Consider the following 144,179-nt stretch of genomic DNA (forward strand, 5'->3'; position numbering starts at 1 on the left):
CTTCGACCAACAATACCTCGCTCTACCCTTAAAAGAAATCCTGACTGCTATGGACTCAGGTGCAACTTTTTAAAATAGCCTCTTTTCTTACACAATTAACCATTGTGACTGAAAGCAATGCCGTGTGGACGCTATAAATTGGTCCACATGTGTAAAACAATTAGGGCTATACATATCTTTTTACATTTCGTGAAACATTTTTTGACTTATTCTAAAAAGTATTAGGGGGGAACTTATAAGTTGTGGACCGTATATTTTAACAGTACAGAGAAATACAAGACACATAAACTATTATACACTGTAAGCTTTTATTTGAAGTTTATTGTATCATAACTGAATCTTTAAAATAATAGGAAAAAAATATATTCATCTTTCTTACAATATTTACAATGTAACTGAAAAGGACTATGTTTACAAGACAAAAATTTTGTCATGCATTATACAGTTTGTACTAAAGGTTCAAATTTTCATGCGAGTCAAGATAATTAAGCAGTACCAGGATTAAAAAAATACCAACTTGTGGGATTAATGACAGAACCAGGACGATACAGCTATGAGAGCAGTGTTCGAAATATGCCTCAAAAAACTACAGGCCAGCCGGGCTTGACCTTAAAAAGTTACAGGCCAGCCGGGCCGCCAACTAGATGCCAGTCAGAAAAGTTACCGGCAAGGCCAAAAAGTTACAGGCCAATGGCCGGCTGACCGGCCCTATTTCGAACGCTGTATGAGAGGGGCCGAGATGATTGGGACATTTTACTGTTTCCTACAGCAAGAAATTTATCATCCATGTATCTCTGGTCTGTAAATCTAATTTTGATAGGAATTTCGACATTGTGGAACCTGTCAATTGGGCAAAAACCAGGGTGCGAGGCTCCAGACTTGAAACCGGCCATTTCCAAGGTCCATTTGACCGTGGATAGGTACGCATTTCTAAGGATTTTCTCAAAAATATAGACCCATGTCTAAGGATTTCTTTTGAAATATGAAGAGCTTATTTCAAACCGTGTTAAGTCCACAAACCCATGTATCTGATTTTCCTGTGCAATATTGCAATGCTATAGGTATTATAATTTTAGTTGGCTGCACTATTACAAAGCAAATGCACAGTATAATACTGCAGTGTGTGGGCCTTTGTGTCCCAAATGAGAACAATAGTCTGCATATTGCTATGCCGCATTGTTATGGTAAATAATAGATTGTATCACACAAGTAAATGAGACACATGGGCTTGTGGACTTAACACAGTTTGGAAATAAGCTCTTCATATAGACCCATTTCCCTGAAAAGATTGAGATTTTCTCATCATATAAAAGGGGTTTATGACAAAAACGGACCCATGTCTAAGGATTTTCCAACACAAAAATAGGGACCCATGTCTAAGGATATAGTAAGGATTGGAGTGGCATATCCCCCGGGGCAAGAACATTAAATGGCTGGCAAAGCATAAAATTTGATTGGGAAAGCTTAGGATTCCATATAGTACAGACCTGCCAACCTAACGAAGTCAGAATGAAGGACATTGAGACCAAAACCTTGTACATGTACACAAACCAGGTACTGACAAATTTAAAGACTTGAGGTGTGGAATACTTCCAGAATTCAGAGAAGGTTTTGCAGGTCTGAATTTATCACAATAGACTAAAGAGAATGCTATAGCAAATTTGAAAGTTACATTTTCATCATGTTCTGCTGTTCTTACATTTAAATTTGTCATCACTGAATTTTTTAGAAAACAGGACTGGCCCTCATTTTCACTTTGGTAAACCCCAAATGAGGGAGTCCCTCAAAATGAGGGACAGTTGGCAGGTCTGGTTGAGTACCATGCAAAATGCAATTGACTTGTTAGTCATAAAAAAAAAAACGTACATCTCTGGCATTATTTAAGTGAAGCAGATAATGGGGGGGTCTTAAACATGAGCATTAAAGGTTTGCTGTTGTCATACATCTATAGCATCAACTCAGATCATTACAAGTTTCCTTTCTCTTGACCCAGAGGCTGACTTGATTGTCGGGAGTGGCTGTCTTTTTCTTGATATTTATCTTCAAACCGGTTTCTCTCTTTTTTCCCTATAGGCCAGTATGCTTATAGGCTTTTTAACCTGGCTTGAGCATTTCATCAGGAACCAAGTGTGTCTCCACACAGAGTGACCATTTAAACAAACAAACCATCCGAGGTACAGTATTTTCTCCTCCATGAGCGACACATACATATGGCAGCATCTAAGCCCTCGCTCCAAGTTTAATCTCTTTGGATTCTGCCTAACAAGACAATTTGTTTGCTCACATCACAAGTCCATATTATACTGCTTCACAATATCATCTTGACTCGTCGTCACCAACCCTTAACCGTTTCCTGGGATTGGTATCACCATCTTCAGAGGCATGATCTGATGTAGAGATGTTGGATTTACTTGAAATCTGAGTTACTGTTCTCACACCACTCAGCTGAAAAGACAATTGGAAAACATAGTGAGTCTTTCTGTACAACAATGTTAACACATCAAACAAATACACACAAACAAAAGTATTAGTCCAAAAAATGTGATGCAGCACATCAAAAGAGGGACTTTGTGGGAAAATGCTTTTCAAGATATAGATTAAAATGGACAGAAACAAATAAGGAAAATATTAAGAATCTGGGATGCTTTTCCACTTATAAAATAATAGAAATATGATGAATGGCTTGATTAATTTGAGCAAATGTGGTGTCATTTTAAGGCAAAGGAAGCATATTTAGGCCTACATTAAATATATATTAAATATCTGGTGATGTTTTTTTTTTTTTTTTTTTGGGTGGTGTTGTGTGGATACCTGGTGTGGATATGTTTGCGGCACTTTGAAGTGCCTGAGGAGGGTAATTTTGAGAGTTCACTCACTTTTTGCACAAGGTAGCCATCAAATCCCATTAAACTAAACATTTTTATGTACAACAAACTACCTTTATTCACCGCGTGCTCAATGTAACTCACCGCTCAGCTCCATTAATTAGATATTATGAGAGTAATTCCAAAAAAATTAGTTCAAAAATCGCCACTTTCAAACCCACTAGAAAGTCAACAAAATTTGCCATGAACACGTGCCAATCATCTGACCTCTTCTGGGGTATGATGAAATTTAACCTTTTGACTTGACCTTGTAAGCTTAGGAACTGTTTCTAATTTGATCTAATTTCCCCAAAAATGTTTTCAAAAACATCGCCATGATCGATAAATTAACTTGGGACGTAGGCCTACTTCTACCGCCATCAACGTTCGCCGGACATATAGAATTCTTCTGTTTGGGTCACGGCGGCCGTGCGTATAGTCATTTGCTCATTTTAAAGCTAGCAAAATGCTTTCAAAGTAGAAATACTGAACTTAAAATATGACTTCACCTGCAAAGTCCCCCTTTTGATGTGCTGCATCACATATGCAGATGTGATATGAACCAAAGACAATTATGACATTTTGACAGATGGTTGTCTGATTTGTTCATATGGTGTTTTGTACCTAACGCTGAGGTATATCACAAAAACAATCTAATTGGGCTATTCCATTTAAAATCCACACTACCCTTGATGAAGATTTTAGAAATATCTTCCACAGAGGGAGTATGAATTTCAAATAGAACAAACACTTTAGGCAGCCCCATTAGAATTTCATACACCCTCTGATTAAGATTCAACCTGAATCTTCCACTGAGGGAGTGTGAGTTTCAAACAAAGCTGCTAATGCGTTCATTCCATTTGAATTCATACTCCCCTGTGGAAGATATTTCCAAAATCTTCCACATGGGGAGTGTGGATTTTAAATGGAATAGCCCATTCCATCGCTTTAGAAATTAGAAGTGAAAATGTGTAAGGCAATGGTTCGCACACCAGTATGGATGGCATACCACCATTAGGGATGAGGCTGTGTTATGTTTTCTCTCATATTAAATGAACCATGTCAATGGGGTGGGGGTGATGAGGAAAATATGATATCTTCAGATGCCAACACCCGATATTGATTGAGTAAAAGTGAGGGGATTTGTCAATTTTACCCTATGCAAATTTGCATGGTTAATAACTTTCCTTCAAAATTATGAGCATATGAATCTGAGTGATGCATAAACCTGGATAACATCAGGCCTCAATATTTGCACCCATTACAACAATACTTTTGTATCACCAAGAGCACAACAAGTGTGTACCTGCTAGTTTCATCTATGAAGTAACATAAATCATTACAGTGGATACTGGAAAAGTTTGACAGTTTGGGCAGGTACAACAAACAGACTAACAAAAGAGAGGCGTTATGCCTGTGCGTTGTGCACTAAAAATCACTGCGCTTTTTTTACTTCATGCAACATTGTGCCCTACAGATGAACCACCTTTGATCGCATGTGTATCACATACAGATGCTATACTGTCTTGAGAAAGCCAAATGGACTACCGTAAAACCCTGTCTACATCAAGCATATAGTGTGCTTCTGATGAAAGCTACATTAATCCAGTCGCCATTATGGAGTTTGAGCAAATAAATTACGGATCCAAGCATATATAAACAAGTATTATTTTAAGACCGATCTATTGTATTGGTATATTAACGCTTGCTTCGAATTAATTAAGCTTTTATAAAAAACCCTTACCAAAAAAGCAGGCTAATTTAGCATGTAATTAACCTGCAGCTAGCCTGTGTTTGAAAAGCAGGTTTATTTTAACCTCGTAAGGTTGCGCTTAGCATGGTTTTTATAAACACAGGTTAAATTTTAGCCTGCTTTGTAACAAAAACTGACCAACATGTTTTTGCAGGTTAACTTTTAAACTGTTATCTACAAACATGCAGGTTAATTTTGTGCAGGTTAAATCATAACCTGGTTTTAGCAAAAAGCAGGTTAATGTTTTTGCAGGTTAAATTGTTGTGACCAGCTGTTATAATGATTAGCAGGTTAATAATTTTACAGGTTAAATTTTAGACTGCTTTAGGTGCATGATGGGAAATATTTCCAACTGCCATTTTGAATTCTGTAAAATGCAGAGATGATGTGGGCTCCTCGTTTTTTGATGTTTTCAGCTTTATTTATGCCTTGTGTTTTCACTGTTAGACTGTTACTTGACAACTAACAATGTATGTAATCCATGTAGCTAATTTTAATCATCATCATCATCATCTTCCGATACTGTGCAGAAACCTCTGCTGGAGTATACTCGCACATTAGTTGTGGTGCATTCAAGTAAGTGCAGACAAAGAGTGCTGATCCTATATACAAGGTGATTGTGGCATTGTGCAGCTTAAAAAGATGACTGGAAGTGGACTGGTTAGGTGAAGGAGACGCCACACACTCTGGACTTGAAGACGTCTAGGGTTGGCGACTCAACAACTTCCTGGGGCAAGGCATTCCACTGACGGATAGTGTCGGGAAGAAAGAGCCTTGCAGTAAAGCTGTGCGGGAGAATGGAACATGGAATCTCTGAGAGTTGCCCCTGGTGCAAGGCCTGGTTACAAAGTGTTAATGCTACATGGATGCACATGTATAAGATATATGGTAAGCTTAAAAATATAAATTTATGATATTGATGTAAATGCAATATACTTCTTAAGGTTTTAATGTTGGCAGTTTAACTTGAATTAGGGTAATAGTTTAGTGTATGGTAAGGAAGCTATTGGGGGCATAATATATCGTCGGAACATCAGTATTTATGTTCTACTCTATTAGTCAGCCTCTCATTCACGCGCGGATGGGAAATAGTGTTCACTTTATGTTTGATACGGTTCTAGCCTGAAATTTTGCATAGAACACGCTCCGTAGTCCCTTTATTTCAAAATTTGCCCAAAGTGCTTTTTTCCGGGGTCAAAATTACTAAAAATGTATTCTAAAGGCCAATGGTGGTGATGTTGGTGTCTAAATATATGTTTATGGACATGAGAAAGTCATTTAGACAGTTTACGAAATCCAAAATGGCTTCCTTATGTTCCAAAATTCAAAATGGCGGCCAAAATGGCGAATTTTAGGCAAACTTATTTGAACGGCTTTTTCAGGCCGATGGTGGTGATTTGAGTGTCTATGAATATGTATGTGGAGATGAAAAAGTCATTTACATAGTTTATCAAAATCCAAAATGGCTGCCTTATACAAGAAAAAAACCCAAAATGGCCGCAAAAATGCCGAGAATTATTCTAACTTATTTGAACGGCGCTCTCTGGCCGATGGTCGTGATTTGGGTGTAGGTATATGTTTGCGGACATGAAACAGTCATTTATTTACATGTAGTTTATAAAAATCCAAAATGGCTGCCCTATGCCCAGAAATTCAAAATGGCGGTCAAAATGTCGAATATTAGTCTACATTTGAACGGCATTCTCAGGCCGATGGTGGCGATTTTGGTGTCCAGTTATATGTTTATTCAGCTAATACAAAATCCAAAATAGTTGCCCTATGGTCCAAAATGGCAGCTAAAATAGATAATTTTAGTAAAAATTACTCGAAAGATGCGCACGGCTTAAACAGCAAAACTTACTTAATAATTAAATTAAATCATTGGCATACAATGTGAAAGTTGTTATTTGCAGTGTGAAGCAAGGGGACACATTTTCCAGGCAAATTTTGGTCTATATTTTAGCTCTCACAACCTGCTTTTTAGACTGCTATGTGCAGTAAAAACAGGTTAATTTAGATCCCAAATTAGCCTGTTAAATTTATGCTAATTAGACAGGCTAAAACCTAATTTAAATATTTCGGCTATATTGCAGGCCTAGCGCAGGTTAATATTGATTTGCAGGTTAATTTAGCAGCAGGCTAAAAGTATACAGGCTAAAAATTGCAGGCTAATTTTGCAGGATAAAATATGCAGGCTAAATATATGCAGTCTAATTTTAACCTGTATATGCGAATTTTGCAGCCTAACTTAGCGTGCCTAATTTACATATTTGGCTCTATTGCAGGCTTAAGGCAGGTTAAAATTTACCCTGCATTTTTCGCAGTCCATGCAGGCTAGGCGCAGGCTAAGTGCAGGCCTGCTTTTCTGGTAAGGGAACACTCTATATGCTTGTAGACGGGGTTTTACGGTATAGTTGTGTGTGTGACTTCATTTTCTACTTACTGTGATATCATATGGTACAGTCATTTCTTGCTTGCTTGGTGATTTGTATAAAGTTGCATACCTGGGAAAGTAAACAATATTTACTATAAATTACTGATTAGTTATGATAATAATCTTGAGAATTATAAGCTAGCTGTAAGTTTTGCAGAGAACTGTGTGGCAAAGTGAAATTCAAAAGGAAGCAGTTCCATAATCATGTTATCATCTACATTTTGGTCCTTAGTGATAGTTGAAAAATCCAACATTCAGCTGATAATGTAAAAGAGGGCCACATTTGCCACTCAAACATGTCAAAGAAGAAAACTTCATGAAAGTTCATCTGTGTTGGCATACAGAATGAAGTTTAAAACTTTTGATCCACACACAAGAAATTATTCTAACATCAAAATTTTCAGATAGCTCTCCATCTTTCATCCTGTTGAAAGATGGCTGGTTTACTCCGATTTGCACTGCCTCCTTGATGCCTTGTTCAAAATATCCATGGTCTCTGTCCAAGATCTGTCACGACCTGATGATATACATCACAGTCTGCACTCTCACTAATGAATGAAGGTAGGAATAATTTCTTGTGTTTGGATCAAAAGTTTTAAACTTTAGAAGAAAACTTGCTGGTTTTTATCTTGATGAACATCACATAATTATATAACATGGACTAATTCTAGACTTACCGCTGACTATTTCTCCAGAACAATATTAACCTAATGGTGCTTGCATGACCCCAGCTTTCTCCTAATGCAGGTACTAGATGAGAGTGTCCATTATGTCCTCCTACTTTGGTGGTCATTTGATTGGTCAAGACAACCTGGATGTCAATATCAAAGAACTAGTCTTGTTAGTACAAGTTTGTATAAGTCTGTTAGCTGAACGTTCGTGTGGGGGTGTTTGTGGGTATGAGTACTTGTTTGTTTCCTTTTTTTTCAAATGCAATGATAATATCAGATGACCAAGATGTCAAGTCTCCACATGGCTCCCAGTATTGTTCAAGGAGCACTTCTGTTGTGATAACTGATAAATGTGGTAATGGCAAGAAAAATATGAAGAATTCACTGAGATGCAAATACTGATTTTTGACAGTGTCTACATGTAGTACAAAATGTACCCAATATGCCCACCCCACCCACCCCTAATACTCGCCAAGTGAGTTGTTTCCAACCATGGTGTTTGTGTTTCACACACATTCCACCCACTAAACCATGCAGTTTTTCACACACACACCCCTACATAAACAAACTACTGTGTGTTTGTGTCACAAACTGGGGTGCTATTAATACCCCCTCTATAGGTCAAAGACATCATTTTTTCATGGCAGTGAAATGATGCCACTTTCCCCCACATCTCATATGCACAGTTTATCCCTTACATATCCTGTGTCATGAATAGGTATGTAGCCCACCAGCCTTGTGGGTAAGAGTCTAGGAAATTATTCCAAATATCCCTTGAATACCCTAGTTTGTATGCCTTTATCTAATCTTGCCACACATGACAACTTATACTAATTAGCCCTAACCCGGAAAAGAGTCTGTCCAGGAGTAGGAATTTGTTAGCCTTTCACATGCTGACAATACACATCTGATTGGTTAATCAAAACTAGCAGGGTTCATGGCCAGGCCTGATTACAAAGTAAACATATTCTGTATAGAAAACTGTGCAGCAAGCGATTTACTTCAGAAAATTACTACATTGCACAAAACTAAGTCCATTATCTATACTCTATAGTTAATTGAATGTTAGCTAATGTTTATTGACTCTTGTAATAACCCATGTGTTACAGGCCTATAAACCTGTATAATATTGGTGTTCATACATATGACCCTGACAAAAGCTAGCAAGAGCAAGCTGTGTAATTATTTTGTTTACTTGTGATAAGATACAATTTTCTTCGTAGTTATAGCCAAATTTGTTTCTTAGTACCGTAGGTGACTTAATAAAAATTCCTTTAAAAAGGAATGGGCGCCCAATGTGAGCTTGATCGTGATGTGGTAAATTTCATGGTGGTTAGATTTGGTATTATTATCTCTTGCAAACCCGGTGACACCTCATTATAGAAATCAGACCTGTTGATAGGTTGTAAGAGGGGATAGCCTTTTCCAGGCACGAATTGGGCCATATATAAAGAAAGTTTTGCTACTTTGCAACATAATAAAGACCTAAATGCAAAACGAGATCCTGTAGGTGGCTCGAGGTGGCTAAAAACCTAAATACAAAATGAGGTTTTTAAAAAATATTGTTTTCCAGAGTCAAGACGCAGGTATCATTATTAAGCCTCATATCACTTATTTAATTTTTGTCGAATAAGTGCAGAGTAGGTTAGATATGAATACCGGTATTGAATGTTAGACCAAAGTAGCTCAAAGTACATGTACTATACACCTGATCCGTGAACTTGTCTTTTTTAAAGACAAATTCTTGTTTTAAGCTATCTCCAACCATGGAGCTCTATGGTTGCAATAAGGCTCCACAGTTGGTATGTGTATAATATGCATACTCCAGTTTGACTGCGGATGCAAACACCACACACATATGTAATCATCTGTAAGGTCCTCACCCCCTCAAAAGATATGAACAACCCCCTCACTCCCAATAAACCCAGGGGTACTAACTTACCGCTAAGTTCTGATGAGTAGCTATCCTGATCAGATTCTGTGCCAAGCCATTGAGTAGTCTTGTCCTCAAAGACATATCATCAAAATCATGACGAAAATGGAATGCAATACTGTCTATTACTATCAAATGCACCTGAAATGAAAAACACACTTCTCTTTTGTAGTGTCCCAAAAATAGGTTGCTCTAATGCAGTAAAGTCATGGGAGAATCACAACTCAAAAGTAACAGGCCAATCCAGTTGAAATCTATACACCCCCTATGGAAGACATGTTGCTCACACACAGGGGGTGTATATTTCAAATGGAGTCACTCATTCAGGTAATCCCATTTGAAATTCATACTCCCCGTGTGGGCGATGTATAAGGTAATGTTTTCCACAGGGGATGTATGGATTTCAACTGGAATAGCCCAACATGACAGTGAAAGAGAATTACTGATGATACTTGAATAATAGAAAAACTAGATGGACCGCGGTTCTCGGATGTCGCGGTTTTCGACGCAAAGTGTCGACCGTGATGCCTCCACCAAAGCGAGTGAAAGAGAATTACTGATGATACTTGAATAATAGAAAAACTAGATGGACCGCGGTTCGACCGTGATGCCTCCACCAAAGCGAGTGATGTGGCACTCACAAGTTGATACAAGCTTCAAGCCTAAATGTTGACTGTACCCACCAAATTTGCCCATATGAGTTTTTATCAATTTGACCTCAGATGACCCCTGGTGACCCCAAAATGGCCTTCCAAAAATTTGGCTCTAAATGTTGACGTATGTATAAGGCGATGTATAAGGTAATGTTTTCCACAGGGGATGTATGGATTTCAACTGGAATAGCCCAACATGACAGTGAAAGAGAATTACTGATGATACTTGAATAATAGAAAAACTAGATGGACCGCGGTTCTCGGATGTCGCGGTTTTCGACGCAGTGTCGACCGTGATGCCTCCACCAAAGCGAGTGAAAGAGAATTACTGATGATACTTGAATAATAGAAAAACTAGATGGACCGCGGTTCTCGCGGTTTTCGACGCAAAGCGTCGACCGTGATGCCTCCACCAAAGCGAGTGATGTGGCACTCACAAGTTGATACAAGCTTCAAGCCTAAATGTTGACTGTACCCACCAAATTTGCCCATATGAGTTTTTATCAATTTGACCTCAGATGACCCCTGGTGACCCCAAAATGGCCTTCCAAAAATTTGGCTCTAAATGTTGACTGTACCCACCAAGTTTCATGCCCATAAGATAGATTTTACTAATTTGACCTCAGATGACCCCTGGTGACCCCAAAATGAACTTCCAAAAATTTGGCTCCAAATGTTGACTGTACGCACCAAGTTTCATGCCCATACAACAGATTTTACTAATTTGACCTCAGATGACCCCTGGATGACCTCGGATGACCCCGAAATGACATTCCAAAAATTTGACTTTAAATATTAACTGTACCCACCAAATTTCATGCCCATACGACAGTTTTTACTAATTTGACCTCAGATGACCCCTGGATGACCTCGGATGACACCGAAATGACATTCCAAAAATGTGGCTCTAAATATTAACTGTACCCACCAAATTTCATGCCCATACGACAGTTTTTACTAATTTGACCTCAGATGACCCCTGGGTGACCCTGGATGACCCCAAAATGACCTTCCAAACATTAGGCTCTAAATGTTGATTGTACCCACCAAGTTTCATGCCCATACAACAGTTTTTACTAATTTGACCTCAGATGACCCCTGGGTGACCCCAGATGACCCCAAAATGACCTTCCAAAAATTTGGCTCTAAATGTTGACCGTACCTACCAGGTTTCATGGCCATATGACTATTTTTGCTAATTTGACCTCAAATGACCCCTGCATGACCTCAGGAGACCATGACCCACTAACCAATACAAACTTGTTCTGTCTGAGGTCAAGACGCACCCACCCACTAAGTTTGAGGAACGTGTGACCCCTAGTCTCCGAGAAAAGAGGTAAATAAGGAAAATGGGCCCCCTGACCTCAAATGACCTTTAACCTCAGTATATGACCTTGAATCTCACCAAAAAAAAGCAGCCAGAGTTTTTGACCATGACCCACCTATCCTGAAAATATGAAGTCAATCCGTCCATCCATGCCCGAGATATAGCATCCGGACGGAAAGACGGACGGAGAGACAGAAGGAAGGACGGAAGCACGGACATTGCAAAAACAGTATGCCTCGCGGTGGAGGCATAAAAAACACCCATCCTTTACACAACACACAGATTTGACCAACGGTCACCAATAGAACAAAATAATGAATCACAACATTAGGACTTCTTCTGATGAGGATGTGTGTCACATGTCAAAATTTCAAGGTTAATTGGATTTTCAATTCCAATTTCAAGTCAGTTTAAACTTTTTAACATTTTGATGATGAAACAGTTTTCCTTGTCACAGTAAACAAGACTTTTGAATTGAAAATTCTGTGATGTAGACTTTTGAATTGAAAACTCTGTGATGTAAGACCCTGTGATTTTGTGTGTGTTTTTTGCTTTTCTTACTCAATGTTATTTAAATTTGTTTGTCTTTTTTCACTTTTTTAGCAGTTTATATGACTATTAAAGTGAGTATGTGTAAAATGCTCTGAGCACTCAGAGAATACCCTTTGAACTTCCTCAATAGTTTTTGATATACCTACCTTATTCTTTTCTGTAACAAAGTCTGGTAATAAGTTGACTAGTGCTATAAGTTCAGTGTAGTTATGACAACGGAATACATGGATACCAGAGAGAATATGGTTCACTGTGAATGTTGATAAAGCCTCTTGTTCTTCTGTAGATAAAAAAATACAACAATACAATGAAAAAAACAAAAACATCCACTGCTAGCACTAGCAACAATGTTAGTGACAAAAACTTGACAATGGAAAAGGCAAGAAGCATTTATCACTTTTGAGAATTGTATCACAGTTGCAGACTAATAGCCAAAATAAAACAAAACAAACTCTTATGACCACTGTTGACCGTGTCACGTATCATCACATCTAAGTTTACATTTTAGTAGTTGACTTGATGCTTAGAACCATGTAATACAACCTGTTTTGATACCTTGGATTTGAACTTTGCCACTGATATCCTTCTCATACATGAAGGTGTAGAAGTTTCAAGTAGAAGTTTCATAAAGGATTCATAGCTAATGCTCACAAAAGTTTTGAGAGTGTTATACTTATGGCAGCAAATTGGAAATAGAAATAAAAGGGGGATATCATTTTCTTTGGAAAGGGGGGGGGGGAGAATCCCAAATATACTGGGGGGTCATACATTTTTGGACAGAAAAATAGCCCTGTGGGGGTCATAAACTTTTTGATGAACAAAATGTAGGGAATCACAAGATGACCACAGATAGTGTGTTTTTTGTTGCCGAAATAGGGGGTCGCAATTTTATTGACACCAACTTTTTGTAAATTTGGGACCCCCTTCCGAAGAAAATGATAGACCCTAATGCATTACCTGTACTTTGCGATGAGGCAGATATACATGTGCAGTGTTGTACAGCAGCTTTTGCCATGTCAGCTACCCTATGTGCAATAAAGCTCCCTTCAGTATCTATGTAAACAGCTTCACCACCAACTCCACCAAAACACTGTGGAATTTGAACATCCACACATAATTGCATGCTAATGGAGAAAAAATGTTAGAAATGTTATTGCACAATGCACACTAGTGCCGATATATCATCATCTTAAAGCTGTTTTTGTTTGATATATGGTTTTAGTAAGTTATATACTTCATGAATTTATTTCTTCATGGATTAGGAAAAAGTTATGGGATGATAAAAATGGTAAATAAGTGACTGTACTGTTGAAAAAGGTCTTTTGGTGAAATTGTCAAGAACAAGAGGTTTTTGGACAGGTGGATTAAAACAGTGAGTTTTTGGTGACAGCCAGACTAACCACAGCTAAGTGGTGGTGTTGGAGGTGGAACATCTGCATAGATCTGTAAGAGTAAGTTGAGTACCCTGTGCAGCTAAAATAAAGGCCAGTAAGTCACTGTTGTTGATTTTAAGGTTAATGAGTCAAAACTTATCATTACCTCCACCAATAAATTTCATAAAAATGTTGTTGGCTCACCAAATGTAAATGTAGTACATAATTTGCAGCAACATAATTTAAAGGAGGATTTCGTGATCCTAGCATCCTCTTTTTATGACATTTTTCAGTAGATATCCACTAAAAAAGCTTATTTCCAAAATTTCAGTTGATTCCGATTTTGCGTTTGCGAGTTATGCATGATTATGTGTATTACACTGCTCCATAGACAATGTGTTGTAATTTCTTTCTGGTGCACCAGAACGAAATTCAAATTTGGCGATATTTTTGCTAAACGAATTAATCTGCAAAAATATTTGGTACATAAACATTATGTAGCCAGAGGTATCCAGTGGTGTAAAAATCTCAACTTTTTTTTGGGAAAAGTGGGGGATGAGGCTGTGGATCACTTAAATGCCCCTTTAAATAAATAAAAAGTTCCAACTAGGAGTACAAAAACACCATTAAAGAAATAACATCATTTTTTTTTTATTGCAAGCATTAGGATTAGCAAAGCAACATATAGTATTTGATCAGGGTTCACAGTTTTTGCCACAGGTGGAAAAAAACCACGGTTTTAACTGCAGTTAAAACCGCTTAGCAAAAAACAGTTTTTGCCGGCAAAAATGGCAAAAACTAAAAAAGTGATTTATAGTTCAGTTTTTTCATCTCAAAACAAATTATTAAGTTACAAAAATAATTTTCTGAGTGTAACAAGGCCAGATTTTGTAATTATAAGTAACATATAAAGAAATTAAAGGTATGCATTTTCATTGCTCAAGTGCATGACCCAAATGTGGCGTATATCAAATTTAAAACTTTTTCATTTTAAGGACTTATGAGACAAAAAATATGTTGAATGATTCATTAAAGGTTGTATGCTAATGTTTATGAGCTTTCTGTGTTACTTTTTAATATTTGAGTAACTATATGTGAGTTTTTGCCAGTTTTTGCCATTTTTGCCGGTTTAAACCGGGCAAAAACTGGCAAAAACAGGTTTTTGCCGGCAAAAACCGAACCCTGTATTTGATGTTTTTATACTGTGATTCCATCATTCCACATCTGACACACATGCTCCTAAATTAGTTCAATTTCATAAAAACTCATATTGACACAAATCACTCACCAAATTTGTGTTTTGCCAACTCCTGGTGCCCCACAAAGTTCTGTGATTTTCCCAAGTTGTACCCCACCTCCCAACATCTCATCCAAGTCTTGACAAAATGTCACAATTGGTTGATGAGATTTCTCCTGTCTTAACATATCCAGTGCAGTCAATGTACTCCCTGTCTTTGATTGCTGACTGGGAGCCAGTCTTTGGCTGGTAGTGGTAGACTTAGATGTAGTAGGCATGCTGGATTGGTGGCTATGGACTGGGTCCAATTCTCCTTTCACAAGTTGTAACACTTCTAAGGCTGCTTCTTTGGAAATTCCAACTTCTGTTGAAATCAAAATGGTTTTAAAATGAGTGATTTTATTTCATGACGTTTTGTGGAAAAAGTTGGTTTTGTTCCAGTTTTGATACTGAGAAAATCCTTCCACATCCTGCCCCACTGCAGCAACTTGTGCAATAATTTGCAATTTTAAATTGAAATGCCTTAAGGGGGGGCACTATTTTAATAACAACCTATACTAAATCCAGAGAGAAAAGCGTTTTTTTGGTAATGTCACAAATATATATAGCCAGCGGTCGAATTCAACGGTATCGCATCGCAACATGCAATGCAATTTCCATCAACTGCTATGCACTTTTCCGAAATGCATAGCTATAAGTGCTATACATAAATTTGAGCTTAATTCCACGTCGTATTTACCTCAAAAGTTCCCCAACGCATCACGATTTTTGAGCCAAATTCCACATCACATTTTTTTGGCATTTTGACACAAAGCACATGGGGATATCCCTCAAGCTAGAAATGTAAAGCACCAGGTAATTTTGGTGGTTCCTGAATCTGTCAAGCTCTTGCAATAGCAAAATTACGTCTGTAAAATCAACGGCTATCAGCAAAAAAACCTGACCTCTGACCGTTGCTAAGAGATGTTTTCAAGTAGTTTCAATACCCCCTGAAGCTGTATATGCCAACTGCGCATAAAAAATTGTTTATATGTTTACTGAGCATCGGTTTCAAAATACCCACTTTCTCTCGCGATAATTAGCTCATGAATAATTAATGAGGGAAATGTCAATGGCAATATTATACGTAAATTTTGACTTCTTGAAAACAACCTTGAATTCTGATGGCTTGTAAGCATAAAATTCAGCACACACATGAATTTATTGATGATAAATAAATGATGAACACATACAACCTGTATTTTCTTGGATATCGTCAGCCTGGTACGCTAAATGCCTAAGTCATTCTTACATGTTTCTCATTTGCAATTTTGATTTTCTGAGTAATTATTCCATACAAGTTAATGAAGAATGTGGCTGGAAATTTGATGAATTATGGGTTTATTACTCAGAAAATCAAAATTACAAATGAGAAACATGTAAGAATGACTTAGGCATTTAGCGTAGCAGGCTGACGATATATTTGATATTTTATTAGCAACAAGGTGAGTTTGGGAAATGTGTGTGATGCGCAAATACTTATTGGCGGCAGTGATAGCCAAGATTTAATGACAATGACAGAAGTTGTAGATTCGCTACGCAAACACAAATATTGCATCGGCAAATGCTACACATTTATTTTTCTTGCATAGCAAAATAACTGTGATGCAAAATTTGGAAACTGCTATAGTATGCTAGATACAAACATGTGTTTTGCATAGCACAAACAGCTATAGATGCAAAAAAATTGACTGAATTCGAACCCTGTATATATAGCAAATTTAATGAAAAAAGAGACAATTATTACTAAGTAAACTAATTTCCAATCTCATGCTTCCAAATTACTGTGAATTTGCCCAATTTTCCATCTTACATAAAGTATCTCCACTTTTTTCAGATATTTAGAGACAAAACAAAATGTTTTTCATGTCCATCTCTAACTCTAAACTAGTTTCTTGACCCAAAGTTGTTTAAAGGCCCTACACAGTGTACATTACCCGACATTACTGTACATACTGTATACCCACAGAGTCTTAGCCAGAAATCAGAAACCACCCGTCCAAGCAGATACCAAAATTTGACCCTCAAATATAAAACAACTCGTCTATACCCATGGAAGGGTCACTGGGGTCAAATATGTCACTCTGAATTAGTCTCAAGTTCATATAACCTTAAAATCATCTGTTTTAGAGCTATCACATCTGTAAAATCTATTAAATCCACCCGTCTAAAATTAGATTAACCCGTCTTAATGACGGGTGGACTTATGGCTGGCTAAGACCTTGTGTACCCATAATCAATTAACTATATAGAGGGCTGTATTTTTGCATTGACAACTTGTCCTGAACTTACCAGGCTTTGCGTTAAAAACTTCATGGATGAAAACTGGTTTCAATACGATACCGGTACTTGCACGATTTTAATGCAAAGTCTGGTAATAAGTTGTCAATGCAAAAATGCAGCCAAGCACTCAAGTTTAATAGCCCAATTGATACGGGTTCGAAACATGGTGATGGTTAGTACGGTATATGCATGCTCTTGTGGAAAATGCACGAAACGCTAGCGTAAATTCCCATCAAAATCACTCGTTCGTGCTACGTGAAAATTTTAGAGCTTGAATGACTGGTTTTGCATGCAGCTCTTTTATGTCAAAAATTGTGATAAAAGCATGGATTTTGGAACAAAATAAAGCTTGTTCGACGAAATAAAAGGTATGTTTGTATCTAGTAAGAACATGCCTAACCTTGATGCGAAAGTTTAGTTTGATAAATTCGTGGTGGTCTAAAAGAAAAGATCGCCCCTTTTGCATACCGTTGCATCAGCGTACTTTTCGTGGAACAACACGATCATTTGAATCAGACTTTGAAGTCTTTGAGCATTTGAAGTCTAACTTTAAATCTAGACGGGGATAGTTCAATTCTCAAATGTGCTTGCACCGCCGGGTTGCACCGTAACCCCAGGGGGTCACTCCCATTGTGGCCTGTACACCATTGTTCGATTTACCACCTGCACGCCTGCACATATAGAGGTGACTTTGATTCTGTGCACGTAACTTTTCAAATGTACCTGCACAAGTACATGTAAAATTTTAGTCGTATTAAAATTACACAGTTGGAATCGGAAACACACAATGTGCCTTTTTCAAGTTAACTTTTTTAGATAAATCGAACACTGCTGTACAGTGTACATATGTACACCATCCGCGATAAATCAACTTTTGAAAAGCACCCTAAACAAAGATTTAACCCCGGCTAAAACGATACCCTAAACAGGTACGGTACGGTAACACGCGCCTGTTTTCACACACTAAACAGGGTCAGGTAGGGATTTTATTCCTTGCATCAAATTTCATACCCTAAATTTCATTTCCGCGTATTAGCAATTGCAATTTTGCTACCCTATTTTCCAATTTTTCATGTTTTTGAGTTACCCTAGACACGATACGCGCGTATCGTCACTATCGTGCCTACCCACAAAAAACTACCCCTTTTAATTTTACGCGTTTTTATTACCGTATCACGGGTGGTGTACAGGCCACAATGGGAGTGACCACCTGGGACCGTAACCCTATGCTATGCCTAAAATATACGTCGAACAACTGAATACATGCACAACGTGTGGACCAATATATTTTTGTAAACATTTTAGGCCTATAACAAAATGTATATTTTCGTACAATTGTACAACTATCGTTTCTACCCTATGACCTATAAAAGTTACCTGTTATCAAAGTGTGGATCGCAAGTATCTTTGATGCTGAAAACTAACGATATTCACGCAGGGACAGGCCGAAAACCTTACCTCGATCGTAAAATCCAGCCCATGCATGTCATAAATAATTCATTATTCCATTAATATTGTGTAAATGTCACTGATTGTGTCCATGTATTGTTATTGCACCTGCGATAGCAGAAGTCATGCTGAATTTATATTCGATCGCTGGATCACCACATGAATTCGCCTCTTTAAAAAAAGAAAACCTCTACAACCAGGTTGTTAAGCATCGAGCACGCTGACTGGCTTAGCAATTATCAAAGTAGTTTTGTAAACCAATCAGGTTAGACGTACTTTACTGGCGGGTCACATAAAATTCATACCGTAAAAGGCTGTCGCGTTCATTGATTGGCTTACGATTTGGAAGATTTTTGCAACCAATCACAAAACGGGTTATATATAAATAAGGCGGCCGTCGGACATTTTGTACACATCCATGATGACGTCATGCCCAGCGCCACGAGGTAGCCGGAGCCTTCGCTTTTCTGCGAAAGCGAGCGAGTGGTATAAAGTCAGTTTCACACCTGTGATTTATGGAGCATATCATAAAATCTCTGAGCACATCCACAGCGCATTTGACAGATAAAAATGACATTTGCAATTCTGAGCAACGGGATTCCATGAAATTGAAGATTATGTAAGTTATTCTACAGGATTGGTAATAATTAACAGCTGGTCTGCTGTATTTGAAGTGCATATTGAAGTTTGTGTTATGTTATGTGCAATAGATATTACACTCAGGACACATGACAGGAAGCATAAATTGGCACACTTTCCTGCAATTTGTAGGTAACCTAGGCAAACCTTAGTTAACACATTTACTAGTCAGCGAATTTGCCGAGACCGGGGCCCCAACACAATGCATATTTACATAGAAATTTGAATTTTTTTCGAGAATAGGTGGGTGAAGGAAACCTACATAAATATGTTTTCTATACTTCACTTGACCCAAATATATGATTTTTTATGGTGATAATCAATTCGCACATGGAATTTTATTGGGTTTTTGATATCAGTTCCATTAAAAAAAGCTGCTATCGCCATGAGACTAAGATCTAGAAACACCCCGAAATGCCGCTTTTAGGGAATTTTGCTAGCTGAATCTTTTTGATGAAAGTCAATCTTTGACAAGATGTAACTTTGCTACGGAAAGTGCTATGAAAAAAGGTTTTCAGGAATTTCAGTTTTGGCTTAGTTTACTCAAGGGCTTTAATTTGATATATAAAACGATGCAATTTGATGTCAAATTTGAATTCACCTAGTATACCTACAATTTGTCTGTCGCTTGCGAAAGTTATTTGGAGTTCAGGGCACGTCACACCGAGTGTGACGTGACCTCGCTGGGGCCGGGCCCAGGCTGGGCATGCCTAAAAGTAAAAACTAGGCCTGCTAGCTGCTGGCCTTAACTGTCATGACTGTAAGCGTGTGGTCTTGCGTTTTGCGTAGTACGTTCAAGTTACGCAAATATCTGTGCGTACCCATGTTGGCTCTCATGACCGAGAATTAGATATTTTGCCTATAAGTGTATTAACTAAGGTTTGCATGTTTGTGCATGTGTGTACCCAAATATAGTGAGACTGTCGAATTCAACAGCATGCCATGAGCATGACTCAGTCTCTGTGGCTGAGGCTTGACAGGCTGAGCCTGTGCTCTGCATGTCTGGATAATTAATTACCTTTGCTAAGTTCTGATGGCTTTAGACCTGTCAAATCCTCAACTGTGCTAAACCCAGCATTCTTCAACTTCACCCGCACTGTTGGAGAAAAGGGGAAACTCCCAATATCTCGCTGCATGGTATAATTTTGTCAATAAACAAAAATATTTACACCAAAACAAACGTCAGATGCAGAGCAGCCGAAATCACTATAGAGGGCGCTCTCACTGAAGAGCTATTGCCGGGTTTCTGAAATCAGAAAACTCTTACTATAAGCAAAAATAGAATACTTTTCAAAAACTCATTATCTTTGCAAACTGCATAAAAATACACTTGAATAGTAATAAAACGCTGGGTTTAACAAAAGCTTATGCATTTTGATGATTTTACTAAAGTTATTCAAAATATTTTTCTTTCACAAAACTCTAGGAACACTGCACAGGTAAACAGCTGCAATCTCCTTGGTGATCATTTTACGAAGAAGACCTGAAAGTTGTAGTAAATTTGAGTCAATTTAGAGAAATTCAAGGTTTGTATGACAATAATGTCTTAAAATACAGATAGATGAATCGTATATCAAAATATTGCGTATGTGCTTGCATGATAAGTTATTTATTTTTCTGTTAAAATCAAGGATAAAGTTGGGCCTAAAATGTCGAAATTTGTGCCAGCTCTGCCAAATTCGGCAGTTTACAGTTTCTGTCGCTTTTGCCTTGCTCGCAGAAGTCTAGCCAAGAATTTGCTCACTGATAGCTTCACATTCTAGGCTAGAGACCATTGCATTCAAAATCTAGTCGGATTCACTGAAGCATGGCACCGTGTAAAGCAATGGAAGTTCAGAAGTAAACACAGCTAGGGCATGATTGATGATCACACAATTTTCAAGTACCGGTACTAGGTTTTTTCACATGGAAATTATTTTGTTTAAAAAGGTGATCATTTAACTTAAAAAATGAGGGGTCAACCATGTCTGTCTGTACCTGACAAATATCAACAAAGTTATGGGCAAATGTCTGTTTTTAAAATTTTTCATTTTTCTGCGGCCATCAGATGCCTTACAATGTCAATGACAATGTCAATTCATGACAATTCAATTCAAGAAACATTTATTTCACAACTTCAAAAAAACATAGTATAAATGACAAATGCCATAATTTTCAAACCAATTACATACAAAGCAAAGTAGTGAATCCGATCACTTACTCCGAATGACTTACTCGGTACAAAAGAGCCAGTAATGCATCATTTTTCACCACGATGATCCGTTTTACACAAAGGCGATTTTATTTTATGAAATCTAACTATCACTGCATGATGACTTCTGTATCAAAGGACCAGCACTTTTTAGGCTACATCTCCAAGTTTCTGGTGTCCAAATTTCAAAATTTTGTATTTTCCTATGGGGGGATTACACAGTTAAGCCATTTCCTGTGGTCGCAACTTTTTGAGCTTTTTGAGTTGAACGTCGCCCTCTATAATAAGCAATGTGGACATACCTTACACAGCCGATCACGACACTCGACAGGCCGGCGATTGCATCAAAAATATTGCTAAAATTACAGTCACTTCAGCAAAATTTTAGACTGTCCAAAATAGGCAAATCTTGCCCAAAAGATACAGTTGACTCATCGAAATAAATTTCATCCAAATTTCAACATTTTATAACAGAATTAGTTTTTTCTTTCTTTATTGAGGGTAACAACTTCATTGACCAGCACTGCTTTCCATGTAAGTTCAAAAAAATTGCACAGCTGTCCGACTGAAAAATGATAGCAATGCAATCTAGCATCGAATGCGTAACAATCGTGTGCAAGTTCGAAGCTAGAGTTCTTGAGTAACTTTTGCCATGTTTGTAGCTTCCTTCCGTTTATAAAGTACAGACCACGTATGGATAATCACACTGCATTGGTGGCTCATGTGTGAGCAACACATGCTGAAATATCAGGTGCAATATATGCGTGTGCAAGTAAAAAGGTAGTCCGAGGTGCTCTGACGATAACACTCCGATCGCCAGGCAATCTACGTAGTAGGCCAGTGGGACAACGAAAACGCTACGTGAACGAGCTAGTAAAAAGGCTGCTGAAAGATGCTACTACACTAGTCTACATTACACTAGTACTACATTTTTGCTGTCATCATTCATGGTCATGGTTTTAGTAGAACTTTTTAGTCGAGCTCTACCGTAAGAATTTTCGTTCACCATCTTGTCCCCGGAACGGGAAGTTGTCGCATTAATGTGCGTGGTCATAAGTCGATACTGCTAACTTGTTTACTGATTGCTAAATTTTAAATGCATGATGGAGGTTACATGCCAAATTAAAAGTATATAAAGCTTAAAAAGCTTGCCGGGCTAGTTGAATTTATTCCATTTCAAATCGTTCTTGTTAATGATTTTATAATAAAGGGGCAGGGCAGGGCACCGACGGCAACTTCATCCGAAACGATCCGATATTCATAGCTATCACACAAGAAACAGTAATAAGTATAATCAAACAAGAAAGTATTCACTGATCATTCAATAAGGACTACCGGCCCACTGATAATGGAATGCAGCACCTCTTCAAGTTCTTGTTGAAGCTTTAAAATCAGATAGTTGTTCCACAGGGGTTTCAACTGAGTATTGGTCTGTAAACGGGGTCTTAGGCAGGATATGAAGGTTTGGGTGTGTAAATTAAAAACAGTGGGTGTGTAAATTTAAGATTTTTAGGCCATGTGGGCAAAACTGGATGTGTATTTACAAATTTGGGTGTATATATAACACTCCCTACATGGCTGGCTGCCTAAGCCCTTGTCTGTAAAGTTCTTTGACCACTTCTTGATTCTGCTTCTGATCAGGGGTAGCGCTAGAACAAAACACTCCAGAGTCCACAGGGATCCCCGAACTTGCAGAAAACTATTAGAGTCCACGTTCGGGTACTCCAATGTGGTAGCAAAACAGGGCTTTTAAGAGGCGAATGAAGGGTTTCCAGATTATGGGTAGGCCTACCGAACTACCGAAATAAGCATCACAGCTACAAAACAAACAGAGTTAAAAGTTGTGTCAAGTTGGGTCTTAATCATTGAGAGACGCATTTCATAGTAGTTTAAAAGGTCAGGGCAGGTATATGGGTAACAGGTGTTGGGTAATTAGAAATAGGCCTATCACAAGAACCGCCCGACCGAGAACCGCGAAATCTAGTTAACAATATTATTACATTTTGGTCTATTATAGAGCAACAATGGAAGCAAATAGTAGTGTTTCTTTCTGTTTTCTTCTTGATTTTTTTATTTGTTTTTCTTTCTTTTTAGGCCACGTGTTTTGAACTCGCCACCCTTAGCGTTACATCACAAATCAAGTTTCAAATTAGAATATCTCCACAACTATCAACCCTAAACTAGCAAAAGTATACATTTTTGGAAAGCTGAAGGCAAAAGCAATTTAAATATACACATTTCAACTCATTGTACAGGGTGGAATAAAAAAATCCAAATAAAAAATGGGTCACTTTTAATGCATTGCTTATTACTAACTTGCAGTTATAAACTGAAAGTAAACAACATTGATTTGGTTAGAGGTTAGGGGGAGCCTACTGACTTTGGAAAAAAAAAATCACAGCTGTTTGGTAATCTCTGAATACAGAGTGTCCCAAAATATGTTCAAATTTTTTTACAATTCAACATATTTTGAACTGAAACATTTTACCCCTAACCCATACAAAAAGAAGTAAGTCCATATTTAGATTCCTCATCAAATTTCCTCTCAGAAAATGTAAACTTTGACTATGATAGGATAAGTAATAAAAAATTTACAGCAACTTTTAGATTTTGAAGACATCCGCATTGCGTACTACAGTGTTTAATATGAAAACGGGTAGTTTTGTACATGTATAAAAGTTTGCATTTTATAGACTAAACCAATCATAAAGAGTTCAAAATGATTAAAAACAATTAGCAGAATTAATAATCTTTCAAAAGAGCTCTTTACCATGTCTGTAGCCCATATGGATGCAAAGATATGATCAGTTGATTCAACGCACACACACAAAATCTTTATTTCCCATAGACTTTGCACGCACCGCCACCGCCTCATCCGCCACCGCCTCATCCACCACCTCGGTCATTCTGAACTCAAACAACTCTAACTCCACTATCTTAGCTGATAAACAATTCTCCTTTGGAGGTCTGTTAGGGCACTCATTTAGCTACAAAATGACACCAAACACACTTCAATGCCTTTTGTTAAAGCAGAGATATAACAATTTGAACAAGTCTCGATTTGGAAAAGCGTAACAAAACCACCATTTTTGGGTGGCGAGTTCAAAACGTGTGGCCTTAAATTTACCTTTTTCTTTCTTTCTTTCTTTCTTTCTTTCTTTCTTTCTTTCTTTCTTTCTTTCTTTCTTTCTTTCTTTCTTTCTTTCTTTCTTTCTTTCTTTCTTTCTTTCTTTCTTTCTTTCTTGAAAAATAAAAATCTTTCTTTCTTTCTTTCTTTCTTTCTTTCTTACGATATTTATAGTCTTCGTAGGCCTAATCCCGTTATTCCATTCTGTATACTATAAACCATAACCCTGCGCGCAAGTTGGCTATGTGCACTTGTGCGTGTATTCTGTGCAAGTCAAGTGTTGCGCATCATGTATGCCGACATGCTAACGACGACGCGGTTTATGCTAGACATGTCCATGTGTAAAAACCATTAAATTTGTAATACTTGATTCAGAGTTTTTTTCTGATAACAAAAACAGTATACGTTCTGTGCATATTGAGAGTGTTGACAGTCCACTCTCTCAAAGCTGGCAATATTCATTTCATGACTTCACTGTAGTTTCTAGGTCAAATCTGTGTAGTTCGAAGGAACTCACCCGCCGCTTACAGTTGGTTTTTGTGGAATATCAATTTTAAACGAAGTCCTTGTTTATTTAGGAGTCTTTTTTTTCAAAAATTTGATCTAATTAATTTTATGGATTGAAATTTAACTTTGAATATTGTGAAAATGTAATTAATATTTTTCCTTATGTACATAAAATTCATTCAATTTGTAAAACATGCTTCTTTTTGACATAATTTACAGATAAGTGTTTTCTGCAATGGCGGATGAAGAAAAGGTACCAACACCCTCTGCGGAAGACCCACCACAAGATACGAACCCTGAGCCAGAAATGGAACAGAACGTACAAGATTCAGAAGAACCACAACCAAATGAGAATGCCAATAACGCAACAAGCCCAGCACCAGAAGAAGACAAGGAAGCCGATGGTGAAGCAGATCAACCTGCCACACCACCAGCTGGAAGCCCATCTCCACAGGAGGGTGTAGAGAATGAAGATGCATCAAAAAGTCCATCACCAGAGGATGGTGAGACAAATGAAGACCTTCCGTCTCCACCACAGGATGCTGAACAAGTAGACAGTGCAGAAGTGGAACAGCCTACAGGGAATGGAAGAACAACAAACACACCACAACCTGTAGAGGAAGAGAGGAAGTCTCCGATTGACACTGAGGAAGGCACTAGCGCTCCTCCTCCAACTGCAGATGCTACAAAGCCTCGTGAGCCAACACCGCGATAAGGAAGAGATGGCACAAGTCAGGGAAGAGTCACCGCCTGTGGCAGAAGAGAAAGCAGCTACTCCACAAGTAGCTCCTGCAAGTAGGAATTCAGTTGGGAGTCAGCCTGTACAAGCAGCTTCAAATGCTTTGGTATGTACATATAGGACATTGTTTTTGCATTGACAATGTGACAGATTTTGTTTAAATTTTTATCCATTAACAGGGATGTAAATCTTCAGGAAATTTTGCTGGGATCTTCCCTGTACAAAATATAAGGAAATATACATTTTCAGGAAATGTTAAAGCAGTTTCAGGAAATTATGTCAGTGCTTGTTTTCATCCCTGCAGTAAACTTGTTGGTTGTGTAATTATAATGTTATATTATGTAAAGATTAAAACCATCAGAGTACTAAAATATTACATTAGAGAGGCTCATGTGAAAATTAACCATGTGCTCTAAAGTCTCTGCACTTTTCAGGTAATTTGTTTATCCAGTTAACTTATAGTTGATCAGGAATGATTTAAAGGAGTATTTCGTGATCCTAGCATCCTCTTCTTATGACATTTTTCAGTACATATCCACAAAAAAAGCACATTCCCAAAATTTCAGTTGATTCCGATTTTGCGTTTGCGAAGTTATGCATGATTATGTGTATTACACTTAGAGAATAAGCGATAGAATTTTTATTTTGCCTATCCTCTCGTGTGATAGGCGACAGGCAGGTCCAATATTTTGAGTAGTGGATGCCGGCGCAGCCGGTATCCACTACGATAAAAATATTGGACCTGCCTGTCGCTCTATCATAGGTAGAGGATAGGCAAAATAAAAATTCTATCGCTTATTCTCATTCTTAGTTAGTTAAATATTATTTTAATAACTGTAAACAATTTTTAAAGCAAAAACTAAGTGACCGTCATAAAACTCCCTCATTATAAAATGAACGAAACTTGTTTACAACTTCACGTATTCCGCTGGCGTACTGCTAAGCGCGTTCGCAGTATTCCGCACTAGTCTCACGCATACAGCGCGATACATACGCACACCTCTACAAGCGTGTTTCGCATTTTCAAGACGCATGATGACGTGGGGTCGTCTACGGCCTGATAGACGGCACCCGAAATCATGCGATTGTCCAATCAGAAATGTGTCTACGAACTAGACCACTCCCACTGACTAAGAATGCTCCATAGACAATACGTTGTAATTTCGTTCTGGTGCACCAGAACGAAATTCAAATTTCGCGATATCTTTGCTAAACGAATTAATCTGCAAGAAATATTTTGTACATAAACATTATGTAGCCAGAGTATTCCAGCGATATAAAAATCTCAACTTTTTTGAGAAAAGTGGGGGATGAGGCTGTGGATCACTAAATGCCCTTTAATCAAGCTTCCAGCACAAACGTTTTTATAAATATCTTGCTATTCAGGCATCAACTTGACTGTATGACCCTCATCAGAAGTTAGCTTATTGGTATATCCACAATTTTGTTAGATTATTATTTTGTAAGACACTTAATTTCTGACAAGTATAGTTAGCTTAACACAGAAAACAGCTTAGCTTGTAATAATTTGTAAACTTGCACTAATTTCTGTCATATATTTATTTTTTGTTGTTGCAGAACTTGTCTTGGGCCTTTGGGGTAAATAAAAATGTACCCACCATCAACCTAACAGATCATCACAGGCAGATGGTTCTGTACACATGCGGCAATACAGCAGTACTCTATGACTATGCAAAGAACACACAAAGACTATTGCAAGGACATGTAAGTACAGTGGGGTAAACAGGAGGGACTGCTTCCCCCTTGTGATGTAACCCTTTCATTAAACATAGAAAAGGTTCTTTTTAAGATCCAAATAATCTTACACTCACTCGGAAATATTTCAATTCCTATCCAAAATTTTGATTACGCTATTGTAGTACATGTTTCTAAATGTTTGATGGCAATGTCACTCTTTGATTTTGATGTTGTTTCCAAACTTCCTGGTTGCCGTTATATTGATGAGTTGATCGTAGATCTTTTCTAATTTGTAAACACCCTCATGTTTGTTCATGGTGTTACACCCTGGTTTATTGATGAGTTGATCAAGTTACAACCAGAAAGTTTGGAAACAATATCAAGGCCAAACAGTGTTGCCGTTTTTAGAAACACCACAACAGAGTGATCAAGATTGGGAATTGAAATATTTACCAGATTAATACCAGAGTAATACCAGATTATTACTTGGATCTGAAAAAAATTAAACTTTTGTACTTGACTGAACTATAGTATAAACAATCTTGATGAATTTGTTTTAAGAGTAACCTTTTCATGTCTGCTAACTCACAATAATGATGGCAATAAAGTTCAAGGAGTATAACAAGTCTGAGAGTTTGTGCTACATACATGTATAAAGAGTTCAGTTCATAACATGATATGTATATCCAATGGCCAGACCTGCCTTTTGTAATTTGATACCATTATTTTCTGAAAAGGAAGTGCTAATTAGGAAGATGTTATCCAAAAATACAAATTAACACAATATATTTTTTTATCCATTACAGGCCAATGATATTTGCTGTACATGTGCCAGTCAGGACAAGCGTTGGGTTGTTACAGGTGATAAAGGCATTAATAGTATGGTCATCATTTGGGACAGCTATACAGGGTAAGTTTGGAATCCATGTTGGATACATCATTTAGGGCCCATACTGTAACTCGTTCAATGGGGGCTGAATCATTGTGGCTGCAGCTTGGCTGTTGAAAGCTGGGCATTGGTATAGGTATGACTCCTTAAAGCAAAGGAAACAGCACAGATATTGGCTTAGATTTGTCACTGAACTAAAGGCCCATTATACATATATTGCACAGCCTTCCCCATGAAGCTGTCCTAGTGTAGCCTTACTGCAGCGATAATGCTTAAGCTCCCATTGAATGTGGGATTCCTGTGCACTGATAATTAGGTATGGGCCCTACCTATACCAATGCCCAGCCTTCAACAGCCAAACGGGAGAGCGTGGCGCAATGGTTAGGGTACTTGCCTTTAGTGCGTGAGGTCCCGGGTTCGATTCCCGGCGGTGGCGATTTGCTGGGATATTGACTTGGAAAAAAAAGGCTGAAATTAATTGGCAACTTCTGTAGATTAAATTCAGACTTCCGCTCTCCCCATGGTTCATTTAGAATTGGGTAAATGAATCATGAAAGTACTCCGTCCTTCGGAGGGGCCGTTAAGCCGTCGGTCCTGTGTACAGAGAGCCATACCTGGACATGTATCTCGCAGCCAGTTTCGAAAAGAGTAGGGAGTTAACCCCTGACTGTTCCCAACCCGCCCGGTGTTCAATGGACCCCAATGGAAATAAGCTTCAATAGAGGCTTTCTTGGGTTATCCAGGGTTGTCAAAACCCGAACAAATCAAATCAAATCAAAACCCTAAATCTTTAGCTATTAGGGAATGATCATCCAATCTGCACGTCAACAAAGATGATGTGAAGTACAAGACACATAAGATCCTGAGCTTTGGTTTGGATGTTGTCAGTAATTACAATAGACCAACGCCCTCCAGGGTTTGGATGTCGTGTCTTAACGGTTGACACAACATCTAACTCCGTCCTGTGTTTCACTTGTTGATTATTATTGCATTATGTATTCCGTTATTATGTATAATTGGCCCATGTGGCTGTTGTGTAGGGTATCCCCGGTATACCAATTTAGGCATTCAATATTAACAATTCAAGTATTATTGTTCTATGCTATTATAATGTGCTGGTCTATCAGAAAATTTGTACAATGTGTATTGTGTACAGGTGCCACTCAATAGCAACACTGATTCAACTAATGATTGTAAATGGTTCCAATTAATGTGATTATGCATGATTTTACAGGGCTCTCGCCCCCTGAGTACGTATTTTGATTATTTGATGTAAATTGCTTGTAATTTCAAAGAATTAAGTTCAGGCTGACTGCATCGGCTCATCCTGTCATCATTTAGATGTTTCTTAAATATAAAAGTTCATCCAAATAACTGCTAGGCATCTAGCATTTCAGGGCCCCTTTTCACAAAGCTTTATGATCAATTTACCGTATGTAAGCCCCTATTATATCAATCATAAGATCAATCATAAGTCTTTGAGAAATGGGACCTTGTTGAGCCATGACACTATAGACTTTTTTAATTAGCTCAGAGTGCATGCAATTGGTGTGATTTTTTTCAGAACCCCAGTTCAGACCATCTTTGATGCCTATCCTGACATTGGTGTAGCATGTATGGCTATGACACCTGATGCCAAGTATCTGGTCACAATAAGTACCTCACCTGCTCAGGTAAGTTCCAATTGGCTATTCCAATTGAAATACATACACCCCCTATGGAAAACATGACCTTAATGTTCCACACAGGGAGTGTGAATTTCAAATGGGGATAACTGAATCTTCTACACAGGGAGTGTGAATTTCAAATGCAGGTTACCTTAAGGGCTGGGGTATGAACGTTTGGACAGTATTTATTTTGGGACATCAGAGCACATCGGACATATCAATTGCATTCTGAATACGAAGAATGTCATTCTGATATCAAATAATTTTGATTTTTGAAATTAGCAATTTAATACACATTTTATGGCAAATCATTAAAATTGATATTTTTGATATTTAACAGTACTTGAAGTAAACTTTATAAATCTGATGATTTATACTTAAAGTGTATGTAGGGGGATGAAAATTGACGATCAATTGAAAATTTTGACCTTTTCGTATTGAAGATATGGATTTTTTTTCCCAAAACACCAAAAAAATTAGGTCTTTTTGGGAAAAAAATCCATATCTTCAATATGAAAGGTCAAAATTTTCAATTGACCGTCGGCTTTTCCTCCCTGCTACATACACTTTAAGAATATATCATTAAATTTATATAATTTACTTCGAGGACTGTTATATATCAAAAATTTGAAAATTTGTATTATATTGTGATTTTCAAAAAATGAAAATTATTTGATATCAGAAAGACATGCTTCGTATTCAGAATGCAATTCGACAGGTCCGAGGTGCTCTCATGTCCCACAAAAAAATACTGTCGAAACGCAATAAACGCTCATTTTAGATCCCTTAATGAGTGACTCCATTTAAAATCTACACCCACAGTGTGGAAGATTATGTATTTCATAGGGGGGTGTGTGAATTTCAACTGGAATCGCCCAGTAGTTTGCATATCGCTATGTATGGATAAGGGTGAAATTACATGGTGTGAATCATTCAATTAGGTTGCAGTCACATTCATGTACAAAACAAATTTTTTATTTCATACAAACAGGAGCAAATACTGTGCACTGATTGAGATAAAAGGTATTAAAACATTAGTAAAGATTGTGCAAACCAACAACTGAAAGTTATAGCCAAACAATTTGTCTGCTCAGTGCAAGAAGTAGGTAAGTGAAATAGCTGCCATGTGTTAGATGACTACAATATACAGGGTGCAGCTATTTGCACTTCCCACTTCTGGCACCAAGCAGTCGAATTTTGAGACTTAAGATTAAGGGGGTACTACACCCTCGATAAATTTGTGTCTATTTTTGCATTTTTCTCAAAAACTAATAACACAGTGGTAACAAAAGTTTTATATGTTATAGGGGCAAGGAATCCAATTACTACACTGGAATTTCAGTGACCCAAGACAGGCAGTTCTTTATTTATGATAAGAAATTAGGTACCGCTAGGGTGTACCTCATTTCCGATCATATATACTGAACCGCTTGTCTTGAGTCACTGAAATTTCAGTGTAGTAATTGGGATCCTGCCCCAATAATCTACATAACTTTTGTTACCAGTGTGTTATTATTTTTTGAGAAAAATGCAAAAATAGTCAAAAATTTACCACAGGGTTGTAGTACCCCCTTAAGTTCCCTAAGTGTTCCTTTGGTTCTATTGATAATGACTGATAATAATTTGCTGTTGTGGTGACTTGATGTACATCATAAATACTAGGCTGGTTAGAGGAACTGCCACAAGAGGGATGTGATGTGGTACGTACTGATACTCTCCAGATGAATCTAGAAGGTAGATTATTCATCAAATGTTCCCCCAGTTTCAACTTCAATCAAAATTGTTCATTTACTGTATGTCTTCAATATCCACTAATTCACTTTTTTGATCCCAAAGAATGTTTTAATTTATGTAAGGATTGGCTTTTTAAAGCATGACAGTAATACCAAAGCAGATGCTTATTGAACTAATAATTAGGGGAGATTGGGGTTAGTTGAAACATTTTTCACAAAATCGTCTTTTTAACGAAAACCGATTACTTTCAAGAAACACTAACCATATCAGTATAAACATATACATACATGCTACAAATACAGCCTTAAATTTTATTGGACCTGCTTATGATTATTCATATAATCCAATTTGAAAATTTGAAAAAAAGTGTTTCAACTAACCCCACCCCTGGGGTAAGTTGAAACATAGGGTAAGTTAGTTGAAACATGGCTTGTAAAAATTTCAAAATAATTATTATTGTGTTGTTAGGGTTATACTTCCCTTGAAGGCACCCTTTTATACAATCAGTGTGAAAAAAATGAATAAATAAATATGTGGGAGCGCGGGTCAATACTTTGGACACAAGGTGACGAGTGTCACCATGGACAAAAATATGAGAAGCCTAAAATATTATAAAATGTACTTTCTGTGTGCACTTTTTGCTTGTATTATTGCTTTTTAACCATATTAAAGCAATATTGAAGAAATGGTAAACATGTTACAAATTTTAAAAAGTCAAATTTTTAACCATATTTTTCTATGCGATTTTCACGTTTCAACTAACCCCACCTCAAAAGTTTCAACTAACCCCGATGCCTATTTTTACATTTCAAAGTTCATTACACAAAATAAGAAATACAATAAAACTTTTATTTAACATTATTCTGGGACTTACTACTAGTGCTTATGATACTCAAAAAATAATCCCCTGAATCCTCAAACAACATGGAGATAATGCATCTTTTCTGAGGGGTATAAAAATTAGTCAGCAAGTCAAAAAACAGATATTCCTTTCCCAAGCCAACACTGGTGGGGCATCAGTGCTGTTGCTAATTTGGTGGATGACCCTTACTAATACCTATTACTAGGTGCCAGTATTTTACCAAATTAATTTTTTGTGTCAGAAAAAAATACAATGTTTCAACTTACCCAGTGTTCCAACTAACCCCAATCTCCCCTACACTTATGACTTTTAACTGAATGCTGTTTCCACAGACTGTATCACTATGGGACTGGACTACAGATGGAGAAACTCCTATTTGCAGCTGTGAGTTAAGTGAGAGCTACGGTATGCAATCCTATGTATATTTCAACCCTGAAGACACCACACAACTTGTGTCAAATAGCGACAACCAAGTCATCTTCTATTCATGGGTATGTCTATATTTCAGCAAATCGTTCTGCACAGGGCAGAACCTTAACTTTTTTTAGCACTAGCCACCCAGGTTTGTAACTCAGAAATTTTACAAATAATGTCCATTCAGACTTACTGCAATCAGGCACTACATTTCTGATTTGTCCAATGCCCTTGACTTTACATGTAAACATTAATTACAATACAGTGTTTAAGTGACTTATTTACCTTTTTGTACTAACTCGCCTCTAACTGATTTGCAAAATCGGCTTACTGCTATTGATTTTAGTTGGTTTTAGTCTCTCAGCCCCGGTAATTTAATAATTTTTCACATCCTATATCCACTTCAGTCATGGTTACCACGCAAGTTATGCTAGGGATGCAAGGAATTCACTAATAGCACACATGCTTACTATCAAAAGTTTCAAAACTGTCTCTTATTTGGCCTGGGGATCAGGTACCTATTTATATAGGGATCCTGTAGCCAAGCCCTTTGAAGTGACATAAAAGCAACAGAGCAAATCATTGAGAGGGTACAAGCCATACCACGGAATGTAGGCACGTTACCTATGGGGGTCGACGCTATGTCAGGTTTGCGTGAGAGAACTCGAAAATAGCGCAAGTAGCGCGAACATGCGCAAAAGAAACTTTGCACGTATGAGCGATGACGTCAGGTCTGAATGCTGTACCGGCGTCACCTGAATTTGAGTACGCCTTACAGGCATGGAACATTCCAATTTATGTGTTTATTAATCTATGGTACAAGCTAATATGCATGGCATACAGACTCCTCCATTGTATTTGTTCACATTGTATCACAAATTACACAACACAAAGTTTTTTTCCAGTCAGTTTACTTTCACAAATCCAACTCATTTTATGTAACTTCAAATTTTCTTGTGTTGACATTTCAGAAAGGAGGGGAGTTAGTATTCTTTGCTCCACCACTGACAGACCAGGAGTTCAACCGTGTAGTTGGCAACTACAGTCAGTCCATATTCTGTAGTAATAGTAGTAGAGCTTTGACTGCAACATCAGTAGGAAATGTAGTAGTATGGGACAACAATAGACCAAATTCAGGAGGTAAGTTGTGACGCATGCAAACATTTTATGATTCTACTGTCATCCGTACATGCATACATGTATTATGTATACTTTCGAAAAAGTTCTGACTATGCCACTGTTCTTCAATACACGTACATGAGGAACACCAGAAAGTCCCTCCCTTGCATTGGATGTCACCAATATAAGGATGCACTGCACTAAAATGAATGATTAAATATTTTTACACATAATTATGAAAACTGTAAAAATAACCACCCATGTTAAATGATTTACAAAACACCCAGTGCGCTTAATGGAACAAATGCAGTACTAGTACTTGGTAATACTTGAGACAAATTTTTGGTATATTTGTCTCAGATAAATACACCATCACATCTGCAAGTAACAAACTTTTTCTCTCTCTTGTAAAGTTCCCAGCTTGGAGCCATCTCCCAACAAGAAATGTTTCAAACTTGTGCGGTTACAAGAAAAAGGGATTACAGTTCTTACTACAACAGACAGGTAAGGATATAATCAAGTTATTGAATTGTTTTAAGAAAGAAGTAATGCTTGTTTTGGGAATTCTTACGGATGAGTTATATTATATTTTGATTGATCATAGACATAAAATGATGCACATTTACAGTTTGTGGCAGAGAGGAACGGCAGTTGTGTACGTTTTGAGAGCGTGCACAGTGTAAACACAGAAGCGGGGTTCTGATTGGCTGATTCAATTGTCTTGTAATCATAACAACAGACCAATAATCTGATTAGCTGATTACTTGGGTGGCGCAGATTGGTGCGCTTGAAGGAAACACAAGGCTCCGCGTATGTTGTGCATTAATTTAATTTACAGGGCGCTCGCGTCAATCTGAGCAAGGGACTGCCATTCTTCTTTGAAACCAAGTGTAAGATCAAATGTACATACTTATTTCATGTGAATATCGTAGCTTCCACAATCTCTGTAAATGAAGCATTTGGACACGCAGTGCATTATGCCTGCAGGCTTGTGTGACACCATTATTTCAAATGATTTTATTATTTGAATTTCAATTTGAGTGACTCTTGAATATGACGGCGTTGAACTTAGTAGCCTATCTAATTGCCGGACCACAAGTCATGAAAGAATTGATGATTAGGACTTTTCAGAAAGAAGTTAAATATTTTATTCTGTATTGAATTCATATTATGTTATTGTATAAATTGTATATATGTTGAACACATAAAGCCAATGGGTAACAACGCAGCTGCATCTTCAGTGAAGGAATTCTTAAAGTAGTATAATAGTAGAGAGAAAACTTCATAATAATGATGCAGAGCAATGACATAATTGTCAATAAGCATGCATTTGCAATTCTCTAAAACAAGTAACCTGTTTTTTACCACAAACTCAAAGTTGTTTGTTTTTGTTTTTGTGTCTCATTTTGTGTGCATTACAGATATGTTGTAACAGGTGATGTGAGTGGCCATGTAAAGTTCTATGATCAGCAGTTACGTATGTCAAACTGGTACAATGAGTTTGGTGTAGGACCTATCAACTCCATCTCATTTGCATATGCCGCACAGTTTACTCCATTGTAAGTATAGTTTCTGATTGATACAAAAGCAAGAGTTACACTTCTTGCCTGCTAAGAAGAATTACAGCACTTGTTTACATTAGTAGCGTGTACACAATGAAAACATGGATATGGGGTCCATATTGGCTAGTAAACCACCATTAGTCCACATTTACTCGCACCTTTGATGCAACTTGAGTTTGTTTGCACTTGCACTTCTTTTTGTAATTGTCCAAATTGCAGGCAAACTTAATTTAACCTGCATTTTTCTCACTTCCCTTTTTGGATTTGGTGGGGCAGTCTTTAGAGGTGCATAGCACCTGTTTGCTCCAGCCATTCACTGGACCTTTTTTTTTAATTGTTCCTTTTATGATATTGTGTAATTTTTGATGTATCTTGTTGTGCAATATAATATTTTGTAATTCTGTGCCAGAGATAATGTGTAATAAATAAATAAAATAAATAAAAGAATACTGTACCGGTAATTTTCCTATACGATCCAATGCAAAGTTTCCCCCAGGTCTGTAGAAGATGAATGTTTGAAGGAGCAAAAACTTAGATATCTGGCTGACTGAATTATTAACATTGTCTCTTAAATATTTCAATCATTTTTAGACCCAGAGAAGACAGTGATTATCCTCCAGATGCTACAATCAATGCCAGTCAGTTTGTCACCAGAAATTATACATTAAGTACAACAACAGCTCAGGTAGCACTTATTGTGGCAGATGGCTCCAGAGTAAAGGTCAGTGCTATTATAGGGGTAGATTGATCCAGGAATGTGTCCAAACTTTTTTTACACCCCCTCCAATGATTGTAATGTTCTTATCATTAGCATGTAAGTGGGTGTTAAGGTACAAGTCTAGGGGATGGACTGATTTGGATATGGTGAAAAGACTGAATAGAAAGAGTAGCAGATAAGTTATGATATATTGTTATGGAAATGAAATTTGAGATAATGCTTCCATGTTGAATTAAATTTCATGGACTAATATTGAACTTTTCACAATTGAATAAAGCATTCAGATTTTGCAAGTGAAATGATTTTATTTTATGTTCTTTATTTTTTCATGCATGATTTTATTGATGTCTTGAAAACCAGATCACAAAGTCCCTGCCCTTTTTGATATGACTTGGCAGATTTTCATGTTATATCTGAAAGGCCAATTGTGAAGTTTTGTATGAGACATTAATTCCTTGTCCCACCTACATTGTAAAAGTCTGAAAGACAATAAGATTAATGAGCCTTTATTGATTTTCATTTGATTGTTATCTGCTTTCAGATGATCCATGCAGAGCATGATGCAGCTATCCATTCAATGGCTGCCCACCCTACTGAGTAAGTAATTCCTACATAATACCACATCCATGTTTATATTAATTTTTTTTTTTTTTCAACTTCACAAATTCTTATATGATTTTGAACACTGACAGTGTTTTTAGAGTATGCCATGTTTCACTAATTCTTATGCAAATTAGTGACCAACACCTGTTTGAACTATTGACTTTAAATTATGCAATCTTTTGTTATCAAGTGAAGATGATAAAACTGATATTTTAATATTGAGTACTTGTTTGCTGAATTGATTTTCAGCATGGGTTTGTTCAAAGGAAAATTTATTCTTATCGATATATCAAATTTAATACTTGTTTATTTTTAGACCGTTTATTGCTATTGGTAGCTACTCGGGACTTTTGAAGATATGGAATTACAAAACAAAGTAAGTTCAAGCATGGAAATTGTCAGAGGTTAATAACTGAATATGAATTTGTTGCAGTGCAAATGACAAAAATCAATACATGCCCCTTTTAGAACAATGCCCCATCGTGATGGGAAAAAATTTACAGGCTGGTGCATTTATTTTTGTCATTTGCATATCAACAAAATAATATTCATTAACCTTGTTCATTAACATCCTATAATCATCGTTATAAATATATTTTGTTATTAAGGTGGTACTAAATGCACCTCCTGTTAAATATTCTGAATAATTTTGCATTTTTCTCAACAAATAACTACACACTGGTAACAAAAGTTAATGTATACTATATGGGCAAGAAAGCCAATTACTTCACTGAAATTCCAGTGAATTAAGACAAGTGGTTCATTATATAGGCTATATGTTAAGAAATGAGGTACATTCTAGCTGTACCTCTTTTCTTATCATAAATAATGCACCGCTTGTCTTGAGTCACTGAAATTCCAGTGTAGTAACTGGATTTCTGGCCCCTATATAATATACATAACTTTTGTTACCAGTGTGTTATTATTTTTTGAGAAAAATGCAAAAATAGTCACAAATTTATCAAGGGGTGTAGTATCGCCTTAAGGTATAAGAAAATTACCAAAATTAAAAGTAAAGTAAAACTTTGTCATTGTCTGTCCAGAATTGCTCACCTGTAATTAGATTGACCAAGCCAGCTCTTTGTAGATGGGAGCGCTTCATGCAGTAATGCGCCAACATGAATTAGAGCATAAAACACACTTATCTAAGATCTGCCTTTATTCCCTCATGATTATCATAATACTATTTACAGAGTGTTCGTCTGTCCGCATGCTATCGTGTGCGCGCAGAGGGCTATCGCGCAGAGTGACCGTCTGTCCATGAGCTATCGAGTATTAACGGGTGTGTGCTACGGAGTATTTCAATACGGAACATGTACATAGGCTTATTTCATTATTTTAGTAACGGCCTACATCCAGATACTAATTTTCGGGGTCCTCCAATGTAGTAGCAGGACAATCAGGGCTTGGAAGAAGTGAACGATGGGTTTCCAAATTATGGGTACCAAAGTACATTGTAGGTTAAGCCTCATAGCTACAAAACAAGAGTTGTGTCAAGTTGGGTCTTGACCATTAAGAGATGAAGGCCTATATCATAGTAGTTTAAAAGGTCAGGACAGGTATATGGGTAATGGGTGTTGGGTAATTAGAGATATGCCTATTATGAGGCATATTCTCAGAGCTTTATTTTGCTGAAAACCCCATCATAATAATAATTGGACTTAAGGTTCCAGAGTTATGGCCATTTTAGTGTTGCTCAGAACAATAAAATACAAAGGAAGTTGAATACTATTATTGGTTATATCCCAAAATCAATATTACCGACATCTAACTCATTTTGCTTGATCGCATCACATATGCACAAAAGCACCTTTCACTGTTGTATTAAATGTTGTACTGGTGGATTCATTTCAGGACTTTGGTAGCTTCCAGAACGTTTCCAAGAGGTCATCTCGTCAGGTGCTTGGCCTTTGACCCCAAAGGGATGTATTTAGGTAAGTTTTACTATATACTCGGGGAGCTAGAGGCACCTCCTGTGCATCCCCCCCAAGACTAAACCAAACCAACTTTTTTAGGTTCCTGAGATGACCCCAAAACATAATCAGAATGTTCCCAAAAATATAAACTGGCCCCAAGTGGGTTTTTCCAAGATGGCGTCCAAAATGGCCCCCAAATGCAGGTAATCACTATAAATGACCATATATGAATACTTTTTCTGAATCAAACTAACTTTTCTAGCTTAATTAAAGAGCCCAACATAAACTCAAGTTGATATAACGGATAAAACGTCTCAAAAGTCAGTGTATTTTCAAAATGGCGCCCAAAATGGCCGCCAAATGCAGGTAATCACTATAAATGACCATATATAAATACTATTTCTGAATCAAACTAACCTTTTTAGCTTAATTAAAGAGCCCAGCATAAACTCAAGTTGATATAAAGAAAAGGAATTCCCAACAGTCAGTATATTTTCAAAATGGCGCCCAAAATGGCTCCAAATACTGAAAAAAAAGACTATAAATTATCATATAACAGGATTTTTCTGCACCAAACTATAACTTTTTGGCTTGATTTAGGGCCTAATATACTTCTAAGATAAGATAAAGGGAAAAAGCATCCCAGCCATCAGTATCCTTCTGTGATATAGCACCTAAAGTGGCCGCCGAAAGTGGCACCAATACTAAAAGTGACTAAAAATTCTCAAATATTAATGCTTAGTCAGTCAAATATAAAGTCAAACTTGAGACATCTTTGTCCCTGAATAAGAAAAAAACAATTCAAATATTACATCACTGATGATATAAATAAATAAATGGGAGTTTCCTATAGCGGGTGTATACTTTTCTCGTTATTGCACAGGTTAGCATCAGGAATGACATATGTAAATAAATAGACATTTTCTAAAGCGAGTGTCCACCGCTTTCTACTCACAAACATTTAAACCTGTGAAAAATGAATATATAGCAAGTATTCTTTTCTCAATATTGAAGAGGTTAACATAATTAATGACATAAAGTGCCCACTATGGTTTCCGAGAGTGTGTGGTTCCCAGTAGTTTCTCTCCCTATATGGATAATACAGGCACAAGTATCCCAGATCTGACCACACTCTTAAAACCATGCCTCCCCGAGCCGGCACCAAGCAGGGGCGCCAGCACGAAGGAGGAGACCAGCGCGCCCGGCCGGGCCACCGCCCCTGCCATCCTAGTCACAACAGGATTCCAAGACAAATCCCTGCAGAGGGCGAGGCCAAGGCGTCCAACACCATCCGCCTCCGGGAGCCCTACACCAAGGAATTGGAGGCCAGGATGACTACCAGCAGAATCTCCGCGGCCGGAAACCGCGATGGATTGGCATCCAGCTGCCCCGGCCTAAAAGCATGTCCCATGCAGAGGCCCACACCTCGATCTTCAGTAGGTCCCTGCCGAGAGATGCAGCAGCAGCTTGTCTGTCCTCTCTAGACTCGATAAAGGTCATCAGGGTAATACCGTCGGCATACAAGATGGAACCATTTGTCAGCCTCCGAGAGACGACACCAATGAACATTACAAACAGGAGAGAACCAAGGACGGACCCCGCGGGACACCAGTACCGACTGGATGACCTGCCATTCAGCACTACCTTCACGGAGTGGCCCGAGAGGCAGTCAGCCAACCATACCAACAGCCCTCCAGAGAAGCCAAGAGCAGAGAGCCTCCCCAGGAGTCCAGGGTGCCAAACTCGGTCGAATGCTTTGCCGACGCCCAGGCAGACAACGCAAGCCTCTCCCCTGCTGCCCAAAGGCGCTGGTGAGGCATGAGGGAAACATAAGCGAGGGCATCTGATGTCGAGTGGACAGCTCTGAAACCAAACTGCCGTCTAGACATCAGCCTCCGATCGCCGAAATGTCTCCACACAGCCCCGTTGACCAACTTCTCCATGATCCCGGAGAGAACAGGGAGGAGAGAGACGGGCCGGCAGCCCGGAGTGCCCGTCCCTTCTTGAAACATGGGACCACACGGCAACCCCCCCACCGGGCCGGCATGCGTTCTCGCCGAAACAGCTGGAAGAGCCGCGCGAGAGGAGTGGCCAGCCTAGGTACCGCAGCTCTCAGAACCAGCGTGGGAATCCCATCAGGCCCACCTCGCTGACATCCAACCCTGTCAGCTGTCCCCTTACCCTCCCAGGCCAGAAAGCCACACTGGAGCACCGGCGGCCGCCCCCGGCGGCAGGCGAGGGAACTGCTTGCCACCCTCAGCCTCAGCAATGGCTAATCCGTCACCAGCTTTACACGTTCGTGAGTAGAAAGCGTGGACACCTGCTATAGAAAATGTCATTATCTATGTTAACCTCTTCAACAGTGAGAAAAGAATACTATATATTCATTTTTCACAGGTTTAAATGTTTGTGAGTAGAAAGCGGTGGACACTCGCTTTAGAAAATGTCCATTTATTTACTGATGTCATTGCTGATGCTAACCTGTGCATTAGTGAGAAAAGTATACATCCGCTATAGGAAACTCCCATTTATTTATTTATTTATATCATTAGTGATGTAATAGGGAGGAAACAATATTTGTTATATATTTGAATTGGGTTTTTTTCATTCAGGGTCAAAGATGTCTCAAGTTTGACTTTATATTGACTGAATAAGCATTAATATTTGAGAATTTTTATTCATTTTTAGTATTGGTGCCAATTTTGGCGGCCACGTTAGGTGCTATCACAGAAGGACACTGATGGCTGGGATGCTTTTTCCCTTTATATTATCTTAGAAGTATATTAGACCCTAAATCAAGCCAAAAAGTTATTGTTTGGTTCAGAAAAAATCCCGTTATATGATAACTTACAGTCTTTTTTCAGTATTTGGCGGCCATTTTGGCGCCATTTTGAAAATATACTGACTGTTGGGAATTATGTTTCTTTATCTCAACTTGAGTTTATGATGGGCTCTTTAATTAAGCTAAAAAGGTTAGTTTGATTAAGAAATAGTACTCATATATGGTCATTTATAGTGATTACCTGCATTCGGCAGCCATTTTGGGCGCCATTTTGAAAATACACTGACTTTTGGAACGTTTTATCCTTTATATCAACTTGAGTTTATGTTGGGCTCTTTAATTAAGCTAGAAAAGTTAGTTTGATTCAGAAAAAGTATTCACATATGGTAATTTATAGTGATTACCTGCATTTGGGGGCCATTTTGGACGCCATCTTGGAAAAATCCACTTGGGGCCAGTTTATATTTTTGGGAACATCATGATTATGTTTTGGGGTCATCTCAGGAACCTAAAAAAGTTGGTTTGGTTTAGTCCTGGGGGGATGCACAGGAGGTGCCTCTAGCTCCCGGAGTAATACCCGAGTATATTTAAAAGATGATAGGAATTTTTGATTTTAGTATTAATGTGTCATTAATGATAAGGCTGTCCAATATTTTGAGAGTCTTCATGAACACTGAACAAAGCTTTGACCTGCTTTGGCGCGATAGGCCAATCAGATTGCTGATCTGCTGAATTGAATTCAATTGAATTGGACAATTGTGAGGGCTATTCCAGTTGAAATCCAATACACCTCCTGTGGAAGACCTAGCCTTGATCTCCCACACAGGGGATGTAGATTTCAAACAGAGTCACCCATACAGGTAATCCCATTTGAAATTCACACTGTATGGAAGATTAAGATCATATATAGATTTCAAATGGAATAACCCTATGGTGTTGATATTTTGGATATTGAAACTTCATTTCTAACCAGATATAGTAATACTATTCATAACGTTTACAGCTATTGGGTTTACCAATGGATATGTGTATATCCTAGACAGTCTGACATTAGATAATGAAGTACCGGAACCATTTAGATACAGTCGTGATGCAGTGACTCAATCAAACTGCAATGCTGACCAGATATAATAATACTATTCCTATCATATACAGGTATTGGGTTTACCAATGGATATGTGTATATCCTAGACAGTCTGACATTAGATAATGAAGTACCGGAACCATTTAGATACAGTCGTGATGCAGTGACTCAATCAAACTGCAATGCTGACCAGATATAATAATACTATTCCTATCATATACAGGTATTGGGTTTACCAATGGATATGTGTATATCCTAGACAGTCTGACATTAGATAATGAAGTACCGGAACCATTTAGATATAGTCGTGATGCAGTGACTCAATCAAACTGCAATGCTGACCAGATATAATAATACTATTCCTATCATATACAGGTATTGGGTTTACCAATGGATATGTGTATATCCTAGACAGTCTGACATTAGATAATGAAGTACGGAACCATTTAGATATAGTCGTGATGCAGTGACTCAATCAAACTGCAATGCTGACCAGATATAATAATACTATTCCTATCATATACAGGTATTGGGTTTACCAATGGATATGTGTATATCCTAGACAGTCTGACATTAGATAATGAAGTCGGAACCATTTAGATACAGTCGTGATGCAGTGACTCAATCAAACTGCAATGCTGACCAGATATAATAATACTATTCCTATCATATACAGGTATTGGGTTTACCAATGGATATGTGTATATCCTAGACAGTCTGACATTAGATAATGAAGTACCGGAACCATTTAGATACAGTCGTGATGCAGTGACTCAATCAAACTGCAATGCTGACCAGATATAATAATACTATTCCTATCATATACAGGTATTGGGTTTACCAATGGATATGTGTATATCCTAGACAGTCTGACATTAGATAATGAAGTACCGGAACCATTTAGATACAGTCGTGATGCAGTGACTCAATCAAACTGCAATGCTGACCAGATATAATAATACTATTCCTATCATATACAGGTATTGGGTTTACCAATGGATATGTGTATATCCTAGACAGTCTGACATTAGATAATGAAGTACCGGAACCATTTAGATACAGTCGTGATGCAGTGACTCAATCAAACTGCAATGCTGACCAGATATAATAATACTATTCCTATCATATACAGGTATTGGGTTTACCAATGGATATGTGTATATCCTAGACAGTCTGACATTAGATAATGAAGTACCGGAACCATTTAGATATAGTCGTGATGCAGTGATGCATTGCACTTTCTCACTTGACTCACAATGGATGGCTACAGCTGTGAGTATTGTTTCAATTGTAATTCAGTGACTTACTAACTTACTACACATTCTTACATTCCCTGAAATGAATGACTTTCACATCGAGTATCAAACAAATTGTTTGAAGCAGCTAATGGTACTGTGACTATATGTGACATAATCAAGGGGAATGAGTCACATGTCGGCCCTGGTAGAAAATGAGTTTTACACATGTTAAAGAGGACATTTAGAGCTTTCAGAAACTGAAAACCCCATGTTGATACGGCCTTTCTTTGTGAAGTTACATCAATTTATCAATCGCTGAAAACAATATAAAACAAGAATTTTAACACTTTCTTTGCCAATATCTCAAAATCAATATTATCGACATCCGACTCATTTCCCTTGATCGTGTCACATATTCTTATTCAGATTAGATGGTGACAAGAAAGTATACCTTTTCTCTCTCAAGTTCGGATGCCTTCACTTTCGGCTGAGTGTCTTACAGAGTATGGAGAAGTTTTAATGTTTTTATTTTGTTGGTGATGGGATTTTCAGAGAAGGGTTAAAAGACATTGAATCTTCATTATGCTCATGAAAATTCCAGAAATGAATTTCAAAAGTTGTAGAATGTTTTTCAAAGAGAAAGTGAAATGAATGTTAAAGAGAGAGGGAGAAAAAAGTGTGTGTATACAAAAGTGGTAAATACAGCTGGTATATGATGACCGGTGTTGAGAGGGGGCAGATATTAAGTATGTTGCTGTATCTGTTGGTCTGGAAGTGTGTGTTCATTAAATTTTAAAATTGAAGACTTGGGAACTCAGAGTTAGGAATTCGGTCATTTTACTTTGATGATGAATTGTTGTGAAATGCAGAACAATATTTGACAGTCGCTTTTAGATTGAATGAAGTTTTATTTTATTTTCCTTATTATTATTTTAGGATGCCGATTACTGTGTGACATTATTCAAGAGGGAGGCAGCTGATAGTGAATATCCATGGTCATATTTGGGCAAACATAGGGCACATTATAAACCTATTAGAGGCCTATCATTTGGACTCAAATTAGACACCACAGCACCAAGACTTATCTCTGTGGGAGAAGACAGATCACTGGTGAGTTAATATTAGTGTTCGCCGTAGAAGTGATGATGTTACTGGATTAAATACCATAGCAATTGGCTCAAACAATTTTTGAATATACCGCACTGCACTAGTACGGTCACACGGTACCTCTGCATTGAACCATATCAAAGAACAGGGATAAAGACCTGAATCATAATTCTATAGAATATTCATATGCTGATCATTAGCACTTGTAAGATTAGTATCTTTGAAAAGAGTGGTATTGTATTCAATCTATGATTGCAGACATACACATAATGTGATGAGTGCAACCTGCTTGTAGTGCAGGGTGATATATTCAAAAATTGTTTGAACCAATTGCTAAGGTAGTTAATCCTGTTACATCATCACTTCTACCATGATTCTGTTCTGCTATGTGATGGCTGAACTCCATTTGTATCCTAGTACTACAAAACAGTGAACAAGTCGTGTTTTTTATGCAGTTTTGATGCAGAAGAAATCACCATAAAATAAGCTTTAACATTAAACCAAAATCATATTTGTCAAGATATATTCTATAATGCATTTCATCTTGTCAAAACCAATAATTAATTACTGACATGACAAGTTTTTACCATCTTGGGCAATAGCCATCTTCAGAGTGATCATCCAAGATGGTCAAACTGTCAGGTCAGTAAATGATATTTGGTTTTGACAAGATGAAATCTGTAGCATGGATTTCTACAAACATAATGAACCTCTTCAAGAGTAATAATTGTCAAGATATTAATGATTTTGTAAAGGGTATCTTGGTCTCTTTAAACTTTTGTACCACATAATCAAGTTGAGTCTTGGTGTTAAATGGACCAAAGAGAATTATGCACATTGCAATATTGGTACATGTACATGTAGGACGGTTATTCTGGCTAGCCTGGTAAAAAGCCATCTGGGGCAACTACCCCACATTACACCACTGGTTTGATGTTTCGGTGAAGCTGATGTATTTCTCTGTGACAAACAGTATACATTCAGGAAGATATATTCTGTGAAATATTCCACCTCAGTATTTTCTTAGTTAACTGCCCTCTATCTTTACATAATTCATTTGAATTATGCAGCTGGAAAGATATGCTGCTGCCATCTCTTGAAAATTTAAAGTAAGATAACTATGCTTTTAGACTAGAGTGTATTTTTTTGAGAGACTGTATTTGTGATGGCTTATACTTGATTCAATTGGCCCTTCAGAAATGACGATATTTATTCAAGAAGTGTTTGATTAATTTCTCATATGAGACCTGTGATCACATTAACAAGCAATAAAATAGTCAGAGGTTGGATTGTAACAAAATGTCATTGTGTTTTCTACACTACATTGAAACGATCACCCAACCACTCGTATTCCAAGTTTTGAGTTAAATTATTGCACTGTTTGGATTCTGAAAGCAAAACATGTTTATCACCATGGGCCATAGAACAGTATATAAGTTCTGGGGTGACAACCTCCAAAAAGTGATGTTTTTCTTCATACCGCCTAGGGAAACATATTCCAGGCCCAAAATCTAATTTCACTGGGGTTATATGAGAAAAATATATGAAGTTTCAGTTGATAGCATACAATATCTGCATTTTGATGGATTAAAGTTGGAGGATGTGGTTGTTAGTGGGTCATCACACACTAAACAATAATATAACAAATTTTTTCAAATTTTCAATTTTAACATTTGAATCCCATGATGAAACCAAAATCTGGACAGTCAATGTATGTGATGTGGTTAAAGAATAAGCCAAATCGGCATTGTAACTTTCAGTTTTGAGAGCAGTTTTGGGACACTTTGACCTCTGACATATCGGGGAAATTGCTGTAATTATTATTGTTTTAAAACACTATTTTAAATTGAACTATTTTATGAAATAATACAATTTTTATTCTAGTAAATCATTTTAATTTATATTTTGTACGTACAAAGAAACAATTTTCCCCATAGATCAGAGGGCATAGTGTACCAAAACTGCAAAAACTGTCCCACAGTGCATTGCAAATTTAAAAATCTAATATTTTACTTTCCTCGTTTATCATGTCCTCAGGTGGAGTATGATTTAATAAATAGTGACACTGATGATCTCAAACTAGTCTCATGCGAAAGAATTGAGCAAAGCGCCATCCCACAGTGTATCGCATGGCATCCACCAATCACAAAGGAGCAATTCTTCTTATTGGCTAACGATCAGGTAATTATATTTTAAATAGCTTTGCAGTACTAGTGTGTGCAACAATTGTATGCCCTTCCTTATATGTGATGCGATCAAAATCAGTCGGAACTCAGAAATATTGATTTTGAGATATAGCCAAACAAATGTAATATTTCCTTTTGTTTCCTGTTGTTTTGGAAACTCTTTGATTGCTCATATCTTTGGAACTGGTTGTTCAATTTCAGTGGGATTTTCTATAAAATCCAGATTTGTAAATGCTGTTTACTATCCTATAAGAAACTGTAAATTTAATATTTCCGAGTTCCGACTGATTTTGCTTGATCGCATCATATTGAGGTTTAATGTAAGAACAAGTTTGTTGCATCCACAGTTGACAATGTTTTAACACTTTGTACCACTAAATCAATTGTGAGCTCTGCTTCCAGGTCACGTTTACCACTCCTGTAGTGTAACTTTGCACAAATATTGTGACAATATTAGCAATGTTACTTTTTAAAATCATGTTTTACTAGGAATTGTGCAATTATGCCATGTGATCTCTACAAATTTGAAAAGAAAACACAAACAATTTGAGTAATGTTTTACGATCATGTGCACATGAACACACAAGGTCAAAACGGGGTTAGCAGTCCAATGTAAAAACTGGAAAATCAGATTTTCTAAGGTAAATGCTAATTTTCTTAAAAGTTAGACGTAAAATGTGGAGTTATTTTCAGATTTCTTTGCAGAATTCTGTTCTTTAAGGAAAATGTTTAGTGTCTGCTAGCCTTAACATAACATTTAAAACAATTTTTTTGTTTCTTTGCAGTTCAAATTCAAGCTTTACAATACAACTACTAAGATGTGTAGGCAAACGCTGCTTGGGCCAACTTATGGTACACCTTTGCAGAAGTAAGTATATGGTAGAAAAACCATATCAATTTACTGTCCTTCAAGCAAGCATATGCCATAACTTTTTGATGTCATTATTTATTACCATAACTGGGGACTAACAGTTTAAATGCAATGTTAAGATATTTGCACGTTCAGTGTCTTTTGTAGATCAAATTCTACCGCATTGGGCTATTCCATTTAAAATCCACACTACCTCTGTGGAAGATTTTGGAAATATCTTCCACATGGGGAGTATGAATTTCAAATAGAATGAACATGTTAGGCAGCTCCATTTGAATTTCATACATCCTCAGGAACTAAGAAAGAATTAACCTGAATCTTCCACAGGGGAGGATAAGTTGGAACTGCTAATGTGTTCATTCCATTTGAAATTCATACTCCCCCTGTGGAATATACAGGCTGATTTTGGTATACAGATTCTGATTAAGGGGGAAAATTATCTTTCAGATAACCAATAATGTAACTTCAAGAGTGAAATTAAGATATTTTAAGTCTATATGCTCAACTGCAAAGTCAGATATTATTTTACTGTTACTAGATATTAAAATAAATTATCAGAAACAATAATGATAACAATTTTTTTTTAAATATAAAAATAATAATAAACACAGTCCAACCTCTTTTATCCGGCCATGATGGGACCAAGTTCTACCGCATTGGGCTATTCCATTTAAAATCCACACTACCTCTGTGGAAGATTTTGGAAATATCTTCCACATGGGGAGTATGAATTTCAAATAGAATGAACATGTTAGGCAGCTCCATTTGAATTTCATACATCCTCAGGAACTAAGAAAGAATTAACCTGAATCTTCCACAGGGAGGATAAGTTGGAACTGCTAATGTGTTCATTCCATTTGAAATTCATACTCCCCCTGTGGAATATACAGGCTGATTTTGGTATACAGATTCTGATTAAGGGGGAAAATTATCTTTCAGATAACCAATAATGTAACTTCAAGAGTGAAATTAAGATATTTTTAAGTCTATATGCTCAACTGCAAAGTCAGATATTATTTTACTGTTACTAGATATTAAAATAAATTATCAGAAACAATAATGATAACATTTTTTTTTTAAATATAAAAATAATAATAAACACAGTCCAACCTCTTTTATCCGGCCATGATGGGACCAAGCACTGTCCGGATAAGTGAAAAATCCGGATAAGTGAATTACATGTAATTCTGCATTGACTGTCCCAAGTACTGAAATGGTGACAACAAAATATTGTTTTAACATGGGTAATAAACACTAAAAGATCACTTTAGAGTGCTTTATGCAACATAGATATGTCATTCTAAGCATTCAGATCATGGAATTAAGGTGTTTTAAAATCATCAAAAACATGTTTTCCTGTGAAGATAACACAGCCGGATAACAGAGAGATCCATATAAAAGAGGTCCGGATAAGAGATGTCTTATTGTTAGTAGACCTGTCAAATTTAACCTAATTATTTCCCCAGCTAAATTATAAGACCATGCTCTTAAAACTTGGTCAAGTATGGTATTAAGTGCCTTTATAATGACATTAAGGAGCTTTAGCCAAACAGTATATAGCTTTAAATATTAGCTGTTTTTAGACAAAATACTTGAGCCTTACCTGTGTAAATATATATTTTTCATGATATGCCATAAAATAATTATGAAATTTTAATGAGTGTTTGTTGTGAGCTAATTTATCAGCCGTCTGAGAACTAATTGCCTTTTGACAGCATTGGGCCATTCCTGTTAAAATCCATACATGTACACTCCCATCGAAGACATGACCTGAATTTTCCACACAGGGAGTGTACATTTCAAATGGGGTTACCTGATGGGTGATTACATTTGAAAACTACACACCCTGTATAGGGAGATTAAGGTCATGTCTTCCATAGGAGGTATGTGTATTTCAACTGGAATAGCCGATTGCAGGTGAAATATCAGTAAATATTTACTGAATACTTGTCTGCAATGATGATATGGATGTAAGCAGGTCAAAAAAACAGTACAAATAGCAATTTGTTTATTTAACCATGCAAATTGAATGGCACCTTTAAATTGTCTGCATTGTTTGATTTTACATATTACGTTGCAGTAAATTGTCTGTGTTATTTATTTTTTTCCCTTGTTTCAATGTGACACTAACCTGTTGCTGAAACAATAGAAAACAAAAGAAATTGCACACATATTTTCATAGAAATCAACTTTTCTGACATTCAACTCTTTTGTTTAATATCATTAGATAATGCAAATATGGTCTTGGATCAAGCTGGTTACAAGCACCATGTGTCGCTTGTCACAAATTTTCTTCTCCCTAACCCTAATCCTAACCTAAAATGCCCTAAACCCTCAACTTAACTCTTTTTGGACTACAGACTGATATCTAACACTTATTTGACTTATTCTTTTTACTCTGCATCAGAATTGAAGTACTCCCTACAGCGGATGAGATGGAAGAGAAGCGATACTTGGCTTATATCACAACAGACAAGGTTGGGCTACACATCATGCCATTGGATGGTAACCCACATAATTCTATTGCCAGAATAGCACATCCATCAGGGGTAAGTCAAAAAATGACAGATATAACATGTAAGTATGCCTTTCCAATAGGTTTCACTGTGCAGTTAGTCATCTTTTTACAGATTTGGACAACCTTACCGGCAAGGTAATAACAATTTGAAATGAATATGTTTGAAATAGATACAGGTTCATGTATGCAAGCAATAAATCATCAGTTTGTATTCAATACTAGTTGATTTAATGAGATACAATGCTCGTTAATTTTGAATCCTGGAATGTTGCTCATGCCCACCTATAGTACCCAATATTGATTAGTGGGGGAAGATTGGAAGGTCATGGAAGAGTTTGCTACCAAAGGAAGCTGCATTTCAGCACATTAACAGTTACAGAAATAATGCCATTATATAGTGCAAGTTTTCCATAGGTGTCCAACTACTTTTGACGAGCAATGGGCTAATACATTTCAAATCCATACACCACCTGTAGACGACGTGACCTTAATCTCCCACACAGCGAGTGTGAATTTTAAATGGAGTGGCCCATTCAGATAACCTCATTTGAAATTTTCACTCCCTGTGTGTCATGTCTTCCATAGAGGGTGGATGGTTTACAACTGGTTTAGCCCATTACAGAATGATCAGCATTATGGCTTTGTAAGTTGTAGATTTTTACCAGTTGATTCTTAATCTCCTGGACACTACTGGTCATCTAACAGCATTTCTGATTAGTTGATAACTTGAAATGCTCATTTCAATTGCCACTTATGACTAGGCTTTAAACTATTTATAGTCAAACTTGCATTTGCAGATGATCTTATTAACACCCTCCTTGATTGGTTCAAAATTGGACACAATATTCATTTTGGCCAATCGGCAGGTAGTTCTCATAGGGTTAAACCACTGGCAGAATCTTGCAAATTTGACCCAGTAAGTTAATTCATGCCTTGTTCTTTGTTATATTTTTGTATTGCAGGTGACAAATATGGTCTGCAGTCATGATGGCAAGCATGTCTTCACAGCAGGAGGGTCAGATGCATCAGTCAGCATGTGGGATGTAGCCATAGAGTAAGTCACTACTAGTTTTTTATTATTTTTGTATACATCTTTTGTTTTACTGCTTCACCTTCACCTACAGTCAGTGAGTCATCAATGCTAATCTAAAGTCCCCCCAAAACCCCAAACAATTCTTTTGGAGACTGACTACATTTACTCTCAATATTCGTCTTTTGGTAAATTCATGTTACGCATGAATTATTTTTGAATTAGCAAACAAGGATCAACACTTTAGAGGTTAAGCTTGCCATATAGGTAATCTGTAATAGTCTACTTGATATCCCACTTTTTCCTACCAATACTTTCCATCACATCCATAGAACCCTTATACAAAGCAAAACAGATCTAGCAGCAAAAAGAACTGCATTGTCCAATTTAACAGTTCTAGATTTTTTATGGTTCACATCTTTTACCATAATATATGATGGCAAGGGTGGTTAAAGAAAAATCAAGCTCTGCTTATCAGACTCTAGTGTGTCTCGTCTCAAGTTGAGAGTAACGCCATGTTGAATTTCACAGTTGCAAATTTGAATCGGTGCGTTTATGTGTACGAACAAATCACCCTTTTACACAAGTATGCTTAACGCTTTGCGGGTTTAAGATTGGTGCGTGGGATTCGAATCTGCCAAGATGGCATTACTCTCAATTTGAGATGAGACACACCACAGTCATTTGGTTCAAGAGGACCTGTATCTTACTTATGCCCTTAATTCATTTATTTCTATATGCGATATACAAACTTTCCAGTTTCCCTTTTTTCTTAAGTTTACTCGACCTAGAAGAGAAACCATTGACATTATTTTGCAGAAAGTGTTCCTGTGGTATGGAAAGAATTATTTAGGGTCAATATATTTAGAACCTGTTGATAAAAAAAAGCTTCATTTTGTTGATAGCTATTGTTTGCCAATGGAATGTTTTTTGCTGTCCCTACAGTTACTCTCCAGGTCCTTAGCTTTCCTATTGTATTTTCTCACCATTCTCTTTGGTTTCTTTGAAACGGATTCTTGCAACATCCTCCAGGTTCTAAACTTTTCATTCTGTATATTTTCTCATAGTTCTCTTCCATTACTTTGAAAATTCTTGTTTACTGCACAAAACTATGCTCCATTATCATGCAGCCTATTTAATGCCTCAAAGAGTTGGTAATATGAGCAATTCCAGGAGATTCATAGTCTGGACCATACAATTTATATGATTATCAAATTTGTACTTCAGGAAATAATAAAGAATTTACTTCAAAATTTAGCCCCTTCTTTTTAGGTCAACAAGTCCTGACTCCTTTCAACATCTGACTGACCCAAAAATCTCAAGTTTCTCTCTAGACTGGCCTTTCCTGTGTAAACCTGATTGTTCTAGACTTGCCTTTCCTGTGTAAAAATGATTGCTCATTCTATATGTAGTTGTAAGGAGAGTCAGCAAAGACACAATCAGAGTTCATATTTTATTACTTGTTAACCCCATGGGCACTTACAGTGCCTCTGATTGGTTAATTACATGATATAATCATCTCAGTAACCAATTAAAATAGAGCTTTTAGAACTCATTGTAAATTTAGGTTCAATCTTCTTCAGCCCTGGTGACTATTCTTACCAAACCTCTGATTGGCCATCACTATCTATGGATTTGCTCAATACATGAGATAACTGTCCTTGTAACCAATCAAAGTAGTTCTAAGTTAGAGGCAGATAATTTGGTCGGTTATGCTCATTGAGGTTAGCTTTTTCAAAAAATGTCCTGATCTACTTTATAGTGACCTGCTTTAGGCATTGTGTTGAACCCCATATTTTCATTGATGCAAAATTAGATTAAACAGCTTTTAGGCTGCAGCTCAACTTTTTTCACATTCCCAGAAGCATTTCAAAAGACACTTTTTATGATGTCAACATAATCCACTCATTCCACTGACAGCTTGGTCTTGTAGAAAGTATCTTATAACTCTAGGTACCTACTCTGGGCATATCTCATACAATACAAATACAATTCAAATGGAGCCACCCATTCAGGTAACCCCACTTGACATTCACATTCACTGTGCTGGAAATTAAGGTCATGTCTTCCATAGGGGTGTATGATTTCAACTGGAATTGCCCAATATGACAATTGTGAAGTATTGTATTTGATGGAGACCTGGCAGATAAATAGATGGAGTGTACCAATAGTAAATGAGACTGCTTTCATGATTAGACTGCTTTCGTTTGTGTTTTGGGGTCTTTAGAACTTGTGTAGAATCATACAAGTTGATAGCAAATTTACATGTGTATGCTTCAGGGTTATGTAAATCTTCAGTTGCTATTATATACATGTATTGGATTGTATTCTAGTACATGGATTGGCATAATAATACAACACTTTGCTCTCAGTTTTTTTCAAGGCAGATTTTTGTGTTTAGGGGGAATACTCTTTCTAGAAATCAAATCTTTTTCCACTTCAGATACATATTGTGTTTGCTACAAGTCACAATGACAGAAGTTCAATGATGTGCTATACTGGTAGTGTGACTTCAGGATGCTGTCAAATATATGTAGCTGCTCCTAGCTTGTGGAGATACGATACTACATGTTTAGAGGGGAAATAGGGCAAACTATTTTCCGGAGGTACATGCTACGGGCCTGTCACCCCAAGCCTGGAGTGTGAAGCATGATGTGCCCGTAGGTGATAGGCCCATAGCCAGTACCCGATATATACCATGTATTAGCATGTACAAATTCTACATGGTTAGAGACAACCTCATCCCCAAAGCCAAAGTTTGGTGTAATAAAACAAATACATGGTTTTTATTGGGGAAATAGGGCAACTATATTCCCTTCAGTACTGGCTACAGGCCTATTACCCCTCACCTTCTGTGTTTGGGGTCATAGACCCGTAGCCAGTACCTCAGGATATATTCTTTGCCCCATTTCCAATCTAAGCTTGTAGTATTTGTATACAATATTATATATACTTCCCCAGCATTAAATGAAACAGCCATTATACATATATGACATGTGCTAGATGCCCTGTCAGTAGATTTGACCCTTGCATGGATGAGCATTGACTGGCCTTCTTTCCAATATTGAATGAGATTGTTTATCACCAGTAGAAGATTCTTATCTGTGTCATGTTCTAGTTCATTGCCGTGGGTCTTTTCTTTTTAAAGTCAATGTAATCATGACCCTGAACATGTGATATTGGCAATAGCCAATCTGCCTTCTTCAAGCACTGATTCAACTGCCAAGTTGATTTCATAGATGACTTTCATTAAAGAAGAATGTGCATCTTAAAGCAGAGATAAATTGCATGTTCTTAAACAATTTTGAGTCAAGACTATGATATTCTGCCATGTACTCATTGTATAATTTTGACTTTTTCTTCAGAATGATGCCTAACATCAAATGTCCTGATCTACTTTATATTGAGCTGCTTCAGGCATTGTGTTGAATCCCTATTCATTTATGCAAAAGAAATGAAGCTTTTGATGCTTTTTCTTCTCACTTTTTGGATGTTGTCAAATACAGCTGCAAAGAAGTGGACCATTATACCAGCAATGAGATTTCTCCTCGGATAGAAGGGATCTTCCTATTTCAATTTTTCACTTCTGTAGAAATAGGAGATCATTTTCTTTTTCCTCCTTTTTTGATATTTCCCTCCTTTTTGGCAAAACCCCTGTCCAATGCTTGTTATGCCCTTCAATCAAGGAATATACCCACTTCAAGTTGATTTTGTGGTTTTCATTGCAAAATGTGCCTGGTTAAAATGATTTTTTTTTAATGTTCTGAAGACTTTTTCAGTAATAAGTTTGTTTATGTTTAATTGCAGGGTCATTGAAGCAGGCTCTCAACTTGGTGGTGAAGGTCTCATTCCATTTTATGGACTTCTTGAAGGAGGAAGGGAAGGAGAACTCTTCAAAGAACTGGAGAATTATTTCTATTATGCCCAAATTAGGAGGTAAATATTAGTATGGGTGGATAGGAGGAATTGTGAGAGAAATATAGACATGTGGGACTTATATGCATTTGAGGGCTACAAATGCTGTGCCTAGCAAACATTGATGAGGGCATGGCATTTCCCATATACCTTACCAGGCAGAATATTTCTGTACCGTACAATGCGACCCAATAGTGAACGTATCAAGCTTTTACATAATTCGCTAACATTTAAAAGGCTGTTTTTGAGTCAGTGTATTCTTTGAAAGAAGATTAATTATATTCCCGATGATAAGCTCATTTGTTGGCTATTAAAATGGCTTGTTCAAAAAGAGTTAAGCAGCATAGTGACAGAACAGCAGGGATGATTTAACAGAACATGGTGGCATTGCTTGGCAGAGAACAGATCAGGGTAGAGTATGGTGGAAAATTGGTGACAAGGCCTTTCCTCCTGCAGTGGAGCGAATTGGACTGAGGAGGAAGAAGGGGATAAAGTATGCACAGCAGTACGTGCATTGACACATGATCACAAGGTTGCTGGTTCAAACCCCCCTGTGTCATTGTGTTGTGCACTTATGCAGTACTTGCCTTACCACCCTGGGGTCTTAGTGGGTATTGGAATATGCTGAGAAGGTAGAATAGACACGTGCTTCAGGAGGAATGGCACCCGCTCATGCAATTAGCTAAATTTTGTGGTGTGATCAAGCAAAATCAGTCTGAAGTCAGACATGTTAAATTTTCATTTTTATCCTTATAGGATTGTAAACAGCATTTGCAAAGTTTTACATTTTGCAGAAAACCCCATTGAATAAGCCCAATCGGCATTGGAAGTTTGTAATGCATTGTGGGACAGTTTTTGCAGTTTTAGGACACTTTGTCCTTTGACCTTTCAGAAATATTGGGTTTTTGTACGTTCAAAATATAATTTAAAATGTTTTACAATATTTAAAACAAATATAAAAAATATAAATGTTTTAAAATTAATTATTTGGTATTTTTAATGATCAAAATTGTGACAATAATAAGAAAATTAATAATAATTACGTAAATTTTCCCGATATGTCAGAGGTCAAAGTGTCCTAAAACTTCTCTCAAAAACCGGAAGTTAGAATAGCGATTGGGCTTATTGGACAACCAGTTCAAATGATATGAGCAGTTAAAGAGTTTCCAAAACAATAGAAAACAAAAGGAAATACTTCCTTTGTTTGGCTATATCTCAAAATCAGTATTTCCGACTTCTGACTGATTTTGCTTGATCACATCACGTATGTGGAATTTTATTTTCTCTAGCACTGGGCTATTCCAGTTGAAATTCATACACCCCCTATGGAAGACATAACCTTAATCATCTATTCCGAGGGTGTATATTTCAAATGGAGTAACCCATTCAGGTAACCCCATTTGAAATTCACACTCCCTGTGTGGAAGGTTAAGGTCATGCCTTCCATATGGGGTATACGGATTTCATCTGGAATAGCCCATTCAGGTTATGCAGTCATAAAGTATAAATCCATTTGTATCCATATTTGTTTATTTGCAGTCAAGGTGTTGATACCATGGCAATACGAGAAGTCTCTACCCAGATCCCACTCTCTGAGATTCCATTTGTGATGAGAGCAATGGGTCATTATCCCTCCGAGCAAGAGATTGAAGACATGATCAGCGAGATCAAGTTCAGTCGCTATGTTGACACCGGGGAGTATGTCAGTCACATTGACTTGGGAACGTTTATCAAATGTAAGTTTAAAGGTTAATGATATCAGTTAACTCTTTAATTGTTTATTAAAGGGGTATTTTGTGATGCTTGCATCCTCTTTTCAGGGTTTGGTTCAATAGATACCGAAAAAAAAAATCTTATTCCTAAAATTTATACATTGAATTTGCATATGTATTAGGGTGCTCCACTGCACATGTTGTAATTTTGGGCTGTTGACAGCCGGAAAATAAATATTGGAGGAAGTTTTATCAAGTGACTGAATCTGCAACAAAGGTTATGTACACAAACATTGTGTAGTTCTTGGTTTTTGATGAAAGTCTCAACTTTTTTGGAGTATGTTCGAGGGATGAGGTTTTAGGGGGGTCTTGTTCAGGAAATTGCTGAATTATACACATTTTACAAATTATATAATACAGCCTGGTACAATAGTTTGACCATGTTATTGCTAACAAAATTACTATTTACCTGTGAGCATTGTGGTGCAATGTGACAAGACAAACCACAATATATTTTCAAATTTTCAGTTGATCAGACAGTACCCCTACTGGTTCTTTAGATAAAATTTGATAATAATAGTAGGAAACAGTATTTGTCTCTCTGTATGCAACATAAAATAAACAAAAATCATTCAAATTTACTTTCCTCAACATGATATTTGACCATATATATTTTATTTCTGATTTGTTTCCCCAATCAGTGTATGTAAACCATCGTCCAGCCTTTGGGTTATCTGCAACCAAGCTCTATGAAGCATTTGAAGTTTTGGGTCTTGATGAATACATGGGAGCACCAGCGGTTGATAGAGGAGAACTGCTGGACATTTTACAGACTAAAGGTACGACAACAAAAAACACAGATGAGATGGTTACATGGAGCTTGACAAACAATGAGAAGTAATACTGGTTATAAGTTTTAAATGTCAAATTGGCTCAAGAGATGCAACAAAATGTGTGGACAGCATCTATTGGACCATTCTGTGGGTTGTCATAAATCTGACCAATGTACTAAACCTGTTATAAAAAACACAATCATGTTTTGAATGTTAACAGCATTTCTGATTGGTCTTGTCATGTTGCTGATTGGTTCAAAACATCCTAATAGACAGGCTTCTTGTAACCAATCAGTATGGGGTTAAAGTTTATTGACAGGTATTACAGGAAAGTCAACTCAAACCAATCTATAATCTGTCCAGTATAAGGTATATCATTAAAAAGTGAGGCCAAGTTGAAAGTCATTCTTGTGTGGCTCTCCATTCTGTTGGTTGTTTAACATGATAGCAACTAATTATTATAATAAGGAAATATGTGGTTGTTTTCCCACCTGGAAATCATATCCAGGACCTTAACAAAACCTTGTTCTTGAATGGCTGAGCTAAGTAGGCTTCATAATCATGCCACCGGAAATAGAAATTTGATATGTAAGTATAGTGACTCAACCTATTACCCTCCTTATGATGCTTCCGCTAGGAAGGACTTTTCACACAATAACTGTGCCAATCGTAATATTTTAATTGTGACATGCATTTCCTCTTTTTACAGGTGAACACATGACTGAAGCAGAAGTTGCCGAATACATCACAACACTACTTGGTTTAAATCCAGAGGGAGGCAGCTCAGAGATAGGAAGCTATGATGCAGCTGGAGCAGCTGAACTGCTTGAAGAAGCTCTTCCAGAGCAGGTCACAGCAGATATGTTCACCAGTGAAGTGCTTGGGTTTGGAGGACCAGTGGAAGTGAGCGTCGGCTCTGCTTCTACGATGTTTGAATGAAATGGTGTGAAGAGTTGACTGTGTTTTTATAGAGCGGAATAAATGATGCCATTGATTGAAATATATGGATAGGTGTGCTTGTAACATTATAAGCCTCTACACAAGCCTCTAGCCTCTAAATGTTCTTCAAAAATTCAAAAATGTCAGAATTATACATTTACATGGACATATTTTGAATCAGCATGAAAAATGCATTAAAATGAGTACAAACAAACCTAGTATTGGTTCAGTGGTTCTTGAGATAGATCTTGATATTTTGAGGGAAATATCTCAAAACTTAGACTTTTTATGTAGAAGACAATGACTAGCACTGGTAGCATTAAGGTATGTAATTCCTTTCTTTTGTTTCCAAGTATCATCAGTAATAATTAACACAAAATTTTAATGCAGTGCCCAACCCAAATTAATGCCAACAGAAAGGTGTTAATGTAATACCCTCCGATTGCCCACTCAGACCAATATTGGTAATAGTGATCATTGTTATCATGGTCATGTTCATTCATGTTTCATGCATTTTTTACCACATATACCAACATACCTGATAATGAAGTTATGCTATTTAAAGGTATGTGTGACATGACTGAACATACTTTGGGTTACACGCCAGTTTGGGAAGCCCTAGCTGTTCTAAAGTAATTTCATGACATGTTCTCTAAAATAATTATATTTAGAGAAAATTTGTCAAATGCATAGAAAAGTACCGCTACATATTGTTTTTTGCTTTTTATGAATATTAAATTGTTGCAGACACTTTTCAAGATGGTAAACAAATATCATTATCTATCAATTGAATAATAATTCTTCCATAATTTTATGCATAAGTACATTTTGAAAACTTATAATATCAAATATTGTGTGCCTTGATATGCAAGGGTTTGCCCACATTTGTAAAAAAAAAAAAAAACCCATGTTATTGACTTTGCTGTTATAAGTAAAATTTGTATAAGAAACTTCTCACCACAATAAGACTAGTGTATATAAACAGATTTGTATAAAAGAAAAAATGTATATATTATTTTAAGTCTTGATATTTGAAGACTGAATATTTATGTGTAAATAATCATTTGAATAGCAAATGTTAAATCCGTCCATTTAACTTCAGATCTTAAAGGATGTATGAATATGATTTACTTAAGTAATTATGCACATAGGTATATTTATTAAGAATATTTTGTTGAATTGCAGAATTGATTTCTAACTTGATACAAGTGCCTATGACAATATGTTCCAGCAGTGTTTGCTCACAATTATTAAGACAAATAAAGCTGACACACAAGAGGAATGGTATGGGTTCCTTAGAGGAGATCCCAAGGCTTAATATAAGGGGTGTCATGATTGTGCATGATTTTTCTTGGGAGGGGAAAATGCTCAAAACTTTCCTTTTAGCACATTATTGGCCTTAACTTAAGAACCGCAAGACCTATGAGGATATAATTGCAATATGATTGGCTTTCTTGACTCATTTCCTATAAGACCCATGTATTAATTTTAAGAAGTACACTACAGTTCTTTAGTACATGTAAATGGCTAAAACTGGGAAAATCTTCCATGATTATATAACAACATAATGTACAATCGAGGGGTCACAACAAGCCTGCTCCTTAAATAATTATTGCAAGTCTTACAAAAATGCTTTATTAAGGCCACTGGTGGGTAAATTAAACATGAATGAAATACATGCGACTCTTTGAATAATTGTAAGAAAATGGTTTAATACCGGTTCTATTTGTTTTAACAATTGCAGAGGAAGTGTGATAAAGATGGATAAAACAAAGTCCGTCCTGATGTAAATAAAAGAAATATACTTTGAAATTGTGTCTGTGGCCATGTGAATTTATTATTAATGAATTGATGATTATGTTGTAGATTGTGTTGGAAGTTTCTGTGACACCAAGGCCTTTAAAAAAAAATCTTCCATCACATATTGCAAAAAACAAACAAAATCAGTGAAAGTTTTTAGGAGTGATAGAGAGAGAAACAAAGAAATTTCATGAGTTCGGGCAACATCAAACTTGAAACGTCCTTTTAGTTATTTAACATTCACTAGCGGGATACCCACGCTTCGCGCGGGTCCCCGCTAGATGAGTAAATGGGAGCGTTCACTATAACAGGAAGAATTACTGAACAGGTAGAATCATCGAAAAGATACATTTTATTTATATACATCTGTCTCTTCTTACATTTCTTTTTTTTTTCCTTTCTTATCAGTTTCTTCTACATGGGGCTATTTTGTTCCCATTTAAAAAGAAATATTTGCTGCTTAGCTTGTGATTTCCCGTTTCCATGTTTTTTATTTAATTCTGTTATCATTATTATAGCTTCTTTTTTCTTACATTTCCTAATTAATTTCTTTCCTTCTTTGTTTCGTTCCTGTTTCATTTAGTTAATTTAACCCGTTGGCCTAATTACTCGTACCTCTTTTGTCATTTTAATTTCATTTTAGTAGGTCTACCGCTTCATTTTGTTTATACAACACACATATTTTTCCCGTATATGTCCTCTCATAGCGTGTATGCGGAAGTGTTCATCTTTATCATAATCCCGTGACCCGTCCATGTACTTTTTGTCCTTTAATTTTTATTTATTTTTCCTTCTTTCTGTATTATCATGTCCACTGGTCTCTGGCTCTCAAGTCGCGTGGCTCTGCTCCATTTACACGCGCATTGGCGTAGTGCGCATGACGCTCTATCGCCGACGCGCTGCCTGCCAGCTGCAGTGACGCGCAGGCTGGTAACTGATTTTCATAACAAAAACCCCGTTTTACCCATATTTTCACTGTTTTTTGACCGATTTCAACCAAATAAAGTCGAGGCAATTTCCCGTATATTCCTCGATCTCCCGTATGAATTTGGCGACATTTGGATTGAAACTGACGGAGCCTTTTACATAAACCACATACATACACACACACACACAACATTAGCCTATTTATAGTAAGATTTGAGTGAAATTGATGTGTTATTTCATTAATAATCAGAAAAAGAGAAATCAAAAGAAAAATATTTCAGAATGAGAAAAATATCATTTGAGTCTTGCTCCTTTGCTTTGAGGCCAAATAAAAATTTGAACTATATTTGAAATATCTTCATGAACAGAATGGCTCCGATGAGGTTCCGCACATCTTTTTGCCCCTCACAATGGACAGCCAATAAGAATGATTGAAATGTGCTATATTCAATACATCATCACCAATAATACTGCAAAGCTAAGATTCATAAACCATCTTGCTATGATGAATTGGCTATTCCAGTTAGTCCCCCCATATGGAAGACATTGCTTTAATCTTCCACACAGGGAGTGTAAATTTCAAATGGGATTACCTGAATAGGTGACTCCATTTGATATGTGTGAAAGATTAAGGGCAAGTCTTCTATAGGGGGTGTATGGATTTTAACTGGGATAGCCCAATAAAGGCGTAAGGAAATGAGACATGGACGGGAGTAATCACAAAGTGTAATTGGAGAGGCAGAGAATATACAGGTCTTTGAGCTTGTTTATTTTTGGACAAGAGGCGAAAATGGTCATCGTTATTTACCATGGAGAAATAAATAAGCAAAATTGATGAAAGTTTTCTCGAGATGGGAAGTGGGCCTGTATGTTGTATGAGAGATTGTTCTTTGAAGTATTGTACATTAGATTTAGAAGAAATGAAGTTGACCCAGCTTTTATGAAGAGATGAATGTAAGTTTCAGGAATTGAGTCCTGAATTCAGGATTGTCTAAGTTTTCAGGAATTGAGTCCTGAATTCAGGATTTTCTATCATATCTTTCTTCTACAAATTCATATGTTCGTGATTTTTTTATTTTCTGCTGACACCTATTTTTGAAAGTCAAAATCCACACAGCCCAATAGAAGACTTTACCTTATCTCCCACAAAGGCGGTGCAGATTTCAAATAGTGTCACTCCATTCAGGTAACACTATTTTAAATTCACACTTCCTAGATTAAGGTCATGTCTTCCATACGGGTTGTATGGATTTCAATTGGAATAGCTTGATGAACAAAATAAATAGGTCCAGCGTTTCAAGTAATTGTAAGCTGATGGGACTGAGTTTCGGATTCCGACGTTCATTTTGGCTAACTTACTCATTCGAAGTTGGTCATCACTATTAATAATTGTTTGAAAGCTTTCTTTGATTCTTTTGTAATTGGAATAGGTTTTGCACAAGGCTGTGCAATAAATTGTGCGCATAGGCTGTACAATTTTAACAGGCAAGTAGTTTTTTTACACATTCATAGGGCATCTTTTCAATATTACAACCTACGCTAAAATCGTCAAAAAAAGTTTATGGGATCAGATAGCTACGTTTGCACAGGCCTTTTGAGTGACATCCCGCTATCTCTAAGGACCGCTATCTCTAAGGTTCGCTATCTCTAAGGTTCGCTATCACTAACGTGTAAAGTCTATGGAGATCAGAATCCCGCTATCTCTAATAGAGAAAAGGGTTCGCTATACCTAAAAAAAGTTCCGCTACTTCTTAGGTTCGATATCACTAATTTAGAATAAGGTTCTCTAGTTCTAAGGTTCGATATTACTAATTTAAAATAAGGTTCGCTATCACTAATTTAAAATAAGGTCCGCTATCACTAATTTTGAATAAGGTCCGCTATCACTAATTTATTGAAGGTTCGCTATCTCTAAGGTTCGCTATCACTAATTTCGATTAGGGTTCGATATATCTAAGGTTCGTTATCACTAATCTTAAATAAGATCCACTATCTCTAATTTTAAATAAGGTCCACTATCTCTAATTTTAAATAAGGACCGCTATCTCTAATTTCAAATAAGCCTTATAGCGGGCCTTATGTTAAATTAGAGATAGCGGGCCTTATTTTTAATTAGAGATAGCGGGCCTTATTTAAAATTAGAGATAGCGAACCTAATTTAAAATTAGAGATAGCGAACCTTATTTGAAATTAGAGATAGCGAACCTTATTTGAAATTAGTGATAGCGAACCTTAGAGATAGCGAACCTTCAATAAATTAGTGATAGCGGACCTTATTTAAAATTAGAGATAGCGAAATGAGTGATATTGAACCTTAGAAATACCGAACCTTATTCAAAATTAGTGATATCGAACCTTAGGTATAGTGGACCTTTTTCGTAATTAGTGATAACGAACATTAGGGATAGCGAACCTTAGAGATAGCGGTCCTTAGAGATAGCGAACCGGCGCCTATTTTTGTGGGACCTGCAGCACTTCAGACACACCAAATTGCATTCTTAAAGGAGGATTTCGTGATCCTAGCATCCTCTTTTTATGACATTTTTCAGTAGATATCCACGAAAAAAGCTTATTTCCAAAATTTAAGTTGATTCCGATTTTGCGTTTGCGAGTTATGCATGATTATGTGTATTACACTGCTCCATAGACAATGTGTTGTAATTTCTGGTGCACCAGAACGAAATTCAAATTTGGCGATATTTTTGCTAAACGAATTAATCTGCAAGAAATATTTGGTACATAAACATTATGTAGCCAGAGGTATCCAGTGGTGTAAAAATCTCAACTTTTTTGGGAAAAGTGGGGGATGAGGCTGTGGATCACGAAATGCCCCTTTAATAAGAGGAATGTCTTTCTGATATCCAATATTTTTGATTTTTTTTAATTCGCGATATAATACAAGATAAGTCTTTTGAGGAAACAATTAATGTGTATCTTCAATACGAAAGTTCCATATTTTCAAATGATGGCCGGCTTTTCTTCCCAGCTACATACACTTTAAGTACATATCATTAGATTTATAAAGTTTACGTCGAGGATGTTAAATATCAAAATATCAATTCTTAATAATTTGCCATTTAGGTCTTTTGGGGAAAAATAAATTCGCGATATAATACAAGTTTTAGGTCCTTTGAGGAAACAAATGTGTATTTTCCATACGAAGAGTTAAAATTTTCAAACGATGGTCGTCTTTTCCTCCCAGGTAAGCCTACATATATGGTATACATATCATGAGTTTCATAAAGTTTACTTCGAGGACTGTTAAATGTCAAAATTTTTATTAATTTGCCATAAAATTTGTTTGCCACGAATTTAAAAAATCAAAATTATTTGATGCCAATAGGACATTCTTCGTATTCATAATGCAATTTGGTGTGTCTGATGTGCTCTCAGGTCCCACAAAAACACAAAAAAGGCCTACAAACGTTGCTATCTGATCGCTTTACTATGTGCAAAATGTGTTTTACGGTTTGATACGTGATGCTACTTTGTAGACGTATGAAAGTTATGTAACATCATACATCAACCAAATTCTAATTGAGAAAAACGTATTGTAATATTTTTGACATTCAGCAAACCACGATTTACTGATCTTAATGCGTTGAAGGTATACAATACTTATAATTTGGACTTAATGTATGCCTCATTTGGTAAGCACTCATCAACTACTTATCACAAATAAATTTTTAGTCGAAACTAAAAATGCTGGGCTCTTCGGAGGAATTTCTTTAATTATTACACTTTTTGCCCTTTTTTGCGATAATTTGCAAATGTTAAAAGCTATTCACGCTCGTGTGTAAGACAAACCTTTATTACATACGGTAGGCCTACTTCAAAATAATCAGACATACTTTTTGGAACTCTAAAGAAAGCAATTTCAGACATTTCTAAAAATCGTTAAAAAAAAAAAAAAAAATAATATTGCTTGTTCTCTTCATTTTCTTTAATTTGGGTAATGTTGGCGAGGGATGTTTTTTTTTTATTTGATTCGTTTTTGTTAAATAAAATTGTGTTTGGGTTGCTCTTATATATTTTTAGACCACGCGCGATAATAGGGAATATCTATGGGAGGCCGTCAGCATCAAAAAACGCCTATACGCCTGAACTTGAACGCCTATAGGCAATTTAAGACGCCATTCACAGTAAACTTAATCAACGACCAAAAATCACGAACAGCCAATCATCTTAAGCGTATTCAATAATTGACCAAGGAAATCTTGAAAAGCCATCTTCCTTGGATGTCCAATATTGACCATATCAACATTTTAACTTTTTCGACTAGAAAACAAACAAAACAAAAACGCCTGTCGCTTAGTTGTTTTTTAATAGACCTAACGCAAAGGAAGCTGAGACGAGCTTTTGATGAAATTTCCCCCACGGAAATTTAGTATAATTGATTGATTATGTTTCTTTTATATCACCTGTATATTACCATCTGCAGAAATTTGCGCATAATCGGTAAGAAATTAATCCCAATACCGTATAACATTAAGGTGTTGTGCATAGACATTTTGTTTTCATTTTCTTTCCTGAATTTTACCGGGACAAATTAAGGTTAAAGTACGTTTTCTGGTGACCTTACCTTTATTGCACTGAGGGATTTGGGAAGAAAGTGTCCAAGGTACACAGGATAATGGTTCTCTCGCGTTGAAAAGTCCGGAGCGAAAGAAATCTTCCTGCGAAATAAATGTCACAATAAAACCGGTACAAAATATGTTCGTCCTCCTAAATCTTAATGCTTCCGCCGCCACTGATTTTATTATAACTAAGATCAGTTGCACAAGATATTGAATATATATAATGTACGGTAGAGTGTGTTTAAAAACGCTTGTAACATTTAAACAAAAGAGAGTTCAAAATAGGTCGTCATCATTTAGTTGATTAGAAGAACAGTGTTTCACTGATTAAAGCTATATTCAGTGATTTGTTCATTCAGAAAATCATTACAATCATCAAACTCCATTTTGCACCTTTATATATGTCTAAACTGCGAGAAGACAAAGACATTTTACATGAAACTGTAATTTCTCTACTACGTAAGTACAGAATTTTTTGTTTGGTCAAGTGTTCATCATTTCAAAAGTAGCTCATAGCAGTATTAATGACTTATCCTTATCCTTTAAAAAAATAAATCCACATTTTCGCTGGGATCCATGGGACTTTAAGCAATGCCTATCAAGACAACATTATAAATACAAGAACATGTCTGGCGAGACTTTTGCCCATCCGTGTGTTGTAATGTGTAATGTCGCTGTCACCCGTACTATCTGCATTTTGGAGAAACCAATTAGTGCTGAGAATAAAACCATGAGACAACAGAGACCGAATGAGGCGGACGTTGATACGATTTTGCCATATTAGGAGCTCGGAATATTTAGTATGATTTCTCAGTGTAAATCCATGAATAATGTACAGGGGAAAGAAGAATTACGCATCGCACACTAGGACATTTTAAACATGAATTTACAAATGGAAACATAACATGCATAGGCAGATATACCAGAGAAAAAATCCGGACATACCTGCCTGTGTGGGGACTTGAACCCCAGACCTCTCGCTTGTCGGCCCGCTTGTCGGGCGAGCGCTCTACCACTGAGCTACACAGACTGTCCCTGATAAACAGGACTCAAGTCTGGTACTTAATGGATATGAGCAGTCAAGGGTGAACAGTACAAACAACACATTACATACCAGTGTACGAGATCAATTAATGATGCTTACCCGCCAGCCTAATATAATCATACAAACAGAGGAAGAGGCTTACGCATCATACACTGGAACATGGAAACATTCAAACATTACAACTAGCGCACGAGATCAAATTAATGATGCTTAATCGTTATTCTTAATATATCAATATACAGGGGAAAGAAGAATTACGCATCGCACACTAGCACATTTTAAGCATGAATTTACAAATGGAAACATAACATGCATAGGCAGATATACCAGAGAAAAAACTCCGGACATACCTGCCTGTGCGGGGTCTTGAACCCCAGACCTCTCGCTTGTCGGGCGAGCGCTCTACTACTGAGCTACACAGACTGTCCCTGATAAACAGGACTCAAATCTGGTACTTAATGGATATGAGCAGTCAAGGGTGAACAGTACAAACAACACATTACACACCAGTGTACGAGATCAATTAATGATGCTTACCCGCCAAATAATAATAGGGGCCTACTTTTATTAGTATAGGGAAATTGTTAGTCCCACTTAATTGTGGATATCCCAATTGGGCCTTTGGTGGGCCCGCAAAGTCAAACAGTTACATAAATGTCCCTGATGTGGTTTAGAAGTTGAGTCATGTGTTTGGATTTATTGGCGCTTATCAGATTCTCAGACCATTTGCGCCAGGCACCAACACCTTTAGTTGAACAAATTCATCAGGATCGGTAGAGTCCATCAAAAGGTTCTTATTTCTGATCCAATAAATTGCACCTACTGTGTACGTTTCGATAACCACTCGGTTATCTTTATCAACACTGAATGCCGTGAAGACTGTTGCTGTGAACTGGTCATCCAATCACTTATTGATTTCTTGGGAGATAATTAAGACAATTCTCCCAGAGGAGGTTACCCAGATTTAGATACAGGAAGAAACCGGATAACCCGGAAAAAACCTAACGTGTATGGATTGGATGTCAAATGCACGTAAAGTCGTCTGAATTAACGGCCACCACCACGGCTCGAACTCGGGACCTCAGTGGTGTATAGCAAAGGCAGAACCGCTATACGCTAACTCGCTCCCTCACAATGTGATTATGTTATGGATACCAAAACCTCAAGTTCCTACTCATTCCAACGACAGCCTCATTTAATCAAGTTGGTTTACAAATTTCCACGCTCTTGTAGAATTTTCTACGCGCAGACGGTTTTGTTGTTTGATTTGCAAGTCCTCCGGGCTACTTTTAATTGATATGCTATCTGCGGAAACGGGTTCGCTTTTATCACTGCACGTTTAATCTGAATGAAGAAACAATAGAAAATAAGCGGCAAAGCTACCGGTAATGTAAAAGGAACGTGCATGGTTATACTTGCAGCGGTCAACACTGTATTTTCGGTCCATTTGTGCTGGCTTCCCGTTTCATTAACTGCCAAAGGGGTCACTTATTACTTTATGTCCGAGAAGATGTTACAACTGAATCTTTTCAATAGACCAAATGTTTTTGATTTTCTTTCTGTGGTAAGAAAGACCATATCGCCTTACATTCAGCGAACAATTACTACAAGTCCCCTAAGATTGTTGTTTTCTTAATACAGCAGAAAAGTATACAATTTTTAAACAGTTTTTGTGTCAATGATATAAAAGTGCCCAAAGCCGTGCACCGGGTGCTAAAAATCGCGGGAACGGAGCAAGCAATTTATTTGTCAAAGAGGTTTTGGACAATGAGAAGTGATAGGTTTAATAACGTGCTCTCTACACGTAGTGCAATTAATATCAAATGCTGGTTGTACTTGCAAGGGACTAGGTCATTAACAATATTATTACATTTTGGTCTATTAGAGCAACAATGGATGACCGGTACACCGAAAGAAAGAAAAACTACATTGCTCCTCACTTTGAAAATATATAAATTGTTGCAGTAATTACTGCTCACATCGGATATAATAATGATAATGATACTAATACTATTATTGTGTTCGATGTGAGCAGAAATTACTACAACAATGTTATATATTTTCAAAGTGAGGAGCAATGTAGTTTTTCCAGCGGGCGGTGTACCGCTCATCCTAATTCGGTGAATACTCCCGTATCATAGACTCTGAACAATGTTGTGGATGCAGTTTATTACTTGACATAATTGATTAACTTTTCTTACAAGAGGAAAGGTATGTTTAATATGGCAAATTTTCATTTCAAAAATGACTTATCCTTCACTTTTGAGTAATTTCTACACAATTTTATTGACTTTTACGACGGAAGTTCATAACAATTGGTAAGATTTTAGCGGGTTCGCTGTCGGACAAGTTTAGAATTGTGAAGCTTTCGTCCGGACCGCGGGGCAACCTACTTTGTTGCAAACTCTCTGTAGGTGCATCAGCAGATAGGCGAGGTCTGTTTTCTGTTGACAAGGGGCAGTCTTCAGTGAACGGCTCTTTACAGAGCCACCAAACCTTTAAATTTAGCAGATATGCGAGTTCTACATGTTCTCTGTTGACAAGGGACAGTCTTCAATGAATGGCTCTTTTTAGGGCCATCAGTATAGGCAATGGCAGTCTATACATGTCTCATTCGTAGATACTTTGTCCTGAAGAAGTCATAGCTATACTCCTGAAGAAAGCTTGACAGTTCTAACCCAGCAAACACAAAATTTCAGTGAAGTAATTGGATTCCTTGCCCCTATAATATACATAACTTTTGTTACCAGTGTGTAGTTATTTTTGAGAAAATGTAAAATTAGTCCCCAAATTTATCAGGGGGTGTTACCACCTTAATGATGATATTCTGGGCACTCCAAAATGAAATGAGCCAGGGAAATTAATCAACTATCAACTTGACCTAGCCTGTCGAAAAGAAGAAATAACATTTTAAGTGGTGAAGTGTAATTTTAAATTATAGAAAACCTATGTTTATTTAATGATCATAATAAGAAACCTCTGACACTAATCGGAAGAACCTTCTGAGTGAAAGCTATCGACAATGACAAATAGAAATAACAAAGATGAATATTGGCATTGTCGATTGGTAAAAAAGATGATATATACTTTGAAAAAGAACGAAAGAAAAGACAGTACTTTGAACCAACTACTAAGGTTTAAAATAACAATTACTATTGTATCACAATGTCAAACCAAAGACTATTTTTACTATTTGCATAAAATCCGAAAGTACATTATGGGGCAATGCAACATAATATGGGATAACATCCATAAGCGAGAGTACCGGGTATATAATTATATGTTTATTCCAAAGTTTATTCGAAACAGTCGTATTATGACGTCATAGGAAAAACAATTCAAAACGCACTTAGCTTATTATACTAGGCTACTATTATATATTTAAAAAATATACATCGTTTTCCGTATTTTGGCAGAGATGGACCCAAAAGCAAGATGGGTTGACTTATACTTGATTATGGGTTGTGGTAATTACATAGGCATATGTCTTAAATCATACCTGGTCAAATCTATGTAAAGTCAATGTAAAGTACATTAGGCCTATTCATGTTCATAAGAGTCAAGTTATTTTAAGGTGTTTTTAGTGTTTTGAGATTTTGCAATAAAGTAAATTAAAATAGCAAATGGGAGAAAATTGGCTTATGATAACATTAAAAGTATGTTCAAAATTATATTGTTAAATTAAGGTTTGAAATATTAATCATGAAACGCTTTAACTTGTTTACAATTCTTTAACATTGTTGTTATTATCGTGTACAACAATAATAGAATGTGTAAAAGAAAATGTGCTTATATAAGTAAACGTATATGTGGTGGCCTTCAATCACGTAATCAGTTTTTTTTTGTTATCGTATTAGCATGTTTTTTCATCATTGCACTTATACTTATCAAGGACAGAGTGCGACTTAAAACCAATGGCTTTAATTTTATTTATATATTTTTTAATCAATACGAGATTCCCTCGGGATTCCAATATTAGATATGTTTTATTGTTGTATAAACTGAAATAGTTCTCATTCAAGTTTCAACATTGGTTTGCAAAGTAGAATTCCATTGCATTGTATTCGTTTAAGATCTTGCATTAAGGTTGGTCTGAACCCTGGAATTATGAAACTTTCGGGCCTCATAACTTCTAAATTGTTGGTCTAAAGTATATAAAAGTATACATATTTAGAATGGCAAAGACTTGATAAGTTCATCTGAGGTCAAATTTGGGCCAAAATGGCACTTTTGGCCCAAAATCCCTAAAATAATGGTTTTTTGGCCCACACTTTTTGTGCACCGTAACAAAAAATTCTTGAGCCAAAATTTTTGAAACTAATTTTAAAAACTAGATCAAAATATCTGGGACCCGTTTTTCATTTTTTGAATTTCGACTAACTTTGAGAAATTTGCGCCAAAAATGGTCAAAAAATGCTGATTTTTCAAAAAAATCATAAAAAAGCCCGATTTTGGCACAAATTTCAAATATTTTTGGTGAAATTGGTCAAAATTCAAAAAATGAAAAAACGGGTCCTAGATATTTTGATCTAGTTTTTAAAAATTAGTTTCCAAAAACTTTTGGCCCAAGAATTTTTTTGTTACGGTGCACAAAAAAGAAGTGGGCCAAAAACCGTTATTTTTGGGATTTTGGGCCAAAAGTGCCATTTTGGCCCAAATTTGACCTCACAGATGAACTTATCAAGTCTTTGCCATTCTAAATATGTATACTTTTATATACTTTAGACCAACAATTTAGAAGTTATGAGGCCCGAAAGTTTCCATAATTCTAGGGTTCAGACCAACCTTAATTTCGGTAAGATTATTTTTAATTGATATTTCAGACAAAAAGGCTTTATTCTCAAATGTCGATACATTGTCATATTTTGTAAATAAAAAGCACAATGTTCGCTACATTTACGTACTTCAACCTCATGTTAAGGTAGCCCTATTGGTTAGGCAAAAATTGAGATTTAAAAAATGTTCAGGAGTTCCAGAGGCACCTCAGATGCGATATTTAGCAGTCAAGTTAGCTCAATCGATAAGGCGTTCGACTATGGTGCGAGAGGTTGTGAGTTCGAACCCTGGTGGTGCCTAGTATGCTCTCGTGGAAAAATTGAGTTAACTTGAAATTCCCTTGGATAAGGAACTCACTGTTAATTTGTCTCGTTGTAACCCGGGGAGCTGATCCTGGTTGCGATGGTTATTTATGGAATGTCTAGGGTGTGCGCTCTTGAAGCAGCAAAGTCCCTGAATTGTTGTTTAATGGTTTATGGAATGATGTGGGGCCATAGTGGTCAGCGACAACCTGTAAAGTGTGCTGAGGCTTGTGGATCAACGTCTAGGCGTTGTGCCTGTGCGTAGCGCACTATAAATCACTGCGCTTTTCTTTTCTTTTTTTTAATTTACAGTACGTCAAATCTTTAAAAAGGCTAAAGAAAGTCGCATCCAGCACACTGGAACTTTGTAGACTTCATTGCAACATTTGACACCATATGGAGTGAGGCCCTTTGGAAATGTCTGCGATCAGTAGGAGTAGACACCAAACTGGTGAACCTCATTGCAAAAATGTATGAGCCAACCAAGTGCTCAGTCGTGCATGGTAAATGGAAAGATCACCGATTGGTTTGAAATCCTAGTTGGTGTTAGACAGGGATGTCTTCTCTCACCATGCCTCTTCAATCTATATCTGGAGTTTGTCATGACGGACATCCAAAATCTATGCTCAGGTGTGCAGATGGGTGACATGTGTATTAACAATATACGATATGCAGATGACACCACACTCATGGATAATTATGGACTTTGAGAACCTGCAAATCTCCACTATATGAATTGGAAAAAACATGCAGCAGCTGGGGAATGAAAATTAACCCAACAAAATGTCCGGTGGGGTCTCTCCCTGGCAGGGGGGGGCGACTAGGACCGTTACCACAAGTACAACTTACCCCTTTCACAGTCGATTTCAAGGACAAATCATGAAATTTTACCCCTTTTTACTCCAAAACAAGGACAAAATGGTACTCTGAAACACCCCTATTTTTTAGATTCCGAGGACACGTTTGCAATTTTGACCCTATATCAACATTTCTAGGACGAAGCTTTTATGAATGTTTTTTCAGTAATTAACAGGGCATCACAGAATTCAAGTAGTACCCTTGCATAATACTGCCTCATTTCTCTTCGCTCCAGCGTTGTGCAATAGGGGGGGGGGGATAGTAACTTTAGGCTACCCTGATAACACAAAGAGGTTGGCCGGCCCGACGTCGGGTATTGGTCGCCATGGACGGTGGCTGAACGTCGGCTCAGATGTCGGCTGCTCATTGGGTATATGTCCTGCCGACGAGGTCGGCCCGACTTCGGTTCGACCACCGGCCGACGTAATGCCGACTGCTTAAAAGCCGGTGCCGACCCTAACCCGACTTCAACAACGTCGGCCCGACCTTGGAACTACGTTGGACCAACCATTAGCCAACGATTGGCAAGTTAGCCCAATGAGACGAAAAATCATAAATATTATTTAGTAGCGTATACTCTGCTTACACCGAGTCTTACACTTACCTACTCTCTATTTTACAACAAACACAAATTTCCTAGCTTAATTTACACAAGTCACTTACCTTAATGGACCTACCGGGATTCGAACCAGGGACCTCCGGTTTATAAATCTGGTGCTCTACCGATTGAGCTACCGAGGTTTCTATATTTGATGAAGTGTTTTAAGTTAATAAGCAATATTTTGATCAAATTTGCTGTAAATATTGATAACATTTACTAAATTTGTTGATTTGTTTTCTTTATAAAGTAATATACATGTAAAAATAAAAAATTTGGTCAATGGATGGATTAATAACATTGGCCCAACACGTATAACCATATCACACGCAATTTTAAGGTCAATAAAAAAAATAAGAGAACAATTCACAAGAAAAACAACAACGATAATAATTAAAAATAATAATAATTAACACTAATATAATAATAACATTAATTATTAAAGAACAATAATAATAATAATAAATAAATATAGGCCCCTATCATCTTTGCTTCTGTCATGGACGTCGGCACGTTATAGGTCGGCACTCATTCACCGGAATTTCACCGACCTCAACCCGACGTCGCCCCAAAGTCAGCGAGCCGACATTCACTTAGTGACGTAGGGCCGACCTCAACCCGACGTCGCCCCAAAGTCTGCAGGCCGACGTTCACTTAGTGACTTAGGGCCGATGTCCGCCCGACTACTTCAGCAGGACCCCGACCCCTTGCCGACTTCGGGCCGACGGCATTGTGTTATCAGGGTAGATTCGTCGTCATGTTTTGGTGCTCAGCGAGTCTTTATTCCAGCCTATTCCTATCAGCCTGTTATCACATGTTTACAAAATTTTCACAAAGATAATACAGAACAGAATTAAAGGAGTGCTTGATGAAAACCAATCAAGAGAACAGGCAGGCTTCAGAAGTGGATATTCAACAGTAGACCATCTGCATGCCATCAACCAACTTATTAAGAAGGCAAATGAATATAATTTGAAGCTATGCATTGGATACATAGACTATGATCATGAGAAGGCCTTTGACTCAGTGGAACATAAAGACCTCTTTACAGCACTACGTAAAGTTGGAGTCAATGAAGGTTATGTCCAAATTCTCGAGGACATATACACAAATGCCACAGCCAAAATCCACATTGAAAACGATGTTTCAAAAACAATCCGAATTAAGCGTGGTGTGAGACAGGGAGACACAATATCCCCCAAAATATTCACTACAGCAATGGAAGATATATTCAGAAAGCTGAACCTACAGGAGAGAGGGATCAACATAGATGACGAGAAGCTAACAGATCTGAGATTCGCAGATGATGTAGCTTTGGTGACAAGATCAGTAAAGGATATGGAGGTCCAGTTAAATGATCTGAATAAAGGAAGTAAAAAGATTGGACTGAACATACACAAGGGCAAAACAAAATATATGACAAACTACCTGTCAGAGGATGTCATTGTAGTTGAAGGCGATGTTATCGAAAAGGTGAATGGTTACAAATATCTCGGCCAAACAGTGAAGATGGAGGACAACACCAGGGAAGAAGCTTTGATCAGAATAAAGGCAGGTTGGAGTTGCTTTGGAAGATTCAAGGACATTCTATGTGATAAAAATTTACCAATGTATCTGAGAAGTAGAATGTTCAACCAGTGTGTATTGCCAACTATGACATATGGGGCAGAAACATGGACAACAACCAAGTACCTGGAACAGAAATTACAAACAGCCCAAAGAGCAATGGAAAGGAAGATGCTACACATTACCTTAAGGGATCAAATTAAGAACACTGAAATAAGACGTCAAACTCAAGTCAAAGACATTATGGTGAAACTCAAAGAAGCGAAATGGAGATGGGCAGGTCACCTTGCAAGAAGGGAAGATAACAGATGGACTAAACGGCTTACAGACCGGGCTTACAGAATGGCAACCAAGAACAGGGAAAAGATCAAGAGGAAGACAGAAGAGGAGGTGGCGTGATGACATTGCTGCCTACATGGGACCTACATGGACAAGAAATGCAAGAGACAGAGAACAGTGGAAGAATCATGAAGAGGGCTACGTCCAACAATGGTCGAACACAGCCTGGTGAGGTGAGGTGAGGAGTCTTTATTCCACAGTCTTATTTTCACGTACTCCAAAATATTCCGAAATCATTAACAAAACGAGCTATTGCATATAGAGCCTTCCCGTGGCTATTGCAAAATTTCCGCGAATCTTTGCTAAGTCTACGCACGAAATATATAGAACCGAGAACAATATACGAAGTAGGAAACCAAATTTATTCCTGTGATTTATTTATCTGACCAGCTATCCACGGGATCCGGAGAAAATATTAAGATTCCCTTTTTTTTCAATTTCGCGGACATTTGTGCGATAAAACACCCCTATTTTTCCAATTTCACGGACAATTTTGTCCGCGGACAAGCCCTAAAAATTACCCCTTTTACCGCGATTTTGGTAACGATCTTGCGGTCAGTATTGCAAGTTGAGTGACCCCACCGGGCAAAAATCATGTCTGACGATCCAAGATATATCATGCTGAACCAAATGCCCATTGACAAAGTAAATAACTTCGTCTTTCTGGGTAGTAGTGTGTACTCAGTAGAAGAGGATATTAAACGTCGCACAAAGTTGGCAGCCTGGGCATTTGGTAGATTGAAAAATACCATCTGGTCTAACCATGACATCACCAGATCGCTGATAGTAAGGATCTACCAGTCGCTCATCCTCGGCCTCCCTATTGCCACCTGGGTCAGAATCCTGGGCGTTACGTGAATCCGATATCGACACAGACTGGGTGTTTTAAAAATGCGATGCCTTAGGGCAATGCTTGGAGTTTCCCTACTTGACAAAATCCGCAACAATTCAATCAGACAGAGTCTCAACATCACTAGCTCCATCAACGATGTTATCTGCCGGGGACGTTTGAAATGCATATCTTCAGGATGCCTCAACATCGGCTTCCCCACCAAGCCTACATTAATGACTTCAGCAAGAAAAGATCACCAGGTCATCCACCAACCAGAACCAAATACAGAGGGACCTTGGAATGACCCCACATGAAGCAAAGACATATTAAAGTAACAGACAGAACTGAATGGAAGCTAATGGAGGAGGCTTAGGGGGCCTACTTGGCAGGGGACAAAGGGACACAACGTCCTGTGCAGGTAAGTCAAGTAAGTCAAGTAAAAAAAAGTGAAAGCTATTGCCCTATAAATTACAAATTTGTGTTTCAATCATGCAGACATCCGCTTCTCAAGATATGGCCTATCAAAATGGCGCGAAACCTAGAAGTTGGCAACAATTTTCTTTTTATTTTCTTTGTTTTTGACAAGTCCAGTTACCAGAATAATTTTGTGCCCGTTGAGTGCGCTATAACCTCAATTGTCAGTAATTATAAAGGCCAATTTTACCTTCGCTGGTTTTTTGGAAATTTTTACAGTATGCCTAGGTGTAGGAGCCATGCAAGGGAATAGAATAACATTTGTACGGTGTCTGGATGGTCTTGTGATTTTTCTACATTGCAACCTTTAATTGGGACACCCTGCAAATTTAAGCTTTCAGTACTAAAATTATTACACATAAGTTTTACTGCACGTTGATAAGCATCCTTCTGAACTCGACTTTGTAATACCTGAAGTCATTATACGTTCAATGACTCCTGTCATAAAAATAATAATTAATAATAACACTAATAAAATACATTTACTGCGGCTGCAACCACTTCAAAGTTACGGAACTCGAAGACCGGAACTCGGAGCTTGTACACTTCCTTCATTCTACCACTAATTAAACTCGTGTCTTTATGAGTCATACATGAAGTACAATCATTGTCGAAAAGACTCTGTGACGGATGACTGTAACGGCATTATTGAACTTTTGCATGTAAGCCAACTCTATTCCGTATAACCCTCCTTGCGACAGAGAAATGTAGGGCTGGTGAAACAATAATTTTTTATCGATGATATAAGTACGTGTATATCAAAGACATAGTTCGAAGTACAACAAGAAATATGGTTTATGTCGATCCCAGTGATACAAAGTGGTACTAAGTTTAAATTTGATCACTTATTTCCGTTTATAATAAGTTGAAATAGTCGACTATGTGCAACGTCTTAATGTGTCCAAGGGCATATAGTATTGCATTATAAATGAAAAGTTAATTCTTAGTGGTAGATATTTATACGACGCATATCGAATCCAAAATAAATCTGGATTCTGTGAAGACACTGGTGTAACACGCAGACTTCAAAAGGTAAAGCGTGTACAATAGAGAAGGTAAGACGGCGTTAAATGACATCAGAAAGCATCATATTTTGCGTCAGATAGTGTCGTGTGACATCATATGGAATCAATGATTTCATTTTGACGTCATGGACGCTGCTTTCGCGTCACTAACTTTCATCTGACATCCTAGCGTCACCCGGAGCTACCGGCGAGAACAAAATGCAGACAAACACTCAATGTATCTATTCCAATATGCCTATGGTTCAACAATTAGTTCAAACAATAATATGGGACCTCCATTTCGTTTTGGCGTCACTGGTGCCAAATTAGACTTTATGACGCCGAATTGGAGTCAGTGACTCGAAACCAGCGTCCATGACTTCAGATTGAAATTCTTGTCACTTTATGATGCCATTTGACTGGTTCTCCATAGTGTCAACATATGATTTCAATCCTGTGCGATTATGAAAGATCTTGAAGATATCCAGTTGTCACTATGGTGAAGCTCTTATCCAATGACTTGGTGAAGCTCTTTATCCAAAGAGCTTCACCATAGTTCCTCAACTATGGTGAAGCTCTTATCCAATGACAAAGAGGTGCCAGCATAGGTTTGCTTGCGTGAATCACTAGTAGAAAAATTGTAATGAGAATTATTTCAAAACGATGAGAATTGGACAAAAGTATGAGAATCGAAATTTTCTCATCCAAATGAACGAGAAATACTAATTAGAGTGTCAACCACCTGTCACATTGTTTTAAATTAGGAAATTTAAGTTTCAACCGTCATTCTGACGTTCTGTATATCTTGTATATAGCTACAATCAAGTGCAAATTTGCTGTGACACATCCACGGTTCAATGACTTCCCCCCCCCCCGCCCCCTTATTCAATGTTGTACACCAAACACCGCATTTTTTAAATGTGCTATATCATGTATATGTTTGCTCCAACATTGGTTGGTGGGGGAGGGAGGGGATTCAAAATAGGCTGGAAATTATACAAATAAAATATCATATGGCGAACTTCATATGGACGGTTTTATGAACCGAGGTTGCGAAATATGCATATGCATTAGGCCTATGAATTTCTATAATAATATATATATATATAAAATTGAACATGTTGAAGAAAACCCAAGCATTGATACATGGAAATAGAAATCAATCAATCAAGATTTATTCATTTAATATTTCAAAAACAGACATTTAATAAATATGCAATACAGAAGAAGTGTAAATTGGCAATGTGAAAAAGAAAGAAAGAAAGAAAGAAAGAAAGAAAGAAAGAAAGAAAGAAAGAAAGAAAGAAAGAAAGAAAGGAAGAAAGGAAGAAAGAAAGAAAGAAAGAAAGAAAGAAAGAAAGAAAGAAAGAAAGAAAGAAAGAAAGAAAGAAAGAAAGAAAGAAAGAAAGAAAGAAAGAAAGAAAGAAAGAAAGAAAGAAAGAAAGAAAAAGAAAAAGAAAGAAAGAAAGAAAGAAAGAAAGAAAAAAAAGAAAGAAAGAAAGGAAAAGAAAGAAAGAATTGAGATTCACCAAAAGACCCGCTCACCTTCCAATCCACTCATAGATCTTTGGTATAAATATATGCCGATAATGCAGTTGTATAAATTGAATAAATAAGTTGAGATAAAATAGAAGAGAAGAGGAAAAGTAATAATAATAATAAATAGCACTACAGAAGATTCGAACCCATGACCCTCAATATAGCCTATAGTTTAAAAGTCAGATCCTCCTCTACCGTTGCAACACGAGGAACTCTATGAACATTTAATCGATTTGTAATGTATATTAAGTTATTCAATGTACGTATGGCCCGTGGCGTAGTACAAAACTGAACTGAAACGTCTCAAATAGACATAATTGTATCGGTTTACTACGAATATATTTGTTGGCAATGTATTTAGGGTTAAGAAAATAAACTTGGAATTTTGATTCGTGCACTTTCCTCACGGTCGACAAAATATAAAAATATAAAAATATAGAAAATTACATTAATTTCTTTTAACACTGCATACTGCAGTTACTGTCCGTTTTCCTATACACAATACACAGTGCTCTCACCATTGACGCGTGACCTCTACAAACAGTGTATGTTATAGGTATATGGGCATTGCCTAGTTAACATCACTGTGTGAAAAATAACCGGCTAATATTTTAACTATTCTCCAAACTTCTAGCAAATATATTTCTATAACATGACCTAAAATTACAGCTAGGTTAGATGTTCAGAAGGGGTCGCACTTTCGTAGAATATGAGTGAGGGCAAAGCATAGCTAGCTCATAGCTAGCCAACTCCCCGTGTTAATTGAATGGAGATTTGACCGAAAATATTGAGCTATATTGGTAACGGACCGCTCCGTTCTGAAGGATGCCACAAGTACAAGCTACATTTAAACTATTCTAAATAGGTTCTAGAAAATATAGTTTTGTAACATGTCCTAAATTTTTAGCTAATTTAGATGTTTGGAGAGGGTCGCACTTTTGTGTTTTAGGAAGGATATGTAAACGACAGATAACACCAAAAATATGAAGAAATTATTTCCAAACCGTGTTAAGTCAACAATCATTATGTTGCTCATTTTGAAGAATGCTGGTTAACAAAAAAGCAGGTCATTGTCTCATTTCGTGAACAAAGGTACACATACCATTGTTTCCTTTCGGTTCCTTTATAATCGGTTACCCAACTGAAGCTATAATACCAGCGTTATTGCGATGTCGCACATGTAAAACAGACACTTGTGCACAACCAGAGAAGATCTGATTTAATCAGCTGAGCTGCTTCAATGAGTGTTATCTTGGTTTAATAGCTTTTATGGGGTTTAAGTCCTGCAAAGGTCGAGATGAATTCTACTGTAGACATGACTGCATCATGGTTTGTGTCGACCGTTCGGCCATCAACCTGTTATACTTATTATAAATAACTCTGCACGACTAACAACGGCCCTACTGCAGTGTAATGGTTTCGTTAATGCCTTGCGATCATGAGGTCTAGAGTTCGAGTCCAATTGTCGCCGATTTTTTTTCCTTTAAAATTCTGTTCTTTATCCCTTTTTAAAATCTAAGATGACACCTACGACGGCGCAGTTTATCGATTTAAATTTGTTTAAAAAAAATTATGATCAATAATAAAATCTGTGAGATTATAGATTAAAATTAGCAAAGTCTCAAGATACTGGTTATGGCTTCCTTAGATTTTACATTAACCTATTTGGACACAAATAACGCAATGTAGGTGTTTTGCATCAAAACAAAGTAATCATACTAATTCCTTATGAGAAAATTGAAGCTCACATTAATTTCAGTGTCAAACGACCATCTGTGACAGGTTGTTGACAGGTGAATTAGTATTTCTCATTCATTTGGATGAGAAAATTTCAATTCTCATAGTTTTGTCCAATTCTCATCGCTTTGAAAGAATTCTCATTTTACAATTTCCACTAGTGAATATAGACCGATTTGACTCTCAGAAACATCGTTTAGCTAGCCACATATAGCCTCATTATTTCACAATTTTTCAATGATAAATGCCTATTGGATAGTATAGCTTAAGGACATTGACATTGTGTCACGCTTTCGATGGGTTGATCACTTCAAGTATTTCACTAGTAACTCATGGAACCTCCCCTCCCCCTTCAAATTTATTATGACTATAGCCTTGTTGCAAGTCTTTTGATGGATATCTTATAAATACTTGATGATAATTACGATTGCTACACTTTAATATACCTCCAAACCTGCATGGATTAAAATGTAGTCATACTATTTATGTTATTGAAATGTTGCATCGCCACGTCATTGCTTTTATTTCCTGAACGCATTTTTTTTCTGTATTTAACTTTCAAAAATGGTTTAATTTATTGAAAAATGTCCAAAAGTGGCGGATCTCGTAGCGCGTTGGTCACGGGTTTCTGAAGAAACTTTGATCTTGGTGAGCATGAAATACGTGAGTGAAAAGTCCCAATTTCAGTTGTCATGATGATATTTTGTTGAACGTTAATCATTTCTTGGCTTATGAAATACACGTACTTCGTCTTAGCTACCAACTTTATGTGAATTTCAAAAGGCAAAACACAGATTTCATGAAAGCCATAAAAGAGGCACAACCAGACTCACGAATCTCGGTTTCCTCAAGTCAACTGAGGCCCTTTCCCCAACTGAAGGCAAACTGGGTAATAAATGATGTAATGACCTCGATTTCTTCCCAGAGGATGATTTAAGGAAGCCCCATCATGCACTGCAAACGTGTTATCACCAGAGTTTCAACTGCCACTTTACTTTTCAAATCCCATTGAATTCTGTGCAAAAGATGTTGTTTAAAAATTATGCGTGTGTCATTATTACTTGGTCGATATCAGATCTAAAGTGATGTATGCATGAAGGATAATTCACACCTTCTGTAGGTAACATAAAATGTGAAATCGACTAGCATTGTGAATGCGTTTTTATTGTAAATATATTAGTCCAAATTCAAATTTAACCATGTCCGTCAATGCAATGTGCGCGCAGTGGTGTCATGTTCACTCACACAGCTGTGCTAACCGCAAGTCAACACAGTGGCGTGGTGGGAAGTGCTTAAATCATCCTCTGATTTCTTCCTGACTGTATGTAATTTCCCTATTAGAGGACAATCGTATCCCCTCCTTTAAAAATATGAGCACGTATATCATATTTATCTTCTTTTTTTTTCTTGATGTTCTTGTTGTTTATGCTTCTTCTTTTTTGAAAGCTTTAGTATCTTTCAACAATCATTCGTCACATAATTTGTTATTGCTGTTCATTTTGGCAAGTGCACATAAAAATGGAAATAATGGGCACTTTCAAGAACGCGATTTGGATCGTTGCTTAAGATTCAAACAGGAAGATATATGCAATAATAATACGCTACAAACTTTTTTAAATACTATCGGAAGTGATTTTTGATTTAAAACGAAAAGAAAAACGTAAAATAATAAACAAGTTGTTAAAAGACCATGCAAAATGAAACGCTTAGGAACAAAAAAAAAGGTGACCACATGTACCATTGCCGGATAAAGTTTAAACTAAAAGCAATAAATAACCGTTGACGATGTAAATTGGCTGCGGCATATCACGCAGAAGGCGACCGCTAGTCAGCCCAAGGCACTTTGAGCAATATCTTATGTTTGTTAAGTTGATCTATAGCGCCCAGCATTCTGCCTTATTGCAGCCATTCTCTGCTTTATATCTCTTGCATTGGTCCTGGGTAATATTTCTTTCAACGTTGAGTGATACTAAAGGAGTGATAACAAACAAAAAGGGCGATATTTAAACTTTAATTACCCTTAAATTATCGGTTTTTGAGTTTTAATGACAGCATTGACATGCAGAAAACGACTGAAATAAGAACTATCCAGTAAAGTCAAGACGAACGATTTCATTGCGGAATAAAAGAAATGTTATACAATAGGTGACAAGACCGCCAATATTCACAACGTTCACCCATGGTTTTTATTGATCTTTGACTCCACATCGCGTCCAAGAAGGACAAATTTTACTTTCAAATGAGACGAATATTTTGTTTGTGAATACAGTCCCTTTTCTCCTGCTCACCTACTTTCTCTTTGGATCGAAATGTTTACCATCCAAGTCTTTGGAACGAACTTACAATGGTGTATATACAATGCCTTATTATCAAGTCCATGTTCTGTGTTGGTGTCTGGTATGGCTCATATTGTATAGTTTAATTAAAGAAGTCAGACAGATATGATTTCATAACAAACTCGCCAAGTATTTGGTAACACTTTGGGCCCATTGAGGAACCTATTGTTCAATTTTGTTCAACCTCAACAGATCTGTTAACCCGGTGACCTAGATGACACACGTTATTTAGCGCTGTGAAATGTTTACTACCCTCCTTTTAAGAATAGTACCCCTTACATTATAGAATTCATTGACCCGCGAGTTCTTCGAAAAAAATTGTACGGGGAGGTGCCACGCAGATTTGCACATGTTGACTTTCTCTACACGAACTTTTGGATGTTTGCAACCATCATCAGTATGCCGATGTTTCACAAAAGCACCCAAATAGCATCAAATGTTGCCCAAAATAGATGCCTGTAAGTGCACTTTTGCCCAAATGCTCCCAATTGGCCGAATTTGTTTTCACTGAAAATCCGCCCACCGATATACCAAAATCGTTGAAAAGGTTCCCCAACCGTGGCAAACTCCGCAAAACTTTAACCAGGGAGAACCCCCTCCGGGTCATTAGTGCTATACACTCATAGAAATGACTTGTTCGCCTTGTTGGCGCAATTCAAAAGGAGTAAGTTTGCACAACTCAAAAATAGTGTAAAAGTTGGCAAAACAAAATTCATTTTAGTTATCCGAACTTAAAAATGCTGAAAAAGCTCAAAAGTTCCGTCAACTAATCAACTTTGTTGGCATTACTTAAAAAGTTGATGTAAGTCGTTGCGTCAACTTTTTAAGTAATGCCAACTTCTGAATTCAAGTTCAGGGAACTTAGAAAAATAAACAAGGTTCAAAGAACTAATTAGTTGGGTTATTGTAACTCAACATGTAGGTTGATGTAACTCGTTCATATTAAGTTACTGGTACTGACTGTTTTGAGTTATTCCAATTTAGTACTTTGTTACTTAAATAATTCACGTAATTGGATCATTTTCTGCACAATTAGCAGTATTCAAATATTTATTTTTGTAATCAGTGCAAAATTTTGTATACTATAGCACACCTCTAGAAAAGTATGCTAACCTAGTTTTATTTTCTGAGTTGTAACAACTCAATAAAGTAAGTGCAAATGAATGCGACCAACATAATGATATCGAGTCAGCGTTACTCAAAATTGTACGCGTTGACATTACTCGGAAAGTTGACGCAACGACTTACATCAACTTACTGAGTAATGCCAACGAACAATTTCTATGAGTGTAGCTAACATCACTTTATAATTTACCTGTATTTTCCGCACCCTCTATTGCAGCGATTAAAAACATTAACAAATTCACGATTCTGCTATGAAATTTTTTGATAACAAAATTACTCCGTCCTACGGGAAAGTTATTTCTATTTACACCGTGCTAAAAGAATATTGACACGGATCCACAGATTTTAGGGGTCTTCCATATAAATACCAGTATAGGTTTGTTTTATATTTTGATAAATGATAATGCAACCTAGCTGTAGGAGCCATGCGAAGGTGCCTTGATTGTTTTCTACATTGTATCATTTCTTAGGACACCCTGCATATTTAAACTTTCACTTAAACTTATTACAATTTACACATACATTTTACTGCATGTTGTAAAAGCATCCTACTGAACTCGACTTTGTAATACCTGAAGTCATTATACGTTCAATGACTCCTGTCATAAATATAATAATTAATAATAACACTAATAAAATACATTAACTGCGGCTGCAGCCACTTCAAAGTTACGGAACTCGAAGACCAGAACTCGGACCTTGTACACTTAGTTCATTCTACCACTAATTAAACCCGTGTCTTTGTGAGTCATACATGAAGTACAAACATTGTCGAAAAGACTCTGTGAAAGTAACGGCATATTGAACTTTTGTGTAAACGAACTCTTTTCCGTTTAACCCTCCATGCGATAGAGAAATGTAGGGCTGATGAACGATATACATCAAAGACATGGTGTCAAAGTTACAACAAGAAATACAATTTATGTTGGTTACAGTGAGCATCTTAATGTATCCAGGAGCTTTATAGAATTGCATTGTGAATGAGAAGTTTAATCCAATCTAAGATCTTGTCAATTGTACAGATATTTATACGACACATCGAATCCTAATTAAAAAGATTATGTGAAAACACTGGTTCAATACGTAGGCAGATATCAATTGGTAAAGCGTGTACAATAAAGCAAGTTAGACGTCGCGTTATGGCATCAGAAAGCAGCATTAAGAGCAGATAGTGTTGTGGGCATCACACGGAGTCAATGATTTCATTTTGACGTAGATGCTGCTTTGGCGAAACTAATTATAATTTGGCGTCAGCGAAACCAAAATGAAGACAAGTACTCCAAGCTACTCCAATATGGAATAAACCTGACCTTATATGATACAACAATTAGTTGAAACACTGACGGGAACCCCGTTTCTTTTTAGTGTCACTGGTGCCAAATTGGACTTCAAGAAGCTAAATTGAGTCAGTCGTGCAACGTTAGATGAAATCAATCCTTTGCGATCATAAAAGATATTGAAGATATCCAGTAGTCATTATAAGCTCTTTAATAATGAAATATCAAGAACTACTTCACGGTAGAATTATGGGTGAAAGCATAGGTTTGCGGGAATTTGGATCGATGGGTTGATCACTTCAAATATTCCACCAGTAACTCATGGAACCTCCCCTCTTCTTTTCATAATATGATAACTCGTCATTTGATGGGCATTATATCGATAATAATCTTCTCCAAAACGAATGGCATGATTGCTAACCCCAGGATTGCTACACGGCCTTCAAAACTGAAGCCATACCACGCAGTATGGTCAATGACAAAACAGATGACCATTGGTCATCTGTTTTGTTCTTGTTGTTGAAGTTTCTTTGTTTTTAGAAAGCTTTCGACAATCGTTCGCCACACATGTTTTATTAGTGCTGTTCATTATTTCAAATATACATTATAATAATTAAAAAAATGACATAATAGGAACTGTCATAAACGCCATTTTGGATCGACGCCTCAGGATCATAGCTACAGATTCTAACAAGAAGATACATCCAATAATTTTAAACGCTACAAACATAATACTATATTTATTAAGGATCCGTAATTATTTGAAATTGACAAAAGGAAAGAAAAACGTAAATAAACAAACTGCTAGAAGACCATAATAAATGAAACGCCAAGGAACGAAAAGATGACTACAAGTACCATGGCCGCTTAACTTTGAAACTAAAGGCAATAAATAACCGTTGACAATGTAAATTGGCTGCGGCATATTACGCAGAAGGCGACCACTAGTCAGCCCAAGGCACTTTGAGCAATATCTTATGTTTGTTAAGTTTATCTACAGCGCCCAGCCTCCTGCCTTATTGCAGCCATTCTGTGCTTTATATCTCTTATACATGTATTGGTCCTGGATGATATTTCTTTCACCGTTGACATCTGTGGTGTCGTCTGCCAAGGATATTGCTCAAATTGGCGGGAAACTGTAAAATGTGCAGGAAAAAACACTTTTGATCAATTGATAACGTCTTGTTGTACCTTCTTGAGTTGCTTGTGCGTGTTCTTAAAGGTAAGCTGATATTATGCTATTTAACCGTAGCAATAATTGTCTTTGAACTTTTTTCAATGTTTGGTTTTGCTTCTCATTGCTACTAAAATGATTTGATTATTGAATGGGTAATTTTTACCCTTAGCATACATAAGCAAATCACTCAACTTTGTGAGGGCGCCAAAAGATCCATTAGGATACTTTTCGGCATTGTTATTTCTATATCTGATGTAAGGTGGAGCGTTAATTGCTATTATTAGTCATGTTAGTGTTTCACGTTTCCACTTGGCAACAAGTGGGTGAAAGCACCCTCATACAATTTGATTATTTCGTTAAAATAATTATGGTATACAGGTTTCCCCACTTTCTGATAGGCATACTTAAACTTTGACATCACTGTGGTGGCGTGGTATAGGCGTGCATAATTGAATGGCTCAGTACAAAAACAACCATGTTGCATTTTTGTCATTTTGAGAAAATGGGACCTTTGTAACCGAGAACAATACATACTAATCCCACTTCTAATTTTATTGATAAGGCCACTGAATTGAATTTCATTCATGATGTTTCATATTTCTATTGCGTTTTGAACAGCGCCCTCTATTTTCACATAGAATGAGCCGCTCTTTCTACTGAGCCACTCAATTTATACACTGTCAAGTGGCTCACATGCGTCAGTACACTCTTAATACGCCGGTTAAATGTTTTTTGGTTAAAACGTATAGCCTACATTGGTATATTGTTAACCAATGTTGGTTAAATTTACTTGGGCTGGTTAAAAGGTAATCAATAGGTGATTAAATTCAACCAGCATTGGGTGAAATTATTTTAACCATTTGCTCTCTTGTTCATCTGGTACCAAACGGTTGGTAAAAAAAGACACATTTTAACCAAATTGGATAAAATAATAATAGCATATACACAACTTTTGGTGTATTGGTAAAAAATAATTTCACACAAAGTTGGTTGAATTTAATCAACTGTAAGTTAAACTTAAACCACCCAAAATAAATTTAAACAACGTTATCAATCTTGGATAACTTGGGTAAAATGTTTTAACAAACACATTTTTAGGAGTGTTTGGAGTTTCCAGAAAAACTGAAAATCCACAAAATGCCGGTAATAACTGTACTTGAAATGACGAAACAAGTATGGTGTGAGAAAGTTGACTCAATAATAAACTAACCGTCAATGTCATCCAAAAAGGTCGTCTAAGTGATACTAAAGTACTGATAACAAACAAAGAGGGCGAAATTTAAACTTTACCTTTTAAATTATCGGTCTCTAAGTTGACGTACTGTGACTACATTGACATGCAGAAAACGACTGAAATATGAACTATCCAGTAAAGTCAAGACGAACGATTTAATTGCGGAATAAAAAGAAATGGTATACAATGGGTGACAAGACCGCCAATATTCACAACGTTCACCCACGGTTTTCAATATCTTTTTACACACATTGATCTTTGACTCCACGTCGCGCTGAAGAAGGACAGATTTTACTTTAAAATCAGACGAATATTTTGTTTGTGGATATCCCTTTACTCCTGCTCACCTAAGTTATGGATTTGCTCTCTTTGAAAGCTTTTGAATTGAAATGTTCGACATAGAAGTCTTTGGAACGTCACCGACAATGGTGTATATTAACAATGCTTTATTATGAAGTCCATGGTCTGTGTTGGTGTTTAGTATGTCTCACATTGTATGGTTTAATTAAAAAAGTCAGACAGATATGATTTTATAACAAACACACCAAGTATCTGGTATTAGTTGCTTTGAGGAACCCTATTGTTGTATATTCATGAATTTCGTGGATGTGAAACCTCAACAGATCTGTTGTCGGTGACCTAGATGACCCATGTTATTATTCTATAGCGGATTTACTAGGCTGTCCTCCTTTTACGAAAATCGCCGAACTGTAAACGATGGAATTCATTAGTACTAGTAGCTGACATTACTGTTATTGTTTTGAATAATTATCTGCTAGCTTATCAACTGCATTTTACATTTCTGTGTTAATAACAGTCCATTGCAGCGATAATGCAGCACGACGATTCTCCGTTGTACTATCCCGGTATATAGGTCCTCATTTTATGGAAAACAAATCTAGTGTGTCCTACTTTGGCAGCAAATACTGACACACCCTCGAGAACCCAACCAGCGCTCGAAATAAGGCGCGTCCTTCCGTCAAATACCCGTGAAAGTAGGCGCGGACCTGCAAATTTCCTAGAGCAGATAATCCTACTTTTGTTGTTCCACTGGAAAATTTGGTTCACATAATACAAGTTACAACATTAAATGGTGACGATTTCAACTTCCAAGTACAAATCATACACCGTTGTTGTCTTAATGTCGACAACGACATACGGTAACTTGCGACTGCTATAATGTTAGTGCACAAGCAGGAGGTATTGCTAGTTATTGTTTCTATAGTCTCGGACCCTTGAAAATTGGTGAGGACCCTGGAAATTCTCCGGACCCTTGGATTTTTTCTTATTTCGAGGCCTGAACTCAACCCCAACCACCACCTACACCACCCACCTACCCACATACTCATACACATATGTGCTCATTCTTCCGTCCGTTAATACTTATATTTTTATGAAGTCCTATAAACGTACCAATCGCTTTATTTATAGATTTGCTAATCTTGTAATCCTTAATCTTGTTTATCTTACACTGAAATGGATTGAACGCTGAGTCCGAATTATATCATTGAGTATTAGTGTACATACAGTCAAAATTGCACACATACGTTTGTATGCCGTTTAATATTTTCAGCACACTTTTAGTGGAAAATAATTTGATCTAGACCTAAAAAGTAAGGCGTCAGAAAGTATCACAAAATGTTTATCTTCATGATATTTGACGCTTAATAATTTATAGTAGACATGGTAGAGAGTACACAGAATTAAAATCATGAAAGGTTACATGCAGCAAACGTGTATTTGCTGCAATAAACAATTTAAAATAAAATCTCCAAACTGCTGAATTTCTATATCAATATGGTGGTTTTTTTTTGCATGGCGTACCTAGAGACAAAAATGTGTCGACTAGTGGCTCAGTGATCATGGTGGTTGCTTATATCGAGCAAGTTCTCCTAGTCATGCTGAAGTCGCTTTATAAAATATCTCACAGTCAATGCGTGTTTTCAAAACATAGAGAGAGTCATCTTCAAGGTCATATGCTCATTTAATTGTCAATTTGCGTAACCAAGCTGCCAAACATAGCTGTGTTATTAGTTCATTTCATTTTCTTCGCATCCTTTTGTCTGCCTTCTTTGATTGAAATGGTATTAAAATACCATTATGTCTGTAAAATTAAGTCTGTAACATGTATAAAAATAGAGGCATATTTCTGAAATGTTGTTAAATAAACCTATATATTGTGTGTATGATGTCAGAGGTAGGGAAAGAAGCATTGTAGTTGGCATAATTTAGTTAATTAAGATACAATTGCATAATATGAATGTCTACAAATTGACCTTGAGACATTTAACGCATTCATACCGAGAAATCCACGTTGATACAGATAATATTGAATCTGCCATTGACCTAATTTCCTAATAAGGGCCTACCGTGTGTTAAAAGCCTCGTGGGATTAGACATGAGTTCGGAAAATGCAAGTCTACAGATTCAGAGTGAGGTTTGGAAAAAGGGTAGATTTGGCATTTAAGACAGAAACATCACCATATGCCAAGGGTTAGGGGTTAGAGGTTAGAGGTTATAGGTTAGCGTTAGGGATTAGGGGTTAGGGCTTAGGTTTAGGGGTCGTTTGTCTTAAATGCCACCATTACCGGAAAAAGGATATTGGACCGCGACCATTTTGCCCGATAGCACGATAAAGCTACTTTATAGTACAAAAGTAACAACCCCCCTCTATTGATATCAACACCTCATTACTTCAAAATCAGTGCGCCTTTAAAACAAAAACATCAAAGAAATCTTACCCCTTTGTGTCAGCTTTGATATTTTCTTTTATACAATAATATCCGAATACATGTACCAGGTATATATAGATCAGTTCAGTTCAGTTCAGTTTTATTTCATCAAATTCAAGGTAATGTATATTTCAAGGCTAGTGAAATAATTAGATGTACCCCGGGTGATGAATTATTGGGGAGGGGCAATGAATTTTTAGCAGGCCAAAAGAGGCGGGGCAAGCATATCTTAATAGGTCAAAAAAGGCGGGGAAGCGATTTTTGGCATAGGATATTTAGGCATTTTAAAAAGAAAATGACCAGTTGAATGCTACGTTCATGACGTTCCAGCAAGCATTCAAAGGTACAAGTCAAAATGCATCGCACATAGTCGATCAATGAAACTACTGGAAATATGCACTGCCGGGTGCTTATTATACCTGACACGGTAGACCAAATTATTTATAATCACGACCCGGCTGATCCAGTGCGACTTTTTCACGAGACAGGTTAACAAGACAGTGCGAAGAGTAGATGATGGGTCAATAGAAAATTGGGTCTGTCTATATTATATACATTCAATAAAAAATCTAGAGTTGTTTCCGAAGAAGAAAAGAAGAGGAAGAAGAAGGTGAAGGAGAAGTACAGATAGAGAATAGTGAAATACGACAATTAACATTTTAACTCATGTCACAAACATTTTTACTTTGTCACAAATGTAGAATGTTTTATTCACATTCTAGTGGGCCACGTGATCTATTAGTTAACCAAATGCCAAAAAGGCATGTTTGTTTTTCATATTTTGCCCCATCTTTGAATGAGTATACATTACTCTTAAATCTCTAGAAGAAAATAAGACCCAGTTTGCTTCTTACTCTCAAAATTTAAACATTTTCCTCAACCTTGAATTCAACATGTACTTTATTCCATAGCTTCTTCATTCAGCAGCCTTTTCGTTGTCTCACACAGTTACCCTCTACTTAAGCTAATATTACAGCACGTCATGCACTGTCACAATTAAGGAAATCAAATGGTGAAACTTGTTAATAATATCAATATATCTACGATCTTGAATTAGCTTCATAATTGGCAGCGAAGTGACAAAACATAACAAGGTGTAGTTGGGCTTTATTTGTTCTGAATTCCCGGAGAGGTAATTCCTTCGATGCACTAGTGTTTTTCTTACTGTCTCGTAAAATCCGGTGATTCTTTAGTCGATGCATAGCGGGTGCTAGGTTTCATTATCATTGAGGTATAGGACTTTTTATTTTTTCGGAGAAGAGCAGGTAGGGCAACTACTTGATTATATTTCTACATGTTCATACTACATACTCTGAAAATTTTAGAAAATTCGCACGAGTCCGTTTTTTTTAAATTACATTTTTGTTCCTAAAATGGGGGTTATAGCGCCCTCAACGGGCACTCTCTCCATAGGGCTACATGTAAAGACCAGTTATAGACAAATGGCCCTAAAATAAAACGGACTCGTGCGAATTTCCTCAAATTTTGCATATGATGTAGATTTAACATCTGGAATGTAATGCAAGTGGTGTCGTTGCTGCTCTTCTAAATTCATTTTTAAAATGTCCGCCCAGACCAAGGTGAATTACGTAGACATATCCGTAATGATACACAATACCAAGTGCGTTATCATCATCAGATGAATGCAATGAATTCACGCTATTCAGAATAGAGATTTGAGTCAGGAAAAGTAATAATTTATAATTGTATGCTTCGTGACAACACTATCATTCTATGCAAATTTATTTCTCTTTCGTGTGTAATGAATTCCATAAGTTAAAAGGTGTCGCATCTCTATCTTTCTAATGTGGCTATTAATGATTCTATGTGTTTGGAGAAAGGTACAGATGGCCCCAACAGTTTATTTACCAAGATATTCCAGTGAGACGTCAGATAAAAATTATCCAGGATGATATTTCGAAAAGCCCTCAAAATATTTTTTTTTAAAGGCAAATACACGATGGTTAGAGGTGAGCATGTGCTCTGCATAATTACAATAATAAAGGAAATTCCTCAAAATGAACTTACTATATGTCGAAAAAGTACGTTGCTAACATTTGTTTTGTAAACTGATAAGGGAATAAAACGTTCGTGCCTTTTTACCGTTTTTGTAGATTAATTAATTCTAAGAGAATTGAATGAATGTTTCGAGTAAAGTGTTATAAATTGCCATTCCCATTCGTTTGGAATCACAAGATTTGAATAAGATCGATTTACCAAGACGTCATATGTTAATTGCTATCATGAAATAGAACGCTATCTATTGTTTCAGTGGTATCTTATAACACGTCTCAATATCAATTGTTACATTTATGCACCAGTGTGTCTATAAAAAGTTTTGAAGGTAGAAGCAGAGAATATGTTGTAATAATAAATTTTGGTTACTTTTGAGACATTCTCTTTATGTTTTCTCGTTGTCTACAATGGCACAAAATTATATAGATGAAAAGAAGACATTTTAATAAGGACAATTCAAAATGCTAATAATGTTTTGTGCTTCGACAAAGCAAAATCCCTATTTAAAAATGAATAAAGTTAAACAGAAGAACTATAACAGAAAAACTTGTATACATTTAAATTTATCGCTTATTTATCATTGAGAAAATAATTTATCAACACTCACACCACTATACATTCAATCCCGCACATTAAACTCAACTGCGTCGGTTCGATCACTTCTCCCCACCCCCACAAACACCCCTACCCACCGTTCCCCCTTCCTCACCTGGACACACACAATTTCAATTAACTTCGATTTACGTTATGATATATTCATCAGGTACGAGCCATTTTCATAATTTTTGAAGGTGAGTGTCAATATAAGGGTTAAGGAGTAAAGGGTTAAGGGTGGTTATTCACCTCACTATAGGCGCTCTTATTTAATACTCGCTCTCATTATTTTGGTTGACTGTCATCATTTCATTTTACTTTCTGCGTGAAAATGCGAAATTTAAGAGCGCCTTTAGGGGAATGATTATAGTGGAATAAACGAGTCTTTACGGAAATAACTCGAATTACAAATTACGTGGAATGCCAGAATAATAAACATACAATTACCTGGTAAATTGTCACCGTTTTGTGTCTATTGCCAAGATCTACATTTTTTGTGCATTCATGTTGTTTTTATATAATTTGTAACAATCTCTTGATGAGTTCTTGGCATTGGGTTATTACATTAATTTGCAATCCACACACTCCAATTGGAAGACATGACTTAACTTAATCTTTCACACAGGGTGTGCAGATTTTAAACGCAGTAAATATATAAATAATAAATAAATAAAAATAAAATGTTTCTAAATTATAAACAAATAAAAATAAAATGTTTCAGAGAAGCATTGGATATATTTTTCTTAATCTCCAAAATACGATTTGTATATCTTACAAATCAAAGTAATTTAAGTCAAGTCAAATTCAAATAAGTCAAATTAATCAAATCTACTGCGTAATTCAAAATCACGTTATGGCAATTCCAGATACTTCTGTTTGATACTATTAAACCTACCATAAAATTCAGAGGAGCCAACGAATCAAAAAAATAAAAATTATCATGATATTTTATTTACTTTAAAGCTCAAACCGGGAACCTCCTGAATCCCTAGCTTTGCAGAGCTCTGTTTAAAGAGGAAACTAAAATCACGTTGTTCCTCCAAGCATATACATCTACAGGTATTCATCCATTCATATAAATCCAAACTCGACGTGTAGGTTTTCACATGTCGCTTAAAGATGGTAATGACAGCCCAAAGCGAGATAAGAGACCCAACAATAACTTCATTCTCACGTTTCGTGTACATCATTGAAAACCTCCATCCAGCTTGATAAAATACTTGTATTCTTTACAACTCCATCTAGGGCAGAGAGGAAAATTCTTTAATTTATTTACTCTCTTTCCTATATACCTCTTTTGTTGGTCTTTTCGTATTATAGATTCTATGAAAATAATGGAACATCGTTGTTAAGTTGATACCGTAAAACCTTGTCTACAAGCATATAGAATGCTTCTGATGAAAGCTAAATTAATCCAGGTGCCATTATGGAGTTTGAGCAAATAAATGACAGATACAAGCATGTACGAACAAGTATTATTGTAAGACCAATCTTTTGTATTGGCATATTTACGCTAGTTTCGTATGAACTTAGCTTTCATCAAAACAATATATATGCTTGTAGACGAAGTTTTACGGTATTGCTGCTACCATTCTATTTTTCATGCTGGATCATCATCGTCAGTCATCGTCGTATTCATCTTCGTCGTTTTCGTCATCGTCTTTTCCCCATGTTTTTTCTCCTCCCATTCTTCTCCTGCTCCTTTTCCTTAATAAACATACCTTTCCTCTTGCAAAAAGACAACTTTTGGGTACATTTTTGGGCACATTACAACTTTTAGGGATTGGCTTATTCAGGCCTCATTGGCCTTGCGGTCAACTCCTCCATATTGTCGTTTTGTTGTATATGGAAATAAATAAATTTGAATTTGAATTTGAAATATTCGATGTAGTATGCAGTGGCAAATATAGTATGCACCGAATTTGGATGAACGGGTGCCCGTGTACAGGTAAAACTACATTATCGGTAACGTTGAAAATACGAGTTGATTACTTTGTTATAATAATTATCATACAAGTAATCCATATCTGTTTAGTTTATTCTCTGAAAAGATGTTGCTGGTAGAGTAACTCTAATATGTATTTCAAATTGAGATAAATGAATAAATAAAGAAAGAAATAAAGAAAGAAAGAAAGAAAGAAAGAAAGAAAGAAAGGAAGGAAGGAAGAAAAAAAGAAAGAAAGAAAGAAAGAAAGAAAGAAAGAAAAAAAGAAACAAAGAAAGAAAGAAAGAAGAAAAAAAGAAAAAAAAGAAAGATAGAAAGAAAAAAAGAAAAAAGAAAGAAAAGAAGAAAGAAAGAAAGAAAGAAAGAAAGAAAGAAAGAAAGAAAGAAAAGAAAGAAAAATGAAAAATGAAAATGAAAAATAAACAAACAAACAAATAAATAAATAAATAAATAAATAAATAAATGAATGAATGAATGAATGAATGAATGAATGAATGAATGAATGAATTAATTAATTAATAAAAAACGAACAAATATATTTCAATCATCGACGCTATATATTTTGATAAATAATAATGAATCCTAGGTGAGCCATGCGAGGGAACAGAACAACAGTAGCTGTTGTACGGTACCTGGATGGTCTTGTGATTTTCAACATTGCAACCTTTATTGAACACCCTGCACATTTTAGCATTTAGTGCTAAAATCATTACACATACGTTTTACGGCATGTTGTTAAAGCATCCTACTGAGCTCGACTTTGTAATACCTGAAGTCATTATACGTTCAATGACTCCTGTCATAAAAATAATAATTAATAATAACACTAATAAAATACATTAACTGCGGCTGCAACCACTTCAAAGTTACGGAACTCGAAGACCGGAACTCGGACCTTGTACACTTCCTTCATTCTACCACTAATTAAACCCGTGTCTTTTAGTTGGGTGATCTAGAGCAATTCCGTGACCGTGGATTGCGAAGGTTCGTTTTTCAGTGGATTTGTCTTCTATGAAGGATAATTTAAAAAATTTAGAGGGAGTGCCCCTCGCGAAAGTGTGAGCGGAATCCGTGGGAGCCCAAAATCCAAAATGGCCGCCATCGGCCATTTTAAAAATTATTTTTTCAATGGTTTGGCCTACAATGCTGTTAAGTATATGTTTTCTGAGGTTTATTGGGTCGAGGAATTCATATCTGATATCTATTTTATGATATTACCAATTTTTGACCTTCAAATCCAAGATGGCCGCCGATTTTCAGCTCAGAAAGGTCAAATTTTCACATTTGTCGTAGAGCGTTCATAATAGGCTCTAATTAAAGTTCTCCTCATGCCGAGTTGAGTGATTGACTCTAAAACTACCAGTAATAATGATTTGACCTATTTTGACCTTCAAATCCAAGATGGCCGCCGATTTTCAGCTCAGAAAGGTAAAATTTTCACATTTGTCGTAGAGCCTTCATAATAGGCTCTAATTCAAGCTCTCAACATGCCGAGTTGGGTGATGGACACTAAAAACTACAAGTAACAATGATTTGACCTATTTTTGACCTTCAAATCCAAGATGGCCGCCGATTTTCAACTGATGAGAAAGGTAAAAATTTCAAATTCGTCGTATAGCCTTCATACTATACTCTAATTAGAGCTCTCAGTAGTAGAGTCTTCATAATAGCCTCTAATGAATACCGTACCCCATTCTGGCATACACATACACCTCCGAACACCTACATAAACATAATATTCATATTCTTTGAATGAGTTTAGTCGTTATTGGTTTCAGGTCTACGTGTGTTTTGCTCTGCACCCTATCAACAGAGAATGAATGCAGCATCAAAGACATTTATATATATTTAGAAAGAAATATTATTCTATGAGACTAGTGCATAGATCACCTATAACACTGCTTGCTTGTTACCTACAGAAAAATCATCCCTTATCAATGTCTACTGAAATGTAGCAATCCGTGTAGGGCCTAAGTCCTATCATACTATTACCCAAGGTAAATATGGTAAATGGGAGAGTTTACAAACAAAAACGAAAAACTGGTCAGGACTTGACAAATATGGTGATTTTTACAACACTTCTTCATGGAAATATGGGTCTAGAAGTCATTACATGCATCACATGTTACATTATATCTCAATCGCATCTTCAGACAGGATTGAAAAGGCTCAGTATTCAAGTAAACCACCAAGTTCTGAAAGTGATGATGAGACAGAGGGACCATTGGCACCCAAGCGCCCGCGTTCATCTGTGCGTGGACCTCTTCACGAAAAAAATAAATGTGTATGGGTGCATGTGGGGTGTGGATCTGAAGCACCCGAATAGACCACAGGGTTAGCGGTCCATAATCAACACACACTCAGCGTGACGCTCCTTTAAGCGCCACACAGTCCTCGTAAAACATGGGGAGCTGAGGGATCGTCTCACACAGCTTGTTGAGTCCACGTCAGCACTGTCAGGTCCTTTCGCAAATGATATCATGTAACAACAAGCCTGTTGGTTGCAGCACGTCAATCACACACAATTAAAGTTAGATGATGTAATGCATCATCAGAATGTGTGTCTCGCAGAGCCAAAAAGTTTAGACAACTTTAGACAAATGGATGGGTTCGATCCTTCACCGAGCACGAAATCCGTTCACGAGACCCTCTTATTTCCCTTTGTTACTCCTGTTGCATTGCCTGTTATAGTATCGATCTTGAAGTCGTCAGTGTTAAAGATAACAATGGCTGGCTTGCTGTCTGCAATCTCCTGCTGGCAGGTTACCTATGCTTCAACGACCATTAGAGTCCAGTGATCTTAAAATCAGCATAGCTGATGCAGACACGACTCTTGTGTAGAGTTCCACCAGATCTTGACTCCTCGTTATACAAGGAACATTGATGCCCAGGTTGATAACAGTGGTGGTGATCTGTCCAGTGCTGTGATCATGGATGCCAGACTGAGTATGGAATGGTTGAGATCGGCAGTTTTAGCCAAGTCGGCAGCTTTAACTGTTAACTAATCAACTCACAGAACTCTTTGTGTTCTTCAAGATGATCGATATGAGGTGGGCAGGCGGCAGTAGATGTGTCTTTGATCTTCTTAGACAGCCGCTGTGCCAGGTTCTTCTGGAGGATCTGTTCATTACTGATACCAAGTGATGAAATGGCAACCTCTTCCCCAATATCATAGACCCACTCACCCTTGTTATCTTCTCATTTCGCTCTTTGAAGCCAATTGTCTCTTGATACTCATTAATGCGAATTGAACAGGTCCTTAAACGGATCTTGTGCTTAGTGAAGATGATCGAAAGACCAAATTCTTTACCTCTGCGAGACACACGTTCTGAAAACACATCGATTTGTGTGTGGTTGACATGGTTCAACCAACAGGCATGGTGATACACTCAATATCAATTTGCGAAAGGATCCGACGATGCTGACGTGCGGGACTCAACAATCTGTGGGAGACGATCCTCAGCTACCCATGTTTTACGAGGACTGTGTGGCGCTTAAAGGAGCGCCATGCTGAGTGTGTGTTGATAATGAACAGCTATCTCCGTGGTCTATCCGGGTGCTTCAGATCCACATCACGCATGCACCATACACATTTAGTTTTTTTCGTGAAGACTGGAGGTCCACGCACAGATGAACGCGGGCGCTTGGGTGCCAATGGTCCCTCTGTCTCATCGTCACTTTCAGAACTTGGTGGTTTACTTGAATACTGAGCCTTTTCAATCCTGTCTGAAGATGAGATTGAGATATAATGTAACATGTGATGCATGTAATGAATTCTAGACCCATATTTCCATGAGGAGGTGTTGTACAAATCACCATATTTGTCAAGTCCTGACCAGTTTTTCGTTTTTGTTTGTAAACTCTCCCATTTACCATATTTACCTTGGACAATAGTATGATAGGACTTAGGCCCTACACGGATTGCTACATTACAGTAGACATTGATAAGGGATGATTTTGCTGTAGGTAACAATCAAGCAGTGTTATAGGTGATCTATGCACTAGTCTCATAGAATAATATTTCTTTCTAAATATATATAAATGTCTTTGATGCTGCATTCATTCACGTAGACCTGAAACCAATAACGACTAAACTCATTCAAAGAATAATGTGAATATAATGTATATGTAGGTGTTCGGGGGTGTATGTGTATGGCAGAATGGGGTACGGTATTCATTAGAGGCTATTATGAAGACTCTACTACTCAGAGCTCTAATTAGAGTATATTATGAAGGCTAAACGACGAATATGAAATTTTTACCTTTCTCAGCTGAAAATCGGCGGCCATCTTGGATTTGAAGGTCAAAATAGGTCAAATCATTATTACTTGTAGTTTTTAGTGTCCATCACCCAACTCGGCATGTTGAGAGCTTCAATTAGAGCCTATTATAAAGGCTCTACGACAAATGTGAAAATTTGACCTTTCTGAGCTGAAAATCGGCGGCCATCTTGGATTTGAAGGTCAAAAAATAGGTCAAATCATTATTACTGGTAGCTTTTAGAGTCAATTATTCAACTCGACATGAGGAGAACTTTAATTAGAGCCTATTATGAAGGCTCTACGACAAATGTGAAAATTTGACCTTTCTGAGCTGAAAATCGGCGGCCATCTTGGATTTGAAGGTCAAAAGTTGGTAATATCATAAAATAGACATCAGATATGAATTCCTCGACCCAAAAACCTCAGAAAACATATACTGAACAGCATTGTAGGCCAAACCATTGAAAAATAATTTTTAAAATGGCCAATGGCGGCCATTTTGGATTTTGGGCTCCCACGGATTCCGCCCACACTTTCGCGAGGGGCACCCCCGCTAAATTTTTTAATTAACCTTCATAGAAGACAAATCCACTGAAAAACGAACCTTCGCTCTCCACGGTCACGGAATTGCTCTAGATCACCCAACTATTTGTGAGTCATACATGAAGTACAATCATTGTCGACAAGACTCTGTGACCAGGGGCGTAGCCAGCTTTCTTGGTCAGGGGGGGCAAAATAAAATTTTGGGGGCACAGACGAAAAAAATTGCAGTTGCATCATACAATACATAGAGACTGTATGTCTTCGAGCTTCCCGAAAAGGGCCTTATTGGGATGATGTGCACGCGTTGCGGGAAAAAATGGTATTTTACACTATTTTCGCCCATTATCCGGCTAAAAAAGGGCTTTATTGTTACAATGTGCGCGCGTAGCGCAGACATTTTTGTATTTTACACTATTTTGGCCCTGAATTTTGCTAGAAAAGGGCTCCTTGCCCTTTTCTTTTCCTTTGCCCTCCTGATTTTCTCTTTCATTTTTTGTCAGAGGGGCACTTTTTCTTTCATTTTTTTGTCAGGGGGCACTCTGCCCCCTGCCCCCCCCCCCGCTGGCTACGCTACTGTCTGTGACGGTAACGGTATATGAACTTTTGCATGTAAGCGAACTGTTTTCCGTTTAACCCTCCATGCGATAGAGAAATATAGGGCTGGTGGATCAATTTCTTGCGGACGATATGTATACGTCAAAGACATAGTTTCAAAGTACAACAATAAATATAATATTATGTCGGTTCCAGTGAGTTTTACAAAGTGGTGCTAATTTTAAATTTGATTGCTTATTTCCGAATTAGAATAAGCGACTACGTGCAACGTCTTAATGTAAACAAGGGGCTTTATAGTATCGCATTATAAATGAGAAGTTTAATCCATTCTGAGATCTTGTCAATTGTACAGATATTTATACGACACATCGAATCCCAATTAAAACAAGATTCTGTGAAAACACTGGTCCAACACGCATATGTCAATGCGATAGAGAAATATAGGGCTGGTGGAACAATTTCTTGTCGACGATATACATCAAAGACATAGTTTCAAAGTAAAACAAGAAATATAATATATGTCGGCTCAGGTGTAACAAAGTGGTGCTTTTCGATTAGAGTAAGCGACTACATGCAACGTCTTAATGAGGGACTTTATAGAATTGCATTGTAAATGAGAAGTTTAATCCATTCTGAGATCTTGACAATTGTACAGATATTTATACGACACATCGAATCCCGATTAAAAAGATTCTGTGAAAACACTGGTTCAATACGTTCGCAGATATCATTTGGTAAAGCGTCTACAATAAAGCAAGTTAGACGTCGGCTATAAATGGCATCAGAAAGCGTCAGATTGTGTTGTGGGCATCACACGGCCAATTATTTCATTTTGACGTAAACGCTGCTTTGGTGAAACTAATTTTAATTTGGTCATTATAGCCAAAATGAAGAAAAGTACTCCAAGCTACTCCAATATGGAATAAACCTGACCTTATATGATACAACAATTAGTTGTACTCTGTACTTTTCATAACTTTTTATTTGTCAGTTCTTTAGTTTCCTTTGTTTTAAATTAAAGGCACGCATAAATTAGACATTCACCACTCTCAAACCAGATGTCTAGTCCGTAGAGTTTTGAATATGCCAGTTTGTCTAATCAAATGCTTGTCACTTTACTTATTGAAGTCACATTGGATTCAATGGGGTGTCATAATGTGCCGGATTGGATAGTGCATCTATTAAACAAATAAATTTACCCAATGGTTTAGTTCTAAAATTAGGATTTTGCTCCCAAGTGTAAGGATACTTTTTTGGCGCAGTATGCAGTAAGCCAAATAATAGGTACCAGTTACGTTCACCCCCTGTATATCCTAAACAAAGACATATACATGTATGTCATAATTGGAACCAACAGACAATATATGTATCGTTTAGCTCGAATTTAAGACCTCATTTGTTGAAATTGTTCGAGAAATAAAGACACGACGATCCAAAAATCCAAGGAAGATGCAAATTTAGAAGTTGCAGTTTGCACATTACATGCCCTATATTGATTTGTACACAAAGCGTTCTTAAACAAGAGAACTAGCGCCGCGCGTTCATTGATTAGCACGAAGCCACGAAAACCTACCGTCGTGCTTTTTGATTAGAACATAAAAGGGCAACTTTTTATTTCGTATCTTCATTAGGTTTTGGATCACCGTTTCTTTAATTCTCAACCAATTTCAACAAAGGTCTTGAATCAGAGCTAAAGAGCACAGGCATCGGCTGCTTGTTTTAATTTTTACACATTTGTCTTTACTTAGGATATATAGGGGTGAACACAACTGATACATTAATTCTTTTGCTTACTGTATATACATAAAGGATCGGTAATTATTCGGAATTGACAAAAAGGAAAGAAAACCCTAAATAAACAAGCTGGAAGAAGACAATGAAACGCTACGGTGACTACATGTACCATGGCCTCTTAAGTTTTAAACTAAAGGCAATAAATAACCGTTGACAATGTAAATTGACTGCGGCATATTATGCAGAAGGCGACCGCTAGTCAGCCCAAGGTACTTTGAGCAATATCTTATGTTTGTTAAGTTGATCTACAGCGCCCAGCCCCCTGCCTTACTGCAGCCATTCTGTGCTTTATATCTCTTACATTGGTCCAGGACAATAATTCTTTCATTGCTGACATCTGTTCCGAATCGTTTTGGTGTCGTCTGCCAAGGATATTACTCAAATTGGCGGGAAACTGTAAAATGTGCAGGAAAAAACACTTTTGATAAATTGATAACGTCTTTTTGGACCTTCTTGAGTTGCTTTTGTGCGTGTTCTTAAAGGTAAGGTGATATTATGTTATTAAACTATAGCAATTGGCTTTGAACTTTTTCAGTGTTTAGTTTTGCTTTTCATTACTACTAAAATGATTAAAATATTATTGAATGGGTAATTTTACCCTTAGCATACAATAGCAAATCACCCAACTCTGTGAGAGTGGCAAAAGATCCATTAGATACTTTTTGATATTGTTTTTTCTATATCTGATATAAGGTGCAGCGTTAATTGCTGTTATTGGTCATGTTAGTGTTTCATGTTTCCACTTGGCAACAAGTGAGTGAAAGCACCCTCACACAATTTGATTATTTCGTTAGAATAATTATTGTGTACAAGTTTTCCCACGTTCTGGAAGGCATGATTAAATTTTGACATCACTGTGGTAGCGTCGTATAGGCGTGCATATTAAAGGACTCAGTATAAAAACAACCATGGCGCATTTTTGTCATTTTGAGAAAATCGCACCTTTGTAACCGAGTTTTAGAACAATGCATACGAATCCCACTTTTATTTTATTTTATTGATTTGATCACTTCATGATGTTTCACATTTCTATGGATAGCTATAGGTCACCTTTTGTGTTTTTGAACAGCGCCCTCGATTTTCACATAGAATGTGCATTGGACCGCATTTTCTACTGAGCCACTCAATTTATATACCATCAAGTGGCTCACATGCGTCAGTACTCTTTTAATACACCAGTTACACATTCATTGGTTAAAACGTTTTACCCTACATTGGTAAATTATTACCCAACGTTTGTTAATGTACTTAGGTTGGTTAAAAGATAACCAATAGTTGATTAAATTCAACCAACATTGGGTGTAATTGTTGTTCATCTGATAACAAACGGTTGGTTAAAGAGACACATTTTAACATACATTTTAATTTATGCGCTTGATGGTGCATAAATTGAGTGGCGCAGTAGAAAAAGTGGCCCATCGCACATTCTATATGAAAAAAGAGGCCGCTGTTCAAAATTGGTTTACCAACTACTGGTTAAACATTAACCAACCAAAGTAAATTCAACCAACGTTAAAATTTGCAACAGCGTTTTGAATGTGCAGACAAAAATGAAAATGCACAAAATGCCGGTAATAAACTGTACTTAGAAAGGACGAAACACCGGTTCCCAATAATATGGTGTAAGAAAGTTAACTCAATAATAACCTAACCGTCAATGTCACCCAAACAGGTCGTCTAAGTGATACTAAAGTCCTGAAAACAAACAAAGAGGGCGAAATTTAAACTTTACCTTTTAAATTATCGGTCTTTAAGTTGACGTGTGTGACTACATTGACATGCAGAAAACGACTGAAATATGAACTATCCAGTAAAGCCAAGACGAACGATTTAATTGCGGAATAAAAAAGAAATGGTATACAATGGGTGACAAGACCGCCAATATTCACAACGTTCACCCACGTTTTTCAATATCTTTTACACACATTGATCTTTGACTCCACGTCGCGCAAATTTTACTTTAAAATCAGACGAATATTTTGTTTGTGGATATCCCTTTACTCCAGCTCACCTAAGTTATGGATTTGCCCTCTTTGAGAGCTTTTGAATTGAAATGTTCGACATCGAAGTCTTTGGAACGCCACCGACAATGGTGTATATTAACAATGCTTTATTATGAAGTCCATGGTCTGTGTGACCCGCGTGACCCGTAAAAATTGAAACAAGCAAAGAACAGAAAATCCTACTTTTGTTGTTCCACTGGAAAATCTGGTTCACATAATACAAGTTACAGCATTAAATGATGACGATTTCAACTTCCAAGTACAAATCATACATCGTTATACGGTGACTTGCGACTGCTATAATGTTAGTGCACAAACAGGAGGTATTTCTAATATTGTTCTATAGTCTCGGACCGTTGAAAATTGGTGAGGAAATTCTCCGGACCCTTGATTTTTTTTCTTATTTCGAGGCCTGAACCCAACCCCAACCACCACCTGCACCACCCACCTACCCAAATACTCATACACTTCATACACATGCATATATTCTTCCGTCCGTTAATACTTAGGCTATATTTTTATGAAGTCCTATAAACGTACCAATCGCTTTATTTATAGATTTGCTAATCTTATAATATCATTAATCTTGTTTATCTTGCACTGAAATGGATTGAACGCTGATTCCGAATTATATCATAGAGTATTATTGTATGCAGTCAAAATGAACACGTACGTTTGTACCTTGGTTAAATTCAGCACACTTTAGTGGACAATAATTTGTCTTTCATTGTCTAAATCAATATATTATTTATAAATCATATGCTTTGAAAACGTGCTTGAATTATTGTTGTTAATGAGTTATGTACGTTTCACAAAGGTGATGTGGTTTCAGCCCTCTTTACAACATACCTCAAGAACCACATGACCTACAAAATTATATCTGTGATATTTGAATCCTTCTACACGATCGCTATGAAATGATCAATGCAATTTTGCCAAAGCTCACTACCATTCGCAAGATGCTGTGAACGACCAAATCGCAACAGTTGAAAATAGTTACTAACCTTAAAACAAAAACATCAATGAAATCTTACCCCTTTGTGTCAACTTTGATGATCTTCTTTTGTACAATAATATCCGAATAAATACCAGGTATTATATGGTTCAGTTCAGTTTAGTTCAGTTCAGTGATATTTCGTCAAATTCAAGGTAATGTATATTTTAAGGGTAGTGAAATAATTAGATGTACCCGCGGTAATGAATTACTGGGGAAAGGCAATGAATTTTTAGCAGGTCAAAAGAGGCGGGCAAGCATATCTTAATAGGTCAAAAAGGCGGGGAAGCGATTTTTGGGAATTTGTAAATAGAAAATGACCAGTTCAGTTGAATGCTACGTTCCAGCAAGTATTCAAAGGTACACGTCAAAATGCACCGCACATAGTCGATCAATGAAACTACTACAAATATGCACTGCCGGGTGTTTGTTATACCTGACACGGTAGACCAAATTATTTATAATCACGACCCGGCTGATCCTGTGCGACTTTTTCACGAGACAGCTGAACAAGGCTGTGCGAAGAGGAGATGATGGGTCAATAGAGAATTGGGTCTGTCTATATTCTATAACATTCAATAAAAAAATCTTGAGTTATTTCCGAAGAAGAAAAGAAGATGAAGAAGAAGGTGAAGGAGAAGTACAGATAGAGAATACTGAAATACGACAATAAATGTTTTAACTCATGAACTTTGTCACAAAAGTAGATTTTATTTAAATTCTCATTCTAGTGGGCCACGTGGTCTATGAGTTAATCCAGTGTCATTTGTTTTTCATATTTTGGCCCATGGTTACTCTTAAATCTCTAGGAGAAAATAAGAGCCACATTTGCTTGTTACTCTCAAAATTGAAACATTTTCCTCACCCTTGAATTCAATATGTTCTTTATTACATACCCAGCAAACACAAAAACGTTTTCAATAAGTTATATTTTGGCTTTTGGTTTAGGTAAAAACGTTTTAATAACATTAAAATGTCGGGTTATATAAAGGTCATGATAACGTTTAAAACGTTTTGTATGAAAACACACTATAACAACATTTTTAAATGTTTTCATAAAATGTTATTGTAAACTATTTTTGCAAACATTTTTGCCAGATATTGTGTCAATACTTAAATAACATTATGTTAAAATGTTCGAACCCAGCAAACACAGAAATGTTCTTAAAATGTTTTTTCCAAAACCTTTTAATAACATTTAAATGTCGGGTTATATAAAGGTCATGAAAACGTTTTAAAACGTTATTGAAAATATTTTGGGCAAACATTTTTCGTAAAATATTTGTTCAACCCCAAAATAACATTCTGTTTAGAATGTTTTGTACCAAGTTTTCAAGAATGTTTTTGGAATGTTATTAAAACGTTTTTATACCCATTATATAACCCGACATTTAAACGTTTTCTGTAAAACATTTTTGTTTGCTGAGCAGTAGATTATCAAAAAATGTTTTTTAAGGTTACGAAAACGTTTTATACTCTTAATATACCCTCTATATAACCCGACATTTAAACGTTTCTGACAACCTTTTATAACCGTTTTATGTTTGCTGGGTAGCTGCTTCATTCAGCAGCCTTTTCGTTATTTCACGCAGTAACTAATACGGTATGACAGCACGTCATGCAATGACACAATTAAGGAAATCAAATGATGAAACTTGTTAATAATATCAATATATCTGCGATCTTGATTTAGCTTCATAATTGGCAGCGAAGTGACAAAACATAACAAAGTGTAGTTGGGCTTTATTTGTTCTGAATTCCATAGGAGAGGTACCTTCGATGCGCTAGTGTTTTTCTTACTGTCTCGTTAAATCCGGTGATTCTTTAGTCGATGCATAGTGGGGTGTTGATGTTACCTAAACATATCCGTAAAGACACACTGTTACGAAGTGCGTTATCATCATCAGATGAATGCAATGAATTCACGTTATTAAGAATAGAGATTCGAGTCAGGGAAAAGTAATATTATTCATAAATGGTATGCGTTGTGACAACACTATCATTCTATGCAAATTTATTTCTCTTTCGTGTGTAAATAATTCTATAAATTAAACGGTGTCATATCTCTGTCTTTGTAATGTGGCTATTAATGATTCTATATGTTTGAAGGAATGTTCAGATGGCTCCAACAGTGTATTTACCAAGATATACCAGAGACCTCAGATGAAAATTATCCTTGATGATATTTCGAAAAGCCCTGAGAACGTAAAACAGCTATAAAATACACGACGGTTAGAGGTGAACATAGTTTTATGTGCTCTGCATAATTACAATAATAAAGGAAATCCCTCAAAATGAACTTACTATCTTTCGAAAAAGTACGTTGCTAACATTTGTTCTGTAAAATGATAAGGGAATACACATTCGTGCCATTTTACCGTTTTTGTAGATGTAATTAATTCTAAATGAATTAAATGAATGTTTCGAGTTAAATGTTATAAATTGTCGTTCTTATTTACAATGACGTCATATGTTAATATATATCATGAAATCGGAAAGCGCAATCTATTGCTTCATTGGTATTTAATAACACGTCTCAATATCAATTGTTGCTTTTTTTATGTACCAGTGTGTATCAAAAGTTTTGAAGGTAGAAACAGAGAATAAGTTGTAAAAATAAATTGTGGTTGCTTTTTTATGACATTCTCTTAATGTTTTTTCGTTGTCTACAGTGGCACAAAATTATATAGATGAAAAGAGGACATTTCAAAATGCTAACAATAAATTAATGTTGAACGCTTGTTGTTTTGTACTTTTTTTAAAATTTAAACAAAAGCACTATTAAAAATGAATAGAATTAAACAGAAGAACTACAACAGAAAAAGCTTTCGACAATCGTTCGTCACATAATTATGTTTTATTACTGCTGATAATAATATTTCAAATACATGCAATAAAAAGGACACAATGGGCACTGTCAAGAACGTATTTTGGATCGTTGCTAAAAATTCTAACAAGAATATACATCTAATAATTTCACACTCTACAAACAAAATACTATATGCATGAAGGATCAGTAATTATTTGTCATTGATAAAAGGAAAGAAACACGCAAAAAAAAAGCAAATTGCTAGAAAACCATAACAAATGAAACGCTAAGGAACAAAAAGGTGACTACATGTACCATGGCCGCTTAACTTTTAAACTAAAGGCAATAACCGTTGACAATGTAAATTGACTGCTGCATATTACGCAGAAGGCGACCACTAGTCAGCCCAAGGCACTTTGAGCAAAATCTTATGTTTGTTAAGTTGATCTACAGCGCCCAGCCCCCTGCCTTACTGCAGCCATTCTGTGCTTTATATCCCTTATATTGGTCCTAGATGATATTTCTTTCACCAATGACATCTGTTCCGAGTCGTTTTGGTGTCGTCTGCCAATGATATTGCTCAAATTGGTGGGAAACTGTAAAATGTGCAGGAAAAAACCACTTTTGATAAATTGATAACGTCTTGTTGTACCTTCTTGAGTTGCTTGTGCGTGGTTTAAAGGTAAGCTGATATTATGTTATTAAATCGTAGCAATTGGTTTTGAACTTTATTTCAATGTTTAGTTTTGCTTTTCATTTATACTACTAAAATGATTAGAATATTATTGAATGGGTAATTTACCCATAACATACATAAGCAAATCACTCAACTCTGTGAGGGTGCCAAAATATCCATTAAGATTCTTTTCGGCATTGTTATTTCTATATCTGATGATATAAGGTGGAGCGTTAATTGCTGTTATTAGTCATGTTAGTGTTTCCAGTTTCCACTTAGCAACAAGTAGGTGAAAGCATCCTCATACAATTTGATTATTTTGTTAAAATAATTATGGTATACAGGTTCCCCACTTTCTGGAAGACATGATCAAATTTTGAAATCAATGTGGTGGCGTCGTATAGGTGTGCATAGTTGAATGGCTCAGTACAAAAACAACCATGGCGCATTTTTATCATTTTGAGAAAATGGTACCTTTGTAACCGAGTTTTAGAACAATACATACGAATCCCTATTTAATTTGATTGATTTGATCACTTAATTTAATTCCATTTATGATGTTTCATAATAGTTTACCTTTGGCGTTTTTGAACAGCGCCCTCTATGTCATGGGCCGCCTTTTCTACTGAGCCAGTCCGTTTATACACCATCAAAAGGCTCACAATCGTCAGTACACTTTTGATACACCGGTTAAAAAGTCTTTCATTAAAACATTTTACCCTTCATTGGTCAATTGTTAACCAACGTTGGTTAAACTTACTTGGGTTGGTTAAAAGGTAACCAATAGTAGATTAAATTCAACCAACATTGGGTGAAATTATTTTAACCAACTAATATCTTGTTCCTCTGGTAACAAACGGTTAGTTAAAAGACACATTTTAACAAAATTGAATGAAATTAATAACAGCATAACACAACTTTTGGTGTATTGGTTAAAATAATTTCAATCAAAGTTGGTTTACCTAACTTCTGCCTAAACTGTAACCAAGGTAACTAACCAGAATTAATTTAACCAAAGTTATCAATCTTGGATAACTTGAGTAAAATGTTTTAACAAACAAATTTGTAGCAGCGTTTGGAGTGTGTAGATAAAATGAAAATCCATAAAATGCCGGCAATAAACTGTACTTGAAATGACGAAACCCTTGTCCCCAATAATATGGTGTGAGAAAGTTGACTCAATAATAAACTAACCGTCAATGTCACCCAAACAGGTCGCTTAGGTAATATTAAAGTCCTGATAACAAACAAAGAGGGCGAAATTTAAACTTTACCTTTTAAATTATCGGTCTTTAAGTTGACGTGTGTGACTACATTGACATGAAGAAAACGACTGAAACATGAACTATCCAGTAAAGTCAAGACGAACGATTTAATTGCGGAATAAAAAGAAATGGTATACAATGGGTGACAAGACCGCCAATATTCACAACACGGTTTTCAATATCTTTTACACACATTGATCTTTGACTCCACGTCGCGCTGAAGAAGGACAGATTTTACTTTATAATCAGACGAATATTTTGTTTGTGGATATCCCTTTACTCCTGCTCACCTAAGTTATGGATTTGCTCTCTTTGAATTGGATGTTCGACATCGAAGTCTTTGGAACAAACCGACAATGGTGTATATTAACAATGCTTTATTATGAAGTCCATGGTCTGTGTTGGTGTTTAATATGTCTCATACTTTACAGTTTAATTAAAAAAGTCAGACAGATATGATTTTATAACAAACACGCCAAGTATCTGATATTGGTTGCTTTCTGGAACCCTATTGTTGAATGATACGAGTATTCATGAAATTCTTGGATGAGATACCTCAACAGATCTGTTAACCCGATGACCTAGATGACACACGTTATTATTCTATAGCGGATTTACTAGGCTGCCTCCTTTTACGAAAATCGCCACATTGTAAACGATGGAATTCATTAGTACCAGTAGCTTACATTACTGTAATTGTTTTGAATAATTATCTGCTAGCTTATCAACTGCATTTCTGTGTTAACCACAGTCCATTGCAGCGATAATGCTGCAGGACGATCCTCATTGTACTATCCCGGTATATAGGTCCCCATGTTATGAACAAAATCTAATGTGTCCTACTTTGGCAGCAAAGGCGCGTCAAATATCCGTGAAAGTAGGCGCGGACCCGGACATTTCCTATGATACGGGTCCGCGTGACCCATAAAAATTGAAACAAGCAAAGAGCAGAAAATTCTACTTTTGTTGTTCCACTGGAAAATTTGGTTCACATAATACAAGTTACAACATTAAATGGTGACGATTTCAACTTCCAAGTACAAATCATACACCGTTGTTGTCTTAATGTCGACAACGATATACGGTAACTTGCGACTGCTATAATGTTAGTGCACAAGCAGGAGGTATTGCTAGTTATTGTTTCTATAGTCTCGGACCCTTGACAATTGGTGAGGACCCTGGAAATTCTCCGGACCCTTGGATTTTTTCTTATTTCGAGGCCTGAACTCAACCCCAACCCCAACCTACACCACCCACCTACCCACATACTCATACACATATGTGCTCATTCTTCCGTCCGTTAATACTTAGGCTATATTTTTATGAAGTCCTATAAACGTACCAATCGCTTTATTTATAGATTTGCTAATCTTGTGATATCATTAATCTTGTTCATCTTGCACTGAAATGGATTGAACGCTGATTCAGAATTATATCATAGAGTATTAGTGTACAGGGTGTAACAATAAACTTTATACAATTGCATTTTGACTTCTCAGGAAAAAACTAAAAGAGTTAGGGCACAAATGATATATGCAATAGAATTAGCAATAGCTTGGCTAAAAGAAGACGTTTAATTGGTTTCTTTACTAGCTTGGGTTCAAAAGTTATGCCCGATTAATCAAATCGTCCAGAAAACGTGTTGGGCCACTTTTGCCATGTTTGCGTATATCAAGTTTGAACCGTGTAGATATGCGTATCGTGCATTAAACATCAAAGAACTGACAAAAAAAAAAATTATAAGTGGCGTTTCTTTGTATAATTAACATGAACTTAATAATAATAATGATATTTCTTTAAAATCTATAAATGAAGTCATGCAATTTCTTTCAAATTATCTTATAAATAAAGTAATTTCTCATATCTCTGAGATATCATTGGTAAAACTGAGAACAGTTTTTGCATTCTAAGTACAAAACAATAAAATTTTGAATTTTTTTTTCGAGTTCAGCTGGGCTTCTAGTTCTGGGGCGACCACTAATGCAAGCATTTCTGTTAACAAATTCTACATACTTCTCATACAAATATATAATTGTATGCCTTGATGGAAGACGTGAGTTTGGGAAATGAGCTATAAACAATCTTATGGTTACGCTCTTCCAACGTGAATTTGGGTTGAAGGTGTTGAGCTGCAGCCACGATTTCTAGTAAATGAGGTTGTTATGTCAGTGCTAAGTTGTGACTTTCAAAAACTCAAGGAGATATTCTATTATGTAATCATTTCTACCACTTCGAATACCCCATTGTTAAAAACTACCAATCATAAGAGCACCGTCCAACTGGTCCATGGTTCAACTCTATTTAGTCACTTTTGTAACACTTAGACAAAAATGGCCCAAGCGGTTTTAAGACTAGGTTACATAATTGGCAATATCATCACTTGTATATCATCGATGTTATTAGAACAAAGCTTATCTGGTGGCTAAAGAAATTATCTTGATAGACATATAAATATCAAACCAAAATATATGCGGCATACTTGCGTCATTCTATTTTCAAAATTGTACACATTTTATTGTTACACCCTGTACATACAGTCAAAATTGCACACATACGTTTGTATCCCGTTTAATATTTTCAGCACACTTTTAGTGGAAAATAACTTGATCTAGACCTAAAAAGTAAGGCGTCAGAAAGTATCACAAAATGTTTATCTTCATGATATTTGCCCGGGATATTTGACGCTCAATAATTTATAGTAGACATGGTAGAGAGTACACAGAATTAAAATCATGAAAGGTGCTGCAATAAACAGTTTAAAATAAAATCTCCAAACTGCTGAATTTCTATATCAATATGGTTTTTTTAATGGCGTACCTAATAGAGACAAAAATGTGTCGACTAGTACCGGCTCAGTGATCATGGTGGTTGCTTATATCGGACAAGTTCTCCTAGTCATGCTGAAGTCGCTTCATAAAATATCTCACAGTCAATGCGTGTTTTCGAAACATAGAGAGAGTCATCTTCAAGGTCATGTGCTCATTTAATTGTCAATTTGCGTAACCAAGCTGCCAAACATAGCTGTGTTATTAGTTCATTTCATTTTCTTCGTATCCTTTTGTCTGCCTTCTTTGATTGAAATGGTATTAAAATGCCATTATGTCTGTAAAATTAAGTTTGTAACATGTATAAAAATAGAGGCATATTTCTGAAAAGTTGTTAAATAAACCTATATATTGTGTGTATGATGTCAGAGGTAGAGAAAGAAACATTGTAGTTGCATAATTTAGTTAATTAAGATACAATTGCATAATATGGATGTCTACAAATTGACCTTGAGACATTTAACGCATTCATACCGAGAAATCCATTGTAATGCTTTAAAAATACGTTGATACAGATAATATTGAATCTGCCATTGACATAATTTCCTAATAAGGGCCTACCGTGTGTTAAATGCCTCGTGGGATTAGACATGAGTTCGGAAAATGCAAGTCTACATAATTATTCAGAGTGAGGTTTGGAAAAGGGTAGATTTGGCATTTAAGACAGAAACATCACCATATGCTAAGGGTTAGGGGTTAGAGGTTATAGGTTAGCGTTAGGGATTAGGGGTTAGGGTTACGGTTAGGGGTTAGGTTTAGGGGTCGTTTGTCTTAAATGCCACCATTACCGGAAAAAGGATATTGGACCGCGTCCATTTTGCCCGATAGCACGATAAAGCTACTTTAAAGTACAAAAGTAACTACCCCCTCTATTGATATTAACACCTGATTACTTCAAAATCAGTGCTCTTTTAAAACAAAAACATCAAAGAAATCTTACCCCTTTGTGTCAGCTTTGATATTTTCTTTTATACAATAATATCCGAATACATGTACCAGGTATATATAGATCAGTTCAGTTCAGTTCAGTTTTATTTCATCAAATTCAAGGTAATGTATATTTCAATGGTAGTGAAATAATTAGATGTACCCCGGGTGATGAATTATTGGGGAGGGGCGATGAATTTTTAGCAGGCCAAAAGGGGCGGGGCAAGCATATCTTAATAGGTCAAAAAAGGCGGGGAAGCGATTTTTGGTATAGATATTTGGGCATTTAAAAAAGAAAATGACCAATTCAGTTAAATGCTACGTTCCAGCAAAGCATTCAAGGGTACACGTCAAAATGCATCGCACATAGTCGATCAATGAAACTACTGGAAATATGCACTGCCGGGTGCTTATTATACCTGACACGGTAGACCAAATTATTTATAATCACGACCCGGCTGATCCTGTGCGACTTTCTCACGAGACAGGTTAACACGACTGAGCGAAAAGGAGATGATGGGTCAATAGAGGATTGGGTCTGTCTATATTATATACATTCAATAAAAAAATCTTGAGTTGTTTCCGAAGAAGAAGAGAAGAGGAAGAAGAAGGTGAAGGAGAAGTACAGATAGAGAATAGTGAAATACAACAAAAAACATTTTAACTCATGTCACAAACATTTTAACTTTGTCACAAATGTAGAATGTTTTATTCATATTCTAGTGGGCCACGTGATCTATTAGTTAACCAAATGCCAAAAAGGCATGTTTGTTTTTCATATTTTGCCCCATCTTTGAATGAGTATACATTACTCTTAAATCTCTAGAAGAAAATAAGACCCAGTTTGCTTCTTACTCTCAAAATTTAAACATTTTCCTCAACCTTGAATTCAACATGTACTTTATTCCATAGCTTCTTCATTCAGCAGCCTTTTCGTTGTCTCACACAGTTACCCTCTACTTAAGCTAATATTACAGCACGTCATGCACTGTCACAATTAAGGAAATCAAATGGTGAAACTTGTTAATAATATAAATATATCTACGATCTTGAATTAGCTTCATAATTGGCAGCGAAGTGACAAAACATAACAAGGTGTAGTTGGGCTTTATTTGTTCTGAATTCCAGGAGAGGTAATTCCTTCGATGCACTAGTGTTTTTCTTACTGTCTCGTAAAATCCGGTGATTCTTTAGTCGATGCATAGCGGGGTGTTGATGTTACGTAGACATATCCGTAATGATACACAATACCAAGTGCGTTATCATCATCAGATGAATGCAATGAATTCACGCTATTCAGAATAGAGATTTGAGTCAGGGAAAAGTAATAATTTATAATTGTATGCTTCGTGACAACACTATCATTCTATGCAAATTTATTTCTCTTTCGTGTGTAATGAATTCCATAAGTTAAAAGGTGTCGCATCTCTATCTTTCTAATGTGGCTATTAATGATTCTATGTGTTTGGAGAAAGGTACAGATGGCCCCAACAGTTTATTTACCAAGATATTCCAGTGAGACGTCAGATAAAAATTATCCAGGATGATATTTCGAAAAGCCCTCAAAATTTTTTTTAAAGGCAAATACACGATGGTTAGAGGTGAGCATGTGCTCTGCATAATTACAATAATAAAGGAAATCCCTCAAAATGAACTTACTATATGTCGAAAAAGTACGTTGCTAACATTTGTTTTGTAAACTGATAAGGGAATAAAACGTTCGTGCCTTTTTACCGTTTTTGTAGATTAATTAATTCTAAGAGAATTGAATGAATGTTTCGAGTAAAATGTTATAAATTGCCATTCCCATTCGTTTGGAATCACAAGATTTGAATAAGATCGAGTTACCAAGACGTCATATGTTAATTGCTATCATGAAATAGAACGCTATCTATTGTTTCAGTGGTATCTTATAACACGTCTCAATATCAATTGTTACATTTATGCACCAGTGTGTCTATAAAAAGTTTTGAAGGTAGAAGCAGAGAATATGTTGTAATAATAAATTTTGGTTACTTTTGAGACATTCTCTTTATGTTTTCTCGTTGTCTACAATGGCACAAAATTATATAGATGAAAAGAAGACATTTTAATAAGGACAATTCAAAATGCTAATAATGTTTTGTGCATCGACAAAGCAAAATCCCTATTTAAAAATGAATAAAGTTAAACAGAAGAACTATAACAGAAAAACTTGTATACATTTAAATTTATCGCTTATTTATCATTGAGAAAATAATTTATCAACACTCACACCACTATACATTCAATCCCGCACATTAAACTCAACTGCGTCGGTTCGATCACTTCTCCCCACCCCACAAACACCCCTACCCACCGTTCCCCTTCCTCACCTGGACACACACAATTTCAATTAACTTCGATTTACGTTATGATATATTCATCAGGTACGAGCCATTTTCATAATTTTTGAAGGTGAGTGTCAATATAAGGGTTAACCTCCAATCCTCCAATTGGAGTAAAGGGTTAAGGGTGGTTATTCACCTCACTATAGTCGCTCTTATTTAATACTCGCTCTCATTATTTTGGTTGACTGTCATCATTTCATTTTACTTTCTGCGTGAAAATCCGAAATTTAAGAGCGCCTTTAGGGGAATGATTATAGTGGAATAAACGAGTCTTTATGGAAATAACTCGAATTACAAATTACGTGGAATGCCAGAATAATAAACATACAATTACCTGGTAAATTGTCACCGTTTTGTGTCTATTGCCAAGATCTACATTTTTTGTGCATTCATGTTGTTTTTATATAATTTGTAAAAATCTCTTGATGAGTTCTTGGCATTGGGTTATTACATTAATTTGCAATCCACACACTCCAATTGGAAGACATGACTTAACTTAATCTTTCACACAGGGTGTGCAGATTTTAACGCAGCAAATATATAAGTAATAAATAAATAAAAATAAAATGTTTCTAAATTATAAACAAATAAAAATAAAATGTTTCAGAGAAGCATTGGATATATTTCACGTTATGGCAATTCCAGATACTTCTGTTTGATACTATTAAACCTACCCTAAAATTCAGAGGAGCCAACGAATCAAAAAATTATCATGATATTTTATTTACTTTAAAGCTCAAACCGGGAACCTCCTAAATCCCTAGCTTTGCAGAGCTCTGTTTAAAGAGGAAACTAGAATCACGTTGTTCCTCCAAGCATATACATCTACAGGTATTCATCCATTCATATAAATCCAAACTTGACGTGTAGGTTTTCACATGTCGCTTAAAGATGGTAATGACAGCCCAAAGCGAGATAAGAGACCCAACAATAACTTCATTCTCACGTTTCGTGTACATCATTGAAAACCTCCATCCAGCTTGATAAAATACTTGTATTCTTTACAACTCCATCTAGGGCAGAGAGGAAAATTCTTTAATTTATTTACTCTCTTTCCTATATACCTCTTTTTGTTGGTCTTTTCGTATTATAGATTCTATGAAAATAATGGAACATCGTTGTTAAGTTGATACCGTAAAACCTTGTCTACAAGCATATAGAATGCTTCTGATGAAAGCTAAATTAATCCAGGTGCCATTATGGAGTTTGAGCAAATAAATGACAGATACAAGCATATACGAACAAGTATTATTGTAAGACCAATCTTTTGTATTGGCATATTTACGCTAGTTTCGTATGAACTTAGCTTTCATCAAAACAATATATATGCTTGTAGACGAAGTTTTACGGTATTGCTGCTACCATTCTATTTTTCATGCTGGATCATCATCGTCAGTCATCGTCGTATTCATCTTCGTCGTTTTCGTCATCATCTTTTCCCCATGTTTTTTCTCCTCCCATTCTTCTCCTGCTCCTTTTCCTTAATAAACATACCTTTCCTCTTGCAAAAAGACAACTTTTGGGTACATTTTTGGGCACATTACAACTTTTAGGGATTGGCTTATTCAGGCCTCATTGGCCTTGCGGTCAACTCCTCCATATTGTCGTTTTGTTGCATATGGAAATAAATAAATTTGAATTTGAATTTGAAATATTCGATGTAGTATGCAGTGGCAAATATAGTATGCACCGAATTTGGATGAACGGGTGCCCGTGTACAGGTAAAAAACTACATTATCGGTAACGTTGAAAATACGAGTTGATTACATTGTTATAATAATTATCATACAAGTAATCCATATGTTTAGTTTATTCTCTGAAAAGATGTTGCTGGTAGAGTAACTCTAATATGTATTTCAAATTGAGATAAATGAATAAATAAATAAAGAAAGAAATAAAGAAAGAAAGAAAGAAAGGAAGGAAGGAAGAAAAAAAAGGAAGAAAGAAAGAAAGAAAAATGAAAAAAAGAAAATGAAAAATAAACAAACAAACAAACAAATAAATAAATAAATAAATAAATAAATAAATAAATAAATAAATAAATAAATAAATAAATAAACGAATGAATGAATGAATGAATGAATGAATGAATTAATAAAAAAACGAACAAATATATTTCAATCATCGACGCTATATATTTTGATAAATAATAATGAATCCTAGGTGAGCCATGCGAGGGAACAGAACAACAGTAGCTGTTGTACGGTACCTGGATGGTCTTGTGATTTTTCAACATTGCAACCTTTATTGGAACACCCTGCACATTTGAGCATTTAGTGCTAAAATCATTACACATACGTTTTACGGCATGTTGTTAAAGCATCCTACTGAGCTCGACTTTGTAATACCTGAAGTCATTATACGTTCAATGACTCCTGTCATAAAAATAATAATTAATAATAACACTAATAAAATACATTAACTGCGGCTGCAACCACTTCAAAGTTACGGAACTCGAAGACCGGAACCCGGACCTTGTACACTTCCTTCATTCTACCACTAATTAAACCCGTGTCTTTGTGAATCATACATGAAGTACAATCATTGTCGACAAGACTCTGTGACCAGGGGCGTAGCCAGCTTTCTTGGTCGGGGGGGGGCAAAAATAAAATTTTGGGGGCACAGACGAAAAAAATTGCAGTTGCATCATACAATACATAGAGACTGTATGTCTTCGAGCTTCCCGAAAAGGGCCTTATTGGGATGATGTGCGCGCGTAGCGGGAAAAAATGGTATTTTACACTACTTTCGCCCATTATCCGGCTAAAAAAGGGCTTCAAAGTTTTTGTATTTTACACTATTTTGGCCCTGAATTTTGCTAGAAAAGGGCTCCTTGCCCTTTTCTTTTCCTTTGCCCTCCTGATTTTCTATTTCATTTTTGTCAGAGGGCACTTTTTCTTTCATTTTTTGTCAGCCCCCCCCCGCTGGCTACGCTACTGTCTGTGACGGTAACGGTATATGAACTTTTGCATGTAAGCGAACTGTTTTCCGTTTAACCCTCCATGCGATAGAGAAATATAGGGCTGGTGGATCAATTTCTTGCCGATGATATGTATACGTCAAAGACATAGTTTCAAAGTACAACAATAAATATAATATTATGTCGGTTCCAGTAAGTTTTACAAAGTGGTGCTAATTTTAAATTTGATTGCTTATTTCCGAATTAGAATAAGCGACTACGTGCAACGTCTTAATGTAAACAAGGGGCTTTATAGTATCGCATTATAAATGAGAAGTTTAATCCATTCTGAGATCTTGTCAATTGTACAGATATTTATACGACACATCGAATCCCAATTAAAACAAGATTCTGTGAAAACACTGGTCCAACACGCATATATCAATGCGATAGAGAAATATAGGGCTGGTGGAACAATTTCTTGTCGACGATATACATCAAAGACATAGTTTCAAAGTAAAACAAGAAATATAATATGTGACTCCTCGCCACAACTGAGCCCGGATGTCGCCAATCATCATTTTTGAGATATTCAACCAAAATATTTTGCTTGAAATTAGCTTTAAAATGATGTATATCATGTCTATAGTACTTGACATTTAAGTAGTGAAAAATCAATAAAACAGTCAATAAATCCTTTCTTTCCTATTGTTTATTGTTAAGTTCGATGGAGCATATCTCAATAGTGGCACTGGCGACATCCGGGCTCAGTTGTGGCCAGGAGTCACATATATGTCGGCTCAGGTGTAACAAAGTGGTGCTTTTCGATTAGAGTAAGCGACTACATGCAACGTCTTAATGAGGGACTTTATAGAATTGCATTGTAAATGAGAAGTTTAATCCATTCTGAGATCTTGACAATTGTACAGATATTTATACGACACATCGAATCCCGATTAAAAAGATTCTGTGAAAACACTGGTTCAATACGTTCGCAGATATCATTTGGTAAAGCGTCTACAATAAAGCAAGTTAGACGTCGGCTATAAATGGCGTCAGAAAGCGTCAGATTGTGTTGTGGGCATCACACGGCCAATTATTTCATTTTGACGTAAACGCTGCTTTGGCGAAACTAATTTTAATTTGGTCAGCATAGCCAAAATGAAGAAAAGTACTCCAAGCTACTCCAATATGGAATAAACCTGACCTTATATGATACAACAATTAGTTGTACTCTGTACTTTTCATAACTTTTTATTTGTCAGTTCTTTAGTTTCCTTTGTTTTAAATTAAAGGCACGCATAAATTAGACATTCACCACTCTCAAACCAGATGTCAAGTCCGTAGAGTTTTGAATATGCCAGTTTGTCTAATCAAATGCTTGTCACTTTACTTATTGAAGTCACATTGATTTCAATGGGGTGTCATAATGTGCCGGATTGGATAGTGCATCTATTAAACAAATAAATTTACCCAATGGTTTAGTTCTAAAATTAAGATTTTGCTCCCAAGTGTAAGGATACTTTTTTGGCGCAGTATGCAGTAAGCCAAATAATAGGTACCAGTTACGTTCACCCCCTGTATATCCTAAACAAAGACATATACATGTATGTCATAATTGGAACCAACAGACAATATATGTATCGTTTAGCTCGAATTTAAGACCTCATTCGTTGAAATTGTTCGAGAAATAAAGACACGACGATCCAAAAATCCAAGGAAGATGCAAATTTAGAAGTTGCACTTTGCACATTACATGCCCTATATTGATTTGTACACCAAGCGTTCTTAAACAAGAGAACTAGCGCCGCGCGTTCATTGATTAGCACGAAGCCACGAAAACCTACCGTCGTGCTTTTTGATTAGAACATAAAAGGGCAACTTTTTATTTCGTATCTTCATTAGGTTTTGGATCACCGTTTCTTTAATTATCAACCAATTTCAACAAATACGGTCTTGAATCAGAGCTAAAGAGCACAGGCATCGGCTGCTTGTTTTAATTTTTACACATTTGTCTTTACTTAGGATATATAGGGGTGAACACAACTGATACATTAATTATTTTGCTTACTGTATATACATAAAGGATCGGTAATTATTCGGAATTGACAAAAAGGAAAGAAAACCCTAAATAAACAAGCTGGAAGAAGACAATGAAACGCTACGGTGACTACATGTACCATGGCCTCTTAAGTTTTAAACTAAAGGCAATAAATAACCGTTGACAATGTAAATTGACTGCGGCATATTATGCAGAAGGCGACCGCTAGTCAGCCCAAGGTACTTTGAGCAATATCTTATGTTTGTTAAGTTGATCTACAGCGCCCAGCCTCCTGCCTTACTGCAGCCATTCTGTGCTTTATATCTCTTACATTGGTCCAGGACAATAATTCTTTCATTGCTGACATCTGTTCCGAATCGTTTTGGTGTCGTCTGCCAAGGATATTACTCAAATTGGCGGGAAACTGTAAAATGTGCAGGAAAAAACACTTTGATAAATTGATAACGTCTTTTGGACCTTCTTGAGTTGCTTTTGTGCGTGTTCTTAAAGGTAAGGTGATATTATGTTATTAAACTATAGCAATTGGCTTTGAACTTTTTTCAGTGTTTAGTTTTGCTTTTCATTACTACTAAAATGATTAAAATATTATTGAATGGGTAATTTTACCCTTAGCATACAATAGCAAATCACCCAACTCTGTGAGAGTGGCAAAAGATCCATTAGATACTTTTTGATATTGTTTTTCTATATCTGATATAAGGTGCAGCGTTAATTGCTGTTATTGGTCATGTTAGTGTTTCATGTTTCCACTTGGCAACAAGTGAGTGAATTTGATTATTTCGTTAAAATAATTATTGTGTACAAGTTTTCCCACTTTCTGGAAGGCATGATTAAATTTTGACATCACTGTGGTAGCGTCGTATAGGCGTGCATATTAAAGGACTCAGTATAAAAACAACCATGGCGCATTTTTGTCATTTTGAGAAAATCGCACCTTTGTAACCGAGTTTTAGAACAATGCATACGAATCCCACTTTTATTTTATTTTATTGATTTGATCACTTCATGATGTTTCACATTACTATGGATAGCTATAGGTCACCTTTTGTGTTTGAACAGCGCCCTCGATTTTCACATAGAATGTGCATTGGACCGCATTTTCTACTGAGCAACTCAATTTATATACCATCAAGTGGCTCACATGCGTCAGTACTCTTTTAATACACCAGTTACACATTCATTGGTTAAAACGTTTTTCCCTACATTGGTAAATTATTACCCAACGTTTGTTAATGTACTTAGGTTGGTTAAAAGATAACCAATAGTTGATTAAATTCAACCAACATTGGGTGTAATTATTCTAATTTTGTTGTTCATCTGATAACAAACGGTTGGTTAAAGAGACACATTTTTCGTTATACATCGTTATACGGTGACTTGCGACTGCTATAATGTTAGTGCACAAACAGGAGGTATTGCTAATATTGTTCTATAGTCTCGGATCGTTGAAAATTGGTGAGGACCCTGGAAATTCTCCGGACCCTTGATTTTTTTTCTTATTTCGAGGCCTGAACCCAACCCCAACCACCACCTGCACCACCCACCTACCCAAATACTCATACACTTCATACACATGCATAAATTCTTCCGTCCGTTAATACTTAGGCTATATTTTTATGAAGTCCTATAAACGTACCAATCGCTTTATTTATAGATTTGCTAATCTTATAATATCATTAATCTTGTTTATCTTGCACTGAAATGGATTGAACGCTGATTCCGAATTATATCATAGAGTATTATTGTATGCAGTCAAAATGAACACGTACGTTTGTACCTTGGTTAAATTCAGCACACTTTAGTGGACAATAATTTGTCTTTCATTGTCTAAATCAATATATTATTTATAAATCATATGCTTTGAAAACGTGCTTGAATTATTGTTGTTAATGAGTTATGTACGTTTCACAAAGGGGATGTGGTTTCAGCCCTCTTTACAACATACCTCAAGAACCACATGACCTACAAAATTATATCTGTGATATTTGAATCCTTCTACACGATCGCTATGAAATGATCAATGCATTTTGCCAAAGCTCACTACCATTCGCAAGATGCTGTGAACGACCAAATCGCAACAGTTGAAAATAGTTACTAACCTTAAAACAAAAACATCAATGAAATCTTACCCCTTTGTGTCAACTTTGATGATCTTCTTTTGTACAATAATATCCGAATAAATACCAGGTATTATATGGTTCAGTTCAGTTTAGTTCAGTTCAGTGATATTTCGACAAATTCAAGGTAATGTATATTTTAAGGGTAGTGAAATAATTAGATGTACCCGCGGTAATGAATTACTGGGGAAAGGCAATGATTTTTTAGCAGGTCAAAAGAGGCGGGCAAGCATATCTTAATAGGTCAAAAAGGCGGGGAAGCGATTTTTGGGAATTTGTAAATAGAAAATGACCAGTTCAGTTGAATGCTACGTTCCAGCAAATTATTCAAAGGTACTTGTCACAATGCACCGCACATAGTCGATCAATGAAACTACTACAAATATGCACTGCCGGGTGTTTGTTATACCTGACACGGTAGACCAAATTATTTATAATCACGACCCGGCTGATCCTGTGCGACTTTTTCACGAGACAGGTGAACAAGGCTGTGCGAAGAGGAGATGATGGGTCAATAGAGAATTGGGTCTGTCTATATTCTATAACATTCAATAAAAAAATCTTGAGTTATTTCCGAAGAAGAAAAGAAGAGGAAGAAGAAGGTGAAGGAGAAGTACAGATAGAGAATACTGAAATACGACAATAAATGTTTTAACTCATGAACTTTGTCACAAAAGTAGATTTTATTTAAATTCTCATTCTAGTGGGCCACGTGGTCTATGAGTTAATCCAGTGTCATTTGTTTTTCATATTTTGGCCCATGGTTACTCTTAAATCTCTAGGAGAAAATAAGAGCCACATTTGCTTCTTACTCTCAAAATTGAAACATTTTCCTCACCCTTGAATTCAATATGTTCTTTATTACATATGCTTCATTCAGCAGCCTTTTCGTTATTTCACGCAGTAACTAATACGGTATGACAGCACGTCATGCAATGACACAATTAAGGAAATCAAATGATGAAACTTGTTAATAATATCAATATATCTGCGATCTTGATTTAGCTTCATAATTGGCAGCGAAGTGACAAAACATAACAAAGTGTAGTTGGGCTTTATTTGTTCTGAATTCCATAGGAGAGGTACCTTCGATGCGCTAGTGTTTTTCTTACTGTCTCGTTAAATCCGGTGATTCTTTAGTCGATGCATAGTGGGGTGTTTATGTTACCTAGACATATCCGTAAAGACACACTGTTACGAAGTGCGTTATCATCATCAGATGAATGCAATGAATTCACGTTATTAAGAATAGAGATTCGAGTCAGGGAAAAGAAATATTATTCATAAATGGTATGCGTTGTGACAACACTATCATTCTATGCAAATTTATTTCTCTTTCGTGTGTAAATAATTCTATAAATTAAACGGTGTCGTATCTCTGTCTTTGTAATGTGGCTATTAATGATTCTATATTATGTTTGAAGGAATGTTCAGATGGCTCCAACAGTGTATTTACCAAGATATACCAGTGAGACCTCAGATGAAAATTATCCTTGATGATATTTCGAAAAGCCCTGAGAACGTAAAACAGCTAATAAATACAATAATAAAGGAAATCCCCCAAAATGAACTTACTATCTTTCGAAAAAGTACGTTGCTAACATTTGTTCTGTAAACTGATAAGGGAATACACATTTGTGCCATTTTTACCGTTTTTGTAGGTGTAATTAATTCTAAATGAATTAAATGAATGTTTCTAGTTAAATGTTATAAATTGCCGTTCTTATTCGTTTGGAATCACAAGGTTTGAATGACGTCATATGTTAATATATATCATGAAATCGGAAAGCGCAATCTATTGCTTCATTGGTATTTAATAACCCGTCTCAATATCAATTGCTGCTTTTTTATGTACCAGTGTGTATCAAAAGTTTTGAAGGTAGAAACAGAGAATAAGTTGTAAAAATAAATTTTGGCTGCTTTTATGACATTCTCTTAATGTTTTCTCGTTGTCTACAGTGGCACAAAATTATATAGATGAAAAGAGGACCAATCAAAATGCTAATAATGGTAATAATAAATTAATGTCGAACGATTGTTGTTTTGTACTTCAATAAAACTATTTTTCAAACAAAAGCCCTATTAAAAATGAATAGAATTAAACAGAAGAACTACAACAGAAAAAGCTTTCGACAATCGTTCGTCACATAATTATGTTTTATTACTGCTGATAATTATTTCAAATACATGCAATAAAAAGGACACAATGGGCACTGTCAAGAACGTATTTTGGATCGTTGCTAAAAATTCTAACAAGAATATACATATAATAATTCCACACTCTACAAACAAAATACTATTTGCATGAAGGATCCGTAATTATTTGTCATTGACAAAAGGAAAGAAACACGCCAAAAAAAAAAAAAAGCAAATTGCTAGAAAACCATAACAAATGAAACGCTAAGGAACAAAAAGGTGACTACATGTACCATGGCCGCTTAACTTTTAAACTAAAGGCAATAACCGTTGACAATGTAAATTGACTGCAGCATATTACGCAGAAGGCGACCACTAGGCAGCCCAAGGCACTTTGAGCAAAATCTTATGTTTGTTAAGTTGATCTACAGCGCCCAGCCTCCTGCCTTACTGCAGCCATTCTGTGCTTTATATCCCTTATATTGGTCCTAGACGATATTTCTTTCACCAATGACATCTGTTCCGAGTCGTTTTGGTGTCGTCTGCCAATGATATTGCTCAAATTGGTGGGAAACTGTAAAATGTGCAGGAAAAAACACTTTTGATAAATTGATAACGTCTTGTTGTACCTTCTTGATTTGCTTGTGCGTGGTTTAAAGGTAAGCTGATATTATGTTATTAAATCGTAGCAATTGGTTTTGAACTTTATTTCAATGTTTAGTTTTGCTTTTCATTTATACTACTAAAATGATTAGAATATTATTGAATGGGTAATTTAACCATAGCATACATAAGCAAATCACTCAACTCTGTGAGGGTGCCAAAAGATGCATTAGGATTCTTTTCGGCATTGTTATTTCTATATCTGATGATATAAGGTGGAGCGTTAATAGCTGTTATTAGTCATGTTAGTGTTTCAAGTTTCCACTTAGCAACAAGTGGGTGAAAGCATCCTCATACAATTTGATTATTTCGTTAAAATAATTATTGTGTAGGCTACAGGTTTCCCCACTTTTTGGAAGGTAAAATTAAATTTTGACATCACTGTGGTGGCGTCGTATAGGTGTGCATAGTTGAATGGCTCAGTACAAAAACAACCATGGCGCATTTATATCATTTTGAGAAAATGGTACCTTTGTGACCGTGTTTCAGAACAATTATATACTAATACCACTTTTTATTTTATTGATTTGTTCACTTAATTGAATTCCATTCCTGATTTTTCATATTTCTGTTGATAGCCATAGGTCACCTTTTGCGTTTATGAACAGCGCCCTCTATTTTTACATAGAATGTGCCATGGGCCGCTTTTTCTAGTTAGCCACTCAATTTATACACCATCAAGTGGGTCACATGGATCAGTACACTCTTAATACGCCGGTTAAAAAGTATTTGGTTGAAACGATTTACCCTACGTCGGCAAATTTTAACCAACATTGGTTATATTTACTTGGGTTGGTTAAAAGGTAACTTATAGTTGATTAAATTTAACCAAAAAACTACTCTGTTGTTCATCTGCATGGTAACAAACAGTTGGTTAAAAAGACACATTTTAACCAAATTTTATGAAATTAATAATAGCATAAATACACAACCTTTGGTGTATTGGTAAAAATAATTTCACCCAAATTTGGTTGACCTAACTACAGTCTGTCCACATAGAAGTACAAACCAAATCTGTGGTATCGGGGGTCGATGCTTTGCATCGCACCACGTGTTAAAAAACGTAAAGAGTGCGGTGCGCTCGGCAAGTACAAAATCGCGCAGCAGTTGGCGCGCCAAGGAAGCATTTACGCACGCATTGCACGGAAACAATTATTCTCATACCTCCAGTTTCCGAGGTCTATTTACTTTATACTTCTATGTGGACAGACTGTAGTGGTTAAACTTTATATATTCGTATTTCTATGGATAGCCACAGGTTATCTTTGGCGTTTTGAACAGCGCCTTCTATTTTCACATAGGATGTACCATGGGCCGCTTTATCTACTGAGCCACTCAATTTATACACCATCTCATACGTCAGTACACTCTTAATACGCCGGTTAAAAATTCTTTGGTTAAAACATATACACTACATTGTTATATTGTTAACCAATGTTGGTTAAATTTACTTGGATTGGTTAAAAGGTAACAAATAGTTGTTTAAATTCAAACAAAATTGGGTGAAATTATTTGAACCAACTAATCTCTTGTTCATCTGGTAACAAACGGTTAGTTAAAAAGAAACATTTTAACAAAATTGGATGACATTAATAACAGCATAAGACAAGTTTTGGTGTATTGGTTAAAATAATTTCTATCAAAGTCTAACAAACCAGAGTAAATTTAACCAACGTTATCAATCTTGGATAACTTGATTAAAATGGTTTAACAAACAAATTTGTAGCATCGTTTGGAGTGTGTAGACATAAACGAAAATCCACAAAATGCCGGTAATAAACTGTACTTAAAAAGGACGAAACCCGTGTCCCCAATAATATGGTGTGAGAAAATTGACTCAATAATAAATTAACCGTCAATGTCATCCGAAAAGGTCGTCTTAGTGATACTAAAGTACTGATAACAAGCAAAGAGGGCGAAATTTAAACTTTACCTTTTAAATTATCGATCTTTAAGTTGACGTGTGGGACTACATTGACATGCAGAAAACGACTGAAATATGAACCATCCAGTAAAGTCAAGACGAACGATTTAATTGCGGAATAAAAAGAAATGGTATACAAAGGGTGACAAGACCGCCAATATTCACAACATTCACCCACGGTTTTCAATATCTTTTGCTCACATTGATCTTTGACTCAACGTCGCGCCGAAGAAGGACAGATTTTACTTTAAAATCAGACGAATATTTTGTTTGTGAATATCCCTTTACTCCTGCTCACCTAAGTTATGGATTTGCCCTCTTTGAAAGCTTTTGAAATGAAATGTTCGACATCGAAGTCTTTGGAACGCCACCTACAATGGTGTATATTAACAATGCTTTATTATGAAGTCCATGGTCTGTGTTGGTGTTTAGTATGTCTCGTACTTTACAGTTTAATTTTAAAAAGTCAGACAGATAAGATTTTATAACAAACACGCAAGTATCTGGTATTGGTAGCTTTAAGGAACCCTATTGTTTAATGATATTCATGAATTCTCAACAGATCTGTTAACCCGATGACCTAGATGACACAAGTTATTATTCTATAGCGGATTTACTAGGCTGTCCTCCTTTTACGAAAATCGCCACATTGTAAACGATGGAATTCATTAGTACTAGTACTTAACATTACTGTAATTGCTTTGGATAATTATCTGCTAGCTTTTCATATTTTTATGTTAACCACAGTGTGTGTGTCCTATTTTGGCACCCTTGACACCCCAATCCCATCTACCACCTGCACCACCCACCTACCCACCCCCTCATACACTTCATACACATGCGTAAATTCTTCCGTCCATTAATACTTAGGCTATATTTTTATGAAGTCCTATAAACGTACCAATCGCTTTATTTATAGATTTGCTAATCTTATAATATCATTAATCTTGTTTATCTTGCACTGAAATGGATTGAACGCTGATTCTGAATTATATCATGCATAGAGTATTATTGTACATGCAGTCAAAATGAACACGTACGTTTGTACCCTGGTTAAATTTTCAGCACACTTTAGTGGACAATAATTTGATATAGACGTAAAAAGGCGTCAGAAAGTGTCACAAAATGTTTATCTTCATGATATTTGACGCTCAATTATTTATAGTAGAGAGTACACAGTATTAAAAACATAAAAGGTTACCTGCAGCAAATGTGTATTTTGCTGTAATAAACAAAACAAAACAAAACCAACAAAATGCTGAATTTCTATATCAATATGGTTTTTTGCATGGCGTGCCTAATATAGAGACAAAAATGTGTCGAATAGTGGCTCTGTCGCTTCATAAAATTCTAGCATCTCACAGCCAATGCGTGTTTCGAAGCATAGAGTCATCTTCAAAGTCATGTGCTCATTTAGTTGCCAATTTGCGTAACCAGGCTGCCAAACATAGCTGTGTTATTAGTTCATTTCATTTTCTGTTCATCCTTATGTCTGTATGTATAAAAATAGAGGCACATTTCTGAAAAGTTGTTAAATAGACCTATATATTGTGTGTATGATGTCAGAAGTAGAGAAAGAAACATTGTAGTGGACATAATTTAGTTAATTAAGATACAATTGCATTATACATGTTATATGGATGTCTACAAATTGTCCTTGAGACATTTATCGCATTCATACCGAGAAATCCAATACTTTAAAAATACGTTTGTACAGATAATATTGAATCTGCCATTGACTCAATTTTCTATACATGGCCTACCGTGTGTTTAACCCTCGTGGGATTAGACATGAGTTCGGAAAATGCAAGTCTAAATTCAGAATGAGGTTTGAAGAAAGGATATTGGACCTCGACCATTTTGCCTAATAGCACGATAAAGTAACTACCTCCTCACACCTGGTTACTTTAAAATACACGCTCTTTTAAAGGTTGACCAAGTATTGTTTGTCGAGGCAGCCAAAAAGATACTCTTTCATTGTCTAAATCAATATATTATTGATAAATCATATGCTTTGAAAACGTGATTGAATTATTGTTGTTAATGAGTTATGTACGTTTCACAAAGGGGATGTGGTTTCAGCCCTCTTTACAACATACCTCAAGAACCACATGACCTACAAAATTATATCTGTGATATTTGAATCCTTCTACACGATCGCTATGAAATGATCAATGCAATTTTGCCAAAGCTCACTGCCATTCGCAAGATGCTATGAACGACCAAATCGCAACAGTTGAAAATAGTTACTAACCTTAAAACAAAAACATCAAAGAAATCTTACCCCTTTGTGTCAACTTTGATGATATCTTCTTTTGTACAATAATATCCGCATAAATGTACCAGGCATTATATGGTTCAGTTCAGTTTGGTTCAGTTCGTCAAATTCAAGGTAATGTATATTTTAAGGGTAGTGAAATAATTAGATGTACCCGAGGTAATGAATTACTGGGGATAGGCAATGAATTTTTAGCAGGCCAAAAGAGGCGGGCAAGCATATCTTAATAGGTAAAAAAGGCGGGGAAGCGATTTTTGGTACAGGTATTTGGGATTGTAAATAGAAAATGACCAGTTCAGTTGAATGCTACGTTCCAGCAAAGTATTCAAAGGTGCTTGTCAAAATGCACCGCACATAGTCGATCAATGAAACTACTACAAATATGCACTGCCGGGTGTTTGTTATACCTGACACGGTAGACCAAATTATTTATAATCACGACCCGGCTGATCCTGTGCGACTTTTTCATGAGACAGGTGAACAAGACTGTGCGAAGAGGAGATGATGGGTCAATCGAGGATTGGGTCTGTCTATATTATATATATTCAATAAAGAATCTTGAGTTGTTTCCGAAGAAGAAAAGAAGAGGAAGAAGAAGGTGAAGGAGAAGTACAGATAGAGAATAGTGAAATACGACAGTAAATATTTTAACTCATGAACTTTGTCATAAATGTAGAAATTTTATTCACATTTTTGTGGGCGACGTGGTCTATGAGTTAACCCATTGCCAAAAATATGTTTGTTTTTCATATTTTGCTCCATGGTTGAATGAGTGATATTACTTTTAAATCTCTAGTGGCCGGTTTATCGAAGCATGGCTTGTAGTCAGACTTCCAAAGCCATGAGGCTTAAGCCCAATTAGTTCTCCAATGCTTACAATTTTACATCGTACATCCGACATCCCCTAGAAATATAAATCGATAAAATTGCTTCACACTGACAGGGCTTGCCTGTTGGCTTAGGAAGCCTGGCCACTAGCCAAGCTTCAAGAAATCCGACCTAAAAGAAAATAAGACGATTTTTTTGCTTCTTACTCTCAAAATTAAAATGTACCTTATCACATAGTTTCTTCATTCAGCAGCCTTTTCGTTATTTCACGCAGTTACCCTCTACTTAAACTAATATGACAGTACGTCATGCACTGACACAATTAAGGAAATCAAATGGTGAAACTTGTTAATAATATCAATATATCTACGATCTTGAATTAGCTTCATAATTATTGGCACTGACACAATTAAGGAAATCAAATGGTGAAACTTGTTAATAATATCAATATATCTACGATCTTGAATTAGCTTCATAATTGGCAGCGAAGTGACGAAACATAACAAAGTGTAGTTGGGCTTTATTTGTTCTGAATTCCATAGGAGAGGTTCCTTTGATGCCCTAGTGTTTTTCTTACTGTCTCGTTAAATCTGGTGATTCTTTAGTCGATGCATAGCGGGGTGTTGATGTTAACATGTTACCGAGACATTTTCGTAAAGATACACTATTACGAAGTGCATTATCATCATCAGAAGAATGCAATGAATTCACGTTATTAAGAATAGAGATTTGACTCAGGGAGACGTAATAATTTATAATTGGTATGCTTCGTGATAACACTATCATTATATACAAATTTATTTCTAATTATGTGTAATGAATTCCATAAGTTAAGAGGTGTTACATCTCTGTCTTTGTAATGTGGCTATTAATGATTCTAACGTTTGAAGAAAGGTACAGATGGCTCCAACAGTTTATTTACCAAGATATTCCAGTGAGACATCAGATGAAAATTATCCTGGATGATATTCCGAAAAACCCTGAAAAGGTAAAAAACACTAAATACACGATGGTTAGAAATCCCTTAAAATGAACTTACTACCTTTTGAAAAAGTACGTTGCTAACATTGGTTTTGTAAACTGATAAAGAAATACGCGTTAGTGCCTTTTTGCCGTTTTTGTAGATATGAATTGAATGAATGTTACGAGTTGAATGTTATAAATTGCCGTTCTTATTCGTTTGGAATCCCAAGGTTTGAATAAGATCGATTAAATGATCTTAATTAATTGCTATCATGAAATAGGTTTTGTTTCAGTACAAACTTATAACACGTCTCAATATCAATTGTTACATTTTGATGCACCAGTGTGTCTATAAAAAGTTTCGAAGGTAGAAGCAGAGAATTAGTGGTAATTAGACCAAATTTTGGTTACTTTTCAGACATTCTCGTAATGTTTTCTCGTTGTCTACAGTGGCACAAGATTATATAGATGAAAAGAGACATTTCAAAATGCTAAAAATGGTAATAATGATATGATGTTGAACGATTGTTGTTTTTGATGTTTTTTTCAAAACAAAAGCCCGTTTAAAATGAATAGAAGTAAACAGAAGAACTACAACAGAAAAACTAGTACATTTGAATCTATCGTTTAATGATCATTGAGAAAATAATTTGTCGACACTCCCACCACTATACTTCCATACCAGTTCGTTCACCCCCATACACCCACCCTACCTACCCACCCTTCCCCATTCCTCACCCGGACACACACAGTTACAATTAACATTTTCATATTTGAAGGTTAGTGTCAATATAAGGGTTAACAATCCTCAAATTGGAGTAAAGGGTTAAGGGTGGTTATTAACCCCACTATAGTAGCTCTTATTTAATACTCGCTCTCATTATTTTGCTTGGCTGTCATCATTTCATTTTACTTTCTGCGTGAAAATCCGAAATTTAAGAGCGCCTTTAGGGGAATGATTATAGTGGAATAAGCGAGTCTTTACGAAAATAACTCGAATTACAAATTACGTGGAGTTCCAGGATAATAAACATACAATTACCTGGTAACTTGTCACCGTTTTGTGTCTATTGCCCATATCTACATTTTCTGTGCATTCTTGGTTTTTTTTTAATATAATACTTTGATAAATCTCGTGATGCAATCTAAATATTGGGTTATTAATTTGCAATTCGCACACTCCCTGTGGAAGACATGACCTGACTTAAAGCCATGTTGTAACCTGTCCATAAAAATAGATTAGAATATCTTTTCCTTAAAATGTTAGCTTTTACTGTCAGATATGTCCCCTTTTAATTTTGTGCTGAACAACTGAAGTAAGGCAAAGAAAATTGGAATTTACTACCAGCGCCGATGTCGTCATCAGTGCGGTACGATCATTTGATGTGTGTCGTCATGTACATGCACGTACTGTGTTATGAACATCGAGTACGCGTTCGACTGATATTTCAACGATTAAATAATCAAACGACGGTTCCTGCGTTTTATTGAAAATCTCGGATTGTAACTTAACTAAACAGCACCTAGAGTCTAGATGTTTGCAGGCTATGCTAGTTTAATAAATAAGTAAATAAAATATAAATGAAAATAAAAATAAAATGTTATGGAGAAGCCTTGGATATGTTTTTTTAAATCTCCAAAATACGAATGGTATATTTTAGAAATCAAAGTAATTCAAGTCAAGTCAAATTCAAATAATCAAATTAATCAAATCCACCGCGTAATTCAAAATCACGTTATGGCAATTCCTGATACTTAATTCAGGGGAGCCAACGAACCAAAATATTCTTAAACATCACAACCAACGGGATTTCTTATATATAGGTCGACCTGAACTGGTTTGCGCAATTCCGAGTGCTTAAAAATATATAATCATAAATAATCGTGATCCCCGCCATAAATGTATTATCATAAAATCCCTATTACGCATTATCATGATATTTTATTTACTTTAAAGCTCAAACCGGGAACCTCCTAAATCCTAGCTTTGCAGAGCTCTGTTTAAAGAGGAAACTAGAATCACGTTGTACCTCCAAGCACATACATCTACAGGTATTCATCCATTCATATAAATCCAAACTTGACGTGTAGGTTTTCACATGTCGCTTAAAGATGGTAATGACAGCCCAAAGCAAGATAAGAGACCCAACAATAACTACATTCTCACGTTTCGTGTACATCATAGAAAACCTTTGCCTCCATCCAGCTTTTCAAAATACTTGTATTCTTCACGACTTCATCTAGGGCAGAGAGGAAAATTCTTTAATTTATTTACTCTCTTTCCTATCTACCTCTTTTTGTTGGTCTTTTCGTATTATAAATTCTATAAAAATAATGGAACATTGAAACAAAAAAAAAAGGGTTTTTATCGTCTTTGTTAAGTTGATATTGCTGCTACCATCATCGTCAGTCAGCGTCGTATTCATCTTCGTCGTTATCGTCATCGTCTTTTCCCCCTGTTTTTCTCCTCCAATTCTTCCCCTGCTCCTCTTCCTTAATAAACATACCTTTCCTCTTGCAAAAAGACAACTTTTGGGTACATCAGCAATTATTATTCAGAATCAGTTACATAAACTAAGTAACTGCACAATATTCGATGTATGCAGTGGCAAATATAGTATGCACCGAATTTGGATGCACGGTTCCCCGTGTACAGGTAAACTACATTGTTGGTAACTTTGAAAAATACGAGTAGATTACATCTATAAGAAATTACTGAGTTTGGCGAATTGGTAAGACTAAAAATGGACTTTTGCGATGCGAAGAACAAGGTCGTGTGCACTTCAATAAAACGTCGAATTTTGTTTTTATTTACGTTAAGGGATGGGGTATGAACGTTTGGGCAGTATTTATTGTGAGACATTAGAGCACATCAGACATATCGAATTGCATTCTGAATACGAAGAATGTCCTTCTGATATCAAATAATTTTGATTTTTGGAAATTCGCAATGTAATACACATTTTATGGCAAATCATTAAAAATTGACAGTACTCGAAGTAAACTTTATAAATCTGATGATTTATACTTAAAGTGTATGTAAGTAAACTTTATAAATCTGACGATTTATACTTAAAGTGTATGTAGGTGGGATGAAAAGCCGAAGATCAATTGAAAATTTTGACCTTTCGTATTGAAGATATGGATTTTTTTCCCAAAACACCAAAAAAAAATAAAAAAATAGGTCTTCAATATGAAAGGTCAAATTTTTCAATTGATCGTCGGCTTTTCCTCCCAGCTACATACACTTTAAGAATATATTATTAGATTTATAAAATTTACTTCGAGGACTGAACTGTATCAAAAATGTGAAAATATCAAATTTTAATAATTTTAATAAAATTTGTATCATATTATGAATTTCAAAAAATGAAAATTATTTGATATCAGAAAGACATTCTTCGTATCCAGAATGCAATTCGATATGTCTGATGTGCTCACATGTCCCACAAAAAATACTGTCGAAACGCTTAAAACGCTCATTCCAAATCCCTTAATCATGTTAATGGGGGAGAATTAAGTTAATTAGTTTCGAAAGCACTGAAAGGGCCTTTTGGACTAAAATAATTAGGTTGTCATATTTTGCACTCGCATACAATTTTTTTGTCTCATACTCCGGTCACTGCATCAACACAGGATAAACTCACAAGTCATTAACATGTATTGTTTATTCAAGTAATTTGTTAGCATTAGCATGTATTCAGTGTTCTTCTCTGAAAAGGTGTTGCTGGTAGAATTACTCTGATATGTATTTCAGATTGAGATAAATACCTGTTGCCGATATTGTTGATATTAAAGATAGTGATGGTGTTGCTTTGATATTTACTTGATGTTAAATCAATGTCGTAATTATCAACTTTATTAAATGGATAGACCTGTAGGTTTTGTTTTGTTTGCATTTGGGTTGTTTCAATTTGATAGTATTTTTTAATATTTTCTTTGTGGGTGTTTAGAAATGAATAACTATAAATAATAATGATCTTTATCAGAATTATAATATCATATAAATTACACATTATCATTATTATGATATTTTATTCACTTCAAAGCTCAATACCCATAAATCCCTAGCTTTGCAGAGCTCTGTTTAACCCTAGAACTACGAGGAGGGTTGTACCAACCCGTCCTGAGATTTTTTTTATCTGTTATATAAAAACATGATCTTAATCTCCCACTTCAGGAGTGTGGATTTCAAATGGGGTTACCTGCATGGGTGACTGCGTTTGAAATCTGCACACCCTGTGTGAAAGATTAAGTTAGGTCATGTCTTCCACTAGGAGTGTGTGGAATGCAAATGTAATAGTCTAATGTTTAGATCGCATAATGAGATTTTTACAAAGTATATAAAAACAACAAGAATGCACAAAAATGTAGATCTGGGAAATAGACACAAAACGGTGACAATTTACCAGATAATTGTATGTTTATTATTCTGGCATTCCACATAATTTGTAAAGACTCGTTTTTTCCATTATAATCATTCCCCTAAAGGCGCTCTTAAACTTCGGATTTTCACGCAGAAAGTAAAACGAAGTGATGACAGCCAACCAAAATAATGTGAGCGAGTATTAAATAAGAGCGACTATAGTCATGATAGTGGGGTTAATAACCACCCTTAAGCTGAATTTATACTCGATCGCTTTTGCAGAAAAGCGATTTTCACGCATGCTCAATGTTTACTCACATTTCAAGAGAGTCAAGCCGATCAATCGATTCAAATCGCCGAGGCAAAAACGACGTTGCTTTTGCAAGTTGAAGAAATCTCAACCTCCCTGCGATATCGCTTGACACGTGAATGCGTCAACCAATCAGATACAACCATCTGGATCTATTATTTTGCTAATTAATTTACCTTTCTCGATTATTAATTTTTGGTGATGAATTAATTCAAAGCAATAATTATTGACAGCAACTGATGTTTTAGAAATGTATTTTGTGGCATTTAGAATATTTTAATTGTCGTCTGCAATCGCTATCGCCGTGATAAGCATAAATGCAAAAGCGACGAGCGATGCATCGCAACATTCGGCGATTGCCCATCGCTTTTCAAAAGCGTTTAATCGCAATCGCTCGGCGATTGAGTATAAATTTAGCTTTAACCCTTTACTCCAATTTGAGGATTGTTAACCCTTATATTGACACTAACCTTCAAATATGAATATACCTGATGAATTGATCATAAAGTTAATTGTAATTGTGTGTGTCCGGGTGAGGAAGGGGGAAGGGTGGGTAGAAGGGTGTGTGAGTGGGGGTGGGGTGTGTGTGTGTGTGTGGGGGGGTGAACCCACAGAGGTAGGGTAGTTTAATGCCGCGGGTGTGTGTGGGGTATGGATGTGTGGTGGTGGGAGTGTCGACAAATTGTTTTCTCAATGATCATTAAACGATAAATTCAAATAATACGCTCACCTCTAACCATCTTGTATTTCGCTTTTTTACGTTTGGCTTTTCGAAATATATCTCGGATAATTTTCAAATGAGGTCTCGCTGGTATATCTTGGTAAATACACTGTTGGAGCCATCTGTACCCTTTCTCAAACATATATAATCATGAATAGCCACATTACAATGACAGAGATGTGAAACCTTTTAACTTATAGAATTATTTACACAAGATAGAGAAATAAATTTGCATATAATGATAGTGTTATGACGAAGCATACCAATTAAAAATTATTACTTTTCCCTGAGTCAAGTCTTTATTCTTTAACATTGCATTCATCTGATGATGATAATGCACTTCGTAACAGTGTATCATTACGGATCATCAACACCCCGCTATGCATCGACTAAAGAATCACCGGATTTAACGAGACAGTAAGAAAAACACTAGGGCATCGAAGGAACCTCTCCTATGAAATTCAGAACAAATAAAGCCCAACTACACTTTGTTATCAAGATCGTAGATATATTGATATTATTAACAAGTTTTACCATTTGATTTCCTTAATTGTGTCATTGCATGTCGTGCTGTCATATTAGTTTAAGTAGAGAGTAACTGCGTGAAATAACGAAAAGGCTGCTGAATGAAGAAGCTATGTAATAAAGAACATATTGAATTCAAGGTTGATGAACATGTTTAAATTTTGAGAGTAAGAAGCAAAAATTTGATATTATTTTCTCCTGGAGATTTAAGAGTAATGTATACTCATTCAACCATGGGCCAAAATATGAAAAACAAACATGCCTTTTTGGCATTGGGTTAACTCATAGACCACGTGGCCCACTGGAATGGGAATGGAATGGGAGTTAAAATGTTTACAGTCTTATTTCACTATTCTATATCTGTACTTCTTTTCTTCTTCGGAAACAACTCAAGATGTTTTATTGAATGTTATATAATATAAACAGACCCAATTCTCTATTGACCCATCATCTCCTCTTCGCACAGTCTTGTTAACCTGTCTCGTGAGAAAGTCGCACTGGATCAACCGGGTCGTGATTGCAAATAATTTGGTGTACCGTGTCAGGTATAACTTACACCAGGCAGCGCATATTTCCAGTAGTTTCATTGATCGACTATGTGCGATGCATTTTGACGTGTACCTTTGAATGCTTTGTTGGAACGTAGCATTCAACTAAACTGGTCATTTTCTTTTTAAAATGTTCAAATATCTGTGACAAACGACCCCTAACCTAACCCTAACCCTAACACAAACCGTATACCTAACCCCTAACTCTAACCTCTAACCTCTAACCCTAACCCTAACCTCTAACCCTAACCCTAATTAGCATATGGTATGTTTCTGTCTAAAATGCCACATCTACCCTTTTTCCAAACCTCATTCTGAATCTGAAGACAAATATATAACTATAAATAACGATCTTTATCAGAAGTTTATTATCATATAAATTGTTTCCCTATTAACGCGGCTGTGTACTCAAGACGTTGTTTCTTTCGCAAAATTGAGCTTTTTTGATATTTGTTACTTTGTTATGTTTTTTATAAATACAAGGAAAGAAAATCCAGATTTATAAACTCCAACTTCGCTATTTTATGGATTTTATTTCACTATTTCATTCGTGTTTGCAATTTTAAAAGAGAGAAAATCTTTGTTGTACCAGCGGGGTACACTCGCGCAACAACGCATCGCGCTGCGTATCGCGCAATTTGTTACGAATACGCGACGCTTATCTGCATGCGTGGCGCATCCTTTGGAAACACTAATTTCAAGTGGTCAAATGGCTCCGATTTAGCTGATAAAATGTGGGTTTTTTCAAATTCTTTCCCTCGATTTGAATATCAAGTTATGAATGAATTTCGCTCAAACTTCTCAATGGGCTGTGGATTTACCCGATGTTCACGTAATATAAGGTAGAAAAACGAAAACTGCCGCATTCTACTGTGAGATTCGATGAAAGGGCAAAATGTGACCACTTTAAACTTCAACGGCCATTATTTCAATGTTCATTTTCTCGGTAAAATGACGATTTAGGTACACGATAACTCAATAAATACAGCATCTATAGTTAAGCGAATATGATCATCGTAAAAAGCATGATCGACTCAAGAAACGGTTTTCTCATTTTTTTATATTTTGGTCTATTTCCGATTTTAGGCATCATTTTGTGCAAATAGGCGTTTGTGAATTTTAAAAAGTTCAATTTGATGCCTTATATGGTCAATATCTCAAAAACTAAGGCCAATATCAAAAAAATAAAAAAACCGTTTTTGGAATGGAGCCTCAAGATTGAGCTAAAAACAAAATAAAATATTTTGGATAGAGTGTTTTTTGTTATGATGTACCTAACAAATATTGCCTAAAAACTCACTTTTTGTGATTTTCTTCATATTTGTTGTTTTTACCCCAAATCTGTATTTATATTAAGATTTATTGATGTCTTGTCTTTATAAAAATGTATACTTTTATATGTCTTGCGCGAATAATTACAAAGTTATTTCACTTTTACTACATACACAGAGAGTACACAGCCTCCTTAATTACACATTTTCATTATTATGATATTTTATTCACTTCAAAGCTCCATACTCCATAAATCCCAAGGTATTTTTCCATTGATATAAACACAAAACTTGACGTGTAGGTTTTCACATGTCGCTTAACCCTAACCCGCCTGAATACTACAAAATACTACTTGATATATGCGCTGTTCGTGCATGCATCCCACGTGGTGTGATGACGCAATCGCCCTAAGTGATATATAGGCACGGTTTCGCTGGCCAGCGAAGCCCAAGACCCGTGGCAAAGTGTCGCCGACCGAGTGCTTGGCATGCGAGGGGTCTCAGGTTCGAATCCCAGCCAGAGCAAACAACTTCTTTCCTTCTTTTCTCACTTTATTCTTTCCTTCTTTCCCTTCCCTTCGCCGAAAAGCCTTTAGGGGGTTAGGGTTAAAGAAAGAAAGAAATACGAATAATAACCAAAGAGCTGTCATAGCGAGGTGAGCATTTCCTGATTAAGAGAATCCTAGTATTTGTTTAGCGTTTATTCATGTTTCACGTAATGTATTTATTAATTATTACAGAGGTTTCAATATTTTAATGAGGTTCCATCGATACTTTAATTAAAACCATTCATTTAATCCATCATAATCTGTGTCTGGCGTTATGCATCTATATGGCATGCAGATATATGGATCATTGTCTACAAGGCGCGATGTGTGCTAGTACTTCACTCATTTTGTTATTCTTTCCCTGAATACTACGTACAAGTAATTTAGTGGCCAACCTATGCATGACCAATGCCGTACCTAAGAGGCAATTGGAATCTTCCCCTGTGATAGGTCTGTCTTGCCCCTTGCATCGGCAGCATCTCCACCGTGGGATGCTGGTCGTCCTGATATTTAACATTTGTAGACATTTTTGTACTTTTAGCAAATTCTTGACAATTTTCGTCCAATTTTGAAAGACTCTCAAAGTTGCCTTGCCTCTCCCTCTGAAAAAGCCTTGGCTATGCTTCTCTTCTCGACACATATTCACGACAGTACACCATTAATTCAAATCTGGGCATCAGAGCAGACGAACCCAGATTCAAAAGCCCCGTTTGGGTAGCTGAAATATCTGGGACTGAAAGCCCCAAGCAATGCAGGGTTTTTAGCCCTAAATTCATTAACGATTCAACCTTTTCTTGAAAATCATTCATATGGAAAATGCGCCGTTATTAAATTATTATTGAAAATGCCAGTTAATGTTATGCAGCTTTTATTTTCATCATAAAACAAGGCGCGTGGATCGTTTTCGTTGTTTATTAATTTGAAATACACAGAACGGAGTGTTTGTTATTCAAATTACTTGCAATTTAATGTTTTCTGTGAGTAGTGAACGAACATGATGAATAATAATCAATATTAAATTACAAATTCAAGCATTATACTGTTTGCAAATCTTTGCAAATATAGTAAGTAATCTTTCTTATCTGCACCGCATGTCAGTATTTTGGCTTTTTTTGTTTGAAACGAAGAAAAATAGAAGAATTTCTTGTCTCATCTGTATTAAAGATAAAGAGATTCATTGGGTAGGATGGGGCTATTCCAGAAAATAGGTGCACACCCCCTATAGAGGAGTACATTTTCAATCAAAGAAATGTCGGATTTCCAAGTTTGCTTTCTGAAAACGACTGGATTTCCAGTTGCCAATGTTACTGGAAAAAGCTTGGAAATCCAATCAAATGAAGGAAAAATCACGGAAATGTTGAAAATGAGCTCTCATAATAGTCATATTGAGGATTTCTGATTTTAAACTACTTTTCTGCCGGATTTTTTTGCCTTTGGGCACTTAAAAAGTCTGAATTTCCAACAGTCACGACTGGACAAAAAGTCCGGATATCCGAACTCCTCTATAGGGGGTGTGCATCTATTTTCTGGAATAGCCCATTGTTGTATTACAGATAATCAAAAGTTTCCTGATTTTACAGCATAAAAAGGAACTTTTTTTAAAATGATGATCATAAAAGTTAGTTTTGTTAACAAAATCTTGTGTATCAAAGATGATCATCATCATTAAAAACAAAGTTGCTCTTAATGCTGTAAAATTAGGAATTCTGCCAGTTCTCGTAGTGGCTACGTATAAGTATTTTGCTTAAATTCTGCTTGGACATAATCAAAAATGTCCATGTAGTTTAAATGGAATGCGATCAGCCCTTAAGGCGCTGGTCAACGTACTTGTGTATCTTTCTGCTTGATATGGCACCTGACGAATATTCGGGCAATGTAACAAATTATAGAATATTTGACTTCGATATTAATGTGAATGAACATTTGACCCTCAAATATTAAATTAAAACGGTCGCATTTGGTTAAGTAGGTTTACGGAGAACATTTACATATTCATTTTTGACATATATCTGGAATATGTGTTGTTAAAATAAACAAGTACACTATAACCACTGATCACCATGACCATGATTACCTTCACGATGACATATTGACCTATAGAAATAAACAGATATCAAGATTGGCTAAAGTGTAATGTAGCCATTGATCTGTTTATTGCAATAAACAAAAGGCAATTGGTTCACCTTTAGCCTTTATTCCTATCGAAATATTTCGTGGTTATTTTCCACTTTTGATTACATAGCTCTAGCTTTTCTAATGCTGCCCAAACCTCTGGCTTATAATTATTTACCAATACGTTTAGATATTCTAATTTAGATAAAGCAATATCCGTAGTTGTAAATCACAACTTAGAATAAGAGCCCTAAAGTGTGTGCTTTTGACCTAATTTAATGGGACAGTAAGTATAGGATAGCTTTGCTTGCAGTAAATAAAATGAAATAGTGTGTCCCGTCTCAAGTTGAGAATAACGACATGTTGGATTTTGCAGCGCAGATTCGAATCGTGTGAGCTAACATAATCCCACAAGCTGATTTGTCCTTACGCTGGTGACGCAACCGCATAAACGCACTGATTTGAATCTGTCACTGCAAAATCCAACATGGCGCTACTCTCAACTTGAGACGAGACATACTATAGTCCACCAAATATACTTTTCTAACAAATCTATTCACAGTATGACAGTCCTTCCTTAAGAACGAATCACTCTTATGCTAGTTACTCATGTCACTTATTTCACTATTTTGTTTATTCTGATTCTACATAATAAAATAATTGACAAATGTGATAATTTTAAATTTGATCAAAAACTTGACCCTTTGCTGAGTGGATGCCAACAAACTCACTAAAGGGTTTAGTAATCATGAAGGTGTTTGCACCCATCCACTCATTGGCGGCAGTAACAAGTGCAGAAATATTTATTTCTTGGCGCCATACATTAGGATTTGATTGAGACTGCTAGTATCTCCGATGTATATGACACTTTGCTGATGTACTTAACAAAGATGATCAATATTCAACTG

At 36.3% G+C, this 144,179-nt stretch overlaps 3 protein-coding genes across 3 annotated transcripts; 2 read left to right on the forward strand and 1 right to left on the reverse strand.

The window, feature by feature from the left end:
• Positions 1 to 265: 265 nt before the first annotated feature.
• On the reverse strand, positions 266 to 20,402 carry LOC140164509 (DNA repair protein RAD51 homolog 3-like). The gene is made up of 8 exons (XM_072187804.1): positions 20,226 to 20,402; positions 14,849 to 15,161; positions 13,145 to 13,311; positions 12,334 to 12,467; positions 9,665 to 9,796; positions 7,729 to 7,862; positions 7,061 to 7,121; positions 266 to 2,445 (listed from the first exon to the last, which is right to left on the reverse strand). The coding sequence occupies exons 1-8, from the start codon at positions 20,341 to 20,343 to the stop codon at positions 2,317 to 2,319; spliced, it is 1,188 nt and encodes a 395-aa protein (XP_072043905.1). The 5' UTR covers positions 20,344 to 20,402; the 3' UTR covers positions 266 to 2,316.
• A 219-nt stretch (positions 20,403 to 20,621) lies between these two features.
• Positions 20,622 to 61,034, forward strand: LOC140164510 (cilia- and flagella-associated protein 251-like). Its single transcript, XM_072187805.1, has 23 exons — positions 20,622 to 20,733; positions 25,252 to 25,877; positions 27,350 to 27,496; positions 28,276 to 28,379; positions 29,923 to 30,031; positions 32,954 to 33,112; positions 34,007 to 34,175; positions 34,568 to 34,658; positions 35,576 to 35,713; positions 36,308 to 36,437; positions 36,976 to 37,031; positions 37,354 to 37,413; positions 38,892 to 38,971; positions 43,952 to 44,091; positions 44,994 to 45,167; positions 47,202 to 47,345; positions 48,136 to 48,218; positions 50,629 to 50,770; positions 51,702 to 51,793; positions 55,577 to 55,705; positions 57,224 to 57,420; positions 58,098 to 58,235; positions 58,939 to 61,034. The coding sequence occupies exons 2-23, from the start codon at positions 25,713 to 25,715 to the stop codon at positions 59,166 to 59,168; spliced, it is 2,877 nt and encodes a 958-aa protein (XP_072043906.1). The 5' UTR covers positions 20,622 to 20,733; positions 25,252 to 25,712; the 3' UTR covers positions 59,169 to 61,034.
• A 14,235-nt stretch (positions 61,035 to 75,269) lies between these two features.
• LOC140163536 (uncharacterized) lies at positions 75,270 to 99,122 on the forward strand. Its single transcript, XM_072186850.1, has 2 exons — positions 75,270 to 75,524; positions 99,015 to 99,122. The coding sequence occupies exons 1-2, from the start codon at positions 75,270 to 75,272 to the stop codon at positions 99,120 to 99,122; spliced, it is 363 nt and encodes a 120-aa protein (XP_072042951.1).
• Positions 99,123 to 144,179: the final 45,057 nt, after the last annotated feature.

This window comes from Amphiura filiformis, chromosome 11, assembly GCF_039555335.1.
Source record: "Amphiura filiformis chromosome 11, Afil_fr2py, whole genome shotgun sequence".
Classification (NCBI taxonomy): Eukaryota; Metazoa; Echinodermata; class Ophiuroidea; order Amphilepidida; family Amphiuridae; genus Amphiura; species Amphiura filiformis.

What these genes read in the sequence shown, in the direction of transcription:
- LOC140164510 (XM_072187805.1), top strand. Translation starts at nt 25,713, where the DNA reads ATGCTACAAAGCCTCGTGAGCCAACACCGCGATAAGGAAGAGATGGCA. An exon ending in AAGTCATCTTCTATTCATGG is followed by an intron (nt 33,113 to 34,006) that starts GTATGTCTATAT and finishes TTGACATTTCAG; the next exon opens with AAAGGAGGGGAGTTAGTATT. An exon ending in ATGTGGGATGTAGCCATAGA is followed by an intron (nt 51,794 to 55,576) that starts GTAAGTCACTAC and finishes GTTTAATTGCAG; the next exon opens with GGTCATTGAAGCAGGCTCTC.
- LOC140164509 (XM_072187804.1), bottom strand. Translation starts at nt 20,343, where the DNA reads ATGCAGCGAGATATTGGGAGTTTCCCCTTTTCTCCAACAGTGCGGGTG. An exon ending in GTTGGCAAAACACAAATTTG is followed by an intron (nt 13,312 to 14,848) that starts GTGAGTGATTTG and finishes TTTCTCCATTAG; the next exon opens with CATGCAATTATGTGTGGATG. An exon ending in TTGTTACAGAAAAGAATAAG is followed by an intron (nt 9,797 to 12,333) that starts GTAGGTATATCA and finishes TTTTCATTTCAG; the next exon opens with GTGCATTTGATAGTAATAGA.
- LOC140163536 (XM_072186850.1), top strand. Translation starts at nt 75,270, where the DNA reads ATGGAAGATATATTCAGAAAGCTGAACCTACAGGAGAGAGGGATCAAC. An exon ending in AAGGCGATGTTATCGAAAAG is followed by an intron (nt 75,525 to 99,014) that starts GTGAATGGTTAC and finishes GTGTTCTTCAAG; the next exon opens with ATGATCGATATGAGGTGGGC.